The 144,179-nt window shown below is 42.4% G+C and overlaps 3 protein-coding genes and 1 long non-coding RNA gene across 11 annotated transcripts in view; 2 read left to right on the top strand and 2 right to left on the bottom strand.

The window, feature by feature from the left end:
- Positions 1-7,788, top strand: part of HMGA1 (high mobility group AT-hook 1) — a 7,796-nt gene extending 8 nt beyond the window's left edge. Inside the window, exons 1-6 of one of the 4 annotated variants that reach the window (XM_079147273.1) lie at positions 1-139; positions 382-495; positions 3,532-3,675; positions 5,579-5,662; positions 6,353-6,403; positions 7,589-7,788. The exon at positions 1-139 is cut by the window's left edge and continues 8 nt beyond it. In XM_079147273.1, the coding sequence (XP_079003399.1) occupies positions 3,574-3,675; positions 5,579-5,662; positions 6,353-6,403; positions 7,589-7,642 (291 nt within the window). In that variant the 5' untranslated portion in view covers positions 1-139; positions 382-495; positions 3,532-3,573 and the 3' untranslated portion in view covers positions 7,643-7,788. Of the gene's footprint in view, positions 140-381; positions 496-3,531; positions 3,709-5,578; positions 5,663-6,352; positions 6,408-7,588 lie in introns of all 4 variants that reach the window. The other 3 variants (XM_079147272.1, XM_079147271.1, XM_079147270.1) reach the window with 3 other exon arrangements.
- Positions 7,789-9,097: 1,309 nt separating this feature from the next.
- Positions 9,098-11,776, bottom strand: SMIM29 (small integral membrane protein 29). Of its 3 annotated transcripts, none has more exons than XM_079147274.1 (5): positions 11,672-11,776; positions 10,397-10,580; positions 10,184-10,209; positions 9,816-9,921; positions 9,098-9,517 (listed from the first exon to the last, which is right to left on the bottom strand). In XM_079147274.1, the coding sequence occupies exons 2-5, from the start codon at positions 10,505-10,507 to the stop codon at positions 9,452-9,454; spliced, it is 309 nt and encodes a 102-aa protein (XP_079003400.1). In that variant the 5' UTR covers positions 10,508-10,580; positions 11,672-11,776; the 3' UTR covers positions 9,098-9,451. The 3 variants fall into 3 exon arrangements, with proteins under 3 accessions (XP_079003400.1, XP_079003402.1, XP_079003401.1); XM_079147276.1 differs by having other exon boundaries at positions 10,457-10,580; XM_079147275.1 differs by lacking the exon at positions 11,672-11,776 and adding an exon at positions 11,436-11,616.
- On the top strand, positions 11,420-18,840 carry LOC306665608. 2 transcript variants are annotated; one of them, XR_013765082.1, is made up of 4 exons: positions 11,420-11,542; positions 12,992-13,062; positions 13,541-14,070; positions 15,967-18,840. It is a non-coding gene; the product is annotated as an uncharacterized lncRNA (long non-coding RNA). The 2 variants fall into 2 exon arrangements; XR_013765083.1 differs by lacking the exon at positions 15,967-18,840 and having other exon boundaries at positions 13,541-15,101.
- Positions 18,841-33,187: 14,347 nt separating this feature from the next.
- On the bottom strand, positions 33,188-132,501 carry LOC306665597 (diphosphoinositol polyphosphate phosphohydrolase 1). Of its 2 annotated transcripts, XM_079147266.1 has the most exons (6): positions 132,117-132,501; positions 109,577-109,603; positions 77,490-77,600; positions 37,672-37,716; positions 36,644-36,728; positions 33,188-33,749 (listed from the first exon to the last, which is right to left on the bottom strand). In XM_079147266.1, exons 1-6 carry the CDS (start codon positions 132,213-132,215, stop codon positions 33,571-33,573), a joined length of 546 nt encoding a protein of 181 aa, XP_079003392.1. In that variant the 5' UTR covers positions 132,216-132,501; the 3' UTR covers positions 33,188-33,570. The 2 variants fall into 2 exon arrangements, with proteins under 2 accessions (XP_079003392.1, XP_079003393.1); XM_079147267.1 differs by lacking the exon at positions 109,577-109,603 and having other exon boundaries at positions 132,117-132,498.
- Between the last annotated feature and the right edge of the window lie 11,678 nt (positions 132,502-144,179).

The following is a 144,179-nucleotide window of genomic DNA, read 5'->3' as shown; positions in this document are numbered from 1 at the left end:
GACACGGCTGGCGCGGGCGGGCCCGTCCCCCCTGCCCCTGGGTCGCTCTTTTTTAAGCTCCCCTGAGCCGGGGCTGCGCTCCTCTAATTGGGACTCCGAGCCGGGGCTATTTCTGGCGCTGGCGCGGCTCCAAGAAGGCGTGAGTTCGCGGCCGCTCCGGTGGCTTCTTTTTTTTATATCTATAATTTAATTAAATTATTTATTTATTGAGGCCGCGCACGGGCCGTGCCCAGCTTCCTGCCCCTCGCCATCCTCTGGGGGAGGGGGGATATTTTTGTCCCCCCGCCTGGATGTGACATATAAATACCCCGCGGGGGCCTTGGCGGCGAGCACGCGGCGGCGGCGGTCTCTGAGCGCCTCTGCCCTCTCTCCCGGTTTCAGATCCGCATTTGCTAGCAGCGGCGGCGGCGGCGGAGCCAGGCCGGTCCTCAGCGCCCAGCACCGTCGCTCCCGGCAGCCCGGAGCGCGCACCGCAGGCCGGCAGCCGAGCTCGCGGTGAGTCGTCCCCGGGGCCCGCGGCGGCGGCGGCCGAGGGGGGCGCCCGCGCCCCCGCCCGCACGCCGCCCCTCCTGCGAGCCGCCCGGGGCTGCAGCGCGCGCCGCCGGCTTTATTCCCAGGCCCGGGCGGCGCGATCCGCCGGCGGGGAGGGCCGCGCGGCGCGGGGGCGGGCGGCGGGGCCCGGCGGCGCGGGGAGGACGCCCGCACCGGGTCCCCAGCGCCGCGGGCGCCCTGCGGGGGGCGGGGACCCGGGAAAGGCGCGCGGTGGGGGAGGGGGGCGCGCGGCTGCAGCGGGCGCGAGTTGTGCACCCAGCGGAGCCCGGTGCACCTCGCGCGGCGGCCGCTCCCGCCCGAGCCCGGGCCGGGTGGGGGGCGGGGAGAGGCACGGGCTGCGGCGCAGCGGGCGGGCGGGGGGTCGAGCGCCCCCCGCAGCCCGGGGAAGTTCTCGAAGTGAGGGGGAGGGGCGGGAGCCCCGAGATTCGGCTCTCCGCTCCCTCGGCCTTTCTCTGGTGGCCGGTCCGCAGACGAGGCCGGATCGCGGGCCTGGGCTTGGGGCTTCACCCCGACCCCACCTCTGGCCCGGCCCGCGCCTCCTCAGCCCCCAGGGCCCGGCCTGCCATCCGCCCCCACAAACTGGTTTCTCTGCTTTGCTGGGCTCTGTTGGAACTAGTCCCTTTGACTCCCCGTTTCTGTTTTTTTTTCTGGGGCTTTATTTTTCGGGAAAGGTACGGAGGGAGGGGGTTTTCTTCCTCCAGCGCGCGCCAGGTTTCCTGCCCCAAGGCGGGCTTGGGTGCCCCCTCTGGCAGGAAGTGGGGCCGGGTGCACCCGCGTGGCGGTGCATGCGGTCGGGGTGCGCTGGTTTCCCGCGCCTGCAGGAACGGCCTGCGCCCCTCCCCCCGCGCGCCCTAGCTCTCAGTCCCTGCTGGCCAGCGGTGTAGGCCGGGTGCAGACACTTGCAGAGTCACCCAGGGTCGGTCTGTAGCTGGGGTGGACTGGGTCTTAACTAGCTTGTAGGCCCCACGCAAAGTGGCGGACTGGAAGGGCCACCAGGAACTTACTCCATCCTTCTCGACAACTTGCTGTGTGACCTTGGGCCACTCATCGGGCTTCTCTGGGCCACTTATTTTTTCCTGGAAAATGAGAGCCGCCAGAATTTTTTCTTGATTATTTCTGCAGAATTCTAAAACATTTAAGGGCCACACACTGTGCACGGTGCATGGAGGAGACAGGTTTAAGGCCCAGAAGGGCTTATTACAAGCGGGTTGGGATTGGGCCCGAGATGTGGCTTCTCCAAGCCAGGCCTCCCTGATGTTCAGAAACAGGTGGAAGAGACAAACCTTCCTTGGCCTCACTAGACAGGGCCTCCATCTTTCATTCAGTGGGGACCTAACTGAAGGATGGTTTAAGGGGTCCCTTATAACCATAGATGGGTGGAGGGACCAGATGGTATAAGAGCTTCCAGAGAGACTGGTTCCCCACCTGGAACCCCCTCTGAGGAGGCCTCAGGCAGACCTCATGTGAGGTCAGCACTCATTTAGCTGATTAATTTTGATGTTTAGTTTGAAGGGGGACCTGTGGTGTAATATAAGATTCTAATCACTGCCTGTAATTACAGAGCAGAACAAGCCACTAATGATGGAGCAGGATAAATCACCAACCACCCTGTTTGAAAGGGTCTCCAAGTCTGAAATATTATAAAATAGAATGATTACCAAAGTCCTGCCATCTGGAGGGTCTCTCAGTGATGGGGGTCAGGAGCCCTTCAAAAATCAAGTTTCCAAAAATGTTTTCCTGTCATTGGGTTAAAATTGGAAATTGCCTCAAAATCTGAAGAGGAAAGAAACATCTTCAGATAGTTTAGTTCCCACTGATGAGTAAAGATGTCTTTCCATCTAAGTTTCTTTAAATACTGCCTAATTCAGCCTCAGCAGTCTGGAAAGATGGTGAGCGAACTGTTGAGGCAGGTGCTGCCTTGTCCCCATTTTACAGATGGGCAGGCTTTCCGAAGTAGGACCACTTGTGCCCACCCCTAACCAAGGGCAGGTTGGTGGGGCCATAGTTCTCCCGGGTCTCATCCTAAAACTTCCGGATGGGGATAAGGATGGAAATGTGGAGGACCTTCTCTTTTTTTCAAGCTTCTGGAAGACATCCCAAATAAAGGCACCACTCCTTGTGGTGATTAAACCCCAGCAGACCTGAGATGAAGGAAAATGCTAGAGAGGGACTATCAAATTTTTAGGATTTGCCCCAGGTGACCAGCCAGGGTCTGTTAGAAGGGTCCATTCCTGAATCCCCACCCCTCCCATAAGTGGTCTTCAAAAAACAGCCCCGGCTGACACCAGGTCAGCCAGGTTGGGGAGAGGACACCTCAGCACCTTTACCTCACCCGCTGCACATTCAGCTATTTTCCTCTCCCTCAGTTGTCTGCAAGTCCGATACCGTGAGGTTTGTTTGCTCTAGGAGAGAGCAGAAAGTACTGGCTGGTGGACACTCCACCCCACCCCGCTTTGATTGGCCCTTCTTAGCATTTGGTCCTCAGGCTTGGGCCTTACCAGACAGGCAGTGTCAGTGCAGTGAGCAGGGGTGACATCCATGGCTGCAGAACCACCTTCTCTTTTTCTGCTTCACTTCCTACTCCCCTCAGAACTGCCTAGGCATGGTTTTCTCACAAGAGAGCAGCCGCTGGTGATGAGAGGGAGGGGTTCCTGGCGGTTTGTGGGACCCCATTTTCCCTCACCTTTGCCTGAGGGCTGCCTTACCTCTGTAGCCAGGTCTGGGCTGGGAGTACCTCATGGGCGCCACCCCTATGGTGGCAGGACAACAAAGAACCCTTCTAAAAAGAGATAAGGAGCTGATTAGGACCAACGGCCCTGCTCCACCCTGCAGTAGCATGCAGGAGGTGGGCAGAACCTTCTGTTCTGGGGTCCACTGGCAGCAGGCAGTTCCTGCAGTGTGCCTCAGGGGTGGGGTGGTGAGAGAGAAAGTGACTGAGGCATGAGGTTTTGTTTAAAATTTACTTTTTCTGTCTCCCAGCATCCCAGCCATTGCTCTTCACCTGCTCCATAGAGAAGGAAGATGAGTGAGTCAAGCTCGAAGTCCAGCCAGCCCTTGGCCTCCAAGCAGGAAAAGGACGGCACTGAGAAGCGAGGCCGGGGCAGGCCGCGCAAGCAGCCTCCGGTGAGTCCCGGGACGGCGCTGGTAGGGAGTCAGGTGGGTGTCCAAACCTTTGCCTCAATTTACCCCTTGAGGGCTAGGGAGGTGCCTGGTGGCTCTGTTAAGTGTGAACTTGCATGGAAGGATCCAGAATCATTCCTGTATGTGTGTGGTCATAACTTAAAGTGGCATCTCTATAGTCAGATTCTTCAGCCATTCCAGGAGAGAGAATTCTGGGGTCTGAGGAACTCAAGGTGGGTTTTAAAGCCAGTGCCAGAAATCCAAGCCAGAAGCAGCCCAGTGGTCGTACATAGGTCACTGCTTTTACTGTGGTAAACTACTCTCCTTTTCTAAAATTCCAGACCACTGAGGACCTGTGGTTTTTATCTTTTTTTAAATTAATTAATTTATTTTCATTTGTCGGTAGACCTTTATTTTATTCATTTATTTATATATGTGGTGCTGTGAGAATTGAACCCAGTGCCTCACACATGCTAGGCATGTGCTCTACCACTGAGCCACAACCCCAGCCTGCCCCTGTGTTTTTATCTTCTAACAAAAATGAATATTAATTCATTGTTTTGCAGTGCTGGGGATGGAACCTAGGGTCTTGTGCATGCTTGGCAAAGTGCTCTATCACTGAACCACACCCCCAGCTGTGTGTGTGTGTGTGTGTGTGTGTGTGTATGTATAATCTCTCTCCCAGGGTTTTAATCATATGACTCTGCATATAAAATTAAAAATTTATCAATTTGCTGTAGAAGTTTCTATACACTGTCAATTTTTGTCCATCTCGGGCCCATAATGAATTCCTGGGCTAGCACCTATTCATAGGCCACACTTTGAGTAGTCCTCAGATGGGCTTTGTCCCTGGCTCTATAAACAGACATCGAAGCCCAAGAAATTGAAAGTGTTGGGTAATTAGTGGTAGTAATCCTCAACCCTGGTATTGCTCCTTCATAACATCCCATAGTGGGGTGGGTGAGTGCTGTGGCACTGTGAGGCCCCCTAGGGAATGTGGCCACCTGGGCTTTGGGTCGGGCACCTGTTGCCATGGTAGAGATCTTAGCTTCTCACAGGGAGGCAGCTGTCTCCCAAGCAAGGGATGGCTGTCGGTGAAGCCTAGTTACTATTTCCTGAGGAAGAGAAGAATTGAGGTTGACTCTTGTCGATTCAGCATAGAGCAGGCCGTCACACCTGCAGGTCTTCCCAACTATAGCCAGGGAGTCTCAGGCGACATGACATAAGAGGTTTGTGCGATTGTGTGGTGGAACTCAGCGACCAACTTCAGGGCAGGGTGTTGGAGACTCATCCTCTTCTGGGCCCATCCCCCTTTGCTTCCCTTATCCTACCTGTTGAAGGAGGTTAGGGTTACAGAGCCATGCTTATAAATGGCCCCTGGAGCTGCCCCTGAGTGTCTTCATTATTCCTCAGCTTCTATGTGTTATGCAGAAGGTTTTTTAATTTTGTCTTGAGCTTTTAAAATTTCAGCAACAGTGGCAGTGATCTCTGGAGTCCAGGCACAATTTCTCTTCCCTGGGGGTCCAGGTTTGCAGGTGAAGGTAGGGAGTCCCCCCAGCTTCCAGCATGTATCATGGGAGAGGAGCAGGTAACAATCAATCTGCCAGTGCCAGGGTCATCTAAGGGTTTTTTTCTGCCTATGACACCTTTCCCAGAGGTCTTCAGGCTTCTTGTCATTTTGTTGTCCCAGAAACCTCCAGGGAAGCAAAGGGGAGGGGCTTTGAAAAATGGTCACACTGAGGGCCTGAATCCTGGAGAGCTAGCCTCCTGCCATAGTTCTGTGTTTTCCTGGGTCAGGAGTTTTCTTAATGACTTAACCCCGCTGGGGCGGGGCAGAGGGCTGTCTTCTGAAGGGGCGGGGACAGGTGGTGTCTGTGTCCCTGACTGCCTCATCTTATCTTTGCAGAAGGAACCCAGCGAAGTGCCAACACCTAAGAGACCTCGGGGCCGACCAAAGGGGAGCAAAAACAAGGGCGCCGCAAAGACCCGGGTGAGGAAAGCTGGTGCCGCCTGGGCCCGTGAATTGAGGTCCCTCTTGTCTTTCCATGGGCACATCTGTGGGGAAGGTTGGGAAGCGACCTGCATTCCTTGTTCTTTGCCCCATCCCATCCTTGGTACATGGGTGGTGATGCGTCTTTGCTGAGCAAGGGAAGCAGGGTCACGACTGAGGTCTCAATGTCTGTGGCATTAGTCCTGTCACTGACGATAGGGAAGTCAAGTCAGAAGTCCTGCCATTGATCCATTCTGGCAAAAGGCAGTATGGGGAGAGTAAAGGGCCTCTGCCAGCCCTGGGCTGAGAATATCACTCCCCCCCCCACCCCACCCCCGGGGGTCCCTGGAGCCCAAAGGGGTGGGGACAAGCAGGGAAAGCCAGATTGCCAGTGGCATCAGCCTTTCAGAAGGGTTGTTTTTTATTTTTTCTGAGGCACGACTCATATCCTCTGAGTCACAGGTGGAGGAGGGAGTAGGGGGCGTGTGTGTATGTTGGGTGGGGGGCAAGTGTGGCTGGTCAGTCATCAGCAGCTGGACTTGGATGAGCCTTCGGGGTGAGTCCTGGGTTGCTCTGAGCAGAGTAGGTCTCTACCTCCCTCTCCTTTCCTAGTGAGGAATGGGCATTGGGCACTCAGTGAGGACTGGCCAGCATTTTTTTACTTAGGGCATATTTTCTCTGACCCTCCAGAAAACCACCACAGCTCCAGGGAGGAAACCAAGGGGCAGACCCAAAAAACTGGTAGGTGTTCCTTGACTCTGCGGCTCATCTTGGGGAGGGCGTTAAGAATTTGCAGTGCCTAGTTCTGTGTATCCACCATGGAAAGATTGTTCTCCCCGATCTACCATGACAGGGATGCTGGGACATAACAAACCTCACACAGGTCAGAGAAGGGAAGGGGTGTGCCCAGGGCTTTTACAGGACAGTGCCCATGAGAAGTGAGGGGTCCCACACACAAACCAGGCCAGACCCCCTGCCCTCCCCTAGGGGGAAATGGTGGTTCCTGCATCTCCCTTTGCTCCTCGCATACACTTAGAACTCTCAGGGGAGGTGGTGGGAGTCTAGGTGGTGCCCCCAATGACAGATGAGAAAGAAAAATCACAGGGGCAGGGTGACCTCCCTAGGATCTTCTTGGAAAGAGCAAGAAATGGCAAAGGTCCTTCCAAGCTGGTGGGAGTTCCATTGTAACCTACCTCGCCTCCTGGGGAGGCGCCATTCATTTCTGAGCTCCTAAGTAGCTGGGGGTAGGCTGTCCTGAGCGGCTGCCTCCAGGAGTGCCCTGTAGCTGAGCCCTTCACCGGCCCAAGGCACTCATTCCTAGAGCTGGGCCACATGGGTGGAGGCTTGGGGGGCACTGCTGGCCAGGCCCCAGGAGTGAGTAACAGGAAACAGTTGTTTTGGAGTCTGTGCCTGGCACAGGGGCTGTGGGCCCTGTGGTGTCCCAGCATTCCCACCCAGTGAGTGAGCCCCAGCAGCGTGCGCTTCCCCTTCCTCCCCACCCTGGGCTGGGGTCAGCCTTTGGCCACTCAGACCTGGCTCCCCTGTTCAGCGCCTGCCTGGTGGGCCAAGGCCATCTTGTTCCCCTGTGCCCATCCCGGGACTCGCCTTCTGCTGCCCCTTCCAGTTCCTCTCCAGGCCACCTCTCCTCCCTCCCCAAGAGCCAGTCACTTCCTCGGCAGAGCCCTGCCCTCCCATGGGCCTAGGGGCCTGGCTTCTGGCTGTGTGTGAGCAGCATGTGTGGGTTTTTTTTCCCCCTTTTAAATTCTTCGTTTTTATGAATGAAACCCAGGGCTGGAGGTTGCTGAGTCACCCACACACTCAGCCCTGACTCATCCCCCTTCTGGAGAGCCTGGGAGTGCAGGGAGTGGTGGGGGCTGGCCTCGGTAGAGAGGGGCCAGACCCAGAGCTGCTCTGCCCACCCCGCAGGAGAAGGAGGAAGAGGAGGGCATCTCGCAGGAGTCCTCAGAAGAGGAGCAGTGACCGCCCGTGCCGCCTGCTCCCTCTGAGGAGCAGCTTTCTTCTGGGACTGGACAGCTTCACTCCGCTCCCACAGCCCGCCCCTTCCCCCAGGCCCACTGACACGCCTCTGGCCCGCCAGCCCCACCTGCGCCCTCCCTACCGCACACTACACAGCACACCAGCCGCTGCAGGGCCCCTGTGGTCCCAATGGGAGCAGTTTTCCTCTAGCCTCAGTCCCCAGCGTCCCTTTCTACCCCCACCCCATGCACACACACTTGCCCTGGACAAGGCTAATGTCCCACTTAGCCGCACCCTGCGCCTGCTGCGTCCCTGCCTGCTTGGTGGGGACATTGCTGTCTGGGCTCTTGGTTTGGGGGCCCCATTCTCTGCTCCACTGTTCCTTCTGGCTTCCCATAGAGGGGCCTGGGAGGGCTCCCCTGGCCTTAAGGGGTCCAAACCCCATCTTATTCTGACATGCCCCACTGCTGGACCTGCACTAGCAGGTGTGGCCAATGGGGAAGGGGTGCTTCGCCCCCAGCCAAACTTATCAGGTGGAGCTCACACCGTCTTCTCTTCCCCACCTGAGTCCTGCACTAGGTTGGACAGCCCCTTTGGGGTACAGGAGGGAGGGCAGGAGTTGGAGCCCCTGTTCCCTATTCACAGGCCCTACCACCTTGCCCTCACCCTGGGATCTGAGCATCTAGTGCAGGGGTAGAAATGAAGTCGCCTGTTGCCCAGGTTCCCTGTGGCAGCCACCTAAGGCAGGCCAGGGGGGCTACCTGCCACCCTTCGCTTCCATTCTCAGCTGTTTACCTTCCCCTGATGGGGCACTATTAACAAGGAGCTAGCCCTGCCCACGCTGCCTCTCCCGCTCCTCCCCCACCCCCATGGTTCTGGTTCCATCTTTTCCTCTGTTCACAAACTACCTCTGGACAGTTGTGTTGGTTTTTGTTCAATGTTTCATTCTTAGACATCAGTCATTGCTGCTGCTACCAGCGCCAGACGTTCATCCTCATGCCTCCCCCGTTCTGCCCACATTCCCCTCCCCAAAGTGTTCCTCACGGGGAAGGGGGACTGGGGTGCAGCAGGCTGGGTTACCTACTACCCCAGTCCCAGGGAAGGTGGGGTCCTGCCCCTAGGATGCTGCAGCAGAGTGAGGAGGGGGTCCGTGTTGACCATGAAGGGTGTAGGGGCCACCTTCTCCCCTTGTTCTGTCGGGGAGGGGTTGGCCATTATTTGTCCCAGCCTGGGGCTCCCCCTCTGGTTTCCTATTTGCAGTTACTTGAATAAAAAAAATATCCTTTTCTGGACTCGAGTCATTTGAGATGAGCTGGGGTAGATGGGGTGAGAAGCAAGGGTCCAGGGTTGGCACTTGGAATGACTCCCCCCACCTTCAGGCTGCCTGGGATAAGAGGAGGCGATGAAATCGGCTACAGAGGTAATTTAAGCCCCTCTTGAAGGAGTCAACCACACCCCTAGCCACAAAACATTTTATTTACAAAATATATATAATGAATACTATACATGTGGGCCCTGTAACCATGGAAACAACTCCAAATCCCTCCTGGGGGTTTGTGCCAAAGCCCAGTTCAGGCAAGTTAAAGAGAAAGCAAAGCTGTTCCCAGCCACCCTACCCCAAAAAGGCCTGTCAGTGCCTGGGGCTCAGCCCACTAATGGCTGTGAGTGAGTGAGATGATGTCGCAGTGGGTGTGGGGCATTGAAGACCCAATACCTGGGTGAAGGACTAGGTGGGTGCACATGGGACACAGGAGCAGACTGCAGGGACCTGGGTACTCCAGGACTTCGAAGGCTCTGAGCATTAGAGCCAGGTCATGTCTTGACATCCAGCAAGGGCATCTGCTTGTGCTGGTAGCCACTCTGCCAGCCGTGTACAACCTGTGGGGGAAGAGACCGAGCCACAGGGATGGGCTCTGGCCACTTTACACCCCCAAGCAATTTTGAAAAAAATAAAGCTGGGTGCAGTGGCACACCTGTGATCCCAGTGGCTCAGGAGGCTGAAGCCAGAGGGTCGAAAGTCCAAAGCCAGCCTCAGATATAACTACATTTGGAGGAGGTGCCCCACTGGTCACAGCCCCAGTGGGGAGGGGAGGGCTGAGGGCAGGATGGGGTCTGGTTTCAGGATAACAGTGCTCCCTCAAATCCACTTGCTTTCCCCTGCCCCCAGAGTGCTCACCTTGGGGTCTCCCACGTCGGAGAGTAGCTCCTGTTCAGCCTCGTGCAGCTCCTCAGCAGGGTCGTAGCTGTACATGGGCAGTAGGTGATGGCGGAGCCGGTCCACCCTGGGGAACAGGGCAGAGGCTGAGCCCAAGCCCCACTCACCCCGATGAAACACCTGGCTGCTTAGGTTCACCCCCCGCCCCCAGGCAGAGCTCTTAAGTCCTGACACAATGTGGCCACAAAGGGGCCTCTCCCCAGTGAGTAGGCTGAGGTAAGGAAAACGAATTTCAGACTTGTTTCAGGCTGGCTGAGGGGCATTTAACACTTAGGCTGACAGCTCAATCCTACGGGAAGAAACTTCAGAACTGGAGTGGGGACACTCACCGCTTTTTCTTCTGCACATACATTACCTGTAACAGAGACACGGCACTGTGGAGGTTGCTGAGCCCAGGAAGGCCCAGTGAGGGGCCACCTCCACCCCTCACTCCCTCAAAAGGACAGCTGAGATGCTGTGTGCACCTGACCAGGCCCACCCAGCCCCTGCCTCGGCACAGTTGTGAGTGTCTGTGTGTGCATGTGGTGGGGGGGGCTCCTTACCACAGCCACCACCACCCCGACCAGGGTGATGAGGAAGAATGGCCCCAACACATAGCCCACCATGGAGTCACTGTTGGTCTGGGGAGCATTGGGCACTGTGGTGTTACTCATGACATCAGCAGCTGGAGGGCTGAGTGGTCAGCATGGGCAGTGGTGCCTCGGGAGGGTGCCTCCACTGGGCTCCCTGGGGGAGGAGGAAAGGAGGTTATCAATTGCACCTACAGTGACATCCAAATTTTGAACACCTCCCCCAGAGCTGGAGATCTGTGAAAAATGCCCCAGGTCAAACACTGGGATGAGGTGTCCTCTGCAAATACATGCTGGGTGTAATCCTCCCATAACTTAGCAAAGAGTCATTGGGTGGAAAGGGGACCAAAGGAAGGTCCAGATCCAGGATCTGCTTCCTGTCCAGCTCCTATCCCTAAGGGTGGGGCCCAGGCTCAGATGCTGGGTGAACATTTGGGAGCCTCAATTTCTGGGGAAAGGTTAGGTGCAGGTTTCCAGGTCCTGTCACAGACTTGGTTATTGGGCTGTCAGCACCCATTCAGTGGAGCAAAATGGGGATCAAGTAAACAGGAGGGGTGCATTGCACTTAGAGGTGAGATAGGAGCATCTGAAGGGGCCTGCCTCAGTTATGGTTCAGTTCCCACACTTAAGGTTACAGGCTCATGCCTAAGCTCTATGTCCTCGCTCCTGGTGTCACCCAAGAAAGCCCGGACACCCACCCAACTCAGTCTCATGTACCAGTGTGTGCACAGTGGATAGGGCTGGACCGTATCTTCGAGATGATGTCATCTCACTCCAGTCCCCACCCGGGACTCCGCCCAGGTCCCTCCCCTCCTGGCCTGGGTTGACAGGCGAGGTGTGAGGGTCAGCCCCCATAGACAGAAGCAAGAATATCGTCCTGGGGCAGCTGCACCAATATGGTCCAAGGTCCCTGACCCACGTTCGCCTGGGTCTCTATCAGAGGGCAAGGCAGAGCTCCCTGCCCCGTGTCTGTGGGGCATCAGGCTTGCCTGTACCCAGGCGACAAGCTCACCGTCCTAGGCCGAGGAAGCAGAGGATGCGGAGCGCATGAGGCCGCTCCTAGGATGCTGGCCAGCAGCGGCGGAAGGAAGGTAGTTCCCACCGTGCTGGGAGGCTCAGGTCGGGGGTGTGGAGCCTTGGGGGAGCGTGGTGGGGCCGCCCCGCGCCTAGGCATCTTGGAATCCCAGCACCCTGACGCGTGGACCCGTGCCTGCGCTCTGCAGACCAATCAACCCGGCCAAGCCTTACCTCCCGCCGCTGCAGCCCCGACAGGAACACCCTGGGTTGGCTCCAGGGCCCCGGAAGAGCCGGCGGGCGCGTGATCAAAGGACCCGGGGAGGTGGGCGGGGCTTCCTTCTGGCGCAGCCAATCCGAAGGCGGGGGTGGGCAGCGCGAAGGCGGGGACAGCGGGGCGTGCAGGGTCCACCCCGCGGCGGCAGGGGGCAGCCGAGGGCTGCGCAGCTGCGGGTGGAGAGTGCGGCGAGGCGGGCGGCGCGAGTGGTTTCCCGGCTTCCCCGGTGCCGGCCGGGGCTGGGCTTCTTAGTGCCCCGGAGTTGGAATCGGAACTTGGGAGCGACGCCAGGCGTCCACCGCCCTCACCCTCTGGTTGGAGCCCAAGAATGGGGTCACGCCACGCTCTAGCCCAGACTCTTCACGGCAGGACCCTGCGCCCGGCCTCAAGGCCTCCATCAGCGTTTGCCGGCAGGCTCTTGGGTGGTGCTCAGCGGGTAGAGGCGGGGGCGAGGGTTACTTCCCGCCCAGCGGCGGGACCCAGGCCCACCCACCCTTTCTGCGTTCAGTCTTAGTGCCTGTGAAACCCTCTGTTGTGAGATTAAACGATGATGCAGACAAGGAGCCTAGTCCATAGGCTGTGTCCTGACGGTTACATTTCTCTTGGTCACCTCTTTCCTTCCTGTGTCTTAGGGGACACAGGCAACTGAGTGAGATGCCCCTGGGTTACGGGCAACTCAGTAAACTTGAGTTAAAGTTTTCACGGTCTGACTGGTACACACTGGAGAAATCTGAGTAAGATCGGTGAAATTCACCAATGTCAATATCCTGTTTGTCATTAAAGTTTTGCAAAGTGGTACTATTGGGAGAAACTAAGCAGGGTACAAGGGATCTGTTTCTTCAAAACTGCAAGTGAGCCTGGCACAGTGTTGCATGCCTGTAATCTCAGCTGTCCCAGAGGCTGAGGCAGGAGGATCTCGAGTTCAAAACCAGCCTCAGCAACTTAGCGTGGCCCTAAGCAATTTAGTGAGACCCAAGTGAATGTATATTTACCTCAGATGTGTGTGTGTACATATATATATATATATACACATATACACACATATATATACACATACATGTACATACATACTTATAACTAATTTATATATGCATTTAGTTTTTACCAAATCCTCCTTTTCCACCCCAAATCACAAATGATCAGATTATTCCAGACTCGGTGTAGGGGAGCCACCAAAGAAGATCAAGCTAGTGGCATCTAAACCAGGCTGAAGCACTCTTGGGTCATCAAGTGGTAATGAGGATAAGGGATGGCCTATGTTACCCTGTTCTTGCCAGAGGAACCCTTGGGAGCGGGTGCGAAGAACTGGGAAACACTACTCACCACTGGCTGCCTGGCAATGGACATGGTGAGTGACTTGGTCTGACCCATCCCAGGTTTATTCAAGCCCTTCCAGACAAGGCTGAATGAGGACAGGTCCGGGGAAGAGGCAGACCCACTGGGAACCACAAGACAGTGGGAACTTTGACCTCTTGCTGCCTTCAGACACTGCTTTGTGACTGTGGTAGGGTTCTGGGTAGAGAAAGAATGAAAGAAACCCCTGAGCCTGGAGGCTGCAGGTGTATCTCCTGCTGCTCTCAGACTTCTGGGAAGCAAGGAGGACCACCCACCCCACGCTTTGTCTGGCAAGGAAGTGGGGAGCAGGTGATGGATTTGAGAACCTAGGCCCTCTTGGCTGCCCCCATACCCAGCTTTTGTCCTCATCCTCAGGACTTCCAGCCACACTTCGTGAGGGTCCTCTGTGAGTAGGTCCAGTGGTCATGTTGTATGTGGAAAGGGCCTTTCATGATCAGAGACTCAACATGTTTTATTTGCCTTTCTCCTAGGACAGGACACCTCTGCAAGCTACCCCGGGCAGCTTAAGCAACTCCAGTTGGTAACCGAGCAAGCTGACATTCTGAGCAGTGTAATGATATGGCCTGATCCTCCAGGATGTGGTAGAATGGGATGTCAGGTGAGACTTCTGGACAGCTCTGTGCGGGTAACTACTCCAGGGCTGCAGGTGAGGCCCATTTTCTTCCTGAATTGAGGCTTTGTGTCCTATGAAAGTATGCCTAAGAGCCACCAGGGAACAGTTCAATGCCACGCCTTCATGCAGCTGCCCCTTCAGAAAGGGGTGGGATAGGATGGGATTAAGGTCCCACAGTGCCACCCTGCTTAACCATGCTGCTGTGGTTATCACCTGGACTTATGCATCCACTTCTACTACTCACCCTTGTCCTCCTGCCCCAGACCCCATGAGGACATCATGAAACCAAGACCTGAAAAGACTGACCTGTTTTCAAGTTACTTAACTAAATTCCAGAACAATGCTGAAGAAGATGTATAGGAATGCAAAAATATTCAGTTCTGACAGGTAAATTCATATCTGGCATCTGTTAAAAATATCCAGAGGTAGGCTGGGGAGATAGCTCAGTTGGTAGAGCACTTACCTAACATGTGTGAGGCACTGGGTTCAATCCTCGGCGCCGCATAAAAATAGATAAATAAAACAAAGGTATTGTGTCCATCTACTAAAAAAAAAATTCAGAGATATTGCAGAGGAGCAGAAAAACACAATGAACTCATATTGAAAATAATAATCATTCAACTGAATCTAACCAAGAACTAATACAGGGCTAGGGAGATAGCTCAGTTGGTAGCGTGCTTGCCTCGTAAGCACAAGGCTGTGGGTTCAATCCCCATCACCTCAAAAAAGAACAAATACAGATGTTAGGCCTAGTAGAAGATATTAAATGTTATTATAACTGCATTCCATATATTTGAAGAGTTAAGTAGGAAGTCACAGAATATATATAAAAAACCCAAACTGATGAAACTAGTTTCAACTAAAAGTGTCTCCTGAGTGGGATTAATGGTAGATTAAATATTACAGAAAAAAATAGATAAAAAAGTTGGATACATAGCAATAATAAATCCAAATATAAATACAACAGAGAGGGCTGGGGTTGTGGCTAAAGGTAGAGCACTTGCATAGCAGGTGTGGGGCACTGGGTTTGATCCTCAGCACCACATAAAAAGAAACAAATAAAATAAAGGTATTGTGTCCATTTACAACTAAAAAATTAAAAAAAATACAACAGAGAAAAAATTACAGAGATAAAGAGAAGGAAGAGAAGAGATAGAAGAAGAAAGAAAAATATGAAAAGACCACCAATGATTTGTGGAACAATTTCAAGTAGCCTCAATGTGGTAGAGAGCTGGGCATGGTGGTACACACCTGTGATCCCAGCTATATGGGAGACTGAGGCAGGAGACACAAAATAAAGACTCGAGGGGACATCTTATATTGATAAAAGGGTCAGTTCATCAAGAAGATCCAGAAATTGCAAACATACATAGTGAACAACAGAGTCCAAAAATACATAAAACAGATATTGACAGAAATTAAGGGAGAGATACAGCCACATCAATGTTCATAGCTGCTCAATTCACAATAGCCAGACTGTGGAACCAACCTAGATGCCCTTCAATTGATGAGTGGATAAAGAAACTGGTATATATATACAATGGAATATTACTCAGCCATAAAGAATGATAAAATTATGGCATTTGCAGGCAAATGGATGAAATTGGAGAATATCATGCTAAGTGAGATAAGCCAATCTCAAAAAGCCAAAGGACGAATGATATCGCTAATAAGTGGAGGATGACACATAATGGGGGGGAGGGAAGTGTTAGTGTTAGGGTTAGAGTTAGGGTTAGGGAGGGGGGCAAGTATGGAGGAAGGAAGTACTGTATAGAGGGTAAAGAGGGGTGGGAGGGGTGAGGGAAGGGAAAAAATAACAGAATGAATCAAACAACATTACTCTATGTAAATTTATGATTACACAAATGGTATGCCTTTACGCCATGTACAAACAGAGAAACAACATGTATCCCATTTGTTTACAATAAAAAAAAATAAAATTAAAAAAAAAAGAAATTAAGGGAGAAATTATTCTTTATTCTTGGAAATCTGTCTGAAATTTTTTATAAACATGAACCTATCTAATGATAAATAGGCAGTTTCACTTCCAGAAAAAAAAAAAATGAAGATATATGTCTCAACATATACATACATGAATGTTCATAGGAGCATTATTTTATTTACTTATTTTTCAGCCCTTTTATGATGATGATTATGAATTTGCAGTACAGGGCATAGAACCAAGGGACTTTACTGCTGAGCTCTCTCCCCGCCCTTTTAATTTTATTTTGAGACCAGGTCTCAGTTGCCTCGCATCTGCCATCCTTTTGCCTTTTACCCCAGCTCCCGCATGGCTGGATCACAGGCCTGTGCTAGTCTCCCTGGCTTCAGTATTTTGTTTTGGTTTCTTTTTCCAGTGTCAGAGATTGGATCCAGGACCTCATGTGTGCTGTGTGTGCTCTACTACTGGGCTACACCCAGTACTGGGCCGTCTCTATTTAATTTTTTTCTGGTGAATTAGAATCCTACATAATTGTAGAGTATGAAGTGAAGTTACAGGGGCTGGGCTTGTGGCCCAGTGGTGGAGCACTTGCCTAGCACATGTGAGGCACTGGGTTCGATCCTCAGCACCACATAAGAGAATAAATAAATAAAGATATCATGTCTATCTACAACTAAAAATATAAAAACAAAAAAAGAAAGTGATGTTACATATATATAGTGTGGAATGAATGAATCAAGCTAATAATATATCCATGACCTTAAATACTTACCACTTACTTCTCCTGTCTGACTGCAACTTTGTACCCTTTGACCAACACCTCCCCACCCCCCACACCCCAGCCTCCGGTAACCACCATACTATACTCTGCTTCTATGGTTTGATTGTGTTGGATTCCACATACAAATGAGAACATGTTTAGAAATACTTCCACAATAATAGTTTTGGAGACTTCAGTACCCTACTTTCAATAATGGATCGGATATCCAGACAGTTAAATAAGGAAATAGAGGACTTGAAAAACAGGAAACCAACTGGATCTAACAGTCATATATACAACACTGCACCCATCAACCACGGAACACGCGTTCTGCATTCTTCTCGAGTGCACATGGAACATTCTCCAGACGTGTCAGGCCACACACACAAATATTGTAATGAATTAAAAAACCTAACAGCCAGACACAATGACACGTGCCTGTAATCCCAGTAACTAGGGAGGATGAGACAGGAGGATCAGAAGGTCAAGGCCAATCTCAGCAATTGAATGAGGTCATCTCAAAGTAAAAAATAAAAGTGCTGGGGATGTTGCCCAGTGTAGAGTACCCCTGGGTTCAATCCGCAATACCACGACAAAACAAACCAAAGCAAAAAACAAAACAGTCTTCCAACAGGACTGCTTTACGGGCCAGTTCTATTAACTATCTAAAGAAGAGTTAACACTAGTCTTTCTCAGTCTCTTCCAAAAAACTGAGAGGAGGAAATGCTTCCTAACTTTTTCTAACCCAGTATTGCCCTGATATCAAAAACAGACAAAGAAACATTAAAAAAAAAAAAAAAAAAAAAAAAAAAAAGAGACCTGCTGGGCACAGTGGCACTTTCCTGACATTCCTGTGATCCTGCTACTCAGCTAGGCTGAGGCAGGATGATCACAAGTTCACAGTTGGAAGCCAGCCTCAGCATGTAGTGAGACTCTGTGGTAGAGCATCCCTGGATTCAAGCCCCAGTACAAAAAACAAACAAACAAAAAAATAAAGGTCGATATTCCTTATTAATGTAGGTGTTGGCCCACAAAAGAATTCTCAATAAACTTTCACAATGATTGAAATTTATACAAAGTATCTTCTCTGACTATAATGAAATTAAACCAGAAGTCAATAACAGAAGGAAAACTGGAACATTTGCAAATAAGTAGAAAACAAACACACTCTTCAACCAGTGGGTCAAAGAAGAAACCACTAGGAAAATTATAAAATATTTTGAGACCAATTTAAAAAATATCAAAACTTGATATTGTAAAAGCAGTACTTGGAGGAAAATTCATAGCTGGAAAAGCCTAATGATCTCAAATCAAGAACCTAACTTTACAATTTAAGAAACTAAAAAAAAGTAGAGTGGGGCTGGGGCTGTAGCTCGGTGGTAGAGCACTTGCCCAGCACAGGTGAGGCACTGGGTTTGATCCTCAGTGAAGGATTATGGAAAATAATATTCCTACAAGACAGCTCCCCAGGAAAAATGGAGGGATGGCATGGCTGGGAGGAGGGAGGGGAAATTGGCCAAACATTAAGCCTCTCCCAGAGCACCCTTTCCTAATAACATGGGCCCTAAAGGAAAGGGGCAGATGTGGAATGCTGGGCCCTAAACCTTGACCTTCCCCCATGGTAAATTAGTCCTGAGTGAGGATGGGCAAGATTTGAGTACTCATCCCCCGGGGTCTGGTTTTAACCTGTACAACTAGCCCCTGATGGTCAAAACTGCACGTGCAGGGTTTCCAATGATTACATCACCCTCATTGTACCCTGTAAAATCAAAATCCCCTCCTTAAATGACGGCCATCTTCCCATCTGGAAAATGGGACCCAACGGGGCGAGTCTGCCAAGGAATAAAGGCTTCTCTGAATCCCTTGAGATCTGTTTCCCGTCCTTTTGCGCTTACACTCAACACCACATAAAAATAAACAAAATAAAGACATTGTGTCCATCTACAACTTAAAAAAAAAAAAAAAAGAAAAGAAAGTAGATCAAACTAAATTTAAGGCCAGCAGAAGAAAGGAAATAATGGAGCACAGCCCTGGGAGTGTGGGAGTGTGGTGCACACCTATAATTGCAACTACTCGAGAGGCTGAGACAGGAGGATCCCAAGTTTGAGGCCAGCCTGGGAACTTAGTGAGATTGTGTCTCAACATAAAAAATAAAAAGGAGCTGAGGATATAGCTCAGTGGTAGAGCACCCTTGAGTTCAAAGTTCAATCCCCAGTACTTAATAAATAAATAAATGAAAAAACATGGATCAATATTCCTAATTAGTATAGACATAGAAAAACTCAACAAAACACTAGCAAACTGAATCTAAGAGCACATTAGAAAAAATTATAAAATTATGCCCAAAGGGGATTTAACCCAGTCATATAAGGGTGGTTCAACTTAGGAAATCAATGTCACATACCACTTAATTGGGCACTAGGACAATAACATACTCCATATGTTTTTCTTTTTATCTACCAATAACTCCCCTCTCCCCTGTGTGCGCACCCCCCCACTTCTCTCTCTCTCTCTCTCTCTCTCAAAGTACTGGCAGTACAGGGGATTGAACCCAGGGCCTTGTGCTTACAAGGCAGGCACTCTACCTACTGAGCTATCTCCCCAGTCCCTATTATTTCATTTTGAGCTTGAACTTGAATGTGTGATCCTCCTGCCTCACCTTCCCAAGGAGCTAGGATTGCAGGTGTGTGCCATCATGATGGGCTCAAATTGGACATTTTAAATGTGTGTAGCCTCTCGTATGTTAATTTAACTCAAACTTTTAAAAATGTGAAGAATGAAGGTTGCTTTAAAAAAAATGGAGCACCTAGTGGGCAATCAGTCCTATTTGCTTTAGAAAAGAGTGAGTGGAATTAATGACTGGGCGTCCACTGCAGCTGGGAGGGGACACACACTAGGAAGAGGATCCTGGACTGCAGCAGGCACCGTCCACCATCACGTCACCAGTTCAGCTTCGCCAGGCCGCCCAGTGTGCCAGGTCCCCACGGTGCTCCCTCTCAGGCTTCTGCTACACTGCTCCAGAATTTTCGTGTGAAATGCCTGGCGTTCCGGGCACAGCCCTCCCCTCACCAGCTGTTCTTCTGCCACCTCTGCAGTGGAAAGCATGAGTCTTTTGAGGGAGGCCAGAGCCAGGTCAGCCTGGGGCCCACCGAGTTCTAGGATGAGGGGTCAGTGGGGTTGAGGCTGAGAGGGACTCCACAGTCCCAGCCCCTGGTGCTGGTGGCCTGGGGAAGCGAGGTGTGGGGTGCTGGAGCAAGGCCATCCACTTCATTTTGGAACTTTCTACTTCCAGGTCATCACAGGTGCTTGTGAATAGGGGTTTCCAGGAGCGGGGCCACTCCCCACTGGCCCCTTTCCTCTGCCTAGCCCTGAGTTCGCTGTGACTTAGCTTCCTCCTTGGTGGTTCTTCTAGACCCTCAAGTAAAAGGAATCCCCATCCAAGCTGGTCATTTGTCAATAACAGGACAGTCCACACTCCTTTCAAAGCTGTGCAGTAGTGTCCCATGCTGGGCCTGTATTTCCCCAAGGGATAGTGAGGAGGGACTGAGTGAGTCCTGCAGGAGTCAGTGGGAACCCCTCACTGGCCAGCCCCTGGCAGCACCAGAGGCCTGACTTGCAAGCTGTCCTTCCCCCAGCTCTCCTACCCAGTTGGTTCAACACCCAACCCAGCTCCCTTCTCGCCCCCGGCTCCTCCAGGCTCCAGCTCCCTCAAGGATGACCAGACAGGGATGGACGTACCTGCCTCCCAGGGTAGATGTGAAAGTTGCGTCCTGTGCAGGCAGGAAGTGTTCATGGAGCGCTCTGAACTGATGGGAGGGGATTCTGGAAACTCACTGGGAAGCACTAGAAAAATAGTGTTAGCTGTTACCCTTGACCATTCGGCTTCCTCCCGTCCAGTCCCCCAAGCAGAACAAATCCCCCACAATGCCATGCCTCAAACGGCAAAGCCCTATGGCCCCTCCTCCTCTTCTCCAGTCTTACCCCAGACTTGGCTTCCCTTGCCTGTCCCCTGCACAGCCTGTCAGGATATGACCAGCCTCCCATCGCCTCCTGCCCTAGGTCTGGGGAAGTTCACAGGATTCTGGCTGAGTTAGAGGGAGCAGCAGGAAATTGGGGTTTCCTCTCCCTGAAAAAGCACCTCTCTCTCGTCCCCCAGACTAAAGGCAGGAAGAGAAAGCTGGAGAAGGGCTTCAGAGGCGAGGCCTGCATCCATTCAGTGACTGGTCAGGGGTGCAACAGTGTTTGTGAAGGTCACCCTTGCCCCAAGCGGATGGGCCTCCGACCTTTTCCACTGCTCCTCACTTCTCTCGCCCCAAGTCCCTCAGGGCATCTTGTATTTGCTCTAAGGTTCTGAGGAGAGTGCACCAGTGTATGTGTGGGGGGTGCGGCAAGGAAGGACCGAGAGGACAGGGAGCCACTGAGCATGCGTTCCTTGTGAAATGCCAGTTGGCTTTTTGTTTTCTCCAACCAAATTTCCTGGGTGCCTGCTTTGCATCTCTCAGTCGGGTACCGAGACTGGAGAGAGTCTCCACTGTGTCTTCAGGAGGCACCTGTAGCACGGGGGCAGGTCGGAGGGGACATGCAGACCAGTGGAGGGAGCGGGATCTCAAGAAGTCCTTCCCCTAAAAGGGCGCAGACCCTGTGGACTGGAATGGTGTGAGGGAGCGTGATGCATTTGCAAAGGCTCAGGACACAGGAGTGGCGGGCAGTGGCCTGGCAAGGTGGGCAGGGCCAACTCACCAGGGGCTGCTGTGCAAAGGGGCTGGAACTTCCCCCTGGAATCCAGAAGAGAACAGACACCTTGCCAGGCCCTGGTGGGGGAGTCAGTGGAGTCAGGTTTGAAACAGATGAGTGGCCTTGGACTTGCCATGGGGCAGCCATTGGCCAATGATGGGCAGCTCCCGGGGTTGGCTAGAGGGGAGGCAGGAAGATGTGGTGTCCCCACAGAGGCTGTTTTCTCTGAGCAGGACCAATTCCAACAGGAGGGAGAGGGATTCTGAGGGAGGCTTCATGAAGAACATGAAGAACAGAAAGGTAGAACAATTAACAGTGAAGAAGTGAGTGATGGACATGGAGCCTGGGCCCTGAACTGGTTGGAGAGTTCGTTAGCCAGGGTAAGACACCATTTTAGAAACATTTCCCATGACCACAAAGAGCAGCAAGCTATTGTTTTTCTTTCTTTCTTCCTTCTTTCCTTTACAGTATTGGGGGTTGAACCTAGGGGTGTTCTACCACCGAGTCACACCCCCAGCCCTTTTTTATGCTTTATTTAGAGACAGGGTCTTGCTGAGTTGCTTAGGGTCTCCCTAAGTTACTGAGGCTGGCCTCAAACTGCACTTCTTCTGCACCAGCCTTCCAAGCAGCAGGGACCACAGGCGTGCACCACTGCACCCGGCAGCAGCTAGCTATTTACAGAACTTAGGGTTCCAATCCAGAATACTGGTGAAAAGTCCCTTCTCACTGTGCTATTTCTAGAACTGTAAAACAGAGGATTGGACTAGACAATCCCTAAAACACTTCTAACTCTGTCATGTGATGATCTGCTGCAACCGTCTTATTTATAGCCTCTTCTAAGTGCAGTGACCACGATTCACCCACACGTCGTTTGGGTGCCTGATGACCTCTCTCACCCAGATGCCTGTCCGTGCCTAGGTACATCATCAGTGCCTGATGCAGTTTGGTTCTGGACTGTCCCCTAAGGGCTCATGTGTCAAAGGCTTGGTCCCCAGTTTGGCTTTATGGGAGGTAGTGGAAGCTTTAGGAGGTGGGTCTTAGAGGGAAGTCTTCAGGTCACTAGGGATGTGCCCTTAGTGGGGACAGTGGGACCCCAGCTCCTCCCTCTTTTTTAATTTCTCTGTTGCTTCCTGGCCACAAGGCAAGTGATTTGCTTTCTCATGTGCTTCTGCCATGTCCAGCCACCTCACCCTAAGCTGGAAGCAACCGGCCAATTGATCATGAACAGAAACCTCCAAAACCACGAGTCAGAATAAACCTCTGTCTCTCTAACTTGGTTTTCTTGGGCTTTTGGTGCAGTGATGGAGGCTAGCGCCGTGCCCAGCCTGCTGACTGAGCCACGACCCTGAGGACCTTCATGTGAGGTGTCCAGGGACAGTTCTCATGCACCACCTCCCTGCAGCAGGCTTCCACTTGCCCTGGCCCACCCTGCAGGCTAAGGTGACCAGGAGAGTACTGCCAAGCAGGGCAGTCCTGATGGGGACCCCTCGGCTTTGACCTCAGTTCTGTATCTTGGATGTTACTTCTATATTTTCTCCTCAAAGTTTTTAAAAAATTGCTTTTAGTTGTAGATGGACACAATACCTTTATTTTATTTACCTGATTTTACTCAGGGCTGAGGATGGAACCCAGTGCCTGACACGAGCAAGACAAGTGTTTCACCATTGAGCTACAGACCCAGCCTCTCCTGAAAGTTTTATAGCTCACTTTTTCACATTGGTAAATGTGTTCCATGGATGGTGCGAGGCCAGGATCTGACCTTATTTCCTCCCATCTGGCTGATCCCAGGCCCAACGCTGAGGAACACATTCTTCCCCTGGGTGGGCTTCCTCAGCTCTGCCCGCCGCTGACCCGCAGGGTGTTTCTTGGTGCCCTTGGGCATTCCACTTCCCGACTTCCTTCTCCTGAGCGAGTCCCATTTGTCACATTTAATTTTATGAATGCTGATAGGACACTTGACTTCCCTTGGAGCCCTGTTTTTCCAAATTGTCTGAGCTATCTTCGGCATTTTACTCTTGTGATTTTCAGAATGAAGTCTGCCTCGTTCTTTCAGAGCGGTGAGCTCCCCTCGGCCTTGTTTCCTTTCCCATGACCTACCCCTCTCCACACAGCACGATTGAACGCAGGGCCTGGGACTAACGCCCCAGAGCAGCGTGAGCCCTCCGTGGAGAGGGGTATCATCGTCCCCAAGTGCCCGGTGCAGTCATTGCTGCTTTAAAGCCTTGTTGGCTCCCCAGTCATGCGGAGTAAAGTTCAAACGCTGCCAGCCAAGCCACTGACCCCAGCCTACCTTTCCCACGGCCCCGCCTGACTCTCCCTCCTCCCTGCCCACTATGACCATCAAGTTCCAGACACCTGCCCTTCCCCGGGGTGTCCCTGCAGCTGCGAATCCCCTCATCCGGCCTGAATCAGATGATGCCTCCTCCTTTGGGAAGGGGTTAGTCACCCCTTCACATTGAGGCTTGTGTCTGCTGTGACTCTCTTTATACAGTGAACTCAGTGTGGCCCTTGGCATGTCCCAGGCAGGTGCCAGCACTTCATGATCACACCCCGACTTTGGAGCCACATACTCCTTCACTTATTATTAAACACAGCAGTCATGGGTGGTACCACGTCCAAGATCACAGAGCTGTCAACAGCTGAGCTGAGACCTGTGCTCTGGCCCGACTCCAGTGCCCACACCTGTCACATTAGGCAGGCAGCCTTTCCATGAATGTGGCCTTCCCTTCTCTGAATCTGTTGCCTGACCCATCCCTCCATGATCCTCCCAACCGAGCTCTCTGCCACACCAGCCCTCTCACCCGCCTCCTGAGGCTTATTCTACCCAGGCTGTCACCTCTCCTATTTCATGCCATCTGTCACCCAAGCAGGTGCCTCTGCGAGGACTGTGTGTCCTGGGGTTAGCACATTGCTGGTTCAGGACACAGAACGTGGAGCCTCATGGCTTCACCTTCAGATGCTGAGGTGTTAGCTGGGCGTCACAAGACCGAGGAGAGAAGATAAACCCCTCACACCCTAAACTGCCTGGAACCAGAGAGCAACCAAGGCCAGGCTCACGACACCGGGCTTCTTTGGGGCACAACCATCAGGTTTCCGTGGACAGGAGTCAGCCCGAACAGAGGGCGAGCAGGAGTTCCGCCAACTCTGAGCGGGCGAGGGTGGCCAGCTGACACCCAGCATGTCAGTGAGGCGGGACAGAAGCGCAGTGCTTGGCCCTTTGGTTAGGAGCTGCGCTGGTGTCCTTGGAGCTGATTTCCTCTCATCACCCGTGGCCCAAGTTTTGGGGTCCTTTCTTAGATTTCTCTCTTTAGCCACAAGTCCTGTAGGCTGCAGAAAGATATCTACCCTGAGAATGAAGCAAAAATCAATCAACATGTAGTGAATGTGACAGTGACGAGCCACACACACCTGTGCAACAGTCCACAGGATGTGACGTGGTAAGTGGGGGGTTTCCCCAACACCCAATCTGATTGGAAGTGGCTAGCTGGTGGTTTCCTGAGTCTCTCACATCAGCACCTATGGGCTCAGTCTCAGGCACAAGGAAGACGCTTTTGACCACAGGAGGCAGGGTGACCACTGTGACATGGGCAAAGGCAGTCGGCAGGGTCGGAATTTAGGGGAAAAGGTGCTCTGATGAGCAGAGGCCATTTGTCCTGTGTGGAATGAAATCCACCAGTTTCCACCTATTTTTGGCTATTCACAGATCGTCACACACCGACCATTTAACTTGGTTTGATGTTTATCACCACACAAGCACACCCGCTTCATCTGGGCACACACATTAGCCTCCGTTAGATTCATGTGGCTCTTGTCCTGGAAGTGGCCCTCTTCACTGACCACTGGGATGCTTGGCTTATGAAAGCTGGCCATCGGCGATCCACCAGTCGCGCCTTGAGAAGCTGGCCAGTGCCGGCGGGTGCACCTTTATCTGATGGTGATAAGCGGTGTGTTCTTTTCCTTCCTCTTACCCAGGTCCACTCCTTCAGACTGCATCCTCATGCATGGCAGGTCACAAAGGCTTCCAGATGGCCTTCTCCAAACCCTTCTGCTGACACTCCCTCAGGAGCAGGCTGAGGCTGTGACTGCCTTGTTCAGGAATACATTATGTGCATGAAGTTGAATTCTTCCCCGATTTTTGTGGTGTGATTATCTATCAATCATCAATCAATAATTTGGGGGTTTATGCTAGGACTTGAATGCAGGACCTTGCACATGCTAAGAGCAACAGCTCTCCCACATAGCCACATTCCCAACTCTATTTTTTGAGACAGGGTCTTGTTAAGATGCTGAGGCTGGCCTCAAACTTGGAATCCTCCTGCCTCAGCCTCCTGAGTGGCTGGGATTACAGGCATGAGCCACTGTGCCCATCTGGTTTTCCATAATTTGACCCCATTGTACTATTTTTTATTATACTTCAAAATGGTCTTCTTCCTGTCTGGGGCTTAGGGGGACAGCTCACTTACTGCCACTTGCCCACCAATATCGCCTGCCTCTTGTCCTCTGCCTGCAAGTCCTACCTAGTATCTTCAAAAAGTGGCACTTGTTAGCTGGGTGCAGTGGCAAACGCCTGTAATCCCAGCAGCTCGGGAGGCTGAGGCAGGAGGATCGCGAATTCAGAGCCAGCCTCAGCAACTAGCAAGGCCCTGAGCAACTCAGTAAATAAGTCCCTGTTTCTAAATAAAACACAAAATAGGGCTGGGGATGTGGCTCAGTGGTCAAGTGCCCCTGGGTTCAATCCCTGGTACCAAAAACAAAAAAAGTGGCACTTGCCCTTGTGACCCCATCCCTCCCACAAAGGAAAGCAACTTCTTGCTATGCTTCCTCATCCTGGATGAAGCTCACCTCTTTCCCTTCTGCTCCTCTGGGACCCTGTAAAGGCCTCCCTGGCTGAGGGGACAGGCCCTCCTCAGCCCAGGCAGCAGTGCTGGCAGGAGGAAACAAACAGATTCTAACTGACACTGGCTTCTCCACTGTGTTCTTCACTCCAGTTTTCCAAATGGCAAATCTTCCACAGCTGCCCTTGACCTCTAGGGCAATTTGCAAGAACCCAGCAGAGGAGTGGGGGTGAAATTTAAAGACTGATGTGAAGGACTCATGGAATCAGTGGCGAACACTTGAAAGAGAGACCAGATGCTAACAGGCGTGTGCAAAATACTGGATTTTATTGGTTGGCACAGGATTACAACCTACATTTCCCGTGGCCGCCCCTCCCCCACAGCTCACAGAGAGAGAACCGGGTGACACATGGAAGGGGCTGCAGTGTTTACAAAAAGGAGAGGGCGGTGCCAGGGTGAGTGCCAGAGCTGTCTCTGGACTTCAGAGGAGGCATCGTCCTGTTGCAGGCGCCACGTAGGGAGGTGTTAGTGAAGCAGGGGAAGGCCGCGTCTAGCTGGCCCGCTACCCAGGGGAAGGAGGGATGGCCTCTGCTGTGCACCTGTCTGGGCCCCTTTTCTCCTGTGGGGAGATGGAAGAGAGCCCGAGAATGCCTGCCTCGAGAAAAGGAAACAGGAACACTGTCCCCTTCCACCTCTCTGGGTCAATTTCCATTCCATGTGCCTCAAAGCACTGTCTTCCTGGGAGCGCTGGGCAGGCCCTGTGGCAGGGGCCAGGCCTGCAGGTGGCCACATGCAGGCAAGAGTGTGCCACACAAGGTCGTTTGGGAGACAGAGGAAGGAGGAAAAAAATAAAAAAGACCACGCAGCCGGGGCCGAGCAGCTCTGAAGTCCTGGAATGCTTTGGGACTGGGGCTGGGGCAGCAGCACCCCAAAACCTAATTTCATCACCCTGCACCAGGTGCCAAGAAGTCTACGGACATGCTACCCTGTCCTTCCCCATAAACTGCTTCCTAGACTCCCCAGTAATTCCTGCGCCTGCTTCAAAGACGACTCCACCTGCTGTCGCTCCACTTTCCACAATCCCTGAGCACATGGCCCCTAGGCTCAGCTCAGTCCCAGAGAGAGCGTTGGACTCAGCCATTACATCTCAACTAAGATGCCTGAGCACCAGGGGAAGGGGCAAGAAAGACTCAGCAACTCTGGGCTCCCTGGAAGAGGAGGCCACCTGCACAGCACGCCTGGGAGGGGAGAAGCCCACCTTGTGCATCGACTGGAATGATCCCCGGACCTGGGCCTTTCTGATGCCCAGAGTGGGCGAGTGGAGTGAGGTGCTCACGGTGAGGAAAACCCATAGGACAGCTCTGACCCCACGGCTGTGGTCAGAGCTGGGGCCTCGCCACTCAGAGTCTGTTCCCTACCGAAGTCACGGGACAGGATGGAAGGCAAGGTCCTTGAAATAAAGGCGAGGCTGCCAAGAGCAGAGAGGGAGATGCCACTTGGGGCTTCCACTCCACTCTCTTGTCTATAGCTGGGTAGATAAGTGACACTTACTCATTGTGCAACTGTCCCCAACATCCCAAGTGTGCCTGACTTCCTTAGTTAAACACATGGCCAACCGGCAGCCATCTTTCTTTAAATGCACTAACTGAAATTTTACTTTTTCTAACTACCAATATTTTCTTTGATTACAAGCCAGCCTGAACATTTCCAGACAGGAAACAACAGAACAGGGGCTGGGGATGCAGCTCAGTTGGTAGCGTGCTTGCCTTGCAAGCACAAGGCGCTGGGTTCAGTCCCCAGCACCCAACACAAACAAACAAACAAACAAAAAACTCCAACAAAACAGACCTGGCATTTATAAAACTGTCCCACACATTTCTTTCTTTTACGATAGAGTGGATCAATTAATTTCTGAACTCCCAAAGGCAAACTGCGCCCCCTCCATCCGCACCCTGAGCCATGCGGGCACGTCGGTCCACAACAAGAAAGGCCGAGGCCTCAGGCTACATGAAACATTGGCAGCAAGTTCCATTTCTGAAGGAGCGTCCCTTTGGAAAACTCTTGAGCCACAGGAGAGAAAGTTTCCGCCTGTAAGCGGTGGTTTGTGTGTGTCACTCCCCTGATGGTCTTCACGCTCCCAGGCTTCCGGAGAAAGCTCTCCAGCCTGACCTAGCCCTGGCTTGCCCGTGGAGTGGCAGCCCTGTGTGTTCCTGGCTCTTGACAGTCTGCACAGACCATCCCTGGCCAATTCATGTCTGTTACGCTGCAGGAACCAAGTAACCCAACTAGATGTCCTTTGATCACTTATTTCCTACACATTTTCTCCATCATAAAGGGAGGATAAAGATCAAGGTTCAACCCTGAAAAGCATTTTCATTTTCTTCGTGAGACAGAGCCTTGCTCACTAAGCTGCTGAGGCTGGCCTTGAATTTGCAATCCTTCTGCCTCAACCTCCCAAGTGGCTGGGATTACAAGTATGTGCCACTGCTCCAGCCTGAAAAGCCTTTCTCAGTGGGACAATAAATAAGTGAAAGAGGCTACACGGATGTGTCCTTGGTTTAGGTTGACATTTTTTCTTTCTTTTTTTTTTTTTTTTTTTTGGTACTGGGGATGGAACCTAGGGACACTTAACCACTGAGCCACATCCCCAGCCCTTTTTGAGACAGGGTCTTGTTAAGTTGCGCAGTGCCTTGCTAAGTTGCTGAGGCTGGTCTCAATCCTCATCCCTCAGCTTCCTGAGTGGCTCATTTTCTCTCTCTCGTTTTTTTTTTTTTTTTTTTTTTTTTTTTTTTTTTGGGCACCAGGGATTGAACCCAGTGGCTCTTAACCAATGAGCCACATCTCCAGCCTGTTTTGTATTTTATTTTGAGGCAGGGGCTTGCTAAATTGCTGAGGCTGGCCTCAAACTTGCAATCTTCCTGCCTCAGCCTCCCCAGTTGCTGGGATTACAGGCATGTGCCACCACAGCTGGCTTCATTTATTAATTTTTAAAGGGAGTAGGAAGACAACTTATATGGTCACTCTGAAGGTGAGAGGCATCATTTTCTCAGATGCCCTGATTGGGCTCCTTGTATCCCTGCAGGGTTATCAGCTTATTAGCAAAAGACAAGAAAGGTTTTAGAGCTAATGCAAAACTGGTCAAAATGGGAAGTAGCCCTGCCAGAGACAGGGGGTGGAAGGCCATGAGGTCCAAGGGGGATTCCTCCATGCTCCCAGGACCCTGGTGACTCATGTCAACTACAGTATCTTTTATAGCTTATAGACAATGCTCCCCAATTTGCAATTTTTTTACCTTAAAATCTCAAATGTCTCACTCCTTTGGGTGACGCCTAAAGTGACATGGAAAATAGCCTCCTGGACAAGGAAGTCCCCATCACAAAGTTCACCTCAGAGCTCAGAAATTGTAAGTCGCTCTTTCACCCACTCCAAATGAAGCAGGGACCCTGACAGGCAGGGACAGGTCATTACCAGCCATTACTGGGAGGGGACATGGCACAGTCTCCAGGAGACAGGCCCCACCCTGCAGGGCTCAGAGCTGATGCCTCTCAACAGGGCCGTCTTAACTGCAAAGCCTCGGGTCTAACCTCTCACAGGCCTTAAAAATAAGTACTGGAAAAGCCATTTTGTATTACTTAAATGCCATTAAGTAATGCCCCCGCCATAGCTACCTGAGCTGACTGCCCTGCGTGTCTTTTATTTTTTGTAAAGTTGGGGAATACTTTCTGAAATGCAGATGGGACCAGGATGAAGCTGTATCATCAATTACAGCCAACTTCCATTCTCTCAAAACCAAACAATGTCCAAGTACTTCTCCCAATTCCAAATCAGTCTCAGCTAAGAGGGTCTTAGAATATGCTTCAGATATATTAAAATCATATGGTTGTGGCAAAAATCACTTGTGGTTTCTATGCCCTACTTGTGAATGGGGAGTGCGAACGTGGCTCAGGCTCAACTCTTTTAAAAGTAGAAGAGGAGGCGCCCATGGCCCACAGGCATTAGACGGCATGAGAAACCCGCGAAGCTCAGCTGCAGAGCGCACCAGATCTGAAACGCTGCTAGCTTCTAGTGGGCTCAGAAGGCGACTCTGGGGAGCGTGTCTGGGGAGGGAAGGGGAAGGCGTGAGAGGAGCGGCAGTTCAGCCCAGAACTGACTCTCCTTTTAAGTAACAAGCCTCAGGGACCATGCACGGCTGACTCCGACATTAAGACAAGACACTTCTTTGCCACAAAAAATTGGTCATGTAGCAACACATTTACAAAACTGCTGCCAAACACTCCCACCAGAGGGTAGTGACCTACTCTGCTCCCCAGAGTCTGTGGGAAGCAAGGCCTTGATGCCTCCCGGTTCCATGGGCTGCAGAGGGCGGAGATCATGCAACAGAGCCACCCTCTGAGCCCTCAGAGGGGGTGAGACTCCCTCACCCTTTGATCCTGCCAGATGGGTAGGCCCTGGCTCAGTAGAGAGGGAGCCCCCTCCACCAGGCAGATGGGACACCAGGCAGTCACTAACTGTTCTACCCTGTTATATTTGCTAGAGGAAAATTAAGACCCCTGTTTCATGGCTGCCTGCTTCTTTATTGTACTGGGACTGGAATCCAGGACAAGCACTCTAGCACTGAGCTACATCCCCAGCCCTTTTTATTCTATTGTTATTTTTTGGAGACAGGATCTCCCTAAGTTGCCCAAGTTGGCCTCCAACTTGAAATCCTCCTGTCTCTGTCTCCAGGGCCACTGGGATTACAGTTGCATGCCACCCAACGCTGCTGGGGGCTGCACTGTGTCTCCAGAAAACCTAACTGGGTTCTCTCCGAGCAGTCCTCTCTCCCTCTTACACACAAATACACACAGAATTAAGTCTTGGTTCAAAAAGATCACATGGCCTCACTGGTTTTCCCAATGGCTACAATTTATAAAGTAAAATAATAATGAAAAAATCCATTGCCATATTTTTTATCTTGAGTATCATGAGCCCTGATGGATGTCCGAGTAGCAGTCAGATTCTATGACAGGCAACTTACTATGAGCCAGAAACTATGTACTGGCCATAAATATAGGAACCCGTTTCCATTAAGCCTGAAGGAGACTAGCACTGGCAGAATTAAAGGCAAATAAATGACAACAAAAATATTCTGTACTTGTAGGACAGTTTTTGTACCTTTTTGTTTCTTTTTGCTTTCTACAGAGAGAGAAAGGTTGTTGCAACCATGGGTCTAACCAACCTATCAGAAAAGCACTCCGAATATGTATCAGGAAAAACAGCCACAGTGTTCATGGTGCCAGGGAGGGGAAATACCAGCCCCTGCTCATCAGAGTCCAGTGCAGCAGGAAATAGCACCAGTTCAACAATTGTGGGGTTGACAAAGCCTCCTTTTGTCAGTTGAGAAAGCATCAGCAATCTCTCCAGTTAACTGCATTAATAGGACCCATTCATGTCACTGAAAAGTACTTGTTGGCACAGTTCACTTTCTTGATCCAGAGACTTCAACAACAATCAAAACTGAACTTTTCAGGGTAGTATATCATTACACTAGCCCTGTGGAAACATTTTCAGATCATTGAAAAATGCGAATTATTACTACGAATTCGGTTCCTTTTTTAGGAGCACCTATTGTTTTCCTACAAAGCACTTTCAATCTGTATCACAAAGGTAGAATTTTTCTGCAAGAATGTGTCTTTTGGATTCTACTTAGTGCTTAGTTGAATTTATTTATCTTTTTACTTATTTGGACAGAAATTTAGAATGCCCTAAGTCATGCAATAAAAATCAGTGTTTGCTTTTGAGCGGGACCCGTGAACAGCATGTGGGCATTTGGACTCAAATCCCAAGGTGCTGTGTCTGTCCACCGGGACCCTATCTGGGATATAATTCCTTTCCCAGAGGTATGATGGTACCCCAAGAAAGCTGTCAGAACTACGTTTTGGCTGTGCTTCAAGTCTGGGAAAGAGAATGCAAACTGAGAGGGGATACCAAAACTTAAGGTTCACCAACTGATATCCACAGAAACATTGAACCCTAAATGACAAGGGTCTCACAGACATACACTGTTCTTTGAATGGGAAGGAAGAGCAAAAGTTTTTCGAAGTTTGACAACTTACTAGAATTTCTAAATAAACCAACCTACGATTTTAATTTCACATGTTGGCTATGTTTTGACAAGGGAGATGCCACTAAGAGAAGAGCAACGATCTCTGGCCCTAAGCCAGGGATCAATCCTGCCCCACCCCACCCTCACCCGATTATCAAGGCCCTATAGGAGATCCCCTCACTTCCCAGCTGAACAACACAACTGGCAAATGAAGCCAGCAAGAAGCATGTATCCAAAATCAACAAGGCCAGCTGCAGCAAGCCGCTGCATCCTGCAGCTGCCTGGGCTGACTTGCAGCCTCACGATGCTCTCGGGGTAGTGGACCTTTCAGGGGCTGGCGGGAGCAGGATGCTCCAGCTGCAGTCACACACCCTGCTGTGTTATAAGACAAGCACACATACTTTCCCCTTTCAGGACCCCAACAAGGCTACCCTGCACAGAGACAGGACCAAGCAGGACTGCGCTTGCAAGGTTCAGCAGTGGCTTGTCAGCAGGCAGCACACAGGACAGTTTTCAGCACAGCATGAGGTGCCCGCGGTGAGAAGAGGCCACTATGGCAGGAAGTAGGCTGTGGAGAGGTCCCCAGCCAGCAGGGCAGAAGCAGTGCTCGATGCTCCAGTTCTCATGATAGTAATCCCGAGAATCCAGTTCAAAACCTATTGTGAATATGTAGGGCGGAATTCAGTTTCTATCATTGTTTCTCTGGGTCTGGGCTGAGGCCATTTGCTCCTGGTTTGGTAATAAAAACAAAATAGGTTTCTTCCTGCTTCTTTCTTGGCATGGAAACACAGCTTAACGAGAAGACCATGAGTCCTGGGAGCACCATGAAGGTGGCTGACTGAATTCCTCCTGCACCCTAGGTAAGGACAGCCACGACCGGGGAACTGGGAGAGGGCGGGGAAATGTGCCTAGCCGCTAGCTTCAAAAACAACAAGTCAATTAATCGTGAGGGTCTCCACATTAGAAGCACCCCAAATCAAAAGTCCAAAACCTTGAAAAATTCAACAGTTAAATTCTTTCTAAAAGTCATTTATTTACATATTATATTTCCAGTATATAATGTGTAGATAAATGTAGCCTGCAGTGAAAGTGACCAACCTACTGGACTGAACAGCACATTATAGGACAATTTCTTGAAAAGTTTCATCTCACATTGGTATATTTTAATAAAAAATTAAAAATCAAAGAAAATGCCTGGCCAGGGCTGGGATGAGACGAACAGAACACTTCAGAACCCCAGGTGGAGAAAGCTGTTTGCCCCTCTTGAGAGGGTGCAGGGTGTGAAGGGAGGGACAGGTCATGCACAAAGGTAATTACAGTTACACACCCAGCTCCCACCCCTCAATGAAAACAGAAGAAAAAGCCCATCACTGAACACCAAACAGCAACGTCATCAGTACCCCTTTCTCTGCTGCCTATCATGCCTTATTTGAAAGAGGAGGCCTGTGAGGGAGGTGAGAAGAGCAGGGTGAGAGGGAGGGTCTGCACTTCAGTCTGGTTTCCACTTTCCTCTCTTACAGGAAGTCTTCAGTCATCTGATGCCTGACATCGAGCTCTGAGGAGAAACCGAGTAGGTGGTGGCCACGACCGGGGTGCCGTTGTTGGTGGAGTAGCCTTGCCTCAACGTCTCGAAGTATGATGCCTGCACAGGTTTGTGATACTGCAGCACTTTTATGGCATCTTCTATTTTAAACCATTCCCTCTTCCTTCCTGTGGAGGCGAAAGAAATGAGTACGAGCGGAAAGCAATAAGGGGGCTGTGAGCCTAGAACTTTTGAGAAAATATAGAGGAAAATACTGAAGCAACGCTTCTCAACACTTTTGAAATGTGTATTTTATAAAATTTCCCCCTTACTTTCTTTTCTTACAAAAGAAATGCAAGCATACTTTATATGCTCCAAGTGTTATACAAATGCTTACTGCAGAAACTGAGACTAAGAGTGACCGGGCCACACTGCCTTCCGGTGTGCTTCTCTTTACCCTGGGACCCCCCTGGCTTGTGAAAGGGGTCCAGAAGTATTTCTACCTTCTGAAAAAATTAAAATGAGCATCAGCTGCCAGAATACTAGCATTGCTGGCTTGTAATCAGTTATTTAATCCAAGAGTTAAGTGATATATCTACCTAACAGAAAATATCAAAGAAGCCAGGCATGGTGAGCACACCTGTAAACCCAGCTTCTCAGGAAGCTGAGGCAAGAGAACCTCAAGTTTGAGACCAGCCTGAGCAATTTAGTGAGCTTCTCTTTCAAAGAGCGGGGTGCTGGGGATGTGGCTCAGTGGTAGAGCACTTGGCTGCAGAGTGTGGGGCTCTGGGTTCCATCCCCAGCACTAAAACAAAACAAACAAACAAAAGAACCAAACTCAACACTCTTACTGAGGCCGTTAATGGTTGAATCTTTTATCTCTAAAGGAAAGTATATTCTGGAGAAGTGTAATGTTAATTTCTGCTATAAATTGGCACATGGATAAAATTCACCTGCCCAAATCCTTCCCCCTATTGTTGATGTGCCTGTCTCATGCCCCTCACAGTAAATTTGGGCAGTCTGTAGCCCTTCAGCTGTTAATGGTTTTGTATCTTATAATAATGCAATAAGCTCATGTAAATAGGTGCAGTGTGGGACTGTTGAAAACAGATGCCTTGACTCCAGTGCTGGGCCTGAAAAGGACACAGAGGTGAGTGAGCTGCAGCCCTACCCTCAGCACTCTGCCAGGCAGGAGTCACATGCCCATGATACTAATTTTTAAGGTGCTCTTGCTCTGTTAACATCTAAGTTAGCCTTTTATTCCCACTTCTGAGAATGGTCCTAATGAACTAATCTAAAATATGAGAAGTAAGTCTTCCTTTGGACAATCTTCCTTGTATTACTCGAGAAAAATTGGGCTTAAATGTACATCTCAAAGCATGACAAACGAAGCTACATTATCTGATGGACTGTCATGCAGGTGCTTAACACCACCGTTGTAAATCCACACTACGCCATGGGAAGGCACTTAGGAAACGGTGTTGGTGAAGAAAAGAGCAGGGCGTGTGCACGTGCCAAGCAAAAGCACAGTAAAATAGGAGGCTGGAGTGAAAACTCAAATGAGGTGCTGGGCTTCCCCTCAGTAACTGACAGCGAGGGAGAAAGGCGGCAGTGCTGGCAGGGCGTGCTGAGACCCCACTGCGACAGGTGAGCGAGACTGCGGACTGGGCAGCCTTTCTGGAAAGTGTTTCAGTACATCTTGTGAGCCCTCGAGAGTCTGAATGCTTTCCTGAGGAGTCCTTAGGCTACAGGTCTTGCCCTGGAGTTTAAAGTAGAAAAAACAAGGCCGACGATCTTTTTCTGATCATCGCATTATTTATGATACCAGAATTACAGACTGTTGATGGTCAATGATAGAGAAATGGTTCAATGTGATGTCATGCAGCCCTCAAATGTCATATTTTTTTAATGATAGCTCAGTCTCCCAAGTAGTTGGGGTTTACAGGTACGCACCACCGTGCCCATCCCTTTTTTTCAAATCAATGCTTTAAAATCTTTTATTGCTTTTATCTTTTAAAAGTAATAAAATAGCTGGGTGCAGATCAAAGAAAATGGCTCCTTAAAAGGAAGATGGGTAGTATGAATAAAGCTGGAAACTGTCCCCACTCCTCTCTGTCTATGGAATGACTCTGGGGAGGGTCTCACACTGCAAGTGTTCTCCAACATACAAACTTTTTTTTTTTTTTTGGTGGTGCTGGGGATTGAACCCAAGGCCTTGTGCTTGCAAGGCAAGCATTCTACCAACTGAACTATATCCCCAGCCCCAAACTGTTTTTTTTTAAAACACTGGGAATCAAACCAGCCTTGAACATGCTAGGCAAACACTACCACTGAACTACATCGTTAGCCTAACAGCATAAGTGTGTGTCATGAGAAACAAGTAGGTCCTGCTTTCACCTCTAGTCCCCATGGCCAGCAGCAGGCCTGGCATGGTGAAACCTCTTGGTCAGTATCTGCTCAGCGGATACAGATGCATAACCCTTTTGAGGAGAATACAATTTAAGAAACACCTCTAATATGGATGAGCCATGTTTCTACTTGTTGACCCTTACATGATTTAAGCCCATTTTAATTTTTTTTTAAATTTTAAAATTCTTCTGTTGTTACTGTTTTCAGCTTGCTTTTAGATATTGCAAAATACTAACTTTCTCAAGCTCAGAATATATTTTATATATTGCTTATTATATTAAACACACCCTTTTATGCAGGCATGGTGGCACACACCTGTAATCCCAGTAACTAGTGAGGCTGAGGAAGGAACATCTCAAGTTCAAGGTAAGCCTCAGCAATTTTGTGAGACTCTCAACAACTTAGCAAGATCCTGTCTCATAAACTTAAAATAAATAAATAAATAAATAAATAAATAAATAAATAAATAAATAAATAAATAAATAAATGGAAAAGGCTGCAGATGTAACTTAATGGTAAAGATTCCCTGGGTTCAATCCCTAGTACTGAGTGAAAACACACACACACATTTCTTTTCTTTAACAGGCTCTTCTTTTTGGTTCTGGGTAATAGCCTGTGTGGCAAGAGCCAGTTATGGGGAGCTCTTTCAAGGCTTCTGGTAACGAGGACTTACCGATGCTAACTGAGTCTTCCCAGTCCTCCAGCACTTCTGTGACAACCAGCACATAGACGTACGTCCTGTGCTTCCTCTCCTGGTTCTGACAGAAAAAAGAGAAGGACAGAGGGAGAGCTCTTCTTGGCAAGCCAAGGTTACAGAAACACATTCTTATGCACATACCCAGAGAATTTAGACATAAAATTCCTTTTACTTTTTACTGTCCTACACTCAATGGCCTATTTAAAACAGGTTACAACTGAATTTTGGGCTATGAAAGTTAAGACTTTACACTCATTTTTCCTTCTCCTTCCCTTAACTGCAAATTCAAAGGAATGTTGTGACCTCTCAAGAATAAGAACTATGAGCCAGGCCTGGTAGTGCACGCCTGCAATTCCAATTACTTAGGAGGATGAGGCAGGAGGACTGTAAGTTTGAGGTCTTCCTCAGTAATTTAGCAGAACCCTCTTGCTTAACCCTCAAAATAAATAATAAAGTGGGCTGGGGAATGTGGCTCAGTGGCAAGGTGCCCCTGGGTTCAATTTCCAGTACACCAAACCAAACCAAACAAAAAACCCCCAAGTAAATGTAACTAGATACAACATCAGAGAAGAGACTACGATGGCAGAACGCCAGAGGTCTCATGCTTCGGTGGCCCCACCAGATAGGCTGAGTATCTATCACAAGCCTCCCTTTTCCTGTGACCCCTGCTCCTCTGTATTCCCCTGATTTCTCATTTCCTTCTACCATCTTCCACATCTACCACAGCTCATGTCCTTGTGCTTCCCTCCTGTGCTATGGACACTTCTATTTTTCTCTACACTTACCTACCCTTCCTCCCACCTTAGGAGAACAGGAAGAAAGACAGGTAAGGAATAAATAATATCTAAAATTATTTTAGCTGTTTGGAGGAAGACTTTAATTTAAAAAGAAAGAATGCTACTCTCTGCTATGCTTTGTTTTGATAATTCAGGGAAACATAGATCTTTCCGAGGACTATGTGGTTAGTAATATACCATTTGTACCAAAGATATCAAGAGACTTACCTCAAAAATTCCAACTAATCTTCCCAATGTCCCTTTTACTCCAGCCTGAAAAGGAAAAAAGAAAAATTAACACATCCACATTGTTATGTTGCTGGTCTCATTCTGAGTCTTGTTGAGCAGTCTAATAAAAACCAAGAGGGCATGGCTGGGGCGGACTCCAGGGCTGGGGGCGGTTATACCAAAGTTTCCTGTGTGTTACACAGCAGGGTACATTCCCGAGATGGGGAGTTCCTCCCATTCCTCCTGGTCTCTCTCCCAACTGAAATGCTGGCCAAACAGAGTGAGATGATTAATCAAGGCCAAGGAAACTATATGAAAATATTTTGAGTTATTTATTACTTTACTTATTCATCCATGGAACATATATGCATTGAATGCCTGATCTAAGCCAGAGCAGTGTCGGTGCCAGAGGTGCAGCAGCAAATAGGCCAGAGGGCGAGATCCATGAGAGCAAGGCCCTTGGCTGACTTGTTTGTGGCTGTCTCTATACGATATGCCAGAAGATATTGCAGTACCTGCAGGACCTCAGCAAAGCCTAAGTCAACAAACACACAAACATGGAAATCCTACTGATAGGTACTATGACAGAAATGTATGAGTAATGTGACGGACAGAGTGACAGGAAAAGGCCCAACTTCGGAGGTTAGATCTTCTTAAGTATATTTTATATCTTCCATCGGTCCTTTCAAATTTTAGATTTATGTTTTTCTTCTCTTTCTACCTCACTCATTCGCCCTCCCTCATCCCCAGGCCTTTTTGTTTCACTTTGAGATAGGGTCTGGCCAAGTTGCGAAGGCTGGTCTTGAACTTGGGATCCTCCTGCTGAGTAGCACTAGGCTAGAATTGTGTCTTTCTGATATATTGCACATGAAAAATAAACTTTTATTTTTATTTATTTTTTTGGTACTGGCGATTGAACCCAGGGACAATTTACCACTGAATTAGAACCCCAGTCCTTTTTATTTTTGAAACAGGTCTTGCTAAGTTGCTGAGGCAGGCCTTTGAACTTGCAATCCTCCTGCCTCAGCCTCAGTGGGGATTACAGGCACACACCACTGCACCTGGCTACAGGTGAATTTTGCATGAGTATTTTTAAGATAGATTAAAAAAGATGTCCCAGAACAGGTAAATTCTTCAGTCTGTTTCAATTCACTACTTTTCTCTCCAAGTGTATTCTGGATGGTAGTTTTCATTTCTACCTGTTCTTTCCATACCTGCCTTTTCCCATCAATTATACTTTTGTTTCCATGAAGTTCCCCCACATACACTTGAGGTGCTGGGAAATCGAACATACAGCATGCTAAGCAAGTGTTTGTTCTTGAGTTTTTGCAGTAATGGGGACTGAGCCCAGGGGCTTTCTACCACTGCCCTACATCCTTGGCACTTTTCATTTTATTGTGAGACAAGGTGTCACTAAGTTGCTGAGGCTGGTCTTGAATTTATAATCCTCCTGCCTCAGGTTCCTGAGTCACTGGGATTCAGGAGTGTGCCACTGTGCTGTGTAAGTATTTATTCTTTTAAAACAAAAGTTATTCCTTCATTTACTTGTTGAATGTCTGGAACATAAATTTAAGTTCTTGGGCTGGGGCAGTGGCTCAGTGGTAGAGCACTTGCCTTGCATGTATGAGGCACTGGGTTCCATCCTCAGCACCACATAAAAATGAATAAATAAATTAAAGGTATTGTGTCCATGTACAAATAAAAATTTTTTTTTTTTTTTTTTTTTTTTTTTTTAAGAATTTACGTTCTTCACATGCCATTCTACAAAATCCTGTCATCAATGATGATTCATGTATCGGCTGAGGCCATTTTCCCCACACTCCCCAGGGCAAGGTCGTGGCAGGCGATGTAGGTGATATGGGAGTACTGCGGGGGTCAGAAGATGGTGTGGCACTGCATCTGTGGCCTCTCTGCCTAGGCCCAGGTCTTTCTGAACGTCTCAGCTCTCGGTGTCCCTTCAACCCCCATCCCATTTCTGGAGGGACACTGGATCCCCTCACTCCACCCAAGGCCAGACAGGCTTTGTCTTTTCTTGCTGTTCTGCAATTCTGCCATTTGTGATCCATGCAAGTGTTCACCTTCCTTTTGGATCAGGCTATGTCTTTTTGGCAGTCGCTTTTATTTTTTATCCCTATTTTTTGGGAGCAGAAGGGGTGGAAGGTGAAGGGAAGAAGAACCTCTGGAAGCACCTGGTGTTTTCTATTACTATTGCCATGATTTTTGTGTAATAAATTTAAAATGAAGACAAAAAGACTTTCTTTTTCTGGAGTATAGGGGAGTGAACCTAGGAATGCTTAATCACCAAATTACAGCCCCAGCCTATATTTTATTTTGAGTAAAGGTCTTGCTAATTTGCTGAGGCTGGCCTCAAACTTAGATCTTCCTGATTCAGCCTCCTGGGCTTCTGTGCCTGGTACAAAAATAGCTTCTAAACACAATACTCAGTACATTTGTACAGAATGAACACAAAATTTTAAAGAAATACTCTAAAATTCTTAAGAAATATTTGATAACAAAAACAACAGAAACTGATTTAAAGATCTAAACTCCTGGATGACTTAGGTTTTGAAATTAATTGCTGCTAATTATCTGTTAAGGAATTTTGTTCCTCTCTCTTGCCAACATGCCTGCTTTCTCCACTATTTTATATCTGTTCTTTATATCCATGCACCCCAGTGGTTTTTTGAACTACCTGAATAAAAACTCTACCTTTCTTTTACTTTAATTGCTTCTCTTACATTTTTTAGAAATAAATGCCTTCAAAGCCACTAAAACTAGCTTTACCTTGGAATTAGCCAGTGAAGCTACCAGAAAGAGGAGAAAGAGCTGGCAGGCTCCTGGACTAGAAAACCAGTTGCTCATCCCATGGATTCAGGCTGCCTATGCTACTGCTGGGGTCTGCAGTGCCTGGGGGGGGGGGGGGGGAGCGGGTGAGGAAAGACAGGGTATGTTTGCTATAGTAACTATCGCCCAACTAACTTGTTTCTTATAAAGAAATAAAAAATTTAGAAAAGGAAGCAACCTCCAAATTTTAAGGGTACAAATCAAGTTATTATTATGAAAACTCAATATATTCAAAACTTTTAACAGTAATTTCTGCATTCAACACCAATGATTCACTGTGTCAGAAGCAGAAGAAACATAAAAGCACCTTTTAGAAGTACGACATAGATGTATTTTTGTAAAGTCTACTGTAAACCTAATAATGCTGCCATCTATACACCACAATTTCAGTGGCATTTGTGTTCACTTTGTCTTCAACTTGTAGAAACTTATAATAGGTTTTTTATAGGGTGGTGCTCTGATTTGAACCCAGGGCCTCACACATGCCAGGCAAGTGCTCTACGATAGGGCTACACCTCCAGCCCTCCTTATGACAGTTTTATTTGTCCTTAGTCTTTATTTCAGACTTTCAGACTCATACTTAAGAGGATCTATTTGGCAGAAATCTATTTAAAGTGAACCTATCAATAAGTCTACAACAAAAGAAGAGAAATATTCCTACCTTTACCAGTTTTCATATTGGGATTTGGTACTTTCCTAAGGAAGAGGTCCTCCTTAAGGAAGAAGATTTCAGGGTGAGGATGTGGCTCAGGGGTAGGGCACATGTCTAGCATGTCTGAGACTCTGGGTTCCATCCCCAGCATTATGTGTGGGAGGTCAGTTTAGTTACAGTGCTAATAAAGAGCGAGTTTTCTTGTATGCAGGGTCCCCCCCCAGAGAGTGTTCACGAATTATCTTACTTTTTCACAATTCTGGACCCAGAGTCCAACATTTATCTCCTGCTCTCTTGTTTCAAAAAGCTGCCACATGCAATCTGAGAGTGGGTTATTTTTATCTCCCACATGATTAGTGCATGCAGGTCAGGAGAGGTGTCAGGGTCACATCTGACAGATATCTGGCTCAGGCGTTTGGGGATCAGCTTTGATTTAGGGTATATTTAAGTTTGGTTCAGTTAGGATGCTGGTACAGACCTGCTTTTCTGAAATCGTATGAAAGCAGTTATAGTTTCAATCTTTATGTTAAAACCCCCTAATCCAGAGGAGTCTTTATTTAAAAGCTAGTGGTAAAAACTCAAAATAACATAATATATTCGTCATCATTTGACCAAACAGAGGAAGTGCTTTCCTAAAGTTCAAAGTACAGAGTATGGGTTCTAGAATTTTAGATCTAGTTAACAAAAGAAATCTCAGCAACTGCCTTTTTGTTGTTGTTGTTGTTTGGGCTGTACTGAAGATTGAACCCAGGGGTGCTCTACTTGAGCCACATTCTCAGCCCCTTTAATTTTTTTTAAATTTTGAGACAGGGTCTCACTAATTTGCTAAGGGTAGCCTCGAATTTATAATCCTCCCACCTCAGTCCCCCGAGTCACCTGGATTACATGTGTGCCACACCTTTGTCTTTTTTTTTTTTTTTTTTTAAAGAAAAAGTCCTACTTTTTCCCTTTGGGGTGTTTTATCATGGAATAAAATATTTATGTGGGAAGGGTTGGGCTGACTGGGGAGACCTCAGTGACCCTCTTTCCTATGCATGAGCTCAGGCAGGGGCATGAAGGGAGTGGGCCTAAAATGCCCTACCCAGAGAACTCTGGCTTTGTTGTTTAGTTTGGATGGCACAGGATGGATCCTCATTGTCTAAACCAGATTCTGCCCTTGAAGGTGGACATTCTGGTGACACAGATGGCGGTCTCACCTACAGGCATTACCCGCCCCCGGCTAGCTGGAAGACTAGGATTCTGTTCGGGCCTGGCTCTAGCACACCTGGAGAAGGCATGCTGCAGCAAGGCCCTGGAATTTCACTCCCTCCACAGACAGGTTCAGGGGTGCTGCACTTGACCCAGTTCTGGTCAACGGCTCCTGGGACAATGTCTCCTGGGGACCTGTAGGAAAGATTTCCCACGTGATAAAGAGAATGCACAAAAAGAAACCCTAGACTTCCTTGCTTCTCAAGTGGGGACCTGAAACTCGGAGCTGCCGCAGTCATCCTGTGATGATAAGGGGAAAGCCAAAAGACAGTGAAAAGCTGAGGAAGCTTGAGGCTGCTGTGCCGAGAAGCACCACCATTATGGCCACCTCTAGACTTCTTATGTAGAAAAATAACCCATGTGCAGAAGCCACCTTGAGCCAGCAGAAAGGTAAAAGTTATTACTGTTGATTTAAAGGATAGCTCTCTAAGGAAAGTGAAGTATCCCAAAACAAAAATTCTGATCATTCAAGGGAGCCAAGGTACACAGCATCAAAGCTTCCTCTGTTAAAGCAGTAAGCCCGGTCCTACCAGAAGGCCAGGCAGCAACTCTAACGCAAGTGCCTCAGTGAGGAAACCCACAGACAATAATAGTCTTCAGTGCACCTGCCTGGCAACTGACAGGCTTGCTGACCACTCAAGGCAAGATCAACTGAAGACAGATGAAGTAAGTGGGAAGCCAACAGAGGTCCATTATAATTAAATCATAGGGTTTTCTTTTTTTAAAAAATGAAGTATCTCATTTTTAAAATGAGATACATCAAAAAAGTAAACAATACTCATTGTCACTATGTCAAATAATAACACACCATTTTGTCTTTTTTTTTTTTTAAATAAACTACTGGCACACATGGAACCCCTTGTGTACTCTCTATCTCCTGCAGGAGGCAACTAATCATTCCAGTGACTTGGGAGGCTAAGGCAGGAGGATGCAAGTTTGAGGCCAGCCTCAGCAACTCAGTGAGACCCTGTCTCAAAATAAAAAATAAAAAGGACTGGGGATGTGGCTCGGTGGTTAAGTGTCCCTGGGTTCAATCCTCAGTACCAAAGAAAATTCTCCTGTGTGTTTTTATACTTTTACTACTTATGTATATATATATCCACTATTAACACTATGGTATTTGATACATGTAGTTCTAGTTAATTCACTTTAACTGCTAAACAATTATCTGTTTTATGAAATTATCATAAATTATTAATCTATTTTTAGTCCTTTAATATGTTGTTAAATAAATCTCTCTTGTAGATCTCTTTATCATGTGTGAGTTTCTGTGAAATACATTAAAATTCATATTTCTGAGACACAGGAGTATTTCCAATTTTCTCAGATATCCTGAAGTTGCTCCTTGCAGTATATTAACTATAAAAATGGCCACCATTCTCCACCTCCCCAACATCTGTGTCCTTTGAAATGTGATTCTGCAGCTCTTCATATCAAGAGAGAGAATCTACTTACTCACCCTTGGATCTAGACTAACCCATGAACTTGCTTTGACCAACGGAATGAGAATGGTTTACCAGTTCCAAGCCTAGGCCTCGAGAGGCCTTGCGCTTTCCACATTACCTGTGGGAACTCTGCCACTGGCATGTGTATAAGTTCAAGCTAGCCTCTTAAAGCATGAAAGGCCACAGTTGTCTCAGCTGAGCAGCCTACAGTCAGTCAGCCTCTAAACTAGAGTAGAGCCACGATCAGGAGAGTTGCTTACTTGACTGACCCAGAGCTGGCTGCAGACATCTGAATAGCCTAGCTGACACCAGAAGTTGATCCATGGGCTCATAAGAATTAGTAAATACTAAATTTTGAAATGTTTTGTTATGCGGCAAACTGAAACACTTGCCATAGTACACAAGCAGCCCGTGAGCTGCCATTATTTTTTCTACCCCCTCCTGTACTGGGGACCGAACCAATGGGCACCCTATCTCTAAGCCACTTCCCACACAGTCCTTTTAATTTTATTTTGAGATAGGGGCCTTGCAAAATTGTGAACTTGTGATCCTCCTGCCTCAGCCTCCCAAATACTGGGATTACAGGCACGTGCCACCATGCCTGGCTACTACATTGCTTTTTTCTTTTTTTTGGGGGGGGTGCTGGGGATCGAACCCAGGGCCTTGTGCTTGCAAGGCAAGCGCTCTACCGACTGAGCTATCTCCCCAGCCCCTACACTGCTTTTTAATTGTAAGTGTGTACTTTTTCTACATTGAACAAACATTCAGAAGTTCTCTTTGGGGAATTTTACATTCATATCCTTTTCTTTTCCTGTCCTTTTTAAAAAAATCTTTCTGTACTTGAGATTGACCTTGGCCTGCAAGATGCTAGGCAAGCACTCCACCACTCAGCTACATACCAAACTCTGAAAGCTGGATATTTTGATCTTCAGAAGTAATCTGTATTGTCTTGATATATACTCTGTGGTAAATATTCTCTCTCAATCTGACACTGGCACTTTTCTTTTTCCTTTAAAAAAATTTGCAGTACTGGGGATTGATCCCAGGGGTACTTTACCAATGAAGTTATATCCCCAGCACTTTTTGTTATGATACAGGGTCTCACTAAATTGCCAAGGCTGGCCTTGAACTTGCAATCCTCTTGCCTCAACCTCCCAAATTAGTGGGATGACAGGCCTGTGCTACCATGCATAGTTTAGCTTTGTTTTGATGTTCTTTATTGAACACATTTTATTAGATACACTTGATTTTACTTACCTTTTCCTTTTTGTGTTTAGGGTCATGTTTAAAAAAAATCCCTATTCTATGGTATAAAGTTAGTCTTCCAACTTTTTTGTAATACTTTTATATTATGACTCACTTATATTTATTCTCTAGAAGCCAAGGACCTAAAGATTTTAGAATAGAGCCATGTATATTATTCTGCTTTCCTAACCTAGTTGTTAATTCATGTACATTATTCATACACATTATTTTTATTTTTTTATTATTATTATTATTTTTTTTTGGTGTTAGGGATTGAACCCAGGGGTACTTTACCTTTGAGCTACATCTTCAGCCTCTCCTCTTTTTTTAAATTTTTGAGACAGGGTCTTGCTAAGTTGCTGAGGTTGGTCTCAAACTTGTGATCCTCCTGTCTCAGCCTCCTGAGGTGCTGGGATTACAGATGTGCACCACTGTGCCTGGCCCCAGTTTTATCTTAATACCTGGGAAGGTAATCTCCTTTTTTTTTGGTACTGGGGATTGAACCCAGAGACACTTCACCACTGAGCCACATCCCCAGTTCTTTTTAAAATTTTTTAAAATTTAGAGACAGGGTCTTACTGAGTTGCCTAAGGCCTTGCCAAGTTGCTGAGGCTGGCCTGGAACTCGTGATCCTCCTGCCTCAGTCTCCCAACCCATTGTAATTACAGGCATGTGGCCCTGTGCCCAGCTTGTTTATTTTTTTAAATTAAGATTTCTAAGTCACATTTCTACATTTATTCTTCAATATACATTTCAAAAATCAGTTTTTCAAATCTCTTGAAAAATGTTGTGGATATGTTGTTTTTTGTTTTTGGCACTGGGGACTGAACCTGGGTTGCTTTACCACTGAGCTGTGTCCCCAACCCTTTGTATTTTTTTTATTTTGAGACAGCTTCTCACTAAGTTGCTTAGGGTCTTTCTAAATTGCTGAGGTTGGTTTTGAACTGTGATCCTTCTACCTCAGTCTCCTGAGTTGCTGCAGTATGTTGATTTTTTTTTTTTTTTTTTTGGGTGCTGGGGATTGAACCCAGGGCCTTGTGCTTACAAGGCAAGCACTCTACCAACTGAGTTATCTCCCCAGCCCCAGTATGTTGATTTTTGTGAACATTTAGAATAATTCTGGAAAAATTCACATCTTTATAATATTCAAAGTGTTTTCATCTTTATAATATTCAGGTTTTCTTCAATTCCTTCAATGAAGTTTTATTATTATTATTTTTTGAATGCATGGTGCTAGGGTTTGAACCCACATATGCTAGACAAGTGCCCACATATGCCTCGTACATATGCTAGACAAGTGCTCTACACCCCTAGCCCACTTTCTTATTTTTTTTGAGACAGTATCTTGCTAAACCGCCCAGGTTGGCCTTGATCCTGGTATCTTCCTGCCATAGTCTTCTTAGGAGCTGGGATATGGGTGTGTACCACATCACTCAGGGATGCTCTGGAATTTTTAGTACTTCATGACTTTATATAGGATTACTTTATAGAGCCCTTCCTTTTGTGCTTGACAACCTGCCTATCCTTTGTTTGGTACAATAGCTCTCGAAGCACTTACTTGCTCAGTCTTGTATCTGGTGTTATTCAACCACTGTCTCCGCCCCCCCCCCCCCCCCCCCCACATCAGTTTCTTTTTTTCTTAAACCCAGGGGCACTTAACCATTGAGGACACCCCCAACTCATTTTATTTTTTTGAGATAGGGTCTTGCTAGATTGCTGAGACTGGCCTTGAACTTGTGATAGTCCTGCTTCAGCCTCCAGAGCTGCTGGGATTATAAGCATGTGCTACTGCACCTGGTTTTTTTGTATCAGTTTCTGAACAAGAGGGTTTAAAGTCTTTCATGTGCCTGTTGATTTGTCAACTTTCCCCCTAACTCTTTATGCAAATGCACAAAAGTTCATGATTATTATTTTTTTGATAGATTTTTCACTTCATCACCATGAAATTTCCCTCTAATTTCTTCAAATGTTTCTGACTTAAATTTCATTTTGTCTGATAAAACAATTACTATCCAAGTTTTCTTTTGGTTACCATTTACCCAATACATCTTTTTCCATCTCTTCATTCTTAGTCATTTAGTACTGTGTTTGAAAACAACATAAACTTTTTAAGCTTTATTTTCTGTTTAATTCACGCTATGTCTGTTAATTAGTTAAGTGTAAACAACTTACATTCATTGTGATTTAATTTGGACACAGTTTTTTTTACTGATCCATGTGGAGTCTCTTCAGAATGAGATACAATCAGTCCTTAAATTTACTTCCGGTATAGCAAGCTTAGGCTAGACTACCTACATTTGTAAATTTGATGAATTAAAAGAGGAATCTGTTAAGTGGCACCTCAACCTGATTAAATCAGCCATATCTAAATCCAGTGGCTTCTAGAAGTTTAATAACTGTGGAATCTCCAGGGGTAAGGGCTGCATGTGGTTATTTGCTGAAGCCATTGTGAACTGTATTAGAGTCAATGGAAAGTAGGCTGTGGATGTACTTCCTAATGACTAAAAATCCCTTCCTGGAATGTGGAGCTGGATGTGGAAAGCAAATACAACTGTTTTGGAAGACTCTTCTGGACTCAATTCATTTAGCAGAAGGCAATTGGCTCTTATCCCAGTAACTCAACCTCTAATCAGGGTTCCAACAAAAACTAGTTCAAATACAGTAGTATATTCACTAACAGGACGGATTCTAATCTCTACACTCAGTCACTGAATTAACTACTCATCAATAGGTAGCATTCGATTATGTGTGATAACAGCTAACTTGCATAAAAATACATCATTTTCTTTTATTCAAGTTTTTAAAATGGTTGAAAGGTAATTTAGGGATAGTTATTTGCACTAGAAGTAACTGTAAGGTACCTGTAAATTAGGCTCTCTTAGTAAATTTAAGATATCAGTTATTTAACTAAAGAGTGATTCTTTTTTAACAGCCACAAGTGTTCAAGATAAATCATAAAGAGAAATGAATGAATTTATAAAAGCAAGGCCTATTTGCATTCAGGGCTTGGTGGGTTACATATTTATTTATTTATTTATTTATTTATTTATTTTTTTTTTTTTTTTTGCAGTACTGGGGATTTGAACCCAGGGCCTTGTGCTTGTGAGGCAAGCATACATATTTATTGAAAGATACACCTGTTTAGTATCCTAGGTCACCACCTTAAAGAAAGAAAAATACTTCAGAGTCAAAGGACAAGAGATGTAATTCTAAAGCTTTAAAAAATGTGGTGATAGACTGACCAAGCATATTATCCCTTCTTCCCAGAACCTCACTAAAATGGAAGTAGAAGAAAAAGAAAGAAAAAAATTTTATCATATTAAATGCTAAATTAAAACCACAAAAGGCCTGTAATTCCAGTTACTCAGGAGACCAAGGCAGGAGGACTGCAAACTTGGGGTCAGTCTGGGTAGCTGAATGAGACTGTATCAAATAAAAATAATGCCTGAGATATAGCTCCACAGAAGAGTGCTTGCCTAGACTGTAAGGGCCCTGCATTTAAAACCCACTGTAATGCAACAAACAAACCAACACAAAAGGCAGAGAAAGACAAAATAAGGAACAAAGAACATGGACAGTGAATAGAAAACAGTATCAAACATGGTAGATATTAATCCAACTACATCAATAATCACCTTAAGCAACTATGGGTCAAATTCGTCAATTAAAAGAAAATGTCAGTGGGGAGGCCAAGGCCCTAATAAGCAACTTAACCAGCCCGTCTCTAAATACATATTTAAAAAAAAAAAAAAAAAAGAAGAAGAAGAAAAAAAAAAAGGGCCGGGGATGTGGCTCAATGGTTGAGTGGGGTCCCTGGGTTCAATCCCCAGTACCAAAGATGGAGGGGGGGAATATGTCAGGGTGGATCAAAAACCAAGTCCCACCTATATTATTTATGAGAAACTCACTTAAAATATAAAGATACATATACATCAAAAGGAAAGGGACACAGAAATATATACCATGCTAATACTAGTCAAAAGAAAGCAAGAATACCTCTATTAATTTCTGATACAGGGGCTGGGGATATAGCTCAGTTGGTAGAGTGCTTTCCTTGCAAGCACAAGGCCCTGGGTTCAATCCCCAGCACCACAAAAAAAATAAAATAAATAAAAAAATAAAAATATTTCTGATACAGGAAACTCCAGGGCAAGGAAAGTCATGAGGAATCAAAAGGGTCATCATATAACAAAAGGGTCTCCAAGAAGACCTAATAGTGCTTTATGTGCCTGCACCAAATGATAGAACAGCAAAACATACACAGCATGGTGGTGTGTAACTGTATTTCTGGTAATCTGGGGATTAAATTTAATCAAACTTGAAAGAACAGAAAGCATACAATGTATGCTCTCAGACCACAACATAATTAAACCAAAAATCAGTAATAGAAAGATAGTTGGAAAATCCAAAAACATTAGGAAATTAAATAGCCTACTTTTAAATAACACACAGGCAAAGCAGAAATCTCAAGAAAAATTTTGAATCAAATGAAAATGAAAATACAATTTATCAAAAATATGAAAGAATCAGCAAAAGCAGTGCTTAGAGGGAAACTTATAGCATTTAATATATATGTTAGGAAAGAAGAAAGATCTAAAACCAATAATAAAAGAGTGTGGTGGCACATGTCTGGAATTTCAGTTACTTTGGGGGCTGAGGAAGAAGAATTGTGAGGGCTTATTTTTTATCTTTTCTTTTTTGGAACTGGGGATCGAATCCAGGGCTTCACATAAGTAAGGTCACTTTATCAATGAGCTATAGTCCAGCCTGGAGGATTGCAAATTTCAGGCCAGCCTCAGCAACTTGATGAGACCCTGTCTCAAAATTTAAAAAATAAAAATAAGAAGGGCAGGGGATACTGCTCAATGGCCAAGTGCCACTGGGTTCAATCCCCAGTACCACACATCTAAAAACAAAAACAAAAATATTCTACTTTAGGAAACTAGAAAAAGAAGAGCAAACTAAACCCAAAGTAAGTAGAAGCAAAATAATAAAAACTACAGTAGTAATCAATGAAACTGAAACAAAATATCAACTGAGAAAAAAACATAACCAAAAGTTGGTTCTTTAAAGAACAGATACAACTGACAGGTTGCTAGCCATGCTAATTAAGGAAAAAGACAGGAATTGCTGGTATCAGAAATAAAAGACGGGACACCACTACAGATCCCACGAACAGCAAATGGAAAACAAGAAATACTATGAACAAGTCTGTGCTCACAAATTTGAAAACCTAGATGAAATGACCAATTTCTTGAAAGACACAATTTGCCAAAACTTGCACCAGAAGAAATACAATCTGAATAAGCCTGTGGATCTATTACAGAAATTGAATCTATAATTAATAATCTTTCAAAACAGAAAGCGCCAGATGGGTTCACTGGTAAATTCTACTGAACATTTACGGAAGAATTTACATCAATTCTCTACAATTTCCTCTAGAAGACAGAAGCTGAAGGAATACTCCCTAGCTCATTCAATGAGGCCGGCCTTACTCTAATACCAAAATGAGATAAAGACATCACAAGAAAACTAAAGACCAATATCGTTTTGCAAATCAAATCCAACAGTGTATAAAGAGAATTACAGCTATGGCCAAGTGGGATTTAACCCAGGTACACAAGGCTGGTTCAACATTCAAAAGTGAAATAAAGTAAGCCATCATATCAACAGGCTAATGAAGAAAAATCACATCAATAGATGCGGAAAAAGCATCTGATAGCACCCGTTTATGATTAAAAACCCTCAGCAAACTAGAAGACCATCAACAAAACAAAACCAAAAAACCCCCAAAACAAAAAACAAACCCTATGCTACTATCATCCTTAATGGAGAGAAACTAGGTTTCCCACCAGAACAGGGACAAGGCAACCGTGTCCTCTCTCACCACTCCTTTCCAAAGCTCACCACTGCTTTTCAATTTCATACTGGAAGTCTTAGGTAATGCCATAAGATAGAAAAAGGACACAAAAGGTATACATATGGGAAAGGAAGAAACAAAAGTGTCTTTGCTCATAGGTGACATGATTTTCTATTAAAAAAATTGGGTTGCAGGACACAAGATTAACAAAATATAAGTCAACTGCTTCCTATAATCTAGAAATGAACAAATAGAACTTGAAATTAAAAGTAGTATCACTTATATTAGCACCCCAGAAGAAATAATTACATATAAATCTGACAAAACATGTACCAGATTTGTATAAGGAAAACATTGATGGAAGGTAGCAAAGATAAACTAAATAAATGGCATATTCCATGTGAATAGACAGGAAGACACATATCAGAAGATGTCGGTTCATTCCAACTTGATCTATAAATTCAATGCAATCCCAGCTGTATCCCACCAAGTTATTTTATGAATCTTGATAAGCTGACTGTAAAGTTTATAGGGAGATAAACACTCAATGTTTACCTCAATGAAGAAGCTCAATGAAGAAGCATAAAGTCAGAGACTGATATTACCTGACTTCAAGCCTTACTGTAAGCAAGACAGTGTGGTTTTGTTGAACAAGACAAGAAATAATGAAATAATAAAAAGCCCAGAAATAGACCCAAATAAATATATTCAACTGCACTTTGACAAAGAAGCAAGAGCAATATGAGGGACCAAAAAAGGTAGTGTTTTTGACAAATGAAGCTGAAACCACAGTTATCCATGTTAAAACACACACATACACACACACACACACACACACCTACCTTAAAATCTTCAAAAAATTAAAATTGAATGGATCATAGGTCCAAATGTAAAATGTGAAACTATAAAACTCCATGAAGGTAAGATAACACAGGAGAAAATCTAGGTGACCTTGGGTTTGGTGATGGTCTTTTAGATGTGACACCAAAGGTGTGATTTTTTTGCTTTTTTTTTTTTTTTTTTTTTTTTTGTGGTGCTGGGGATTGAAACCAGGGACTTGGGCATGTGAGGCAAACACTCTACCAACTGAACTATATCCCCAGCACCAAGGTGTGGTTTTTGAAAGAAAGAATTGAGGGCTGGGGATACAGCATAGCACAGCATAATGGTAGAGTGCTTGCTTAGCATCATGTACAAGGCCTAGGGTTCAATCCCTAGTATGGGGAGGAGGGGTAAGGAGAACATAATTAAAATAAAAAATTTGGGACTAAGTTCTTTCTGCTTCCTAGATTTCATGAGGTGAGCTCTGCCATTCCTTCCACCATGATGTTCTAACTCACCTCAGGCTCTGAGTGATTGAGTTGGCCGACCATGGACTAAGACCTCTGAAACCATTAACTGCACTGTGGTCAGAGAAAGACAGAAACTGTCATTGACTAGAGAAGCTAGGAAAATAGGATGACTAAATGCAATGTGATACCCTGGATTCTGGAACAACAACATCAACAAAAACATTAGTGGAAAAATATGTGAAATCTGAATGAAGTTGTAATTCAGTTAATAGTCATATACCAACACAAAATTTCATAGTTTTAATATATGTATCATGGTCATACAAGATGTTAACATTAGGGAATTCTCTCTACTATCTCTGCAACTTTCCTATAAATCTGAAATTATTAAAAAATAAAAACTAAAAACTTTAAAGAAAAAAATGTTCTGTGAAAGACACTGTCAAAAGAATGAAAAGACACAGATTAAGAGTAACTATCTGCAAAACAGTTATGTGATACAGAATTATTATCCAAAATATACAAAGAAGTCAGGCATGTTAATATAGCCTATAATCCCAGCAACTCAGGAGGCTGAGACAGGAAGATCCCAAGTTTGAGGACAGCTTCACCAGCTTTGCAAGACCTTGCCTCAAAATAATAAAATAAGGGCTGGGGCCATAGTGCAGTGGCAGAGTGCCTAGGATGTGCGAGGCACTGGTTTTGATTCTCAGCACCCCATAAAAATAAATAAAAATGAATAAAATAAAAATAAAAAAAAAAATAAAAAGGAAAGCCGGGCATGGTAACCCACAACTATAATCCTAGCAACTTTGGAGGCTGAGCCAGAAGAATCACAAGTTTGAAACCAGCCTAAACAACTCAGTGAGATCTTATCTCACAATAAAATAAAAAGATCTGGAGATGGAGCTCAGTGGGAGAGTGCCCCTGGGCTCAATTCCCAGTACTGTGTTTGAGGGAATACACACACCCACACACACACACACACACACACATCCCTCTTAAAACCCAATAGTAAGAAAACAATCTGATTAAAAAAGGTGGTACACACCTGTAATCCCAATGGCTTGGGAAGCAGAGGCAGGAGGATCGAAAGTTCAAAGCTAACCTCAGAAAGTTAGTGAGGTCCTAAGCAACTCAGTAAGACTCTGTCCTTAAATTAAAAAAAAAAAAAAAAAAAAAGCTGGGATGTGGCTCAGTGGTTAAGGGTCCATGGGTTCAATCCCCGGTATCAACAAAACAAAACAAACAAACAAAAAAACCCAAAGCAAAACAAAACAGGCAAAATACCTAAACAGACACCTCACTAAAGAAGATATACAGATGGGAAATAAAAATAGGATGAAATGCTTCATGCTATTACACAAATGTAATTTAAAAAGAGATTTCACTACAAACCTATTAAAAGGGCCAAAATTCAGAACGCTGCTGGGGAAGCTGCAGAGCAACAGGAACTCACATTCACTGCTGATGGGAATGCAAAATGTACAGCTACTCTGAAGACAATTCCTTTCCTTTCTCTTCCTTCTTTCCTCCCCTTCACCCTGCCCCTTGAGACAGTCTCCAGGTTGCCAAGGCTCATGATTCTCTTGCCTCCCGAGTAGCTGGGAATATGAGCATACACCAGTGCACCTGGCTCTAAATGTTTTTTTTTTTTTTTTTTTTTTTTCTTTCAAAAACTACAATCTAGCAATCATTCTTTGGTATTTACCCAAAGGGCCTGAAAACATGTCTATACAAAAACCTGCACACAGATGTTTATAGCACCTTTATTCAAAATAACCAAAATTTGTAAGAACTAAAAAGCCCTTTAATAGATAAATGAATTATGGTACAACCAGACAATGGAATATTATTCATCACTCAAAGAAATGATCTATTAAGCCATGAAAAGACATGGAGGAGACTGAAATGCAAACTGCCAAGTGAAAGAAGTCAATCTGAAAAGGCTGCATACTGCATGATTCCAACTATGTGACATTCTGAAAAAGGAAAAACTATGGAGATAGCAAAAAGTTCAGTGGTTGCCAGAAGTTTGGTGGAGAGAGAGAGAGAGAGAGAGAGAGAGAGAGAGAGAGAGAGAGAGAGAGAGAGAGAGAGATATGAACAGGCAGAGCACAGTGAAAATATTTCATGTGACAATGGTAGATACACATCATTATACACTTGTCCAAATATATAGTATGTCCAAACCAAGAATGTCAGTTATGGACTTTGGGTGACAATGTGTCAAAGTTGGTTCACTAATTGTAGCAAACATACCAGGGTGGTGTGCAGGTTGTTGATAATGGGGGAGGCTACGCATGCATAGGCTCAGTGGGTGTATGAGAATTCTTTACATTTTCCACTTGGTTGTTCTGTGCACTTAAAAATGCTTAAAAAAATAAAGTTAAACAAAACAAAATGACTCTTAAAATAGAATGGTTAAACAATGGCATATTCATATGATGCCCTTCAAAATTATCACTTACTTATAAATGGAACTTTTTTTTCTTTTTGAGATGGTTATCTTACCATGTTGCCCAGGTTGGCCAACTTCTGGTCTTAAGTGATTCTCCTGTCTCAGTCTCTTGAGTAGCTAGGACCACAGGCATGAACTACTTACTAGGCCTGGCAGGACCAGCTTTTTTTTTTTTGGGTGCTGGGGATTGAACCCAGGGCCTTGTACTTACAAGGCAAGCACTCTACCGAATGAGCTGTGGCGGGTGAAACCCGGAGCCCAGGGTTAAGCCACGTGCATCTAAAGATGGCGACTGGCAGAGAGCAAACGGTGTCCTGATTATGCATGGAGAATGGCAGGAAGCGTTTACAATTGCCTGTATGATAATCAGTTCAGCTGCCTAGCACGTGGACAGATATACTTTACATGTATGCTCCAGCGAGTGATAGCTTGACCTTTAACAGGATTGGATGGACATATCCGGTTACAATTGCTTATGCATGAGACTGCTTATATATTGAGGGTGTTATTTGAATAAACGGGAAGCTGCTTCATGAACCTCTGAAGTGTATGTGTTTTTCGACACGCTGGTCGGGCCGTAAGAGAAGTGGCTGTGGAGCCGCTTGGAGCAACCCAGGCAAGAAGCGCGGTTTTCCAAACTGAGCTATCTCCCCAGCCCCAGGGACCAACTTTAAAAGGGAGTGCAGGGGAACAAACAAGGAAAGCAGGTTTATGAATCTTAGTGATCCTGGTGCTCTTTTCTGATAGACTCAGTTCAGTTTTGTGGTTTTTTATTTTTATTTTTTGGTACGAAGGACTGAACCCAAGGATTCTTTATTACTGAGCTAAGTCCCCAGCACTAAGTTGCTTAGGGCCTAAGTTGTTGAGGCTGGCTTCAAACTTGTGATCCTCCTGCCTCAGCCTCTGGAGTCACTGGGATTATAGGCATGCACCACCAATATGCCCAGCATTTTTTTTTTTTTTTTTTGCAGTGCTAGGATTGAATCCAGGACTTCACATGTTAGGCAAGTGCTCTACCACTGAGCCAGATTCCCCAGCCTGTGGCTTTTATTTGAAAAGCAGAAAAGCAGAATTGGCAATTTCAGTTTGGAAAAAAGAAAAAAACAAAACAAAAAAACCCACTTTGCCAGACATTACCGTAAGAGTGATCTTCCTCTTTCTGAAACATTTAATAACACATATATTCAATTTACTCAACAGAAAGTTTGAGAGTAGCAATGAACTGCAACTACCTTTCTCATTCTTTTTTAAGAATATTTTTAGTCGTAGATGAACACGATATCTTTGTTTATGTGGTGCTGGGGAGGGAACCAAGTGCCTCACTGTGCGAGCCACAACCCCAGCACCACCTTTCTCTGCTTCAGCACTATTCATCTCATCATGTTTAAAAATCCACCTATTAGAATAGCTGGATAGTAGCATCTCACTGCTGGATGAAATTTAAGGTAATTTTTTAATTAAAAATTACTCAGATACTATACAAGAGTAGTTTTACAAATATAAACTCAAAAGGAAAAAAAATGGAGGCTTGAATGTTGTAAAGGTTTGCTTGACTAAAAGTAAGATTTAAATAGATGTTCTTTTTAACAATGTGATTCTATGACCTCATAAAAATAGATTCCAATAAACATCACAATCCCTAAATAGGCGGGCATGGCCCCCTCAGGCTTCTCAAGTCTGAGGATCTTCTCAGTGGTGTCCTCATTCAGCTCCACACCCAAAGCTTTGCTGGTCACACAGCCATAAATAGTTGATCGCCTATCTTTCAGTTCTCATAAATCTTAGGTAAAGCATGCCATCAAGGAGGTCTGGCTATCTTGGTTAAAAATGATACTGTTCCCTTCTTTAACTGCCTTCCTCTCCATTTTAAAAACCCATTTCAAAAGCTCAGCCCTTTAGAGAATGGGTTTTATGGCTTATTTTGAAATCAAAACCACATCTGTTCAAGGGCCTGATGTGGAGCTCTACCAAGTTTTTCACCTGACAGAACTGGCAGTTCACATGGCATCCCAGATTGCCCTATGGTCCCTCAACTACAAAATGTAGTAAAAGAAACAAAAGTGAAGCCAAGTGTTGGTCCTGGTGGTACACACCTGTAATCCCAGAAACTCAGAAGACTGAGGCAAGAGGATGGCAAGTTCAAGACCGGTTTGGGCAACTTTAGGGAGACCGTGCTTCAAAATAAAAAATAAAAAGGCCTGGGTATGTAGCTCAGTGGTACAGAGTCCCTCGGTTTAATTCCCAGTACCACCCAAAAAGGCGGGGGGTGGCGGGCGGGCAAAAAATAAAAGGAAGACTTCAGGGGTATTCAAAAAGATGCCTAGTAACTCCCACCTCATCTGAAGGAGAGGGTTACACCACATGGAAGAACTCTGAATGAGCAACAATGGAGAGGGATGGACTTTGAATAAAGGTATTTCATTTGGCACAGATAAAATGCTTGGGCCTACTACTTGGAATAGGAGCAGTCCATCTGTCGTTGGAAACCTGATTTCCCATCCTCCACACCACAGCATTTCTTCACCTATAAAGGAACTAACTCTACAACCATTAGGAAAACCCAGCAGGATGGAGTCTCTCTCCTCCAGGCTAAAATCTAAGACAGTATTATCAGTTGTGACGATTTAGGCAAAGGAAATGGCAATCATAAAGGCCCTGAGTGGGGAAAGGCCTGGTGTTGGAGGAACAGCAAGGAGGTTACAGGTCTGGCTGGAGCACAGTGAGAAAGACCGGAGTGGGAGGTGAGGAGGCAGAGCACTGGCCAGTCTAAGAGCTGAAGCTCACAAAGCCTTTGAATGCCATGATCCCACCTGGATGCTTTTTCTCTTTTTTCCTTTTTCTTTTTTTGTGGTATTGGAGATTGAACCCAGGGGTGCTATACCACTGAGCTACATCCCTAGTCATTTTTTTTTAAATTTTGAGGCAGTATCTTGGTAAATTGCCAAAGCTGAACTTGAGCCTGAGATCCTCCTGCCTCAGTCTCTCAAGTTGCGGAGACTATAATCTTTAGTGGTGCACCAACTCCTGCCCCCCATCTGCCAACCTCAGCAGACCTAATTTCTTTTCAGATAATGGTTTTGGCTGCTATGTCAAAGACAGACAGAAATGGTGAAGGCTGTAGGAGGGAACAGAGGAACTGGGGTAAGAGGCAATGGTGATTTGGATCTCAGTGGTAGAGAAAGAGATGGTGAAAAGTATATATACATATATATTTGAAGGTAAAGGCAACTGATGGACTACATATTGGGTATGAGAAAACAGAATGATTTTAGTTTTTTAGATGAAGCAATAAAAACGGAACTGATATTCACTAAGATGGAGAAGACTACTGGAGGAGCAGTCTGAGGAAGGCAGTGAACTCAAGGTTTACACATATTGAGTTTCAGATGCCTGTTGGAGTTCCAAATGGAAATACCAAGTAGGCAAGGTAAGGAGAGCTGTGTTGGGGATGGATGATTCATCACCCATCTGTTTACCTACCCACCCGCTAGCCTAACCATTCACCTACTATATTTGCTCTTTTTTCTTGGTACCGGGGATTGAACCCAGGGCCTCATACTTGCTAGCTGAGTGCTCTACCACTGAGCTACATTCCCCAGCCCTTACCAACTATATTTAAAGCTCTGAAATCACCAAGAAATAAAGAGGAGGCAGATGAGGGAGGAAAAAGGCAAAAAGACTGAATTTTGGGGTATTCGACATTTAGAGGTGAAGAGATGGAGAGGAATCAGCAAATATAAGTAGATATACAAGAAAAGTTATTCAAGAGTCTCCCTGTTCCCAAAGGTATTCTGCATCCAGTTTTTGATTCTTCTAGCTGGGGTCTGAGAGATCATGGAGCATGGCTGCACCTTGTATGAATTCATGTCTCACAGAAAGCATGAAATAACAAATGCTCATTTGCAGTTTAAGTTTTGTTAGGTAGAAATAGGTTAACTATTAGTTTCTAAGTTTGTAAATATCAGCACCACCAACAAAAGGGGTCACATATACAATAATGATATTCTTTAATTCATGAGCCGATGAGCATATTTGGTGATTCTGCATGGATTACTTCTAGTCAAAATGTCTTAAACTCCTTTCAAGATTAACCTAGACAGTGATTGTCTCACAGATGTGCATGTGAACTGTCCCTTCTCCAACTAGCCTGATCTTCACCAAACATTCTAATTGCAACAAAAATAAAAAATTCTAAGAATCTATGAATTCTAAGAAGATAAGGTCTCAAAGCTAAAAATAAGCTTGCTTCAAAAGCAAAAACAAAAACCTAACTAAAGTTCTTTGGTTTCATTTCCTCAGATCCAAGAAGAAGACAATGTGGAAAAGAATTTCAGCAATTCTAATTTTAACTGTTCTGAGCTCAAAAATATCCCTTTAGAATTCCTGGGGGGAGGGCTATACCATTAAGCACTGTAAATGTGAACTTTTACAACTGGCCGAAGGCTCACATGTCTGCCTTGACTCTAGAAAAAAATGAGGGGATTGTAAAAAACTGAAAAAATTTTAGATAAAGCAAAAGTTCCCCAGGACTTCCTTCCACCACCTTGCCCAGAGGTAATCACTCTGATCAGTTTAATACTTTCCCTTAGACACCATTCTATAAATATATACACACATATATGAACCCACATACATATATATTAGTACATTTTCATTTACACAAATGGGACCACATTTGCCATCTTATTAACTGTATATCTTAGAGGATGCTCATGTTGGGATATACAAATATTTCCTATATTTTTAAAAATTAGATGATAATACATAATACAAATGTGACAACCGACACAACCATTCTTATTGATGGACGTGTAGATAGTTCCTAAATTTTTGCTATTACAAACTAAGTGGTGATGAACCTCTTGAACATGCTTCTTTGTGCCCACGAACAAGTCTTTATTGGCAGATACTTAGAAGTAAAAATGCTAGGGTGAGATGCAACCAAGAGGCACAGAAAGTTACAAGATTTGCTCAATGTGTCCATGACTGTGGAAGGAGGACAGACAGGGCTCCTCTGGGAGAGGAGAGCTGGGGTAGTAGAAAATGACACTAAAGAGAAATGCTAGAAAACCCTGTTTCCTCTTTTACAATTTTATGAACTTCTCAATTCACTCCTGTATCTGATATCTGGGATTATCCTTCAGAAGCCTGCCGTTGGGAAGGAATGCCATTGCAGGCAAACAGAACACATCAAAATGTTACCAGTGGGGGCTGGGGAGTAGCTCAGTGGTAGAGCATGTTTGAGGCCCTGTGCTCAATCCCTAGTTTAAAAAAAAAAAATCCTAAACAACATGTATCCCATTTGTTTACAAAAAAAAAAAAAAAAAAAAAAAAAAAAATCCTAATGGCATGAAAAAATTAAATTTTATTTTTTTAAATGTCCATACTAAACACAAACACTGTAACCAGAAAAAAACATACTTAAAGCTTGTACTATAATGCGATGGTGGAAAAAGCACTCTATATGTCAGCCAGAAAGTTATAAAAGCTCCCATTAAACGTAGTGAGTGACCAAGTTGAAAAGCCAAGGAGGTGTCTCCAGGTTGCAAGGGGGCAGGAGGGAACCATGCATCATGCTGCATGTGTGGCAGGCTATGGCATGGAGAGCAGGTGGGATGACCATGCACAGGGTCCAAGACAGCAGAGACATTCTTAAGGTTCTTAATACATGCTGCCTCCTTCAAGCTCACTGGTGGAATTTATTTATAAATTTCGGCTAATTTGATAGAAACAAGATACCAACTTGTTTTACTTTGCTTTTACCTGGAGATCAGTGAGATGGAATATGTCTTTTTTTCATTTATTACTTCCTCTTAGCTTAGTGGCAAGTCCCATGGAAGAATAACCCCCTGCAGCTGGGTGCTGTAGCACACACTTGTAATCCCAGCTACTTGAAAGTTGAGGAAGGAAAATTTCAAGTTTGAGGTGAGCCTGGACAATGCAGTGAGACCCTCAAAAAAAGGACCATCATTGTTCTTTCCCAGGCCATTCCATGGGTTTGGAAGTCACTGAGCAGAACCATAATCCACTGTGAACTCCTCCACTAAGAACCTCCTCCACTGTGAACTCCTCGGCCAAGCTGTCAAAGCCCTCCACCATCCTGCTGTACTCAGGACCCTTCCTTTCTTCTACTGTGTCTACCATGTTCAGGATAGGAGCCCTCACCCTAATGGCACCCACAGTGGGAGCCTGGCAAAGAGTTATCAATTAAGCATGAGTAATTAAGCGACTAGGATCTGAGGGACAAAAGGAACTCCCAGATTTGCCAAAATGGCACTTCTCTACAATTGCAACTGCCCCCAAGGGCACTGTGGAAATATATGTCCTTTTGGTTTTGGTGGTGATGGGAGGGAAGCACAGAGTAAAAGGGACCAGGATTGCTAGATGTCTTGCAACTTAAGTATGGTCTTACCAAGACTGTGGGACCTTTTAAAGTCCTGTCATACATTTACGCAGGTGGGAAACCTGGATTTAACTCTTTAAGCCTAGAATGGAACTCTTCTCTAGTTTATAAATATTAATACAGGAGAATGTATTAATTATAAAACAAATTGTAGAAAGAAGTGTAAGGTTTGACAAGGTTCAGAATCACTCTGATTTAAGTAATCATTTAGCAAATATAGGAAAAGAAGTAGAGAATGGTAACTGCATACAGGATCTACCACATAGCAGTACCTTCCTTATCAGCAGAAGAAGGCTACCTATGGGCCCCAGATCTACATAGAAGCAATCAGTGATCCCCCAGACCCAGTTCTTAGGTTATGTTTCCTAACTTGTTTCATTATTTCTCTGTCTGAAAAAAGTCCCCAAATGAGCTGAAGCTAAAGTAAATCAAACTAGAATCCAGGTTTAGAAAGAAAAGTGACACCTTCCTGCTACGGCCAATTGTTTCCTAAAATTGTCTTGTCATTTATCACCAATTCAAACCAACCCAGATCAATTCCTAAATAGTACGAAGTAGCAGCAAGGGCTATTTTATTCTACTCCTACCAGTACTCCTCCCTAAAATCAACACATTAAACAATTTAAAATCTATTCTGAAGCTCTATAATAGTTCTCCTGGAAATACTAATGCTTCTGTTCTAATTTCATTTATTCAGTTTTGTGTTTTGCACAAACGTGTTATAAGTCAATTAAAATTTTACTGGCAGTTGCTGCTTTACAACACTAAAATTTACATCTCTTAAAGTTCCATACTTATGGTAGAACAAATAATGTTTTTAGAAACCAGTTACAATAATGTTATTAGAAGAATAATGTTATCAAACCAATATTTTAAGAGATACAAATAGAAAGTTAAAGTCTTATAATATTAAATTTGAAACAAAATTAATATGAAATCACAACTTTTTTCTTTTTTTTTTTTTTGAGGTACTGGGGATCAAACTCAGGGCCTTGTGCTTGCGAGGCAAGCACTCTACCAGCTGAACTACCTCCCCAGCCCTGAAATCATAACTTTTAAAAATGTTTTTTTATTTCTGTCTGCTGAAAGGGCCTAGGAACAATGGCACCCAGTAGCACCTTAACCTTGGTTTCTAATAACATTTCTATATAACATTTTCTACTAAAAGGGAATTCACAAAAGAAATGGTTGAGGGCTGGGGAGATAGCTCGAGTGGTAAAGTGCTTTCCTTGCAAGCACAGGGCCCTGGGTTCAATCCCCAGCACCGCAAAAAAATTAAAAAAAAAAAAAAAAAGAAAAAGAAAAGAAAAGAAAAAGAAATGGCTGCTAAGCTAACTGTCTGAGTTCAGGAAAGTTCAAGGTGAGCCTGGAACAGAATTCAGGGGTAATATATTATGATATCTACAACTTTTATTTTTTATTTTGAGACAAGGTCTAAGTTGCTGAGGCTAGCTTTGAACTTGTGATCCTCCTGCCTCAGCCTCCCAAGTCCCTGGGATTATAGGCATGTGCCACCAAGGTCAGCTTTCTGTTCCATTTTTTTTTTTTTTTTTTTTTGCAAGGGAGGTCAGGTATTGAACTAAGGGGCATTTAACCAGAGAGCCACATCCCCTGTCCTTTTTTTTAAGAAAAATTCTTTTTATTTGTTCTAATTAGTTGTACATGACAGAATACATTTATACATTTTGATAAATCATACATAAATGGAGTGTAATTTCTTATTTTTCTGATTGTACATATTTTAGCATCACATCAAGTCATCCAGTCATCCAGTCATATATGTATGAGGTAATAACGTCTGTTTCACTGTACTATCCTTTCTATCCAATCCCCTGTCCCCTCTCCCTAAAGTAAATCTATTCCTCCCTACCCCTGCCCTGCTGCCCGCTACTGTGAATTAGCATCTGAACATCGGAGAAAACATTTGGCCTTAGTTTTTTGGGGTTTGGCTTATTTCATTTAGCATGATATTCTCCAACTCCATCCATTTATCAGCAAATGCCATAATCTCATTCTTCTTTAAAGCTGAGTAATATTCCATCATATATCTATATATCCCCACGTTTTCTATATCCATTCATCTGTTGAAGGACACCTAGATTGGTTCCAGAGTTTAGCTACTGTGAGCTGAGCTACTATAAACATTGATGTGGCCATGTCACTGTAGTATGCTGATTTTAAGTCCTTTGGGTATAAACCAACAAGTGGGATAACGGGGTCAAATGGTGGTTCCATTCCAAGTTTTCTGAGAAATCTCCATACTGCTTTCCAATGGTTGCACTATTTTGCATTCCCACCAGCAATGTATGAGTGTACCTTTTCTCCCACATCCTCTCCAACACTTATTATTGATCATATTCCTGATAATCACCATTCTGACTGGAGTGAGATGAAATCTTAGAGTAGTTTTGATTTGCATTTATCTAATTGCTAGAGATGTTGAACATTTTTTCATATATTTGTTGATTGACTATATATCTTCTGTGAAGTGTCTGTTCAGTTCCTTAGCCCATTTATTGATTATTTGTTTTTTTTGTTGTTACGTTTTTTAAGGGTTTTTTTTGTGGTGCTGGGGATTGAACCCATGGTCTTATGCTTGCAAAGCAGGCACTCTACCAACTGAGCTATATCCCCAGCCCAATGAGTTCTTTATATATCCTAGAGATTAATGCTTTATCTGAGCATGTGGTAAATATTTTCTCCAAATCTGTAAGCTCTCTCTTCACATTGTTTCTTTTGCTGAGAAGAAGCTTTTTAGTTTGAATCCATCCCATTTATTGATTCTTGATTTAATTTCTTGTGCTTTAAGGGTCTTGGTAAGGAAGTTAGATCCTAGGCTGACATGATGAAGATTTGGGTCTACTTTTTCTTCTAGTAGTCACAGGGTCTCCTTTCTAGTGCCTAAGTCTTTGATCCACTTTGAATTGAGTTTCGTGCAGGGTGAGCGATAAAGGTTTAATTTCATTTTGTTACATGTGGCTTTCCATTTTTCCCTGCACCATTAGTTGAATAGGCCCAACCCTTTTTTGTATTTTTATTTTAGAAACAGGGTCTTGCTGATTTGCGTAGGGCCTCACTAAATTGCTGAGGCTGGTTCTGAATTCTTGATCCTCTTGCATCAGCCTCTCGAGGTACTGGGATTATAAGTGTGTGCCCCTATGCCCGGCTTCAGGTTTTTTGTTTTTTGTTTTTTGTTTTTTCTTTTTGTAGTGCTGGGGATTGAACCCAGGGTTTTGTGCTTGTGAGGCAAGCACTCTACCAACTGAGCTATATCCCCAACCCCCCAGTTCTATTTTTAAAGTGAAATTTTTATACATCGCTAGAGTGGATATTCCTAGTCAAAAGTATCTATACATTTAAACTAAAATAGTCACTAACACAAATATGAAAGAACATTAATCACTTTTCATAGAGTCAATAGTATTTACTAAGAGTTTTTGCAAAAGTCAAAATGATAGTCACCAAAAACTCCATCTTCCTGAAAATTATTCTAAAAGCAAGTACGGAAGTATGGTAGGAGGAGAAAGCCACCATTTCCTAAGCATGTGGGGCAGAGAGGGCTTCCTCTGAAAAGAGTATCCCTTGAGCTGGGCTCAGAGTTGAACTGCACTTGGCCATATGAGCACAAAGCAAAAGCTGAGCACAGGGATCATCACGGTTGTACCTCAGCCAGGCCTTTCACTGAGGCCATGTCCATGCCAAGGTTTCTTTTCATCCCTGAACTGTAACTGAGAAGCCAGGTCCTTTCTAAGGTCTCAGCTGCCAGAAACAGAAGATTCAATACCGATTTACTCACAGGCCTGAAAGGTAATGCCAGAGGTCTGTGGGATTCATTTTGTTTTCTAATGTAATATGGCCTCATACCAGCTTCCACATCAAGACACAGAATGCTTTCTCTGATCATTTTATGTATTCAAATTTATTTCTTCTAAGAATAAACTTTTAACTTCTTTTTATGTATTTTTGTGTATCTGCTTTCCTAGGAGGGCAGAATAAAGAAGTTTCCTCACGGTGGTACACACCTATACTCCCAGTGATGCAGGAGGATTGCAAATTCGAGGCTAGCCTCAGCAATTTAGTGAGATAATGTCTCAAAATAAAAAATTAAAAGGGTTGGTGATGAGGCTTAGTGGCAAAGTGCCCCTGTTTTCAATCCCTAGTATCAGTCAATCAACCAATCCCAAAACAAAACCAAAACCCCCAACAAAATAAAAATGGCTGGGATGAGTGCTCTAGTACTGTGCAAAAAAAGAAAAAAAAAAAAAAATTAATCCATGTTAGGTAAACAAAAGCTTTTTTGAAATTTTTATGACTATGCCACAGTTTCCAATAAATCCTTCCAAGAGAATAAATTATCAGTGTAAAACTATAATGCACTAATAAAAACAAACTTTAGATATCGCTAATAAGTGGAGGTTGACACATAATGGGGGGGAGGGAAGGGTTAGAGTTAGGGTTAGGGAGGGGGGCAAGTATGGAGGAAGGAACTACTGTATAGAGGGTAAAGAGGGGTGGGAGAGGTGGGGGGAAGGGAAAAAATAACAGAATGAATCAAACAACATTGCTCTATGTAAATTTATGATTACACAAATGGTATGCCTTTACGCCATGTACAAACAGAGAAACAACATGTATCCCATTTGTTTACAATAAAAAAAAAAAAAAAAAAAACAAACTTTAGAAAAGGATCAATACAAAAAAAGAAAGAATGAAGTGGTCTATAAAAAGTAGAAATGGTATAAAACAGAATAAAGCTATTTCTATCACAGAAAAGAATGAAATCTGACACAGCTTTCCTATGAGTACGCCACAGTGAATCTCCACATCGTGCACATCTATAATACCAGGATTCTAATTAGAATAAAATACACTCCATGTTTGTATAAATATGTCAAAATAGACTCAAGTGTTATGTATAACTAAAAAGAACAAATAAAAATTAAAAGAATTATCAGAATAAAATCGTTACATATAGTATACTAGGAGGCATGATTATTCTTGTATTTTGTAATGCTGTGGCTAAAAGAGCTTTGAATGTCTTTTTCCAAATAAAAATAAAGACGTGATAATCCTGATGAATGTACAATCTGTCCTGGGGAAAGCAGCACCCATTAGGTCACTGTACTTCAGTTTTCAGCTCAAGATTTTGAATATGGTTGGCATATAAGAAGTATTTATGTCTGTTTTGTAATCTTTTTCTTTCAAAAATGTCAAACATGGGGCTGGGGAGATGGCTCAGTTGGTAAAGTGCTTGCTTTGTAAGCGTAAGGCCCTGGGTTCGATCCCCAGCACCCTCCCCCCGCCCCCCCGCAAAATGTCAAACATACAGAAAAATTCTCTTATTTTTGTACCTATTTTATGGTGGTTTTTTCCTTCTTGCTGTTTGTTTTCTTGTACTAGGGATTGAACCTGGAGGCACTTAACCACTGAGCTAGAGCCCCAGCCCTTTTCATTTTTTTATTTTGAGATAGGGTCTTGTTAAGTTGCTGAGCCTGGCTTTGAACTTGCAATTCTCCTTCCTCAGCCTCCCAAGCTGGGAATTACAGGTGTGTACCACCCTGCCCATCTTATTTTTGTACCTATTTTAAAGATAAATCTAGGGTTCAATAGACATATGTGAACATTATTTCTAGTAATTCATATTCATGCATTTCAAATCCTTTAAAAATTAAATAATGAGGGCTGGGGCTGTAGTTCAGCAGCAGAGTACTTGCCTAGCATGTGCAAGGCACTGGGTTCAATCCTCAGCATCAAATAAAAATAAACGTATTATGTCCCTCTACAACAAAAATATTAAAAATAAATAAATAAGAGAATTCAGAGACTGTCATCTAAATAAAGCCTACTTTTAAACAAATAAAAGGGGTTAACTGAGGGTCTCTTAATTTATAGCAATTTATACCTAGATATACACTTTCTCATTTTAACATTTCCATTAAATATATTCCAAAGATTAAAAGTCTTCATTTGTTTTCACTAGTTAGTTAGGAGACTAAAAAAAGGGAAACTATCTTCTTCCAGGAGGTTGGAATTTCAGTTTGCAGTTTGAAATCTGGAACACAGCTGATTCACCTAATTAAGAACACATTTTGGTTATTTTTCCTTACTAGCCTTTCAGCATTGTTGTTGTTATTGCTTGGTTTTTTTTTTTTTTTTTTGGTACCAGGGATTGAACTCAGGGGCACTCGACCACTGAGCCATATCCTCAGCCCTATTTTGTATTTTATTTGGAGACAGAGTTACTTAGTGCCTTGCTTTTGCTGAGGCTGGCTTTGAACTCTTGATCCTCCTGCCCCAGTCTCCCGAGCCACTGGGATTACAGGTTTGCACCACATGCCCAGCTTGCTACAGCTTTTTTAATCCACATTAACATATTAACATTTTGAAAAAACATTTTTTAAATAGTTGCCTATGTTAAAAGATCAGGAGATCCAACATGAGAATTCAGCTTTCAGGCTTCCCTGGAGACTCCTGAGGACCTGGCCACAAGTGGTTTCCCTCACCTTTCCAGCTTTATTAAGGCATAACTGGCAAATAAAACTATATATAGTCATGGTAGAGAACATGATGCTTTGATGGGTGTCTAACTGCCACATGACAGCTGGCCTGAGCAGGGGCTGCCTCGCTATTAGGGCAGGCTCTTCATACTCTGCCAAGGCCACGTACACACTGTCAAGTGTCTGCCCTCCTCCCTATAAGCTTAAGAGCTAGAGAGCCCTGGTCTACAACACTACCTCACTCCTAATTCTCCAAACTGTTTTACTTATGTTGAACTGACTGGAAATACTCTTAATTCATTTTTCTTTCTTTCTTTTTTTTTTAACTGAAATTCAACTGAGGGATGCTCTACCACTGAGCTACGTCCCCAGCCCTTTTCACTTCTGATTTTGAGACAAGGCCTCACTAAGTTGCTGAGGCTGGTCTTAATCTTGAGATTCTCTGCCTCAGTCTCCTGAGGCATCACAAGTATGCACCACTGTGCCCTGCTATTATTCATATTTTAAAGTTTTGCTACTAAATTATATATAGTTTCTGATTGAAGTTCTAGATTTTTTTTTTTTTTTTTTTTTTTTTTTTTTTTTTTTTTTGCGGTGCTGGGGATTGAACCCAGGGCCTTGTGCTTGCAAGGCAGGCACTCTACCAACTGAGCTATACCCCCAGCCCTTAAAATGTTTTTAAATATATTTTTTAGTTGTCAATGGACCTTTATTTTTTGTTTATATGTGATGCTAAGAATCGAACCCAGTGCCTCACACATGCTATGCAAGTGCTCTATCACTAAGTTACATACAACCTCAGCCCCTAAAATTTTTAAAAAAGGTTATTGCTTTGATAAATTCTACCTTCTATCTTCTATTCAGAACTGTTTCAGCCTGATAAAAAATAAAATACAACACATACTGAGCTCACACATCCTTTACTTTTTTCTCACTTCAAATCCAGTTAAACATTTATGAGCTAAAGAAAAAAGTGATAAAAGAATTTCTTAAGTTACTACCAAGTAGTCACAGACCTTAAATGTTCTGCTCTTGTATAACAAGAGACACGAAGTTCTGCTTTTCTGTTACAGACAGTTCTGAGACACCATATGGAGGCTCTTGATTGCTATAATATAAAAACCAACCTTTTTCAAGGGACAGGGAATGCATAAGAGAGAGACTGGGATTAAATACACACAATGTGGGTGTGGATGTGTGTGTGTGTGTGTGTTTATTTATTTATTTGTGTATATATATGGGGAGGGGGGGTTCTCAGTGGTACTGCTTACCACTGAGCCACATCCCCAGCCCTTTTTTTATTTTGAGACAGGATCTCACTAAATTGCTGCGGCTGGCTTTGAACATGTGATCCACTTGCCTCAGCCTCCCAAACTGCTAGGATTATAGTTGTGTGCCACTGTACCTGGCATCTGTAGTCCTTTTAATTTTTTTTTTTTTTTTTTTGGAGACATAATCTCACTAAGTTACTTAAGGCCTTATTAAGTTGCTGAGGCTGACCTTGAACATGGAATCTTCCTGCCTCAGCCTCCAGAGTTGCTGGGGTTATAGGCATATACTACTGTACCCAGCAAACATACAGATTTTTAAAATAAAGTTCACTATGGCATTTTCTATATTCTTATCTGAAAACACAATGGGACCAAGAAAGGTTATAATAAACTCTTGACAAGTTGCCATAAAACAGATTAGGAGACTGAAGATAATTAAGAAGCAGTTCTGAACTCTTTTCTTGTGTGGTACTGGGGATTGAACCCAGGTTGTGTGCATGTCTGGCAAACATTCTACCACTGAGTTATATCTCCAGCACTTTAAAAAAAGTTTATTTTGAGACAGAGTCTTACTAAGTTGCACAGTCTAGCCTCACACTTGCAAACATCCTGCCTTGGTCTCCCAAGTAGCTGTGATTATAGGCATGTACCACTGCAAACAGCAGCTCTGAACTCTTGAGTTTCCATTAGGGAAGTAATCTTACTGGGTGGCAGTGGTGTACAACTGTAGTCCCAGTTACTCAGAAGGATTGCTTGAGCCCAGGAGTTTGAGACCAGTCTGGGCAATATAATGAGAACCTGTCTAAAGAAAGAAAGATGATCTTAATAATACTACATTAGGTAGCAAGCCTTTCAAACAGTTTCTTTAATGAAGCTGATTAAGTCAGGCATGCCATGAAATTTTTACATACATACATTTTACATAAATTTTTACATTTGACAGTCTATGAAAAGCTTGAGGGAGGGTACTGAGGTATAGGAAAGCTAACAAGAGATCACTAACAAAAAAATTTCCAAGATGGTGAGTTTTACATGACAAAGTATATGGTGGTAAGAGAGTCGGAGAAGTAGTAGAGAAGTGCAAGATTAGTACATAAGTTAGAAGTCACAGAGAGGAGCTACACATTGTCTTGAGGTAGGCTATGTCACAGGCTAATCAGGCTGTATACAAATACCTTGTGTATTTAACTTTCTCCTTGCTTTGTTTTCAGATGTTCTCTATCTTTGTGATGATGCTCTTGGCTTGACTGAGGTGAGAGGAATGTAACAGAGGAACAGAGGCAGAGTGGTTTCACATCCAGCTCCTCTTTCTCCTTGTCAGATAAGGGTTTTACCTTTCCCATTCAGCTAGCAAGAAAGAACACCTCTGAAGACCACACAATGAGGTGCTTTTCTTTTATAAGTACAGACACTATCATCACAAGGATGCTCACACAGCCTCGGCTACCCTGGGAGAAAGTCTGGTCCCTCTAGCCCTGTGAGGGGTCACTATAATTTTGATCATGAACAGCTAAAAAGTGGAGGGTAGTTTACAAAGGAGAACATTTTAGCCCTTCCTTTAAGTGCTGATGCTAGTGTTTCAAATGTAACAGATTTATGTTTCTGAAATTCAGCCACTATGCTGAATATTTTAAGCGGGGTTGAACAAGAAGAGGTGGAATTAGTGACACCCAGGTCTGAATATGCCATGATAAACTATTTAATAACCTCATTCCATTCATGCTTACCTAGGAATTTTTCTCTAGTAGCAAAATTTATGTTCAATGTACAAAATCTGATAATGTACAAGTTGACCCAAAAATAAACAATGTGAACATACTGCTAAGTATTCTTTCAAGAAGCATAGCATTAGGAGAGTGGGTATTCAAACTCGAGGTCCTGGATTCAAGTCCTACTGTGAGTACTGGGCACAATTTGGGCAGATCATTTCATTTCACTGACCCTTAGGTTGTTTTTCTTTCCTCACCTATCAAATGCAGATAATAGCAGTTACTATGTCATTGCATCATACAAAATGCTTCAGCACTGCCTTACATGCAGTGTGTCATGAGTGTTATCTATTATGCTGTCTGTACAAATGGATATACTTATTTCTTCCCTGCCAAATGGTTTCACATCATAAACGCTGTTTCATCCTGCTTTGATCCCTTAGGATTGTATTGCAAACATTTTTCTGTATGAATAAATACCTTTACTACATACACAGAAGCCTTGGTGAGGCTGCTGCAGGCAGTACTTAAGCAGGGTTGCCTGCTTTTATATCACATGACCTCACCACTCTGAGCACAGCTAAAGAGAACGAAATCAGTCGGGTAATCCCAGTAGTTCAGGAAGATGAGGCAGGAGAATCTTGAGTTGAAAGCCAGTCTCAACAATTTAGCAAAGTTCTAAGTAACTTAGCAAAATCCTGTCTCTAAATAAAATTTTAAAAGGGCTGGGGATGTGGCTCAGTGGTTAATAAGCACACTGGGGTTCAAGCCCACCCTCCCAAAAAAAAAGAAATCAGCAAATGATGCAAAAATAAGGCAGGCATTTTCAAAATGACCAGATGATGTGGCTAGCAGCTCCGCTCAAAGGGTTACACTACACAAAGCTGCAACTAGGCAAAACCAATTGGGTACTCCTGGGAAGGCTGAATGTGAGACAGTCAACAGGTGAGTGGTGCAGGAGGGGGAAAATGCAAAACAAGAAAGGGCAGCAGAGCTGAGGGGCTGAGAAGAGAGGGGAAGATCTTAGAGGGGTGTGCCCTCAAAGGAGACTGTGGGACTGGTCTCTTCCTTTTATTATCACTTTTCAGTCATGAGGTGAGTGGTTCTACTCCACCATACACCTTCTGCCTTGTCACAGGCTCAAAAGCATTGGTCATGAACTGGAATCTCCAAAACTGAAAGCCAAAATAAGCCTTTTCTCTTTGTAAGTTGGTTATCTCATGTTTTGTTATGGTGACAGCTGACTAACACAGGAACCTGTAGATTGACCCACAAAATTAGCCCTATATGACAGATACTGATAACTGCTCACCCCACACCCATTCCTACCTGTGTGGACTCCATGACCACAAGCCAAATGAAGTTATGGAGAACTGATGGAGCAACGTGAACAGGATCAGTATGTCTATCTGGTCACCCAAGAGTTCTGGTCTCATTTAATAGAAAAGATCAGTTTCTCTAGTGGGTAAATACCTTTCAATCCTAGAAATATTATTTTAGAATTAAATATAGAAATATTTAAGAGAATCAAAATCATAGTAAAATATTTTTTGTGTTAAGGAGAAAGAACATGCATGAGGCCCAGGCTCAGACCCCACACCACAAAAAAACAAAAAACAAAAAACAAAAAAAACAAAAAACAAAAAAAAGAGAGAGGAAGGAGACTAGACTATATTTTATGATTTTGTGATGTTTGTAAGAATCGACCTATTTATTAGACTGGCAGTCTTAGAATTTCAAATTTAGATTATAACTGAATAATTTATTTAGGACTTGTGATGTTAATTTGAAAATCTTAACAAGCTCATATACAGTATGGGGATATTTAAAGAAATCTAAGACTTGGTCAGGCAACAAGATGGCTCACTCACACCTGTAAGGAGGATGAAGCAGGAGGATCACAATTCAAGGCTAGTCTCGGCAACTAAATGAGACCCTATTAAAAAAAAAAAAAAAGACTAGGAAGGTAGTTCAGTGGTACAGTGTCCCTGGGTTCAATCCCTAGTACTTAAAAAAAAAAGGGGAGTGGGTATGGGAAAAAGTCTAAGACTCATCTGTAAGTTTAAGAGGCAAAATAATTTTTTTTTTTTATTGAAGAGTTTTATAAGGTTTCTGGGTGTTTTTTTTAAAATACCTTTATTTTGTTTATTGATTTTTCGGATTAAACTCATTGCCTCACATGTGCTAGGCAAATGCTCTACCACTGAGCCACAACCCCAGCCCCAGTTTCTTTTTTAAAGTCAGACAAATGAAATTCTTCCAAAGCAAATGTTAAATTTATTAATGCCATGTGAAACATGTGAAGGTTATCAATTAACTCTTACAGGTCTTATTTAAGAACTCTTAAAAGCAACTATTAAAATCTCCAGGTAAAAACAAAACAATCAGATCTATAAGCATACAAAAGAACTAGGATTTGTATATTGTAAAGAAATCTTAACATTTTGAAAACTAAACTTCTAAGTAGTGTTTTCTGTTACAAGTGCTTATCCTATCAACATCCTTCCTAATTTCAAGTCTAATTCTCTGTTGATGGACATGGAACCGGAAAAACTATCCTCCATTCTACTTTAATGGAAGCCGAAGAATTCTAATTTTTATTGTTTGTATAACATTTAATTTATTTGGAACTTTATATGAAAGATCAAAGCAGTTGACATTTCTTTATCCTCTCAATGGTTCTGAAATAAAGTATGGGGTATGATTATATGACTCTTCTTTGCAGAAGAAAATTTTTGCAAGGTTAGGCAGGATTCTTAAGGGCTGAGAATGACAGCAGGGCTTAATCTCAAGATCAGGATTCACTTCAAGACAAGATAATGAATAGTAGGTGAGAAACTAAGTAGATGAGCAGTCTAGTTGAATGATCTGTGCTACATACTTCATATATTTCATTTCCTTGTTTCACAAGCACTTTATTTCTACTTCTCTCTGTCCTTCCTTTTACCTTCAGAAGGATGGCATGTAATTTCCAAGAAATAATGGTAAAGCACAGTACCCTATATCCTTCCCTACTCACTCACTCCATTTCCTGTTGCAACCACCTAGTTTTCTACATCTTAGCTGCACTCACATAACCCAAGAACAATTCAAATATAACACCAAAAAACAGAACAGTAATAGTAACAACTAAGGTCAGATTTCCTGAGACAGATGTCAAATCCACACATGTTCTACAAAAAACAAACTTTTGAGACTTCAAATTATACTACAGAGCTGTAGTAACAAAAACTGCATGGTACTGGCATAAAAACAGACACAGAGAACAGTGGTACAGAACTGAAGACACAGAGAAACCCACACATCTATAGTCACCTGATCCTTGACAGAGGTGCCAAAAACATACAATGGAGAAAAGACAGTCTTTTTAACAAATGGTGCTGGGGAACCTGGTTATCCATATGTGAGAGAATGAGACTCTCTCTCACCCTGCATAAAAATCAACTCAAAATGGATCAATGGCCTAGAACTTAGACCAGAAACTATGCAACTCCTTAAAGAAAATGGAGCATCAACACTCCAAGATATAGACACAGGCAACAATGCCAGGAGTTAATAAACAGGATGAAATCAAATTAAACAGCTTCTACACAGAAAAGGACTTGATTAAGAATATGAAAAGACAATGTACAGAATGAGAGAAAAATCTCTGCTAGTTACTCTTCTGAGAGAGGATTAATATCCAGAATATATCAAGAACTCAGAAAACTTACCACCAGAAAACAACCTGATTAATAAATTGTCAAGATTTTTTTTTTTTTTTTGGTGGTGCTGGGGATTGAACCCAGGGCCTTGTGCATGCGAGGCAAGCACTCTACCAACTAAGCTATCTCCCCAGTCCAATAAATTGTAAAGATTTGTAACTGCAGTCAACAGAAACCAATCTGATTAGTTCAAGAGAAGAATTTATCAAGCAATAAAAACAGAATCACTGGGAGAACTGAAGAAACAAACTTCAGGCCAAGGTTTCAGGAACAACTCCCCCAAACACACTGCAGACTGGGCTGCCAAGGGAGTTGCTACCTCAAGGACAGATCAGGAAGCTGCCAAACAAAAGGCACCATCCAAATGGGGAAGCTGACACTATAGCTGCCAATTCCAGACCCACATCTGCTCTGTCAAAATGTGTCACCAAAAGGATGGGCCAGCTACCCTCAGAACCTGCCCTGCTTCTCTCCCTGTGACTACTTAAAGCAGCCTTGTGCAAGTGCTTTATATTGGGCAAACTTAAGGTCATCAGGGAGACTTAGTTGTGACTGTTAAGAGAGTCGGAGAAAAGCACTTTTGAGCAATGTAGTCTCTCCTGTCTCAACGGGACTGGAATGGATGTGGAGATAGTCAATTCAGAATCCAGCCCTCAAAGAGCAAGTTCTCACCACACTCCTTTGTACAAATTCAGTATTCTAATACAGTGGGTTCTCAAATCACCTGGCGTTCTATTTAAAATCAGATTCTGAGACCAGGTCTGGATTAAAGCCTGAGGTTTTCTGTTTCTAACAAGAAATGGTGACATTGATAGTGCTGGTCCATCAGCCATAATGAGTAGCAAGGGTTCAAACCAGGGATAACAACTCACCACTGATTTTGTTTTTATTTAAAAAAAATTTTTTTTTAAATCTTTTACCACTGATTTTGTAAATAAAGCTTTACTGGAACACAGGCCCATTTTTTATATAGTATATAGTATCTATAGCTACTTTTGCCTTACAATGGCAATTAAGTAGTTGTGACAGAGACTATATGACCTGCATAATGAATTTTCTTCCACTCTAAAAGAATATATTACCTGTCCATTCTTTTACATTATAGAATAAGGATTTAGTGTCACATTGCAATACAAGCATTTTTAACAAGATAACAATGTTCTTGGGGCTGGGGTTGTGGCTCAGTGGTAGAGACCTTGCCTAGCATGTGTGATAAACTGGGTTCATTCTCAGCACCACAAATGAATAAATGAACAAAATAAAGGTCTATCAACATCTAAAAATAGATTTTAAAAAAGATTTTATCTTCTATTGGTTATGCTTTTAGATTGTTTTAAATTAAAGTCTTAAAAGGCTTCTGAAACCTTAGCCAGTAAAGCATGGGCTTGTGAAGCAGCTTGGGAACACCAAACAAAGAGTTTGCAGGGGTATTCCTGGGGAAGTTCCTTATTTCCAAATAAAAAGAGGCCCCTAGGGTAAAACTATGTATCCTGTATTTGAAGAGTGTATGAAGATGGAGCAGGAAAAGCCACATTGTGACCACAAAGAGAGGAACCCCGGAACAAGAAGGGTAGAACAGAAAGGTGGGAAAACCCCAGGTTTGATACCACTGAGTTTGCCAACTTGAGACTTCTTGTTATGTGATATAATAAGTCTGTTATTGAATAATACGGACATATTATTTTCATCTGCATACATCTTAACTAGTAAAAGTGACATATTATTTACAAAGGACTTTCACACTCACATTCTCATTCGAACCTCACTCTACAGGAATACAGGAAGGTATTCAAGTGAGGGGCCAAGTCCAAGGAATATAAAGCTATTTTTTCTACATAGCTTTTAAGTAACAGAATGAGAAACCAAGATTTCCATAGCTAACTTCTTTTCCTTATACACCTTCTTGATTCCATTTGGTTCTACCAGGTAGTCTCTCAGCAGTCACTCTAAGAATGCCTTTTCACATCTACTCTGTTGATGTTTATTACTTCCTATACTCTGATAATTTCCATTTGGGGTATTTCTTCAGAATCTTCATTATTCCAGTCATTGTTTCATCTAGCACAGATACGGGTATTAAGTATTATCTATTCACTTAATATGTGTATTAGGCTCAGGAAGAGAGGAATTTTGTAAGGCATGATTTTTGCCTTCAGAGACTATAATCTAGTTATGGATACAAGATATATGATAAAATAAGAGAGACATAAGCCAATGTAAGTGTGTAGGAATTTGGAATGAAGAAAGCATTCTGAGGATATTTCAAGGATACAATTAGTCTAAGGGGACCTCAGCAAGAGCTAGACCCAAAACAAATAGAATGTAGACTTGCTCTAAGTGTCACTTTATATGTTAGTCTTAAATGCCTTCTAGAACAAGGAAGCAGATTTTCATACTGCTATGTGTGCCAGAGTAAGAACATGGAGACAATAAACCTTACACCCTAATTATGAGTCCTAAATGAGATAACATAAGCAGAGCAGATCACAGTGTTGCCACAACAGGCTGTGGAGAAACATCAGTTCCTTCCTCTTGGTTCTGAATTTCAGTCCATTTCTCAGCTTCCCCAGCTGCACACTCACAAAATACAGGAACTAAGGGTCCGCAACTTGACTTTTTCTGTTTATTCTGAAGGATCATGTACCATGGCCCAGGAACTCACTACATGTATGTTGAATACCACGTGACTAAATAAAAAAGAAGATGCTGCCATTTTTTTCAAGCTGTACCATTACCAGCTCTAGCTAACAGAATTGTTGTTTTAGCCACCATTTATTTCATGGCTAGGATTCAGGAAGCACAGGATAAAAGAGCCTCTTCCTCCTGCTCATCCTAAGGTGAGCCATTTATACTAATGCAGACTGTTTTATTTTGTAGGGCTGACACTTGATCTTCTGCCACAGGTAACAGGCAGTGCTGGAAGAGATCCATGAGAAGTCATAAAGAACTGTCAGGTGTCACTGGACATAATTACTACTGAGCCCTCTTCCTGCTGAGAGTGTCTGATAAACATTACCATGTCACAACCCAATTGCTCCTTTAATCAAGAAGGTACAATGGTAACCATAAAATGCTGTCTCTATGACATTAAGTATGTTTATTCAGCGAGTGGGATGAATTAAAGAATTACACAGACAGGACGGGCCACGAGCACATGTGTAGATGCGCCCTTTTCCTCAGTGCATACCTCCTCGCAAACTTCACGGACTGCTGCTACACCTGGTTCCTCCTCAGGTTCCATGCCACCTCCAGGGACAATCCATCGGTCTGGATGACGACTACTGCTCACCAGCAGCACCTGAAGTCATAGAGATCACATGGAAGGGGTTAAAAATTTAAAAAGACATTTGGACAAATGTAGAGTTTAAATCCCACAAATGTTAAAGTTACAATTAAGATCTATTCTTTATTTATCCCTCTTCAAAATGCATTTTTATAAGGTAGGTTTTCATTTCATTTCAAAAGGACACTGCCTACTAAAAACAGACGGGCACCTGTTTTACCCTCCCCCAGACTCAGGCATCAGTCTTATCTCCTCCTTGTCCCTTTGAACACATACCTGACAAAGTCACAAAAAGACAACTAAAAACCAAAATGTTACTAATGAGCTTGTCAGCACCAGGAGCTCTGTCAGAAGAGGTCCCTGGCTGGGGTGGCCACCATGAAATGCGTTCCCTCCCCAGTTCTCCCTCCTGTGTGTCCCAGTTCTTGTTCCATCAGATGGCTGCAGGCCAATATAACTCACCACCCTAAGCTCTAAGTGTGCAATGAGAACCTTTCCTCTATGGGAGAAGCAGAGCGTTCCTTTTACCATTCACTCAGGTGAGATAAATCTGGAGTTTTAAAACTAGGAAATGTTATTAATGGAAAGAAAACTAAACAAACCACATATAAAACACTGCCATAAAATACTGTTTCACTAATAAAAGGAAAAAGAATAAAGTTTAAGAAATTGAAACTTGACCAGTATTCTGATCACGGCTGAAATAAAAATTTTAAATGTTTCTATTCCCTTTCCCCACCCCTCTATGGGATAGATGCTAATAAGCAAAGTCAGCTGGACTCTCCTTTGGAGATAGAGCTGGGTTGGCATTATTTCCAAAACTAAAGGAATACTTAACTGCCCCTAGACCATCACTTTCTGATGATGACTACTGGGCCTCCCTATTCTAGACCATACTCCCTCTGAGTGCTTCATTTCTATCTGCAGTCATTCTGCTGCTCCCCAAAAATGCTACTCCCTCTCTGGTCCAGTTACCCTAATGCCTTCTGGGTACTGACCTTCCAGTCATCTCTCTCCCCCTTGAGGTCTCTCCAGCTATGGGTCTTTGGAAATTCTACTCTCATCCTTAATCCCTTTTTCCCTGTTACAACAAATTCTCCTAATGCTCACCTATGAAACCTGTTATGTGCAGAATGAGAGGAGACCATGGAGTTAGGGAAAGGGTTTGAATCCATGTTGGTTACAGACGGAAAGAAATAATGTCTTATACTTACATGTAGTATTTTGAAAAAATGATATAACTCTGCTTTGTTTAATACAATGCAGAATAATTTAACATTCTATGAAATCCACAGTATTTTGTGGTATGTATAAATGTTCAATGAAGGGATACTCAATATAAGGCTCCATGAAATTTTGCCATTAAGAAGAGTCCCCTACCTCATATCACACAAAAAATTAACTCAAGATGGACCAAGTTAAGTTTAAGAACTGAAGCTAAAAAAGAAAAGAAAACATAAGGGTAAATCTTCATGATTTTGGATTTGGCAAGACATGCCAAATGCTCGGCTATGACACTAAAAGCATGAATAACAAAATAAAGAATATGGTAAATTGGACTTCATCAAAATTTAAAACTTCTAGGCATACAAGGACACTATCAAGAACATGAAAATACATGAAAAAAATCTGCAAACCATACATCTAATAAAAGTATAGCATTTAAAACATAAAAAGAACTCTTACAATTCAACAAAAGACAACAGTTCTCCAAAGAAGACATATGACTGACTAATAAACACATGAAATGATGCTCAACATCATTTAGTCGTTAGGGAAATGTAAAGTAAAACCACTGATGAGATCCTACTTCATACCCATAAGGAGAGCCATAATAAGTGCTGGGAAGGATGCAAAGAAAATGAAACCCTTGTACTTTGCTGGGAGGAAAGCAAAACGATTCAGCCATTGTAGAAAACAGTTTGATGTTTCCTCAAAAATTCACATAAACTGGGCACAGTGGCACACATCTATAATCCCAGCAACTTGGGAGGCTGGAGGATCGCAAATTTGATGTCATTCTGGGCAAGTTAGTGAGATGCTGTCTCAAAAATTAAAAGGGCTGAGGGTGCAGCTCAGTAGTGAAGCACCCCTAGGTTCAATCCCCAGTACAAAAGAAAAAAAAAAGTTCACATAAAATTACCATATGACCAGAAATGGAGATGAGGCTCAGTGATACAACACTTGTCTGCCACGCATGAAGCCCTGGCTTTCTATCCCTAGCACTGTACGTACACAAAACTATTACCACATGACCTAGTAATTTCTAGGTATATATACAAAAGAACTAAAAATAAGTACTAAAACAAATACCTGCACACAAACATACAGAGCAGCACTATTCAGAATAACCAAAAGGTAGAAATCACCCAAATGTCCATCAAAGGACAGACAGATAAACAAAATGTAGCTGGGCATGGTGGCACACACCTATAACCCCAGCGACTCAGGGGGCTGAGGTCAGCCTCAGCAACTTAGTGAGGCCCTAAGCAATAATGAGACCCTGTCCCTGCCTCAAAATAAAAAAATAAAAAGAGCTGGGGATGTACCTAAGTAGTTAAGCACCCCTGGGTTCAATTGCCAGTTTAAAAAAAAAAAAGCAGTGTATACATACAATGGAATATCATTTGGCCATGAAAAGAATGAATTACTGACATTTGCACAACATGGATGAAACCTGGAAACCTTACACTAAAAAGAAGTCAGACACGAAATGGGAGACATGATACGATTCCATTTATATGAAATACATACAACAGGTAAATCCAGAGAGACAGAAAACAGACTGGTTGTTGTGAGGGACTAGAGGAGGGAGAAAATGGGAAGCAACTGCTTAAGTACAAGGTTTATTTTGGGGAGATGAAAGTGTTCTGAAAATAGATAAGAAGCAGTAAGTGTCAATGAATTGTTTACTTTAAAACAGTTAATGTTATAGAACATGAATTTCATCTCAATTTTTAAAAACCCAATTGGGCGTGGTGGTGCATGCCTGCAATCCCAGCAGCATGCCTGTAATCCAATCGATAAGAAAGATTCAAGAAAAAGCAGTAAAATGAGTTAATCCTTCACTAATTTATTATATAAATGACAACAAAGTCTCACGTCCCCTGCTTCCTAGAAAAATGTTTACCAGCCATTCTAACCCTAAGCATTGCTTCCAAGGCTGACTAGGTCCATTCAGCCAAGTTTCAGTCCAAATGAAAAATCTTTACAGGGGCATTTCAAAGGTAAAACAAAGAAAAAGAAAACTCTGAAATAAAATATAACCAATCAATTTTTAAATTTCAATCATTTTGAAAGAGTAATTAGTAAATCTAGCTTGCATTATTGCTTTGCATTCAAAACATGGCTATGAAGGAAGACTGTCTGTAATAAGGAGGCTGGAGAAAGTACGTCTCATTACTTTTAGTCACACTTCAAAGCAAACACCATTACGGGTAAACAGCTCTCCTCAGTAAGTTTCCTTGACAACCTATTGAAAATTTGCTGCCCCAAACCTCAAAACAAAAGAGAAGTTTCTTTTACTCAGCGAAGGTCTTACCCCTTCCTGCCCTATAAAATGCTAAATGGTGTTCAGGTCAGTAAATTGTTGGGGCAAGGGGGATGCGGGGGACTGAACCCAGGGCCTTACACATTAAATTCTTATGAAGTTTAATTTTGATACACAAAATACTCTTAAAATAATAAATTCAGTGGCAAAGTTCCTCAAAGATTCTGAAAGTAACATGCTAAGTGGCCTGCTGAGGGGTGGAAGTGGAGTCCTAGAATTTTTTTTTTTTTTTTTTTTTTTTTTAACATAAGAGGGTTTATTAAGCAAACAGAGTGTCTCCCTGCAGGGTAAGAGAGAAAATGAGAGAAAAAGAGAAAGGCCGTGCTAGAGAGAGTGGAAAAGCGAGGAGGAGAGACAAAGTGAGTAGGAGAGAGAAAGCATGAGAAAAGATGGTGGGGAAGCTATCCTTCGGGGTCCTAGAATTTTTCACTTGTTCAAAAAATATTCATTAGGCACCACCTTGAGCCAGGGCTGGAGATGCAGAAATTAAAACATCTGTAATTTTAAGAAAGATCATAGTGGGGGTATGGTCAACCAAGAATCAGACCTTTAAGAAGCTCTAGTCATTGAGAAGGTGATAGTGCAGAGATGGATAAACACACTGCTGGGTTCATGATATGGTGGCTCTGCACAACAGGTAGGAATCAACAGGGCAGGGCAACTTGCTTTCCATGTGGACACAGAGAGGAGATCACCATGTTGACTAGGACACATGTGTGCAATGAAAGGATAAAAAATGCATGAGAACACTTTCCTAATGGAGGGAGAGAGAAATACAGCAATGTTTTATTTCTTAGGACATTTTTCTTTAATATTGCTTAATAAAAGTTTTTATTTAATTGTATTATTTTTTTTTCTCTGGTGGTACTGGTCTTGCACATACTAGGCAAGTGCTCTGCTACTGAGCAACATCCACAGTCCTTTCCTCTTCAAATTTTATTTTGAGACAGGGTCTCGCTATGTTGCGCAGGCTAGCCACCTCAAACTTGAGATCCTCCTGCCACCATGCCCAGCAAGTTTTTTCAAAGAATATAAAAGCCATATTCCCTGCCCTAAAGGAATTGAGTATACAGTGGAATAAGAGGGAAAAAAACAAGGATAATTACACAGAGTGAGGAAGCTTTGGCTGAATTATGAACAGGACACCATGATAGCATGAAGAGACACCTACTGAGGCTTGCGGGGAGGTGGTGGAGAGATGGTAAGGGTTTCATAAGAGAAGTGACTAAGGCTGAATCCAAGCTCAAGAACAGTTATTCAACAACAACAACAACAACAGATTGTTCAATGGTTACTGTATGTCCATGTGCTTACAACACAAAAGCAAAAGTGGTTACAGTCTCAGTCCTTAGGAATTCAAAGTCAGTAACTGCTTATGTCACTAACTGGCAGACACCAGAATCCTCCCCAGGCAGTCCATATTCTTGTCTACAGTATTTCCAAACCCCTTGCTGTTAGATGGGGCCACGTGACTAGACTGGCTAATGAAATGTGAGAAGGGACAGGTGTCACCAGTGGGCTGCAGCAGCAAGAAGTTCACCCAGTCTCTTTCCTCCTTTGCCTCAGTGCCCAAGGACACTAGGAGGTCCAGTTGGTGCAGCTACAAGCCTGGGCCCCTGTACAAAGGAGTGTGTGTGGAGCAGAGCCTCTGAAAACCCATGACTGATAGGCATCATAACAAGGAATAAAACTCTTGTGTTAAAACAATGACATTTCAGGGCAAATTTGTTACTGCATGTTAACCTAGCCTGCTCTAACAGTGTGAGAGGTAAGCGAAATGTCTAAAGATCTGTTCTGTTCTAGGGCTAGGGATGTGGCTCAGTGGTACACTGTCTGCCTGGCATGTACAAGGCCCTGGGTTCGAGCCCCAGCACCACGACTTTAAAAAAAAAAAAAAAGGATTTGTACTCTTGCCTGCCTCACACCTAATAATATAGGCAAAGAGCCCGACCTATATAAGTGATCAACAAACATTTGATAAACTGATGAAAAGAACAGATCAGTGGCAAAAAGGACAAAACAATGCTTTCAGGAAGTCACTGAAGTTTTCAAAGCATAGAAATGGCAATGTGGGTTTTAGAAGGGCCACTCGGACTGGGCCTGGAAATGGGGGTTTCTATGGTAATTCAAGTTAAGAAATGGTAAGGACAGCAGGAAAACGGGAGTTAGAGGAAAGTGACAGCGTTTCAGGTACTATGAAGGAAGAACCTACAGGACAAGGTGAGGGCCAGGACACAGGAGTATGACACCCTGGATGTGAACTGGCTCAGGGGTGAAACTGCCCTCCAAGGAGACCACTGAGGGGTGTATGGAGAAGGGAAGTGCAGGAAGGAGTGGGAAGCCAGCCTCTGAATGTGGGAATCTGAAGGTTCAGTGTGATGTCCACCAGATATTTCAGGTAGGATAGCATATAAATGTGGGACTAGAACTAAGAAAAGGAAAAGAGACAGATTTGGGAAACAACAGTTTCAGAATTTTCCAGTCAAGATGGGGTTAACCAAGGGGAAATACATGCAAACCCAACACCCTAGCTCAAGGAGCTAGCCCCATTTTCCTACCCACCCTCCCTTCCCCTTGGTGTCAGGCAATCTCCATTTGGAGGAGCGGAGATGTGTTCCAGATACCCCAGGTTAAAGTTCAGGAGAGATTTCTCTTGAAGAAGTTAGCCCATCTATGAGGATGCATTGCTAATTTCTGGAGAATGGCATACAGCACACACCTAACATGACCCTGTTTCCAACAATGCATAGCCCAGCACTCAACAGTCCCTCAGAACTGCCATTAGGGCCAGAAAGCTCTGTTGGCACCCAGGTGGCACACGGACAACGTAACTCTATCACACCTGTGACATGCCCTGCAAACTGATTCTACAGATAAGCCCTTTTTCATCATGTATGTTCCTTCTCAATATAAGACCAACCTAAAAGTGATTATTTGTACTTGCTTATATTCCCAAATAAAATGGAAGTCTACTATTTTTTCCAGAACATTTCAAAGAACAGATGTCATAACTGCTTGTGCACAATCATCCATAAAATGTTTAAAAGATAAGCAGATGTAAACATGAGGTGAATTAACTTACTGAAAGTAAACCAATACATTATCACAGGCCCAATATTAGCACTTTCAGTTCCTGGAGTTTTAAAGTCATTTAACCTATTTTTAAAAGAGCTACTTAAAATTTTTAAAGCTGTTTTTTAAAAACTACACAGGAGCTCAAAAAAAAAAAAAAAAAAAAAACTGCTAAAAGGAAGAACTACTAAATATAAACAGTTTACAAAATGCCTTATAATGCCTCCTTACCTAGATGGCTAGGTTGTTATTTAACAAAAGAAATTTCCTGCCTTCTTACAGAGAAACACCATACCAGGCAGGGACCAGATAGTCTTATCAGTTTTTGCCTTGGGAGCAACAAGGTATTTTAAGAACAATATAAAAAGGTAGCCACAGACACAAACTATTATACACAGATACCATCCTAAAGTATGCATCCCCGGGTGTGGATAAAACACTAGACAATGACTGCCTCTGTACAGTACAACTGGGGGCCCTGAGGAGGAGGTGTGCTACTTTAAAAACTTGGGTACAGTTGCTGTATTTTAGAACAAGCACTGAAGACTTTTATAACTGACCAAGAATGCCAAGCATTATTTCCTAGGAAATTTCTGAAAGGCAAACAGAGTGAATGGAATATTTAGAATGCTCCAGTTTCTTGGGGTCATTAAAACAAACGAAGGAACGGCATTCCTGACATCCACAAACCACATTACTTTCCCACACAGGAGCAGAGTTATAGGAAAGCACTGTAAAACTGCTCAGGGATGGGCTGATTGTGCCAAGTCATGTACTCGATGTCCTCCAAAATACAGGTTCACACAGAAGACGTTCACTATAAACTAAAAGGCAGATACTGCATTCAAAAGTAGCTCAATGTATCCATCACATTTCAACCCAGTTTAAGATGTCAAAGTACATGTTGTCCACTTTTTAGAAGAGGACAGTCAAGAAATTTGGGAACCCAGTCTACCTCTAACACCCATCCATCATACAAATAAAGGCAAAGAAAAAAATTCCACCTCTAGACTTCAACTTCTTTAGATTTGAAATGTGGTGGTCTAAAGAATCTAAAATCCTTTCAGCATTGGCTTTCTAGGATTCTGAAATTAGCAGGCCCATAAGTCTAAAATTGTGGTTCCTTCCGCTCTACTTATTTTGCAGTGCTGGGGATCATTTTCAAAAGGTCCAAAAGGACACAGTGAAAAGCAGCCTTCTCTCTTACATCTGACCCCAGAGCACTTCTTGTGAAGACTTCTTGGGACAGTATAGTATATACGTATAAACTTTATTTGTTTTCTTTCCACTTTGTTAACCCTAATAGTAACTCATACACCTTCTGTCCTTTACTTTTTCACTTAAATCATGGAGATCGTTACATTAATACACACTGAAGGCAGTCACTCCATCTGTCTATTGACAGGGTTTTATATGTTGCCTGGCTGGTCTCAAACTCCTGGGCTCAAGAAATCCTCTGGCCTTGGCTTCCCCAATGACTGGAACTACAGGTGCACACCACCACACCCAGCTCTTTAAAAAAAATGAGTGGCAATTTTTTTTAAAGTTTTATAATAAAACTTCCGCTTGTTTTTCATTTTTAGGAACTGCATTTTGTTGTAACTGAAATGAAGTTCACCTGTTCTGAAAAGCAAAGATTGTTAGGATATGATTCTATGAGTCTGACTAATATACCCACCTGAACCCTCTAAAGATACACATTTCCATCTCTCCCAGAAAATTCCTTGTGCTGGCACGGTGGCACATGCCTGTAATCCCAGTGACTTGGGAAGCTAAGGCAGGAGGATTGCCAAGCTGGAGGCCCACTTGGGCAAATTAGCTCAAAATAAAAAATAAAAAGGCCTGGGGGTGGTAGTAGAGCACTCCTGGATTCTATTCCCAATACCACAATAAGAAAATTCCTTGTGTCTCTTTCCTGTCAATGTTCTCAGTCCAGAGGTAATCTCTGTTGTGATTTGCACCACTACAGATTATTTCTACCTATTCTGGACTTTTCATATGCACGAAATCATATGGTAACCATCAGTAATTTCAATATATGGTTGTACCATAATTTACTTAACCAATCCTCTCAATGGACACCTTGGAAGTTCCCTATCTTCCACTATTAAAACAAAGTTACAATTAATGGCCTTATATGTGAGCCATTTTCCACATGTGACTATATTGGCAGTATCTGTAATTAGTTTAATATTCACTGAACACCAACTCAATGCCAATCAGTGCTCTAGGTACTTATAACAATGAGCAAAACAAAGACCCTGCTCTCGTGCTCATAGACAATCTAGTGGGATAAAACAGACAACAAAGCAGTTTCACATGTCAATAGGTACTAAGAAAAATACAGCTGAATGAGGAAGCAGAAATTAACAGAGTTCTGTTTTAAACTGGGTGGGTCAGAGGAGGTCTCTCATAAGAGGTGATAACCAAGCAGAGAACTCATCAAAGTGAGGAAACGAGCCTCAGCTCTCTACAGGGAAAGAGCATTTCAGGCAAAGGCCCTGCACCTTGGTGCAGGGCAAGGATATACTTGGGTGGAATTAGCAAAAGAGAGAGACAGAGAGAGGAGTGGGGCAGGTCACAGAAGGTCTCTCAGAACAAGACAAGGAGGTAAGAACTTGGGGTCTTATCCCAAATGGAGAACAATACCCCAGCAGGTACTGAGTACACAGAAACATTTTAACAGAATAGCTCAAAAGAGCAACAAAGAAAACAGATACATGGAGCAAGGGTGGGATAAGGAGATCAGCCAGGAGAATCTGTAAGAGCCCAAGAGGAGAGGTGAAGATGGCTGGACTAAGGAGGTAGCAGATGGGGGTAAGAAGCAGTGACATTCCCAACTGCACCGCCAAATGCTAGAGAAGAGAATTCCCAGAATAGACTATGAATAGGAAAAAGGAGGAAGCTAGGCACGACTGCAGATCCTTGGCAGGAGCAGGTGGGAAAGGCAGAGCAGGAGTTACACTTCACCCAGGGAAAGCACTTGCGGAGCTGCAGTCTGCAGTTCAGCAAAGGGTAGTGGAGTGGAGGCTAATGCTGGGCTCCACATGGAATTCCATGGGGAATGTGGAGCTGGGCAGATGGCTCTGAGCAGCCTGCGGCTCTCCCAACCTGAGCCCTCGCAACCTCTTTACTGCTTTAAAGGACCCAACAAAGGATCTGAGAACAATTGATGAGGGAAGAAAAAACCCAGTGGAGCAAGAAGTGCTTGAAAGATCAACTAGGCTAAACGCTAAGGAGAGGTCAAATTAGACAAGAGCTGAGGACTGATCACCAGAGCTGGCAATTGGAGGCTGCCTATTTGTGATAGGGTAGCTTATTAAAACTGAGACTGGAACTGCCATGTCAAAGATATGCATATTTATAATTAAATAAATCCTGATGTTTTGCCCTTCGTGGAGGTTTCTACCAGTCTATATGCCTACCAGCAGCCCACAAGACTGACTGTTCCACAGCCTCACTAACGTGGTATTATCATCTTACATTTTGATATTTGCCAATCTGATAGGTGAAATACAGCATCTCTTTTTAGTTTCAATTCAAATTTTTCTTATTATGAGGGGAGTATGACATCTTTCATATAGTTAAAAGTCACTTCTGTTTCCTTTTTTAAATATTTTTAGCCCATTTCTTGCTGGGCTATTCGTCTTTTTCTTAGTAATTTGGAAGAACTCTTTATATAGGTATTATGTGAATTAGCCTGGTGATAGTCAATACTTACTCAGAAACATACATGATGTTTGTATATTGATTTTAATCCTATGCCACACTTAGTTCACTGATTAGTTCTGCCACACTTAGTTCACTGTTTAGTTCTAGTAGCTTTTGATAGATTCCTTAGGATTTTCTACATAGATGATCACAGTGTATGCAAATAAGAGTTTTACTTCTTCCTTCCTAATTTGTTAGATTTCTAAAACTTACCTTATTGTATTGGCTAAGACTTTCACACGAGTGATGAACAGAACAGGGCATTATCACAAAAAAAATCACAGAAAAAAACAGGTAGCAACTATACTAAGATTGAAGGTGATACATGCCTATAATCCCAGAGACTCTGGAGGTTGAGGCAGGAGGATCACCAAGTTTGAGGCCAGCCTCAGCAATTTAGCAAAACCCTGTCTCAAAAATAAAAAGGGCTGAGCTGGGCATGGTGATGCATGCCTGTAATCTCAGCAGCTTGGGAAGCTGAGGCAGGAGGATTGCAAGTTCAAAGCCAGCCTCAGCAACTTAGCAAAAACCTGTCTCAAAATAAAAAATAAAAAGGGTGGCTGGGGATGTGGCTCAGTGGTTAAGCGCCCTAGGTGCAATCCCTGGTACTAAAATAAAATAGGTGAAGACATAGCTTGGCAGTAGAACATCCTTGGGTTAAATCCCTAGGACAGAGAAGAAAAAAAAAAAAAATTGAGAATTCCTGATTAAACATTTCTGTACTTGTAGATAGTCCATTGCTCTGAGACTTACATGCAAACAGATGTAAATATGAATAAAGAGTTCATTATAGATCAAGATATTTTAATTATTCAAATCCAGAAAATCAGATATAAATAAATTTATATAATCAAACATCTATTAAAGGAATTACAAGACACTGATGACATTGGTTGCCTGTGGGGAAGGAAACGGTAACTGGGGAAACAAACATGGCAGGTAGAATTTCCCTTGCAGCTTACTTATGCCATTTGAATTCTGAATGATGTAAACTTATTGACCATATGAATGTCAGGGAAAATCCACTCCTCCTAACCGGGATGTACTCTTTTACCCACCATTAAAAAGTCTTTAGTCCTATTATCTTTTTCCTCTTCTAAATTTTTAGTTAACCCATTAATACAGACAGATTTAGTGGAAACTGCCCATTTTTTTTGAACATTTCCTCCACTGATTTTTTTAATGTTTAGCTGACCTCTTTCATGTATTTTTTAAAGAAAGTGCTTGCAAATCTTTTCTTAAAGCAAAGGAAATAAAAATTATAAATTATTCTTGACATTTTTTCCTCAATCATTAAGAGGCCAAAAAAAAAATTGGCTCTGTCCAACTCTGGAAAACCATCGCTGCTCAACAATTAATTTGACCACATTTCTATAGTGCCTCTGAAATTTTGAAAAATTGATCATAAATTTGTTTTCAACTATACTTCATAGTATCTAGAGAATGAAACAGCCTTACAACACCCACCCAATGAAGTATGTAGGAAACAAAGGCAATTATGTCTTAAGTTGCCTTAGTTCTAATCCAAAGGAGAAACTTTTAAGTAAATACTTTCAAAAATTATTGTGGGCTAGGCTGTAGCTCAGTAGTACAGCACTTGCCTAGCACATGTAAGGCTCTGGGTTCCGTTGCTAGTACCACCAAAAGGAAAAAAATGAGTGGTCTTAAAAGGAATTTTTGAGGTGAAACACATATAAAATTAATTTTAAAAATGAACAATTCAGTGAAATAAACTTCACAGTGTTGTGAAACTACCACCTCTATCTGGTGTCAAAATACTTCTATCATCCCCAAATAAAACCTCATACCAGTAAGCTGGGCACTCCCATCCCCTCTTCTTTAAGTCCTGAATCTGCTTTCTGTGTCTATGGGTTTACCTATTCTGTTTTTCTCATATAGAGGTGTCCCTTAACTTATGAGGGGTTACATTCCAATAAGTAAAAAATATCACAGGTTAGAAATGCATTTAATAGCTTAGCAACACAGTACAGAGAATCAGTTGTCTACCTTCATGATCACAAGGCCGAATAGAAGCTATATCTTATTGCTGCTACTCAGCATTGTGAGAATACTGTATTTCATATTGCTAAACCTGGGCAAAGATCAAAATTTAAAATCCAAAGTATGCTTCTTATAGCTCACACATCATCTTGCCATCATAAAGTCAAAAAATAGCTGGGCACAGTGGTGCATGTCTGTCATTCGGCAGCTCAGGAGGCTGAGGCAGGAGGATCACAAGTTCAAAGCCAGGCTCAGCAACTTAGCAAGGCCCTAAGCAATTCATTGAAACCCTGTGTCTAAATTAAATATGAAAAAGGGCTGGGGATGTGGCTCCGTGGTTAAGTACCTCTGGGTTCAATCCCTAGTATCAAAATAAATAAATAAACAAAGTAAAAAAAAAAAAACTATATGTTGAACCAAGGTAACTGGAAGGCTATCTGTAAATGGAATCATACAATATGTGACCTTTTGCATCTGGCTTCTTGAACTTAGCATAAGGTTTTCAAGGTTCACCTTCATATTGGAGAATGTATTAGTATTTTATTCCTTTTTATGCCAGAATAATACTCAAATGCATGTAAAAGCCATATACCACATTTGTTATACACTCATTCATTAATTTGGTTGTTTTCACTTTGTGGTTATTGTGAGTAGTGTTGAACACTCCTATACAAATATCTGGGGTTGGGGATATAGCTCAGTTGGTAGAGTGCCTGCCTCCAGCACCACAAACAAAACAAACAAATATCTCAACACTTGTTTTCAATTCTTTTGGGTATAAACCTAGCAGTGGAATTGATGAGTCAAACACAATTCTCTGTTTAAGTTTTTGAGAATCCCCCATAAACTTTTCCATAGCAGTTGAACCATTTCATATTCTCAGCAATAATGTATGAGGTATCTAATTTCTCCCCACTTTCACTAACATTTACAATTACCTAACTTCTAAAGGAAAATGGAATGCCTGGATTAATAAGATTGGAAAATATTAAAATCCTTCTCTCTCTCACACACACACATACACACGTGCACACATGCATGCACACCAACTAGACTTTCCCCCAGAAGATATGTAAAAGCATACTGAATATCAAGAGAATAAGAAGGCAAGCCAGGGCTGGGGTTGTGGCTCAGTGGTAGAGCTCTTGCCTAGTATTTGTGAAGCACTGGGTTCAATTCTCAGCACTGCATAAAAATAAGTAAAATAGGCTGGGAGATAGCTCAGTGTGTAGAGTGCTTGCCCAGCAAGCACAAGGCCCTGGGTTCGATCCCCAGCACAAAAAAAAAAAAAAAAAAAAAAAGTAAAATAAAGGTCCATTGACAACTAAATATATTTTTTTAAATTTTAAAAAAGAAGACAAGCCAATGACAGTGAGAAAATATTTGCAAAAGACATGTCTGATGAAGGTCTTATTTTGGATAAGATATACAAAGAACAAAATATACAAAAAATATTTTAAATTCAGTAAGAACACAACCTGATTTTAAAAGCCAAAGATCTGAACAGACACCTCATCAAAGAACATGTACAGATGGTAAATAAGCATTAAGAGAAGCTCCACATCATGTCACCAGGGATGTGCAAATTAAAATGAGATATCACTTAATACCTCTTATGAAAGCCAAAATCCAAAACACTGATGGCAACAAATAGTGGGGAGGGTGTGCAGCGACCAGAACTCTCACTCCTGCGGGCAGGAATGCGAAACAGGATAGCCACTTTCCAACAATTTACCAATTTCTTTCTTTCTTTTTTTTCTTATACTGAGGATTGAACCCAGGGACACTTAACCACTAAGCCACATCCCCAGCCTTTTTTCTATATTTTATTTAGAGACAGGGTGTCATTGAGTTGCTCAGGGCCTAAGTTGCTGAGGCTGGCTGTGAACTTGTGAGCCTCCTGCCTCAGCCTCCCAAGTTGCTGGGATTACTGGCATGTACTACCCGCACCTGGCCATTTTGGCATTTTCTTTCTTTCTTTTTTTTTTGTTTTTAAAATAGCATTTATTTTTTAAATGTTAATGTGTGCATTACAGGAAAAACAAAAACACAAGCAAAGAACAAAGTCATCCAGTCACAAGCAGCATAGTTGGACGTGTCCCTCCAGGTCGTGCATATACATACACAATATCCCATTTTGTGATTGAGATTGTAGTGTATATCATGTTTTTCCACACATCATGAATATTCACCAATTCAAAATCCCAAAGCTACATGAGTATTTTTGATAACCAAGAATACACTATACCAACTCAATCTGTTATCCTTTCTTGGGGACCATTTTGGCATTTTCTAACAAAGCTAAACATACTCTTAACATAAGATTCAGCAGTCACACTCCTTAGTTTTCACCCAAAGGACCTGAAAATGTATGAAAATGTATGTACACAGAAAAACCTGTACACGTATCTATAATGCAGTTTTACTCGTAAGTGCCAAAACCTGTAAGAAATCAAGATGTCCTTCAATAGGTAAAGGGATAAACTGTGGTACATCCAGACAGAGGAATATTTTTCTGTGCTCAAAAGCTATCAAGTCACCAAAAGATGTGAAGGAATCTTAAATGCACATTAGTAGGGGAAAGAAGTCAATATGAAATGGCTACATATTGTTCTATTCCTACTATGACAGTCAGGAAAAGGAAAAGGTATGGCGACAGTAAAAAGAACAGTGGTGTGTCAGGGGAGAAAGGGATGAAAAGGCAGAGCACAAGGATTTTTCAAGCAGTAAAAATATTCTCTAGGATACCATGATGGCAAGTTCATATTATACATTTGACCAAATTCACAGAACGTACAAACCAAGCATGAACTCTACTGCAAACCACTAATTCTGGATGATAATATATGTCAATGTAGGTTCATTAATTGCAACAAATGTACCACTCTGGTGGGAGCTGCTAACAGTGGAGGAGGTTACTCATGGAGAGGCAGGGACATCTGGCAACTCTATACTTTTCCACCCAACTTGTTGTGAACCTAAAACTGTTCTAAAAAGGAAAGTCTATTGTTAAAAGTGTTAAAAGATTTTTTGATGTACTGGATATATTTTAAAATTATAGTGTTGGGTCAGGCGAGGTGGCCCACACTTGTAATCCCAGCGGCATGGGAGGCTGAAGCAGGAGGACCATGAGTTCAAAGCTAGCCTCAGTCACTTAGCAATGCCCTAAACAACTCAGTGAGACCCTGTCTCTAAATAAACTACAAAATAGGGCTGCAGATGTGGCTCAGTGGTTGAGTGCCCTGAGTCCAATCCCCAGTACACCCACCAAAATGATAGTGTTGGATTACTTCAACGGATCAGTAAAGTTTTAATCTAAGCTCACAGAATTATTAGTAATAGCTACAACTAATATTTCTACAGCAATTTATAATGTTCTAAATTCTACTGATATAAATATAATCTGAGTTAATTCTCACAATAACAGTAGCATTTAGGTGTTGTCAGTGGACATACTTTTATTTCACACTTGAAGAAACTATGGGTAAAGAAGGCAACTTGGACCTGAGGGCCAGGTCTGACTCTAAAGCCATGTTCTTTCTGCCACACCACATGACTCTATTTGACTCTGCAGCACTATCTACCATGAGCTACCACTCACCGTGACAGTCCTGAATAAGGAGCAGGTTATGTTTGCAGCTTCTGTTCTACAGCACATGAATTCTAACAGTTTACATTAACAAAACATACTCAGTATACACAGAAACGATTAAGTACAACACTCAAATCAGCAAGGATGAGTCTTACCCTCCCCTTTTCTGGGTGACCAAAGACTGACAGACAATCACAGGTGATTTATGAACCAAAAGGCTGCATAACATGCTAGCGATCATATCTAGTGCACTGGGTTCTAGCCCAGAAGAACCGAGGAATCCACTAGGCTTCTAGAACCACAACTCACCTTTAGAAAGATGAACAGTTACTTGGGTCCCTTTGCAAAGTTAATTTCTATCATTATTTCAACAATCTAATGGTGTTTAGTAACTTCCACTAGGTTAAGGAAACTATGCAAAAGAGATTCCCCAAAGTGGCAAATAACCAAAGAGAAAGAAAAAGAAAAAGGGCAGACTTCACTCCTCATCCACCCACTGCACTAGAAAATAACTGAATTTGTATCCTAGTCTATGAAGAGGAGGAAGGAGGTCTGGTATTTAAGGGTAAGAAGCATACTCAGCAGTTGTGGGAGATTAGTAAGTCTTGGCAGTGGGAAAGGGGGCCCAAAATAGATGCATTTAACAGAGTTAGGTGAGAGTTCTGATCAACACATATTTTTAGTAATTGTACATTTATAACTTTCACATGTCCCGCTCAAAATTAATCCGGCTAAAGTCTTTAGAAATGTCAGAAAAGGGGTCTGGGGATGTGGCTCAACGGTAGTGCACTTTGCCTAGAAATGCGGAAAAAGCCCCCTCCGCCCCGCCCCACTGCAACGGGAGTCGTCAAGACTGAAGCCCGGCACCCATCTGCAGGCACAGATTCGGCCTGCCCAGCCTTCACTCCCGCGGCTCCCTCCCCCGCACCCCCGCCTCCGGTGCTTCTCCTATGCGCCATATTTGATCTGTGGGTGGCTGTGATGTGGCATGGCCTAAGGAAAGCGGTGAGGAAAGGAAGATGGAAAGAGAACCTTTGTATGTCTTCCATAATCTGTTCCCCCTTATCCCTAAGAAACTAACAAGGAAGCTATTTGGTAACTGACCAGACTGAATCAAATGCAAGTTTAGATTGAACCTGGGCTGGGGTTGTGGCTGTGGCTCAGCGTTAAGAGTGCTTGCCTGACACTTTTGAGACACTGGGTTCATTCTCAGCACCACATAAAAATAAAGTAAATATAGCGTGCGCAACAAAAAGAGGGAGAGGGAGAGAGAGAGAGAGAGATAAAACCTGACTACACTGTTTTAATACAAAATTTCTCTGCTGGGGTTGTTTTTGTTTTGCTTTTTATTTTACTGTTATTTCCTTAGTTGTAGATGGACACAATATCTTTGTTTTGTTTATGTATTTTTTATTCTTGTGTGGTGCTGAGGATGGAACCCAGCGCATCACACGTGCCAGGCAAGTGCTCTATCACTGAGCCACAACCCCAGTCCCTTGTTTTTTAATTGCTATCAAGTTCTTTTACTACAAGGATTTTTTTTTTTTTTTTTAATTGTGGGGTTTTTTGTTTGCTTGTTTTGTTGGTACTGGGTATTGAAGTCAATGGTAGAGCAAATCCCCAACCCTTTCATTTTATTTTGAGGCAGGGTCTCACTAAGTTGCCAAAGCTGGCCTCAAACTTGGGATCCTCCTACCTCAGCCTCCTGAGCTGCTGGGATCACAGGGGTGTGCCACTGCACCCAGCACAACCACTTTCTTAAACCTGCCCCTGCTCCACATCAAGAATCAAGGAATATGTTTCAGATTATTATAAAAAGTCAGAAAACTGATTGCTAGAGGAAACAATAATAATTGGCATGTTGTACTACTGTCAATTATTATAAAAGAACCTAAGTGAATTTACTAAGGTTTTGTCTAGGAACTTGGCTCCTCTGTTCTCTAGCACTATAAACACGCCTGTATCTTTTTTTTTTTTTTTTTTTCAAGTACCAGGGATTGAACCCAAGGGCACTTAACCACTGAGCCAAATCCTCAGCCCTTTTTATTTTGAGAAAGGGTCTCACTAAGATGCTTACAGCCTCGCTAAGTTGCTGAGGGGGGCTTTGAACCTGCGCTCTTCCTGCCTCAGCCTCCCGAGCCTCCTGGGATTACAGGAGTATGCCACCACTCCCAGTTCCTCTATCATTTCTCATGTTTCCAACAGTAGTTCCAACCTGTTGCTTCCCTTTTATAGATTTTATTTTTAATAAGTACATTTAAAATAAAAATGCTAATGAGTTTCTAAGTGTAAATTATGGGAAGCCAATATACAAATCCTACCCATCCTTTAAAATGCAACACAAATGCTGAGTACAGTGTGCACGTCTGTAATCCCTGTGACTCAAAAGGCTGAGGCAGGAGAATCACAGGTTTTTTTGTTTGAAATTTTAAGAGTAGTTTAATTTATATGTTGTTACTTTTACATTTGTTCTAATTAGTCACACATGACACTAGGATGCATCCTAACACACTGTACACAAATGCAGCACAACTTCTCCTCCTTCTGGCTGCACATGGTGCAGTGTCACACTGGTAACCATACATGTATAGAGGGTAATGACGTCCAACTCATTCCACAGTTCTTCCCATCCCCACATCCCCTCCCCTCCCCTCCCCTCACTACCCTCTGCCCAATCCAAAGTTCCTTCATTCTTCCCTACTCTGTCACCCCATTATGGATCAGCATCTGCTTATCAGAGAAAACACTTGGCCTTTGGTTTTATGAGTTTGGCTTATTTCATTTAGCATGATATTCTCTAACTCCATCCATTTACCTGCAAATGACATAATTTTGTTCTTCTGTAAGGCTGAGTAATATTCCATTGTGTATATGTACCACAGTTTCTTTATCCATTCATCAACTGAAAGGTTGGTTCCACAATCTGGCTATTGTGAATTGAGCTGCTATGAACACTGATGTAGCTGCATCACTGTAGTATGCGGACTTTAAGTCCTTTGGGTATTAAACCTCAGAGTGGTATAGCTGGGTCAAATGGTGGTTGCATACCAAGTTTTCTTAGGAAATCTCCATCCTGCTTTCCAAGTGGCTGCACCAATTTGCAGTCCCACCAGCAATGAATGAGTGTACCTTTTCCCCCACATCCTTCCTGGCATTTATTGTTGTTGTATTCTTGATAATTGCCATTCTAACTAGAGTGAGATGAAATCCTAGTTTTGATTTGCATTTCTCTAATAGCTAGAGATGATGAACATTTTTTCATGTTTGTTGATCAATTGTATTTCTTCTTCTGTGAAGTGTCTGTTCAGTTTCTTACTCCATTTATTGATTGGGTTATTTGTTTTTGTTTTTGTTTTTTTGAGTTCTTATATATATCCTGGAGATTACTGCTCTATCTGGGGTGCATGTGGTAACAATTTTCTCCCATTCTGAAGACTCTCTCTTCACACTGATTTTTTCCTTTGCTGAGAAGAAGCTTTTTAGTTTGAATTCATCCCATCAATTGATTCTTGGTTTTACTTCATGTGCTTTAGGAGTCTTGTTAAGGAAGTCAGGTCCTAAGCTGATATGATGACAATTTGGGCCTATTTTTTCTTCGTTTAGGCCCAGGGTCTCTGTTCTAGTGCCTAAGTCTCTGATTCACTTTGAGTTGATTTTTGTGCAGGGTGAGAGGCTTAATTTCATTTTGCTACATATGGATTTCCATTTTTCCCAGCACCATTTGTTGAATAGGCTCTTTTCTCTCCAATGTATGTTTTTGGTGTCTTTGTATAGTATGAGGTAACTGTACTTACATGGATTTGTCTCTGTGTCTTCTATTCTGTACCATTGGTCCATATGTCTATTTTGGTGCCAATACTGCTGCCCTGTAGTACAGTTCAAGGTCTGGTATTGTGATGCCTCCTGCTTCACTCTTCTTGCTGAGGACTGCTTTGGCGATTCTGGGTCTCTTATTTTTCCAAATGAATTTCCTGACTGCTTTTCCTAGTTTTATGAAGAATGTCATTGGGATTTTAGTAGGAATTGCATTAAATCTGTATAATAATTTTGGTAGTATGGCCATTCTGACAATGTCACTTCTGCCTATCCAAGAACATGGGAGATCGTTCCATCTTCTATGGTCTTCTTCAATTTCTTTCTTTAGTGTTCTCTAGTTTTCATTGTAGAGGTCTTTCACCTCTTTTGTTAGATTGGTTCCCAAGGTTTTTTTGTTTTGTTTTTGACGCTATTGTGAATGGGGTAGTTTTCCTAGTTTCTCTTGCAGTAGCTTCATCACTGATGTATAGAAATGCATTTGATATATGGGTATTGAAGAATCACAAGTTTGAGGTTAGTCTCAGCAACTCGATGAGACCCTGTTTCAAAAAATAAAAAGGGCTGGGATGTAGTTTGGTGGCAGGGCACCCCTAGGTTCAATACCACAAAAAGAAAAGAAAAGCTCAACACTAACGCCGCATCTTCTGTTCAACCTTTACTTTGAAAGTGAAGGTTTCCCTGCCCTAAGAGTCATAAGCCCTTTTACACAGGGCCTAAATCTTGGTAATTTCTGTGTCACTGAGTGCATCCAGCATAGTATGTGTAAAGTATAAAAATACTTATTAAAATAACCAATCAGTGAACTATCAGTCCACTCAGGGCATGATGTTGGCAATGAGTTCCAGACTTTCAAATTTTCATTAATAAGTAATTTCTTTAAATAAATAAGGTACTAGAATGTTACTTAGTCTTAAAATGAATGTGACACAATGCTACAGCATGGATAAGCCTTGACGACATCATGCTAAGTGAGATATCTGGAGCAGTCAAATCCACAGACAGGAAGAATGGTGGCCGCCAAGGCTGGAAAGTGAAGAATGAGACTCATTGTTTAAAGTGCACAGAGTTTCAGCTGCGGAAGATGAAAAAGTTCTGGAGATAAAGAAGGTAACGGCTGAAGAACAATGTGAATATACTTAATGCCATAAACTATACACTTAATAAAAGTTAAAATTGCAAATTTTGTTATGTATATTTTACAATTTTAGAAAGTGTTTTAAATAAATAAGGAACTCACAGTTGCTACCATCATATTTTGCCAAGTAAGTAAACAGAATATTAAACATAAGAATCATCCAAAATGACCAACAGTTCAAACAGGAAAGAACACTTTATTATCAAAAATACTGGCATGATATATCTAAGAAGACCAAATAAAATTTTAAAAATATATACTGACATGAGGGGCTGGGGATACCAGCTCAGTGGCAGCATGCCCTGGATTCAATCCCCAGAACAGCTAAAAATAAAACAAAACTAAAAAATGCATCTTCCATGAGGAATGCATTTTTTGGGTTTCCTTTTTAAAGATATTTTACTTCCAGGACTGCTTCAAGCTGTTTCCCCCACCCCCTCTTCCCTACCAAGTGGTTGGGGACGGCCAGGGCTCCTAACAAGTTAGAAGAGACCTAACTCTTGGAGGGATGACTAATCTGGCAAGAAAAGGGTCCAGAGGACCTCAGAAGGCAACGAAGCTCAGTAGTTCACCCCTTCCTGACTCCAGGGCTTGGAGAGAAAGTCTTGTTTATTTGGCCCTCATCAAATCATATCACCAAAACACACATGGTATGGAGAAAGAAAAAAGAAAACAGTATGGATCTTGGAGAGCAAGTCCCAATTTGTTGCTCAAAAACTCCCAGGTCTGGGGAGTAGTTCACCAGTGGAGTGCTTGCCTAGCATGCATGAGGTCCTGGGCTCCATTCCCAGCAAAACAAAACACAACTTCCCAGGTGGAAGCACCTGGAACACAGTAGCTCAATCTGCTGTTTCTATTTTGCAGTTTTTGTTTTTCTTTTTAAATGGACACACAGTATTTCTTGTGGAGAGTGAAGAGCTTCCTTGAAGCTCAATGCCTGGGCAGCCTACGGGAGGGATTTTGATTGTTTTAGATCCATACTGTTTATTGTGCACCTATAATAAATAGGTCATTGGCTGAATACAAGACACAGATGGAAGACTAATACAGTTAGCAAAGAACACAAATCTGCAAATTCCTTTCAAAATGATTTCTATCAGATCTGCAAGTTAAAGCCAACTGATCAAAAGGACTATGAATATACTCACATACTCAGAAATTAATAACAAAAGAAAAAGTATATAATGAAGACAATCTCTACCTTGAATTTTTATTTATGAGAACTGAGTTACTCAGCTTCAATTTCACTTACTAAAGAATACTTTTGGAAAGAATTAGTTTTGAAATATGAAATAAACCACTAGTTTTTTAAAAGTTTGAAGGCAAAAATTCCAAACATTATGACATGTAATCATCTTTTGTATACTTTATAAATCATAATGCATAGTTACATTTCAATGTAACATTTTAACTTGTATTAAGTACCAAACCATTTATCAATTTATCTGTTGACAAATAACTTCTTTCTTTTTTGGGGGGAGGAGGTTATTGGGGATTGAACCCAGAGGTACTTTACCTAGCCCTTTTTTACTTTTCATTTTGAGGCAGGATCTCACTAAATTATTTAGGACCTTGCTAATTTGCTGAGGCAAGTTAGTCTCCAACTTGCAATCCTCCTCTCGCCTCCCAAGTCACTGGGATTATAGGCACACACCACCATGCTCGGGCTCAAGCAACACTTTTCTTACATGATTATTTTAACTAAATTCAACACTGAATTTTCTGATAAATGAGAGCAGAGTTAGAAATATATTTACAGTTTGATATTCATTCAAAAAATATCTACTGGATATATTCTGGTTTCTGTTTAAATCTTAGGAATCTTTCAACTTTTAAAAAAATACTTTTGTGGAAAGGAATAATTCTGGGTCATAACTCAAGTTTCTGAGCCAGCAGGGCTAGAAAAACAATCTGCTGGAAGGTATATGTATGTCAGACTCTAATTTAGGTCCTGGTGAGCAAGACAAGAGACCACTGCTCCTGACAGTCACCACAAAGGAGGGGGAGTCATATAAACAGGTGAAGAAGATAATATCAAAGAGTGAGAGGTGCTAAGAGGGAATTAAAGAACACCATGCAATAGTGAACAACCTGAAGGGCAATACCAGAGAGAGAGAGGGTTTCTCTGGGAAAAAGCAATACACTGATCTAAAGTAATTCATCTTTTTAAAAAATAGATTTAGTTGTACATGCACATAATACCATTATTTTGTTTATTGAGTTTTACATGGTGTTGGGAATTGAACCCAGTGCCTCACACGTACTAGGGGCACACTCTACCACTGAGCCACAACTGCAGCCCAGTAATTCATCTTTTACTTACTATCAGTTATCACATGCCACCCCAGAACAATGAGAAGATTTTTCAAAATTCTTACAGAGAATTATATCTACCCATGCCCAGGACAGGTACTTGAGGGATCTTCTCAGGAACCTTATGCAGTTATCAGAGGTCAGCAGCCTCAGATACCCTTCTCTTGACCCCTTCATGGTATGACTAACACAGTGTACTTGCATCAGTCATATAATATTCATATTCTTGTAGACAAAGCTAACATGTCCTAAAGGTGGTTTATTATAAGTCTATTAGCTAAAAGATTAAAGAAGAAATAGCACTTGACTAAGGCTTTGAAAAGTATTTTGAAAGAATTTTCCTCCTTGTTTTTAAGATTGGTGACTCTTTAAAGAAAATGGCAAGTATTACTCAAAGTCCAGACACATTATCCATAAAACGGTTTTGACAATGTACACTGTCCCAGTGGATAAACCTTTTGCTACCTTCTACAGTCATCTCTATGATATTCTTTGAACCTAGACACAACAATAACCTTGGCTCTAGAAATGGGTTAAGAGAGTACAGTTCAAGGCTGGGGCGGTAGCTCAGTGGTAGAGTGCTTGCCTCACAGGCATGAGGCACTGGGTTCAATCCTCAGCACCACTTAAAAAAATAAACCATAAAAAGATATTGTGTCTATTTACAACTAAAAAATATTTTTAAAAGAGAGAGAGAGAATACAGTCCAAATTCAGATTAGTTCAGTGAAACTGGTTGACTTCTTTCTTCCTCTGCTTGGTCTTCATCCTGTGGCACCATCAACCACCCAGGTATTCAAGTTATAAACTTAGGAGTCACCTGAGAAAGCTTCTCCCCTCTTCTTCCCCCTCTATTTAACCTGTTACCTAGAATCTCCCCCACCCCACACATATCTGAAATCCTTCTTTCTGCTTCAATGCAACAAACTTAACTCAAGATGTTTCCTTGACTGAACTTTTATAATAAACTTATCTGGTCTCCCAATATATGTGCTCTTTCCCTTCCAATTTATTCTCTATTCTGTAGCCCAAATAATCTTTTAAAATAAACTCTGATCACATTTCTCACCTCGCTCTGCTTTTATGAAAAATCCTTCAAATGCCCCTATTGCTTTTAAAATCAGAACCATAATCAGATGAGTGAAAATATGGATCAAACAGGATTGTCCAAGTGCTGGCTAAAGCTGGATAATGAAGACACTGAGCTTATCATACTGTTCTCTCTTCTGTGTGTCCTTCCCAATGCCTAGTTAGCAGTCCTCAGAGATAAAGGCAGCTTTCCCTAAGGTACCCCTACCCAGGAAGTTCAGGCCAAGGCCTTTTGTCAAATGCCCTCACTGACTTGATCTTTTCCTGTACGACATCACCTCAGTCTGTGATGAAGCAATTCTGAGTATGACTAAGTCTCCTAAGAGAAGAGATCCTGTTTTTGCTCATCTGTGCTCCTCATTCCAAGCACTTAGCCTAGGACCTGGCAGAGAGCCAGTGCTTTAAAAATAGTTGTTGAATGATCTATTGCTATCATAAGACTTCCAACGGTACTACTTTCAATTTTTTATAACAAAACATACTCCAAATTTTTAAAAAATTACTTGCCATCTTGGTCTTAGTCTCCCTCAAATTCCTACAGAGAAATCATTCTTATTCCCTTTGGAGAGTCTTTCCTGATTTATGAGAGTCTCCTACATTCCCGTGATGGCAGTATTATGATTACCCCAAGTAGAAACAACTGTATAAATCGACATCCTATTCTCCTTTCACTCTTCTTTATAGTTGCTTCTCCTTCTCCCTCCCGCAAAGCAACATCAAAGGACTGAAAGACATGGGATAAATTCCCTGCCAGGCCCCAGGGACTTTCCAACAGCTCCTGCTCCTGGTGACTGGCAAACAGGTTTCTGTTAGAGATGCTTCAGCAAAGGCTCCTGGACCTTGTTCTGCTTCTGTAATCATCACGAACATTCCTTCTACAGCACAGTCCAGGCACCAACGTCAGGAAGCTTAATTTGCGTCATGTAGTAAATGGATATTAAGGGGGTTTATCTTTTGTCTGAACTTCTGGGTGATAAAAAGACCAGAAAGTAAATGATTTTAGTTATTTTCTCATGTTTAATATTCAGTGTAACAATTATCTAGAGAGTGATATGTTGCACTTTAATTTCAATACTTAAGACAACAGTGCAATTAAGAGCCTGAGAAATAAACAGTCATTCAGGAGACTAAATTTATTAAAATACCTTCTAAATCAAAAAACAGCATGAAGCATCTGGCACAGGATGCACCAATTAATTCAGACATCATTAAACTAAATTTATAACTAATGAAGGAGTAAAAAATTAACTTTTATCCAATCTATGATCTGTTAAGTAATTTTGTAATCTAAAAAATGTACACACATTCAAACGCCCAATTATATGAAAATATTCTATGTTAACTACAAATCTCTCTCATCAGTTACTTAACACTAGTCAGTGAGGACCTTCATTAGAAATAATCTAACACTATCTATGAATCAAAAAGAAAGTTCCTAAACAAGACTTCTGACTATTAAATGGTATTTTGTCACATAAACTTGAATTAAGAAGACTCAGGGAGGAAAAAAAACAAAAGACCTACTATATTTTTAGATCATATTTTTAAACAAAAAATTGGCCTCGAACAGCAGAGAAAACACACTTTGAATATTTCATTTCAAATATTTTGAGCAACCATTTCTCACAAATTTTAATTACTAAAATTACAATAAGACTATCTACTCAAAAGTTGAGTATGAGCAACAGAAAACCTTTTTTTTTTTCCCCCTTGAGACAGGGTCTTGCTAAATTGCCCAAGCTCTCCGATCCTGTGATCCTCCCACCACAGCTTCCTGAGTAGATGGGACTGATTATAGACAGGCATGTGCCATCATTTTTTAGAAACTATTTTTTACCAAGTTCAATAAAAAGGTTCAATAAATCTAGTAAGGAGAGTTCTTAAGACTGTCTTACCATTTGCTAGTTATAAAACCAAAGCTAAAGGGTATGCCTTCTGAAACCCTGTTCACTCTGCTTACAGGAAAGGCTGTATTTCGATTTCAGACAGAGTCTATCTTTAGGGAAAGACTTGAAGTCTACATAATGTTTAATTGCCAACTGTTGCTGGTTTCAGGCATTTACCCTTATAGCTTATTCCTCCTGTTCTTGTTCATCTTATCTGGTGTTTATCAGAGGTTGAGCTAGCTGCTTACATATGCCAAACAACTTATTAAGTTATCTCTTTCATGTTCTTTTTCAGAAGCATGGATTTTTTATCTGACAGTTACTAAGAGACTTTTACTTGGTAACCTGTACTGTCAATTAACGTTATGTAGTGCTCCTGGGTATCGTTGATCAAAAGCTTAAATAAGCCACTTGGCATATGTATACCAGACCCAAGTATCAGGGCCCTTTAGGAGGCCACTCATATATACAGTTCCACAAAACTAACTTCCTTCAGTCTAGAACTCAATGTCATGTCATTCTACAATTTGCTAGTTAATCTCTTAAAATTTGTATAGAATTCTTAAATGGTTTTCTATTTCTTGAGTAGCATACTGTTTACAGGTAGAATAAGCTGACAGTTTCTAGATCTTCTGTACTCCCATTTGTCTGTATGAATAATTCTCTGGTAAATCTGAGCTGTAATTCCAGCTGACTTCAGGATTATTGCCAGTCTACAACACTGCACTGATTCTGCAGAACGGTTGACATGTTCCTATGCAAAACCAAGGCAATTATTATCAAGAAGCTCGGGGGTCATCATTCCATCATATAAAAGAACCACAGGAAGAATGCTAAAATGCACCCTACAGCAGGAGTTGAGATGCAGAGAAACAGCTGCACCAGTAATCTAATCAGCCTGATCAAGGAGCAGGTAGGTCTTTCCTGTCATGGTCACTATGTCACCAAGAAAGAGGCAACCCACCAACCAAGATGAGCTCCATAAATCCTGGACTTAACTGCCTAGCAACATAATTCACTCCAAAAAAGGGCTAATCACTTACATGTTGTTTTTCAAACATATACAAAATAACATCAGTGCATGCCATCTTTTTTTTTTTTTTTTTTTTTTCCAGGTGTGGGAATATTTTTATTTTTCAGTACTTGGATTGAACCCAGGAGCACTTAACCACTGAGCTATATCCTCAGCCTTTAATTTTTTAATTCTGAAACAGGATCTTGATAAATTGTCTGGGCTGGCCTTGGCCTTTCAAACCTCTGGCCTCAGCCTCCCAAGTAGGTGAACCTGTATCATCATGCCCACATGTTGTTCTTAAATAAATAAATGAAACACAACAACTCACGATACTATATATATATGATAGCTAAGGATCAAAAGCAAGGAAAGAGAATTGCAAAAGTATGAATGATGCAAGCCTTCTGGATTTGTGTTGTTTGCTTCTCTCAAAGCTGTTTAAAGGCTTTTGCTCTGACTTTATACTTAGGTAATAAAGATGAATTTGGATTTTGCACAAAAGACTAATTATGAAGCAACATATTTTCAAATGTATAATAACTCACTCTGATTAGGCAGTCCATAAACAATCCTAGGAATGGATGACTTGACAAAAATGTGATGTGTGCATTTCTTTGCTCTTTTTAAAACCCAATTGTTCACTGGTTTTATGGAGTGTCTTACACCAAAGTTCGTAAGTATATTTAATGTGACCAATGACTGGTAGAGCAGAGGCACACACCTATAATCCCAGAGAAGCAGAAGAATGGCAAATGTGATGCCAGCCATGGCAATTCTGTCTCAAAAAAAAATTAAAAAGGGCTGGGGATGTGGCTCAGGGGCAGAACGCCTGCCTAGTGTGTGAAAGGCCCTAGGTTCAATCCCTAGTACCACGAAAACAAACAAACAAACCAAAAAACTGTTTTTGGGTGGCTGTTTTCATTAGCTATTACCACATTTGAGACCTGAGATAATGAATTATTTCTAGCCTTTTATTTGCAAGTTAAAAGATTTTTCTAATGCCTTTGTATATTATTTACAGTAGAAACATAAAGTATAATATGACCATTAATTTGAAGATGAATCTAAGGTAAAACAAGACTGTTAAAAATAACCATCTGAGGGCCTGGGGTTGTGTCTCAGTGGTAGAAAGCTTTCCTGTCATGTGTGAGGCCCTGGGTTTGATTCTTAGCACCACATATATATAAATGAATGAATGAATAAATGAATGAGCACACTGGCAACTAAAAAAGTATTTTCAAAAACCCATCTGAACACATGTATCATGCCTAATTAATCAGGATACTAAAATATTCCTTGATATGAAAGGTAAGATGTAAGAAATTTAATAACTGAAGAAAATTAAGTATACCTCATTTAGTGAGAATTTAGAACCAAAGTGGAAGATCTGTTCACTTATTCACTTGAGATAACCACACAGGAAATTCACAAGTAACCTAGCTTGTCTGACAGGCTCTAGGGGAAATCAGTTCCATGACATCACTCCAGTCCTTTTGGGTTTCCCTTGCCATTGCAGAGCTACCCCTAATGTTGTCTATTACCCTTCATTTCCCCACCTTCACTCTCAATTTTTGTTTTGCTGAGAATACAGAAGCAATTCACAGAGAATACCCCAAGTTTTCATCTCTACCTTTCCTATTCCTGTACAACTTGCCTCTCTTCTCCTGGTACCATGGAGGCACTGTCCTGTGCTCCAAGAGAAAACTAATCCCTGTTTACAGGGTGTGGTGGCACATGCCTGTAATCCCAATGGCTAGGGACGCTGAGGCAGGCAGACGGATCACAAGTTGGAGGCCAGTCTCAGCAATTTAGTGAGGCCCTAAGGAACTTTAGCAAGACCCTGTCTCAAAATAAAATATAAAAAGAGCTAGGGATCTGGCTCAGTGGTTAAGTGCCCCTGGGTTCAATAGCCAGTACCAAAAAAAAAAAAAAAAAAAAAAAAAAAAACTACCCAAATAAATGAATTACCCCTCTGTGCCTGGGAATCTTCTCTCTGCCCTACTAAGAGACTGTTCCAGATTCTTCCCACCTCTTACCTGTATCATAATATTTTATCCATCAGATAATTTCTGTCAGCACAAAATTGATGCAATTTCCCTCAAGAAAAAAAAAAAAAAATCAAACACAACTGTCTCTTGACTCCACATCCTTTTCCATCTACTACCTCATGTCTGTTTGCTTTTTTCCTTTGCAATACTGGGGATAGAATCCAGGGCCTTATACGTGCCAGGTAAGCACCGTACCACTAGCAACTCCTCCTCCCTGAAACTTTATTAAATTTTACTTTGAGACAGGTCAAACCTGACCTCTAATTTGCAATCCTCCACCTCAGCCTCCTAAGTAGCTAGGATCATGTGCCACCTTGCCCAGCACTGCTACTTGTTATAGCAAAGATTCTTCAATAAAGTTAACTATTACAGGTAGGGCATAATCAAAAAATCCAAAATCCAAAATTTTTTGAGCACCAACATAATATCACAAGTGGTACAAAAAATTTCACACAATGGGGCTGGGGTTGTGGCTCAGTGGTGGGGCGCTTGCCTAGCATGTGTGAGGCACTGGGTTGGATTCTCAGCATCGCATATAAATAAGTGAATAAAATAAAGGTCTATCAACATCTTAAAAAAAAAATTCCACACATGACATGTTGAAGTCAAAATGCAGGTGCACTATTCTACTGGTCTTCCTTTCATCATTTATTTAATTATTTAATTATAAATATAAAGGTGAAATTCACTGTGGTATATTTATACATGCGCATAGCATAATTCTGTCAAAATCATTCCAATTTTCTCCCCTGTCCTGCTCCTATTTCCTTCTCTATGCCATTGATCTTCTCTATATCTTTATGATATCTGACCCCCCCACACACAAAACCCACTTCTTGTTCCAAGTATTTCAGATAAGGGACACTCGGCCTGTATTACTGATTTGTACTCTTCTTTCCCCATTCTCTCCTACATCCACCTCAAACAGAAGTATGCCCCCTTCACAGTCACCCATTACTTTCTTATTGCTAAATCCAGTGGCCTACTCTTAAGTCTTCATGTCACTGGACCCATTGGCAGCACCTGCAACAGTGACATTAGCTCTGTTTCGAAACAGTCTTCCCATGGCTGCTAGAACACATACTCTTTTACGACTCTTTCCTTATTTCCTCAGTCTCTGTGCTGCAGGTCTTGGTCTCCTGATCATCTTGTCTTCTAGACCTACAGTCACTCCCTTTGTGGTTTCTGTCAAGGCTCTGATAGGCTGACAACTTCCAAATTCATATCTCCAGTCTAGACTGCTCCCTTGAGTGCCACCTTCTGTGCCCTGCTGATCTCCGCACTGCAAAGCTGTTCCTTTCATACTCTTTTCCATCTTAGAATGGTAGCTCCATCCTTCCAGTTAGGAGGATCAGAGTTTGGTGCCATTGGACCTGACTCACATCTCATGCTCAACCGTCAACAGATCCCACCTTCAAATATAACCCAACTGTGACCACCTCACACCATCTCTATAGCCAGCACCCTAAATCTAAGCCGTCTTCAGCTCTGGACTAAAGTAAAAGCTCCCCAAGTAGTCTCCCTGCTCCCACCCTTGCCCTCTTTCCCACAGTCAATTCTCAGCACAGAAGCAAGGGAAATCCTTTGTAACTTCAAGTCAGATTATGTCCCTCCTCTGCTAAATACCTTTCAATGGCTCCCCACCTCATTCCAGGTCCAAGACCATATTTTAAGGCCAAAGTCTTTACAGAGACCTCCACCAAATATGTTATAAAGCCTCTACCTCGGGGCTTGGCACACACAGTACAAGGCTAATAACCGTGTCCTTCCTCCCACCAGGGTTCCCTACCAGGCTGCAGTTAAGACTCAGAGCGGTAGTTCTCAAAGGGGCGGGGGGATGAGACTCTAAAGGCTGAAAGCACTTTTGTAAAAACACTAAGCTGCTATTTGCCTTTTCTGCTCTTATTTTCTCAAGTGTGCAGTGGAGTGTTCCAAAGGCTACCTGACAGCTAATGATGCCATTGCAATCACTGACTGCTAATGCAATGTATGTTCATATACTCTTGTGTTTTCTAGAATTTTCTAAGAATGAAAAAAATGGGAAAACTCAGCTGTTTTCAATTAATCCAGACATTGAAAATATCTGTTAAAAAAATGCAAAACATCTGAGCACAGTGGTACATGCCTATAAAACCCAGCAATTTGGGAGGCTGAGGCAGGAGGAGCCCAAGTTCAAGATCAGCTTCAGCAACTTAAGAGTTTCTCTAACCTATGAATCACAGTTTATGAGGTCCCCTGATTAAATCAATTAAGAGTATCACATTTACTTATTTTTTTGTTTTTTTTGTTTCCAGTACTGAGGATTGAATCCAGAGGAAATCCACCACTAAGCTACATCCCCAGTCTTTTATTTTGAGACAGGGTCTTGTTTAATTTCCCAGGCTGGTGTTGAACATGAGATTCTCCTGCCTCAGCCTCACTTGTTGCTGGGATTTCGGGCATGTGCCACCACACCTGGCATGCTTAAGTTTCTATCAGAAAGCACTGGTGAAGAGAGTGGTAAGCAGAGCACAGCCATTCCTTAAGATGGTTGGTTAAGTAGCATATATTTTTTTAAAATGTATACTTTGTGAGATGGGAGAAAAATAAAACAATTATTACTGGGGTCACTAATGCTATCCTCTTTTATGATTTGACAACGTCATCTACGACATGAGAAAAACATTTAAATAAATTCTTTCATCTATACAGTGGACATGTAGCCATTAAAAACCTGTACGGGGGTGGGGCTGCATCTCAGTGGCAGAGGGCTTGATTAGCATACATAAGTCCCTGGGTTTGACCTCCAACACTGCAAGAAATAAAGTAACAAAAGAAAAATTGGTTAATTTTAAAAATATGTACAGAAGTCAGACTAGGAAAAAATGCTTACATGTGCTAAAAGATATCATAAAATTACAAATAAATCACAATGTTGTAAAATTAAATACACTACTGATAAAAGAAAAAAATGACTTTCATATGCTTTGAAGGAAATTATTTAGAGGTTAAATGGTATTTCCTTTAGTCAGCTATTTCACTGCTGTGACTAAAGGACCCGACCAGCACAACTACAGAGGAGGAAGAATTTATTTGAAGGCTCAGTTTCAGAGGTCGTAGTCCGTAGAAGGCCAGTTCCATTCCTTGGGGCTTTGAGGTGAGGCGGAACATCATGGTGGAATATGTGGCAGAGGGAAGCAGTTCACATGAGATCAGGAAGCAGGGAAAAATGTCTCCAGTCTTTGGATACAAAATATACACCCCAAAACCACGCCTCAATTCCAATCTCCTCCCAGCCACACCCTACCACTTCAGTTACCACTCAGTCAATCCCTATCAGGGGATTAAATCATTGATTGGGTTAAGACTCTTACAACCAAATCATTTCTCCTCTGAACCTTCTTGCATTGTCTCACACATGAGCTTTTGGGGAACACCTCACATCCAAACTATAACAGTACTTATCCTCACAATTGTGGGCCTCTTGCACATACGGCACCATGCAGTGCCACAGAGGGTAAACTATGAGCAGAAGACATTTTAAACTTTGGTTGCCAGGTGTGGTGGCGCAGGTCTATAATACCAGCTCCTTTAAGAGGCTAAGGCAGGAGGATCTCAAGTCAGAGGCCAATGAGATCCCCAGGGATGGAGACAGAGCTCAGTGGGTGTGCCTCTGGGTTAAGGTCCCAGTACTACACACACACAAAAAAATAAATTTAAAAAGTACTCAAGAACTCTGGTAATTTATAACCTAGGACTCAAAAGAGAGGATACTTTCCAAAGTTGCTATATAGTGAGTGTAAATCATCCTCATAATGAAAGAAAGACCACTAAAATGGTCAAAAGTATTATTTTGCACCCAAAATTTGCCAAAAATATCCATCTTCTGATAAACTTAGCTTCTTCCACAATACACACACACTGGTGCTAGGACTCATGATCAGCTGCAACAAATAGTAACAACAGAGCAACAGAGGCTGCTGGAATTGGAATAGATTACATTTCTCTTTTTAAAATATTTTTAGTTATAGATGGACATAACACCTTTATTTTATTTATTTTTCATGTGGTACTGAGGATTGAACCCAGTGCCTTACACGTGCTAGGCAAGCCCTCTACCACTGAGCTACAACCCCAGTCCTGGGGTTTTTTATTTGTTAGTTTGTTTTAATGCTGGTGGCTATGAATCAGTCTTAGAAATACACTTTTATTCAAAAATTTTCTATTCTACTTGTTTAACTCCCTTCAGTGGATTTGTCAGATGAAATCCATGTCCTGTCTTTATCAGATTATTTTACCAGAAATACCACAGTAGACGGATTTGAACACCTTTTGGTTTCAGTTCCCTTCTTTCACTGAGATAGCTGGATAAATCATGTCTAAGACTATTTCCAGACTTAAAAATTTGAAGATCCTGTAACCTCAGGTCTTACCTCCTTCCACAGAGCTCTTTCAAAGTAAACTCACACAGCTCCATTAAATCTTTCTTTTCTGTACTTTTGAATCACATGCCACACTGAAGTTTATATTTGTGCAACTGTGTGAAGCTGTTATACATTTTGTGTGTGTGTGTACTTGGGGATTGAGGCACTCTATCACTGAGTTATACATACCCCCAGTCCTTTCAAATTTTTATTCTGAGACAGGGCCTCCTTAAACTGCTAAGGGCCTCATTAAATTGCTGAGACTGGCCTTGAACTTGAGATCTTCCTGCCTCAGCTCCCCCCTCCCCCAAGTCACTGGGATTACTTACAGGTGTGTGCCACCACACCTGGCTTGTAAAGCCACTATAATCAAGATGCACACACACATTTCTTTTCCCCCTGTGGTGTTTGGGATAGAACCCAGGGCTGGGCAAGTGCTCAACAACTAAGCCACATCCCCGGGCCCAGAATTTTTTTTTTTTAAATGCCTACATATTCTACAGTGGAGTAGCAGCAAATTTTTCATCTTTGACACCCAGATCTCCTTTCCCACTGTTTCTCACTTCTCAATCTAGTATCCATTCCTAAATCATTCTGGACAGGTTTCTTTTACAGTCCCTATTATCCTGCTACATTATAATTATTTGTTGACCAGCATGATTCCTTTGGTGTCTCAATAACAATACCTAACATTTTCTGAGCATTTATTATATATATTAGAAGCACTTTATTTCTCTTTCCTCACTCAAGTCTCATAGCAACTTTTTTTTTTTTTTTTGCGGTACTGGGGATCGAACCCAGGGCCTCGTGCTTGCAAGGCAAGCACTCTACCGACTGAGCTATCTCCCCAGCCCTGTCTCATAGCAACTTTACGTATTAGGTACTACTTATTCCCATTCTACATATAAAGCAAATGATTTTCAATTTCCTGATTCCTTTGACCTTACCTAATTCTCTTGAATGAATCTCCATTCAATCTTAAATCATATCTACTGTTCCCTTTCCTCTCTCTAGCTCCCCATATGCAAAGGAGTAAAGAAACATACAAAACTTGAGAATCACAGCCTTTGGGATAAAGGGGTCCCCTGTGTTTCTCCTTTGCTAGCAAAACAATAAACCTTCTTTCTTTTTCTCAAAACTATGTCCTCATTATTGGACTGGCATCAGGGACAAGGTTTTGGCAACACATTTGGCACCTCAGGTGGGACCCGAGAGCAGTTTCAGCTCCAGCTTTCCTGGGCAGGCCTAGCTCTCCAAGGAACCCGACTTCCATGCTGAATATACAAGGTGCTGGTGAACTTGTTGAGAGTCAACTGCAGGAATTAGGAGACAGGTGAGGTTGCCTCGGGTTGAACCAAGGTTAAACCCAATATTGACACTCCAAGCACTGTTTCTCAGCCAGAAAAGCTGCCTGGGTTGTAGAAAAATAGCCAAAGAACTTGGCTTCTGCCTGGCCTTCCAGTCCCTTTAGCCCATGGAGGGTCGAGGCTGCTGGCCACAAAAGATGTGGCAGTAGGTTCCAGCACTGTCAATTTATGACCTGGGAACAGGAATAGTCTCCCCTTTTAAGATCTGACAGGAGATTCCATTTGGCGATAACTGGGGTAAAGCAATTCTTGCTAAAATAATATCCCATCAAACTAAATGCCTAGGGCGACTGACAGAGAAATAACTGCACCCAAATAAAGAAAAAGACAGAAACTCAGGCCAACCTGTGTTTTGTAGGCAGCTCTGCAAAGGAATCTCAATGAAACCTAAAGAAAAGGATGGAAAGGGCCTCCTCCATTGCATTTCAATATTCCTACTATAAGAAAAAGGCCCCAAAGGAGCCTCTGGGTACAAGTGACAGTGGGGAACTCACTTAAAGTTGATGGCATTGTGATAATGATAACAGAGACAGGTCAGGCTCAAAAATATCCTGTGCTCCAACCCCTTGAATGCAACCTGGGGGAAAAAAGATTAAGGCACTGCTTTGTTTTGTTTTGTATATGCTGGACTGTTCAGCCCTCTCCTGGGATGAAATTTTTTATGCAACTTAAATGCACAGATAACGTTCATAAGGTCTGTTTCAAAATATGAATTCAAAAAGGGTCTAAAACTAGAAAAGATAAAACTTATAGGCATGGAAATATATTTTAGTATGGAAAATTAGAAGATTAAAGAAACATTTCTAGATGAGAAAGTATTTTATCTAGTAAAGTAATATTCTTGTGCTAAAGTCCAAGATGAAAGAGGGCAAAACTAAGGATGTAAAGAAGTTTTGTATGTTTAAGTAAGTCACAGAAGGTTTGTGGAAGGCAAATCGCAAAGTTTGTGTTTGTGATTAAATTAGCTATAATTAGCAAAGTTATTTGAACTTTAATGTACTGATAGGAAGCAAAGTCTGAAACACTGATCTGCTCTCAAGATAATTTTCTTGTATTTGTTAGGTTTTATTACCTGGGGAAACTAAGTCTTAAAGGAATTATGGTTTGTACCTGTCTTTATAACTAGTTAAACAAACAACTGTTATTCACGTTATAACAATATAGTTGACACCCTAAATATATGCAACTAGGTATACATATGCATCTGAGAACTCTGTCTAAACCTTGTCTGAGTGTTTATAAAAATGAAAGTTTATGTAAGTTTATGGGCAAGATATCCAATAAGTGCTCTCTTTTATACATTGTATCTGACATAGAAGGGCCACACTGTCATTTGACAACCTGTCTTATATCTATTTGCTTCAACTAAGTCAACTTCTGATCATTAAGTTTCCTAAATGTATATGAGATTTAAGGCTATTCTTTGATTTTTGTTAACCTATGCAGACCTGTGATTATTATTACCGTACACTGTGGAATCTAAATTGTACTTTAAAAGTTGAACTTAATTAAATGTAAAGCTTAGAAGAGCACTTTGCCAAGCTGGCCAAATTGGTGTTCTCCAAACTAAAATTATCTGTAGCAAAAATCTTGAATTTGTATAGAAATAATAAATTTGGTTGGTATTTATTCATGTCATTTGATATTTTATAGCTAGATAAAGTAACCTGTTATCCATAAATTATATATACAATTTTGTGTTACTCTTCACTGGAATTGGAATTTAAATGAATTTTTGGAAGATAAGGAGATCTTGACTGTTTAAAGGTGACACTGTGAAACATGAAAACATTCCTTTTTCCACAAAAAGAAAGTTAAAAGTCCTCTTAGCCTTTCTTTGATTCATGTTTCAGATGTAAAATTGTATTGTGTTATTCTGAAAAGTCCTACATTACCTGAGAGAAGACTCTGCCTCCCACCTTACTCAATGTTAAAATGGCTCCAAAACAGGCTAGACATCAGCTCATTTGAAGTTGTGTTCAAAAGATTCATTTTTGTTGTAAAAATGACTGTGATCTCAATCAGGGGATATAATATATAACTAAGTAAAGGTTCAATATAATAAAAGTCATTTTTCTTGGTTCACAGCTATTACACAAACTGAGTATGTTTTTGCTCTGTTAATTTCATTTTGTATTTTCCTTGTAAACTTTAAACTGTTGCCTGCTAATGTTTTGCAGAGGTACTGCTTTGAAAAACAAACAAACAAACAAAAAACCAACCTGGATTAATTTGAGATATTAAGACATCACCTACAAGGACAGATAATATATAATGCTGACTTCCAGTACTAATACTAACCCCAATTAAATGAAAGGGGTATCTGTAAAGTAATAGATATTGAAGTTATAACATGTTACTGCCTTTTTAAGACTGGTAAAACTGGCTTACTGGGTGTTTAAAATCAAAAACTTGGAGACCAAAGACAAGGAAGTAAAAGGGCCAAGGAAAAACCAGTCAACATTTTGGCCCTTGCCCTCTAAGCCAGGATTCAGAGAATGACGGGACATCTCTGGGCCCTACAACCCTGGTGAGTCACCCACTCTGCTGATCAGGGAGATCAAGAGAACACTAGAGAACAGAAAGCCAACTAGTGTACATTCTGCCAAGAGGAAGGTCACTGGAGATGGAAATGTCCCTGATGCTTCCAAGAAAAGTCACATAGGGTCAGCCAGACCCTGACCCATCCTGGCAAGTGTCATCACTGGTAGAGGAAAGCTAAAGGAGCCACCAGGCTTCACACATGGCCCCAAGAGTGATCTCTGAGGAATCTCAGGTGACTTTTAAGAGTATATAGGAACAAGGTTAGTTTTGACCAACTTGGTCTTAAACACCTGGCAGGAGAGTATAGCCTAAAAACAGAGTCCTATATGGACATTTAAAATGAAGAACAATGTTTTTTAAATGTAACACAAGATGGACACTTGTGTTAACCCTACCAAAACTAAGTAAAGTTGGAGGCTATAAAGGAAGGGTTCTTGTGTGAGAGTGTCTAATAGTAATGACAAGAGTGGCAAATATGTCTTGAGTTCATTTGAGTCTGATTTAATAGACCTACAAATCGTTTTTTTTAAATCTCCATGCTTTTTTAAAATATAATTTTAGTTGTCAATGCATCTTTATTTTTTAATATGTGATGTGAGAATTGAACCCAATGCCTCACACATGTTACACAAGTTCTCTACCACTGAGCTACAACCCCAGCCCCCTACAAATTTTTCTGACCTCCTACACTAGTAAACTTGATCTGTTTCTCACTGTTAAGATTATGAGTTACTGTCCTCATGATTTTCAAAGACTGGCTGAAACACTAATTGTTTTTGTGTTAATTATTTACAATAAAGTAATGCTTTGCTGAGTTTATTGTTGTCTTAGCATGATCCCTGCCTTAGTTTGCCTTGTCCAATCACCTGTCATCTGCCACTGTGGACCTCTGGACTGCTCTGATGCTGAATGCCCTTAACTGTCCACTCCTCACCTGACAGAGAACAAAAACTTTGGATTACTTCCCCCAACTTTGCCCGCTTCAGCAGGAAGCAGTTTGGAGATGTCTTCACTCATTTTTCCATAAAAATGGAATGTAGAAATTGACAGTGAATATAACCCTTGCTGCTCTGCTGCTGCAATTAATTTTAAAATAGACATGTTTCTTTCTCTTCCTCTCTCCCAGCTCCTCCTTAATCTCTCCCCCTCCCTAATTTCAGGGGAAACAGGATTACCTTTCTTTCCCATCTTAGATGATAGAATTATCTGTCCTTGAGCACTCACTCACCATAGGAATGAAATAATCCGGACTTTGGGGATGGCATCAGAACTCAGAGAGGTCTATCTCCCAAATCAATCCTGAGAACACATGTAAAATAGCCTTTGAGTCACCTCTTTAAAAGCCCCCTGTTTTGGCTGATGGGCAGAATCACAGCCTCTGGGGCAGGAGTCCCGTGTTCCTTCTTTGCTAGCAAAGTAATAAACCTTCTTTTACTTTTTTCCAAAACACACACACACACACACACACACACACACACACACACACACACACCTACTAGTCCTCCTCTTTTAAGCTTGCTTATAAATTCTGAGACAGAATTGTGAAACATCTCTCCTGCTCAGTTTATCCTCTGTGCTGGCTACATGGTTCTCCATGCACAACAGGCCCATAACTGTTTAAGGATAAATACCACTCAATCTCCACATTTACCCCTCAAAGAACCATTACTTCCATAGTGACTATACCACAGCAACTCTGCCCAACTTCTTCTTGCCCCTTAAACTCCTATCAACAGACCACTTTCAGTAAATACGCTTAACTTCTCCCCAGAATGGGGCCATCTAGAAGGGATTTTCTCAAATCCACATCAATATTAATCTGGGTTTTAGGTTTTCTCTTTCATGTGCCCTCCAATCACAGAAAAAAAATAATGGGCTTCCGTCCTAAAGCCTGACTTAGCCACCCCAAGTCCACGTCATCTTGCCATTCTACTGGAACCACTTTCTGAAGTCATCACCAACATCACCACTACACCCCATCTGCATCACGCTGGACTGCTCCAGGGCTGACACCACTGCCCAGTGTAGTTTTCCAAAATGTTCTCTTCCCTCAGCTTTCACCATCCCACCTCCCTGAGCACTGATGCTGCGCTCAGGCCCTGCCCCCCACTTCTCTCCCTGCACACCTCCTCTGGTGCTGACTTTCCACCCTCTCCCGAGGCCCCTGATGCTTGACCCTGGCTGCAGTCCTCACTTCTCACTGCACCTGTAGTCACACATCTCCAACTACTGTCAGTTCAGTTCATATCACTACTTCAAACTGGACAAGAAAAACCTGAAGTGCCATCTTCTCTCCAAAACCAACCTCTCTTCTAAATAGCCATTTCTCCTATTACACAGGACCAAAACTTATAAGTCACTGTCAGCCACAGGCTTCTTATTTCATCTTTAACATACCATCTGTCACCCAATCTGTCTGCTCCTTTGACTGCAACATCACTTAACTCCACTCCCTCTTGGGAGAAGCCTGTTGAGTTAGTCCTGCACGCCACCTCCACACAAGCCTTTACACAACAACCCTGTGAACAACTGTGGTCACCAGTGTGAGTGTTTGGGTGAGAGGTCACCCAAACTCTTTATTGTCTCAAGCCAAGGCAATATGCCCCCAAGTTCCCTCCCTGCCAACACCCCCCATTCTACCGCCCTATCACACCACCAGCCCCAACCCATGCTCGGGTGCCCTGGGTCTCTGGTAGGCAACAAACTCATTCCCACCCTCAATCATGGTGGGTTCCTTCTAACATACCCTCTCCTCTTCCTTCTAACTGTGGAAATTCTATCCATTTGAGCATTTTGCCTCCAAAATGAAGTACCTTCAAACATGGCCTCTTCTCCATGTTCTTTATGACTCCTTATACTTTTTAAGTCCTGCCTCAAAAATTTTTCTAGCTGGCCCCACACAAGACACTTATTCAACAGAACTGAAATGGCTGATGGTAATTTAATTAATCAATTTAGAAAAGCATTCTTCCTGGACAGCAGGGAACATATTCACAGTTTTAAAATTGTCACTGCACCTAGATAGTACTTTACATAAAGGACTCAATTCTTAGCCAAAATAGAACTTGCAAAGTACAGATATGTATTTTTAAAGCAGCCTACAGTTTTCTTAATCTCGGATTGTTAAAATTAATTTTTAAAATCTGGTCCTTGACACCCACAGATTTAAAACATTAAAAACTCACATGTTCTTGAACAGTTTTTAGAACAATTCTAAAAACTAAGTATCAAGGGTGAGGAGGGCATGACTATGCTGGTAAGCATTTCATAAAAATATCAAGAGTTCACTTCAGTATCAGTTATATTTGCTCTAATATCTGGATTTTTTTTTTTTTTTTGGTCATTTAAAATCAATTTTACAACCTTTAGAATGAACACATTTTTACTCCAAAGAAATTTAAAAATGTACAACCTGCTTCAGAAGTAAAATGAAAAATCTCTCTCTTAGAAATATAAATTAATTTTCTAAGTCAATACATATATATTTCTTCAGATGTAATGAACTATAAAGGATAAGGTTAGCCTAAAAACTACCAGGTAGTATATTACAGTTCTTGGTTGCAAGCAACAGAAACCAAGCCTGGGTGTTAGAAGTCAAAAGGAACTTACTGAAAGAAAATCAAAGGCTCTGAAAACTGGCCGGGACTAGAAGATTGGCACCATACCACACACACTCCAGGGCTGGCAGCAAAAGCCACAGCCTGGGTCTGGTCACGAATATCTGGGCAGCACACGAGCTAATGCCCTGCCTGGGACATGCACAGCCTCTTCAGAACAGACACCAAGCACTGAAAAGCCAGTTACTAAAGCCTTCGCACTGCTTCCACTAGGTGCAACTGCAGAGGGATGCAGCATAGCAACCCACTCAGTTTACTTGCGGAAGGTAGGCCCTTCCTCCCCTTCAAGATGGCTTTCTCCAAAAAGGAGACAAGAGTACTCTGAGGAAGGAGGAGTTGGCCAGAAATTCTAGAAATAAAAAACATCCCTGTTCACAGAGACACAAACACTTCCAAAATTATTCACAGAACAATTCTTTAGAAACTATATATTCTATGCTTTCTGATTTTAGGCTAGGAAAAATCATCCAATACATACCACAAACCCGCACCACAGCTACCCAACCTCTTCTAAAGAGGTGGTGCTGCATAAGCTATTGCTCCTACTGACCTTGTCCTCTTCTGCCCAACTGGCCACAGCACACCCTTCTTCAAGTCCCTTGATCAAGTCCTCCGCCAAGTTCTTCTCATTCACCCACTTAATCAAATGCAAGAAGAATCTCTCTTCCTTTTTCTTCCACAGCACTGTACTTCTAGTTGAAAACAAACAAACAACCCCTCCCCCCAGGTGTCTCACGCATATAATCCCAACCACTAGGGAGACTGAGGCAGGAGGATTAAAAGTTCAAGGCCAGGGCTGGGGCTGGGGCTGAGGCTCAGTGGTACAGCACTTGCCTAGTACATGTGAGGCACTGGGTTTGATCCTCAGCACCACATAAAAATATAAATAAATAAAATAAAGTTTTAAAAAATTTTCAAGGCCAGCCTCGGCAACTTAGCAAGATCCTAAGCAACTTAGTGAGACCCTGTCTCAAAATAAAAAATCTAAGGGCTGGGGATGTGGCTCAGTGGCAAAGCATCTCTGGGTTCAATCGCTGGTACCCCAGCCCCATACAACAGAAAAAAAAAAGAAAAAAAAAAAAAAAAAAAAAAAAAGACAAAAGAAAACTTTTCAAAAGGAAAACATGCTAAAATAAAAAGATTTTTTAAAAAAAATTTTATTATAAAAGTAATCCACAGGAATTATTTTAAATAAAAAATACATGCTAAATCAGTTTTTTAAGCATTTAAAATAATTTTTTAGACATGCAATGAAGTACAGTCATCCCTGGGAATCTTCAGAGTATCAATTTCAGGGTCCAGCATACTCAGTTAATAAGCCTTTGCAAGTTATTTCCATAAAGAGCAAGTGAAAACATTAAACTATGAAATTTCCAAGTACAATCATAATAACCACATTTGAGATATATTAGTTCAAGTTACACATGAAAAGTGTTTCATAAAAGCAACTCTTACTGCATGTTTTATTAGAATTCATAAATATTCAAAGAAAAATCACTATCCTTCCTCTTCTTAATAGAAGTACAAGCACTGTGTGTCTGAGTTCACATCTACTTCTGTCCATCATTGCAATGCTGCTCTTATAAAGCTTATCCTAAATGTGTGAAGTAAATGACCAACTTACTTCACACAACTTACTGTTTTATGAACAAAAAAGGATTTTTGTTTATAATATTCATTTCTCTTTATAACTATTTCTACTCGCTATAGATTTCAATTTTTATTGCTTTTACAATAAAAATTTTCATGCTTTCTGATACTGAACTAGAAATTCATTTTCTTTTTTTGGGGGGAAAGTATCAGGGATTAAACTCAGGGGCACTCAACCACTGAGTCACATTCCCAGCCCTATTTTGTTTTTGTTTTTTAATTTAGAGACAGGGTTTCACTGAGCTGTTTGGTGCCTCCCTAAGTTGCTGAGGCTGGCTTTGAATTTGTGATCCTCCTGTCTCAGCCTCCCAAACCACTGGGATTACAGGCGTGTGTCACCACACCGGGCTAGAAATTCATTTTCTTTATTTCCTCTTAGAAGTGCTCAAAAAATACACCAACATAAGATAATGCTTTGTGATGCTCACGTTGCCAATTTCCCATTTGAAATAGATTTAAAAAGTGTCCTAAGAATTTTTAGAAGAATATTTGGATAAAACACACAACAGACTTGCAGAAACTGTTGACTTCTGATTAACTGCACTAAGAAAGAAGCACAAGCACGCACTGAAATGGATGAGATGTCCAAAAGAGAAAAAAATAAACCCACTTATGTTTGCTCTGCAAATAAGTTTGGTGTTTACATTTGAATATGGGTATATCATTTTAGCCATTTTTTTTCTATTTCGAATGAAACAAGGAGGTTAAATTGCAATGATCTTTTTCCAGTCAAGTTTTTCTATTCAAGTTTTCCCACACATAACCCTGTTGGCGTGTTGGGGAGCTGGTGGGAAAAGAAACAAAAGTAATTTAAGACATGGCCTCCTGGCTCAGAAGGAGCTGAAAAACCACAATTCCACCCATAATTCTACAGGTTCCTCATTCCAAGCTGGGGATTAAGGCATGTGGCTAAAGTGAACTGCTTCCTAACAGCGTAGGCTCATACATTACCTTGAAAAGAAAGGTTCCTTAGCTTACGAGGTTCACTTTTTCAGTTCCTGAGTAGTCTAAACAATGAGACAGTGTGGAAGTTAGCGAGCCTGGCCTGACCCAGCAACTGCTAAGCTGCTTCTTAGAGCTTGAAGGTCAGTTAGACAGTGGACTTTCACACTCCAGCCCTCTCCTGTCTGCCTCACAAGAATGACCCGAGTGGTGCACACACACCACTCTATCTCCAGCACTTTCCTACTCTTGAAGGATCCCTAGCACTTAAGGTAAACCAACCTCAAAAGAACTAGGCAGGTGTTGAAGAAAAAGTATAGGTATTCAATTGATCTGGGTTCTAATAAATTTCTAAGAAAAACTGGCAAAACTATATCGTATTAAGCAAACACTGTCCCCCGTCTTTTTTTTTTTTTTTTTTTTTTGGAGACAGGGTCTTTGTGTTGCCCAGGTTGACCTCAAACTCATGGACTCAAGAGATCCCCCATCTCGATTTCCCAAACAGCTTGGACTACAAGTATGCACCACTGCCAGCTTTGAGTCCCAATCTTTCATTTGCAAAACTCAGTACTAAATTTATAAGCTGACTACCTGACTGACTAGGGTGCAAGAGCCTGCCCCCCTCCACACACACAGAAAGAATACACAAGAAACCAGTAACAGCAGTAGATCTAGGACATAGAACTGGTGGCAAGGGAAGACATGAAAGGGGAGTTACCTTTCACTCCACACCCTTTTCAAATTTTGAACTGTGTGCCTGTATTACCTATTTCCAACAAGTCTTTCTGACTAAATTGCCTTAAGAAGAATTGAAGAAATCTTAGGTCATCACACAAACACTCCCTTATTTTTCATGAAGTTTCTTCTTCCCTTTGTCATCTTCCTTTTTTTCCTCATGTCTTAAATGGGAGGGAGGGGTCCTTTCAGATTAACCTCTTAAAAAGATTACAGTACTTCCTTTTATCTCCACTTTTACTTTAATAAAGCTTTTTCTAATAAACTCTTACTATCCCATTCATTCCTATCCCTCACATTCAAAGGAAAGATGATGTTTCACTCACTGGTTGCTACTGGTGAGAGAGGCAGGAAAACGGAAAGGAGAAGCCAAACCCTAGAGTAGCAGCAAGGTCCCACACCATCTGGTTGCCTCCATCTCTCCCAGTCTCCCACCACTCTCCCCTGCTCTGGCTTCCAGCCACACTGGCCTGCTTCCTGTATTTTCTCCAGGCCAAGTTCATTTCCACATTGGAGTGTCTGTAATTGTTTTTCCCTCTGCCTTGTCATTCAGGGGGGAACCACCCAACCAAAATTCGCCAAAACCCCCACCCAATCTCATATGCACTTTCCGCCAGCACTCCCTGCTGCCTCAGATCATCATGTGCACACATCTGTTTGCTCATTACTATCTCCCTGCATTTTATCTGATGTTCCACAAGAGTAAGGGCTTTTGTTCTGACACCAGTGTCCCCAGAATAGTATCTAGCCTGGACGTAGGCACTCAATAAATTAAGTTCAGGAAGGAAGAAGTGACTGAGTAAGTGAACAGTTTTCACTATTCAAAGGGTCGGGAAACAAAGGCTCCATTCAGGAAGGCTATGGAAAAGATTGCAGGCTTGGTACACTAAGGCAGAAACTCTCAAAGTGGGTTCAAGGAAGTGTTCTTGGTGTTGAGAGGACTTTACTCAGAGAAACTGATTTGGGGTACGTTTCTTTATTAAATTTTAAGTTAGAGGAGTTTTTTGTGAACTCAACTCTTTGCGCTTCTTTCACCCACCTGTTATCTTTTTTGCCTGTGGAGGTTCCTCCACTCTGTTGCTAATGTTAACATCAATCCAATGCCTTAAGCCTCAGCACCCACAAACTTTGCACCATGTTTCTTAAACCTTGACCAAGACAAAGAACAAGATGATGGGAACATTTTGTGACCATCCCTATCAACCTCCACCTCCAAATATCCTATTCTAATATTAACTAACTTTAGAATCCAGATTTGACATACATTGTTGGCTAGGAACCACTATCAACAAGTCATTAAAATAGCAACCATCTCTTGACTGTAGTTTTCTTGAATATTCATGTATTAATAAAAGGTTCTAGGATATCATCAAAATGAAAAAAATCTCTTGCCCTCAGGTTCTTGTACCACTAGAAACAGGGATCTGGGACGTTATGTATCAATCATCCAACACAAATTCTGCAAGATGGCACAGACTCACAGCATTCAATGTCTGAAAGAAATCTTAAGTGTCCTATCATAGAACTATTCAATAAGCCTCAAAAAGATTTACAACCTAAAGTACACTCACTTGAATTGTGCTGATGCTCAGGATTATCAAACACCCTGTCACTAAGATACTGGAAATAAGCAAAGAGATGGGAGAACTCTCTGGAACATGTTTATCAAAACACTAGCATTCGGGGCTGGGGTTGTGGCTTAGTGGTAGAGTACTTGCCTGGCATGTGTGAGGCCCTGGGTTCGATTCTCAGCACCACAGAAAATAAAAGAAAGGTTGAGTCCACTGAAAACAAAAAAAATATTAAAAAAAAAAAAAAAGCATTCGGCATGTTTGGCTATCAGTTCCTCCACTAGACAGAAGTGTGTGGAGGTGGATGTGGGTAATGGTGATCAAACCCAGGACCTTAAGCACTTGGGAGGCAAGTGCTTTCCCACTGAGCCACACCCTCAGTGCAAACAGTAAGCTTCTTGAAAGCAGGGTCTATAGAGTCATTCATTCACTCACACATTCAACAACTATTTCTACATTCTAAGTATTGAGGCCTGAGAAGCAAAAACAGATAAAAACACAAAAATTCCTATCTTCAAAGACGTTTTCATCATAGGGGAAGAAATAAGACAATAAACAAATACATGTCTGATGGTGATATGTGCTAGAAAGTAAAAACAAGCACTGGAGACACATGGTGACAATGGACTAGTGATATTTTAAACAGCAAGATTGTTAAAGACATGTCTTATAACGGAAATTAAGCAAAGACCTGATGTGAAGGAGTGATTCAGGCAGATATTATGGGGGAGAAATAACACTGAGGCCAGTGTGTCTAGAAGGGAGGCATGAGTAAGAGGGAGAGTGGGAAGAGATGTTATCAGAGCCCTATCAGGCAAGGGATCTAATCACCCAAAAGTCACAGTTAAGACTTTGGATTTACTCTGCAAGACTTCTGCGTTAAAGGAATCATTCTTGCAGTTGTGGTAGAGACAACCAGAGGAGGAAGGGCAGAAGCAGGGAGACCAGTTAGGAAGACACGGCCACAGTCCAGGCAAGAGGCAATGATGGGCTAGCACAGTGCATGTTGAGTGACAGCTAGAGTTGCGATTTCTGCTAGATGTCATGTAGGTATGAGACAGGGAGAACTCAAGGATGATTCCAAGGTTTTCAACCTGAGCAACTAATATTATGAAGATTTATTTTACCCAAAGTACTGAGAGATGTCTTTTACTATAAGAGAAGTAGGTGTTGGCTGCTGTTTCTTTTTTTGGAGGATGGAATAGAATTCAGTTGGGGATTATAGGATGTAACGTAGTGGTAGAATATGCAAGTCTCGGTTCAATTTCTACCAAAAAAAAAAAGTCTCAGTTTAGGCATTGGAAGTTTGAGATGTCTATCATATTTCCAAGTGGAAATATCAAGTAGATTGCTGGCCATTCAAGTCTTCATTTCAGGAGAGAGTTCAGAGTTAAAAACAGACATTTAAAAGTAATCAGTGTACACCAGTGCAATGGCACAGATCAGAAGTCCCAGCTACGTAGGAAGGTGAGACAGGAAAGATCACTTATGCCCAGGAGTTAAGAGACCAGGCTGGGCAACACAGGGAGAACCCCCCCATCTCAAAAAAAAAGAAAAAACAGGAAAAAAAAAAATGCCAGATGTGATGGCACAAGCTATAACCCCAACAACTTGGGAGGCTAAGGCAGAGGATCATTCAAAGTCAGCTTTTGAAACTTGGCAAGACCCTGTCTCAAACTTTAAGAAAAGAGGGGAGGGATGGCTGGGAATACAGCTGAGATGTAGGGTACTTGTCTAGAACTTGTCTAGAGTATGCAAGGCCCTGCATTTGATCCCCAGTACTACCAAAACACACACACACACACACACACACACAGCACAAAAACAAAAGTGTAAAAATGGTATTTAAAGATGGGATGAGATTGCCTACTGTATGGGGGCAGGGAAAAGAATGGGTTCAAAGACTGTGCCCTCACACACTGGAATGAAGAGAAGTCATGAAAATGTGGAGGAATCTACAACAACGCCAGGAAGGAATAATCAGAAAGGAAGGAACTAGGGAGAGCCCCTAGAAGCCTATGAAGAAAGTGTGTCAAGAAGAAAACAACGACCAAACAGCACAAGAATGGAGAACGGGGAACCGAACAGCACAAGAATGGAGAGCAGGCCACAGGGTTTGATAACTTGTAAGTTATCTTGAGGAGGAACTCAGCAAACAGTAGAAGAAAGTGTCCAAGTGGAATGAGCTCAGGAAAGGATGGATGGGTGGAGGGGAAGCTGAGCCAGCAACGACGACAAGGAAAATTATGGTGACAGGAAGAGGGATCAGGGCTGGAGCTGGAAGGAACATGACTTCAAGAGTACGTTTTCTCCCCTTGTTTTTCTTCAGATGAGAGGTATTACACCCTGTTTTCCCTGGAATGACAAAGTTGAGAAAGAAAGATGACGATGCAGGAGAAGGAACACTGCACGAGTGAGGCTGCAGAGCTGGCAGGAGGGATGTACACCGAAGCAGGGCTGCAGAGATGAACGACGACGGTATTCCTGAACAGGACCTTCTCTTTTGTACCAGTTTGGAAAGAAAGAAAGACTGCTCACCCACAGCAGATAAACAACCCTGTGTGTGTTACTGGAACCCAGGGCCTCCCACTCTACCACTGAGATATGTCCCCAGCGTCGTTTATTTTATTTTGTGATGGGATGTCGCTAAGTTACCAGGACTGGTTTTGAACTTGTGATCCTCCTGCCTCATCTTCCCAAGTAGCTGGTATTACAGGTGTGCACCACTGAGTCTGGCATACATTTGAGGAATGAGAATCACCTCAAAAGAATAGAGTAGGACAAAGAATGGTTTAAAAAAAAAGTGTGATGGGGGTTGGGGGATTTGCAGTATGACTTCAGCCCAGAATTCACATCTGGAGAAGGAGGAAGAAAAGCATATAACGGGAGAAATGAGTAAGTGACTGGTATTAAGCAGGCAGAAAGGAAAACAAAAGCAAAAGCAAGCCCGGCATGGTGGTGCACACCTGTAATTCCAGCAGCTCAGGAGGCTGAGGCAGGAGGATGGCGAGTTCAAAGCCAGCCTCAACAACTTAGCAAGGCCCTAAGCAACTCAGTGAGATCCTGTCTCTAAATTAAAAAATAATAGTAATAAAAAAGGCTAGGGATGTTGCCTGGTGGTTAGCGGCCCTGGGTTCAATCCCTGGGACCAAAAAAGAAAGTCAATAATATAAAACAAAAAACTGACTCTGGGAAAGATTTTGATAAATGAAGAGCAGAAATGTCCAATGATGATCAGAATACTCTTCCTGATCTTAGAACAATGTACCAGTGGACAATGACTGAGATATTCTCCAGTCAGCCGAGGATCTACTGGAGTCCTTCGTCATGGTTATTGCCCCTGGGATTGCCACCTGTGCCTTACTCCCCCTCTCTAGAGCCTGCAGAAAGGTGTGGTCTGCAGTGACGTCCTTCTACTTGCTCCTCTGGGACATTTTATAGACAACACTCAGGCCACCAGAGTCTCTGCCCACTGAGGATCTTCAGTGTCAGTAATCTCCCCATCTAACCTGGTGAGCTCAAGGATCTGAAAAAATAAGTAGGAGTTCCCCCTAGTCAAGAGATATAGGGCCTCTAGTGGAAAAGTTTAAAATTTAAATTTCATCCTTTCTTGTTGGGCAGGGAGGGGCAATTACTAGGGAACTGAACCCAGGAGTGCTTTACCCTGAGCCACATTCCCAGCCCTCTTTATTTTTTTATTTTGAGACAGGGTCTTACTAAGTTGTTTAGGGACTCGCTTAGTTGCTGAGGCTGGCCTCAAACTTGTGATCCTCCTGCCTCGGCCTCCTGACTCAATGAGACTACAGGCATGAAACCAACACACCCAGCATTATCCTTTCTTTTTGAAAACAGTTCTAATACACAAGGAAATCTAACTGACACTTAAGTTAGTCCTCATTTTTTTTCCCTTGGGCTAAGGCACAGGGGTGAGTCCTCATAGCCCCAGCTACTTAGAAAGGTGAGGTGGGAGGATCACTTGAGCTCAGGAATTTGAGACCACACCAGACAACAAAAGTGAAACCCTGTCTCAAAAAAACTGAAGACAGACCTTCAGGAGCAGCTTTAACTCTCCCGGCACTGTGATGTTATTTGCCATATATTCCAGGCTCTTCTAAGAGTATTTCACATTCCTGGCTATTTCAACTGTATGGAATGCCTTTGTTACATTCTTCACCCCTCCTCCAGGGAGGGTAAACAGAGTCCCTTTCCCCCTAATTTTTACCACTTTTCATCACAGAGGCTGCCAAAAAAAAAAAAAAAGGAAAGAAAGAAAGAAAAGGGGGAGAGGGAGACAATCTCACTAGAATTGATTTAGGAGGACCAAGTTTAATAATACGATAAAGATAAATGCCATATTACCAACTCAGGATAATAAAAATCTTAATAAATTTCAATCTTCTGTTTATAATAAAGTATCATATACTGGATGATATGGCATATTAAAAAAATATATAACACAGGGTGCAGTGGTGCACGCCTAGAAAAACCTATCAATTCAGGAGGCTGAGACAGGAGGATCAAAAATTCAAGGAGGGCCTCAGTAAATTAGCACAGTCTAAGCAACTCAGTGAGACTGTGTCTTAAAAAATAAAAAGGAATGGGGATAGAGCTCAATGGTTAAACACCCATGGGTTCAATCCAGAGCACCAAAATAAAATATAAAAGTATATTTACTTTGTAGGACCAAGATCTTGCTTAAAGAATGAGTCTTGTTGAATTACAAGTTGTCTTTCTTTCACATACCGCACACATAATGAATGACCTGTTTTTCAGTCCTAGTTTCTATAAAGAACAAAAACCCTGCTGTGGCTCATGCCTGTATTCCCAGGGGCTCAGGAGGCTGAGGCAGGAGAATCACAAGTTCAAAGCCAGTCTGAGCAACCTAGTGAGGAGGTCCTAAGCAACTTAGAGAGCCTTCTCAAATAAACATAAAGAGGGCTGTGGATGTGGTTCCATGTGTAAGTGACCCTGGGTTCAATCCTCAGTACCAAAACAAAACAAAATCCTGAAAACATTTATAAAGTACTACAGATGCAAAGTCCTTCTGAAATTTTAAGATTCTTTTCCAGTTTGCTTGGTGATATATAATTGAGCAGTAATTTTATTTTAGTGACTGGCATTTAGAGACTTTTCCAATACATCTAAAATACTTCTCACAAACTATTCCTTCTTTAACTCAAATTCCACTGACTTATGGCATATTTAATTAATTTGCATAATTACAATAACAAGTATGATAAGTATAAACAGATACAGGAATAAGTACAACTGACTCCTTGTAAGCACAACATTCCACTTCTGGGAGACTGTGGTCGGGGTACACAAAACCCAGTGCCCTCGTGAGTAACAACAAATGCTCATACTGCACCAAGCTGACTGGAGTGAAGGTTGAGTAAGTATGTCCACTGTACATCAAGTTCAAAGTACTATGGTAATATGTTAATTATCACAAATATCCAAAACTCACTATCTGCCAAAATGCTAATGATATTAGTAAGAGGTGGGGGTGCAGCTCAGTGGCAGAGCACTGGCCTAGCATGACTGTTGATCTCCAGCATCAAAATAAACAAGTAATTAGAACTTGTAATTAGAGCTTGTTAGTGGGGAATTTTTCTGGTTAACTTTAGTTTATCAACAGGAAAAGAAGCCAGAAGCTTAGAAGAGAACTCCTTTTCGTCGTGCGGTTGGGACTGTTTTTCTATTTCTCCCACTAAACTGAGCCCCCTCCTTCCACATCTGTCTCCTCCTCTCCCAACATTCAATGATTGCTCAATAAACTTGCAATGTTCACACAGCCTAACATGGATCTGAATTTCAGCTCCTCTCACTCTGGCATGTGAATAGTTTTCTGGGGCTGAAAAAACAGAATGCTAGAGGATTTTATTCACAGTCAATTATCTTCTAATATTTTCATCTTTTCCCTCAAATTTGTTTTGTTTCTTGACACTAGCTAATTAAATTTATAAATCAATGTCCTGTTCATACTTACATTAGTACTATATTATGCTAATAATATTCTGTAAATTATTTCTCTTGATTAAAGCCATTAGTTCCCATTAAAAAATAAAATTGGGTTGAATGTCCTATTAAGTTGGAATTTTACTTTCCCACAATGTGTGGCAGCTAATACTTCCAGTCTCTGGCACATCTATTGAGAACATAAAAGTTCTCCTGGAACTAACAAATTACTTCCCTTCCAACACAATTATATAATTTGAAAGGTGAACAGTGCTCTGTAAATTATTTTGTGGTCCAAAATTCCTCCCAATTAAGAGACCCCATCTAAAACTACTCTGGATAAGAAGGGATGCTTTTCTCTAAATCTCACATAACAGAGAGCAGCACCCATAGTAGGTTCTTTATTTAAAACACACTTGCTTAATTGAACTGAATAAGTCTAAAATGGGCCCACTTCATTACTTTTCTTGTTCTTCACAGGCTTTAGCTATAGCACCCACTGAATCTGTAATTAAAGATTTACATGATTCTTCTGCTCATTAACCAGTGTTCAAAAAGAAATTCACTAAAGGAAACTCCATGATCAGGCAAATCTTTTAATCCATTAAAGAAACTTCTTTCAACAGGTTAAGATCTTAAGCTCCTAAAACACGAGTTCTATGCTTCGTCTGATTTGCAAGAAACAGTTGGGGAGCCTAAACATTCAAGTAAGCAGGCACCAACATTAACGCCGCTAATGTCAGTACATGATAAAACTTTTAACAGAAAATGGAAAATCAAGTCTTTATTAGTTTCCTTATGATCTATAAAGGGTTTCCAATTTATCCCAAATACTCACATGGCTTCCAATTTATCCCGAATACTCACGTTTTCAATTTCTACTATGATTTTTTTTAAACAAAAAGTCTTGCATCATTCATATGACAAAATTACACACCCATTTACTTATAATTGGGGTGCTCTCAGACTTAACCATAGTGTAGGAAGACATATTATTATGCTAATTTGCTTTCCCTCCAGTTAACAGACTATGATACCATCTGATTTCCCATAATATGATATGATAATGAAGAGAACAAAGCCTCTGGAACAGGAACCACCACCGATAATTTCATTTTACTCAAGTAAATATACCAAAACGGTACATAATTTACAAAATGGCCCTTACCAGTATCACTATTACACGCACCTCTGAGGGGCTTTGTAATACAGGCTAGGTCACAAAGTACACATTTCCATATCTCTTCTGTTTTACTGCAAAAGGGCACATATGGGATCCCTCAAGAGCACAACTGGTGCCTCCCTAATTTTCTTCAGGCTGTAATTTAAATTCCCACTTCCTCCTAAATATCTCTGGACAGCAGCTCCTGGCAGTCCGTCTGTCTCTTTCATCACAGCTTCTTTTCATAACTAACGGGTCAAGTTCCTTTCCCCCATTTCAACACCAGGCACTGTACTGCAACCCTGCCACCATAGCCCACTGCTGAATGCTGGAATATAACATATTGAATTTCACTGTCCTTCATTGTTTCCAGTCGAACTGCCATTTTACCACCATGCACAAAAGAAAAATGCGTTCCCACAGGCATCTTATGAATTTCCAAAGCAGCTATTCTTTGTGGATTTACCAAACATGTGCCTTCCCTGAATTCCCTTCATCACCACAGAAACGGCTTTGGGAAGCCGAGATTCCTTTTTTTTTTTTTTTTTCAAAGTACCCGAAGCAAAAAGAAACGGATTCTAAAACATTTCTATTTTCCTGGCAAATTTAATCCTATGGGTCTTGCTATAGGTCAGTGGAGGAATGGCAGAGCAAAGATCTTAAGTGCCACTTTCGATCTTCCCGATTAAAATGAAAAAAAAAAAAAAATCAGTGCACAGAAATTATTTTTTCAAATGTCCTTTCTTCTCAGGCTGCACCATAAGGGCTAACCAGCGCACTGTAAAATAAACAGCTGGCTTTGGCTTGTGCACAACGCCCTAAATCTTCCTAATGCAACCCCGGTCCCTGGCGTGGGCCACACATAATCCCTCAGCAAACCCCAAACCTGCCAATGAAGCGGACAAAATAAATTCTCTGCCACAAAGGCCCGCCAGCGCCTCGTGCGCCGCGGCCTCTGCACACATGTGCGGGGCTGACAAGCGCGGAGCTGCCCTTCCTGGATCAAAGCTGGGGGTCTGGGGCCAGGAACCCGGCCTCCCCGGCCCGCTGCCTGCGCCCCGCGGGCGCTCTTCGGGTTGGTCAGCAGTCGCCCCCAGCGCCCCGGCGGCAGCCCGGCAGCCCTGCAGCCCCCGGGCCGGCGCGTCCAGTACGGCCCGCTCAGACCCACTTCCCCTCGCCCCGCCGGCCCTTCTGCGTCGCCCCCTTTCTCGCCTCAGGAATTCCGTCGGAACTTCTTTCGCACCGAGCGGGGCGGCCCAGTCCGCAGCCCGCGCACACCTCTCCCGGCGGCCGCGCCCCCCGCGCCGGGGCCGCCAGCGGCCGGCGACCTCGACCCGCCGCGCCCAGCGCCTCACCTCCTCCTCGCTCTCGCTGCGGAAACACAGGCACGCGGCCCGCTTCTTGTAGCCGTCGCCGTCATAGGTGCGGGTCTGGTTCGACTTGAGCTTCATCATCCTCCGGGCCCGGGTGGGGGTGCGGTGCGGGTCGCGGGAGTCGAGGGGTGGGGAGCCCGCTCCTGACGGCCGCGCGCGCGCGCGCCCCCGCCTCGACCCAGGGAAGCAGGGAGAGGAAGCCGCTTGCTTCTCTGCTATACGGCTCCGCCGCTGGCCTGCCGCGGCCGCCTCATTCCCCCCGGCCCAGGTCCCGCGCCGCCACCGCAGCCGTCACGGCTGTCGTCTCTGCTGCCGCCAGGGCCGCCGCCCCCTCTGCCGCTGCCGCCGCCACCCCCGACGACGACTGCGCCGCCATCTTGGGCGCGCTACGTCAGCAGCGTAAGACTGCGCCAGCCTGTGGGACGGCCGCGAGCTTGTGGCGCAGGCCGCGTTCGGGAATCGCGCCCTCCCTGTCCGTGCGGCGTAAACGAGCGTCTGGGATGAGAGGGCCGCGCGATCCAGGCCGCCGCTACGCTGGCAGCGTAGGCGTGGGGACCATGGGCTGCAAGCAGAGGAAGCCAGGAGAGATAGGGGCGTGGGCGCCTGGCCGGGAATCAGGGCCCAGCTGCACGGGTGAGCAGAAAGCGGGGATTTGCCCAAGGTCACACCGCGCGTCTGCGTCCGAGGATGACCCAAGGTCACGCCGCAGAGCCTTGGCCCTGTCGGTCAAGTCTAGGAAAGGGTGCGGGGGGAAGGTCTGGAGGAGAAAATGGGTACAAGTAAACGCATCAGAAAGTGCCACTCGAGTTGTCTGGAATTAGGAACTGCATGGAAATGGGGCGGGGAATCGTACATGTTGTTTCGATAGCCTGAAACTCTGAAAGTCTTATGAGCCGGGACATATTGTCCACTAGAAGGAATAAATATTTATTCTTCAATTCTTTATTGATGCAAAAAGCAAATACTTGGGCTGCGTATGTAGCTCAGTGGTAGAACGCTTGACTAGCATGAGCCTTGGGTTGGATCCCAGCACTAAAAACCAGGTTGCGGGGAGGCAAATGCCAGAAGGGAAGAAGTGGAGGGATACACGCACACGCAGTGGAAGTCGTGAAACAACACAACTAGTATATATTGGATATTAAACATTCTCAAGGAAAAGAGAATACAAACGTAATGCTCTTCCAGGAAGGGAAAAAAAAAAAAAAAAAAAAATGGGGTATAAATGTTTTCGGCTGCCCCGACCAAACCTAGTACCATTACAACATCCTAAACCTTTGAAAAATCTTGTGCAGGATTTGTGAATAGCTTATTACCCTTTTTAAATACTGCTTGTACTTAATATGATAATTTAAAAAATCAGAGTTTGACGTCTGGTGTGATGGTACAGTTCTGTATTCCCAACAACTGGGGAGGCTGAGGCAGGAGGATCTCAAGTTCAAGACTAGTCTTGGGGAAAAAATTAAAAATCATAAAAAGGGTTAGAGATGTAGTTCAGTGGTGGAGTGCCTAGTACAAGGGCTTGAAGGGATCAGGAGTTGAAATGAAACAAACCTAGTTGGATGCTCAGTTACCTCATTTTTTGGTTGCTGTTCTTTTTAGATATCCATGACAACAGAATGTGTTTTTACATACATACATGGAGTATAACTTATTCTAATTAAGATTACCCGACTCTTTTTTTAACCTTGTAAAATAGGGAGAGTAAACCTACTTGGTCATGGTACACAGTAGGCACTCAGTACATTGTAGCTAAAATTGACATTCCTCAACTGTTGTCACATTAGGTATAAAATTTCAGTTCACTTTGGTCAGTTCCTCATGTGGCAGTTCCTAAACTCTCAGTCATTTTGGTTGTCTTTCTAGCTTTCTCCTCTTCCACTGTCTCTGATTTAAAGAAATAAAAAAACTGAAAGTTTCCCCTGTAGACATAGTACACTATCAAAAATTTGAAAGACACAGCATTAAAACTAAATCATGGAATATCTTTGAGATCTGTATCCAGCATTTTTTTTCTGGCCATTCTCCTGTGTCATTCAGGTTTGTTTTTTGGCTGCTGGTAGATTTTTTTGGCAGTACTGGGGATCATACCCAAGGCCTCACAAATGCTTGACAAGTGCTTTACCACTGAGCTTAATCCCCAACCTGTTTTTATATTATTTTGAGTCAGGGTCTCACTACATTGCCCAGGCTGGCCTCAAATTTGGAAATCCTCCTGCCTCTGCGTCCAAAACTGCCAAGATTACAAGCATGCAGCTCCATGCCCAAGCTGTGTATCCTGTGTCTATATCAGAGTAAGGTATTTATTCAGTTTCCTAAGCCAGAGACCCAGAAGTCATTTTTGCTCTATCTCTTGCCTTCTGTCCAGTTGATCATGAACTGCATGCTTCTGTCTTCTTGATACCCTCAGTCGCAGGCCCTTCCTGCCTTGACCTCTGTCCTTACTTCATTTGGACTCTTTTTTTTTTTTTTACCTGACATCAGATCTTGGCTCTCATCCAGCCCCCTTCAGTCACATCCACTCATTGCAGCAAGAGAAATTCTTCCCAAATTTAAATCTAATGAAGACATGCCATTGATTAAGTCCCTACAGTTGCTCCTCATTGCCTTGACAATAAAAATTTAAACACTTAAAGCAAATGTGAGCTGGGCCTCTGCCAACCTCACCCTTTCCCTTATTTCCAATATTCTAGTCATTCTGAACTACCTAGTTTTTTAAGCCTCTAGACAATCTTCTGGTTCTTTGTACATGCTTTACCTGCCATCTGGAAGGCTTCCTTACACCCTCCATTGCCTCTTCCCTCAGGCTAAATCGTATTTCTTCAAAATGCAGATAACAAGTCATCTCTTCCAAGAAGCCCTCCCTAACTGCTTCTGTGACTCCCAGTAGGCTGGGTTTGTCCAAATTTATCACATCATGTGTTACATAGTGTTGTCATTATTTTCTTGCCTTTCTCACCCTCCACATTTCAATATTCTTAAAGGCAGAGTCTGTCTCATTTATACTTGCTTATCTTACTCAGCAATTATCCCAAGGAATGGAATAAAAAAAAATCATTATCAAGGCATGGTGATGCATGCCTGTAATCCCTGTGACTCTGGAGACTGAGGCAGGAGAATCACAAATCTGAGGCCAGCCTCAACAACTTAGTAGGGTCCTATCTCAAATAAATAAATAAATAAAGAGGAATGGGGATGTAGCTCAGTGGTAAAAGCACCCCTGGGTTCAATCCCTAGTACCCCCCCAAACTTTTTTTAATGATTAAATGAAAAAAATCAGCTATTACCCTTCTAGAATCAGAGCATTATTTCTAGAGCCTAGTCATTAGCGCAGCATGGAATGGGATGATCTTGTCTGTAGGAATACGCCACCCACCATATCTTTTGAATGAAGATCCCAGCATTCTGTTGATCCCATATCAGGGACCATCTGAAGTAACTTCTTAGGTTCAATCATACATGAAATGGTGAATAAAATTCAGAAGACTGATTTTCACAGATTCCTTACTCCACCTTGTTTCCTGATCATGCCACTTATTCTTCCTACCTTCCCAGGCTTACCTTGTTATATCCCATTAAATCCTCCAGGAGCTCCTCTTGTTTCTGACCTTTACTTTTGTATTTGTTTCTTACTGCTGTATAACAGATACCCCCCAAACTAGGTGACTTAAAACATGAATCAGGGCTGGGCATGGTGGCACATGCCTGTAATCCCAGGCTGAGGCAGGAGGGTCATGGGTTCAAAGCCAGCCTCAGCAACTTGGTGAGACCCTGTTTCTAAATAAAATACAAAAAAAGGGCTGGGGATGTGGCTCAGTGGTTGAGTGCCCTGGGTTCAATCCCCAGTACCAAAAAAAAAAAAAAAAAAAACAAAAAAAACCATGAATCAGGAATGAAGGTACAGCTCAGTGGTAGTGTGTGTGCTTCACTTCTGAGAGGCTCTGGGTTCAGTCCCTAAGACCATCTTACCCTGTCTGTGTTCATCCACTCTCCACCTGTATAACCTAGGCAATGTGCTTAACGAGGTAAAGGAGATCATTCTTGAGAGAGAAATTATCCTTCCATGGGTGATGGCAATAGATTTAAGTTTAAGAAAATCCCATTAAATATGTCATTCTAAATATGTTCAATTTGCTAAAAGCCCTGAAAGGTAAAACACTAATTCATGTATTTCAAGACTCAGGGCATTCCTGAGGGCAGATTTTTTTAATAGAGTTGAGAAGTTCATGTTTACTCATCCCTTCCACATGGTCAGTTACAAGTTCTGGCCCGTGCCTCCCTCTTTGATGCCACAGTGTCTACTCCTATATGAATACTGTCTGATTCAAAAACAGAACAGAGCTGGGCAGGTGGCTCCATGCTAGAGCACTTACATAGCATCTCAAGGCCCTGAGTTTGAACCTCAGCACTACAAAAAGAAAAAAAAAATACTATCAGATGTTACAAGAAGATGTAGCAATTACAAATATATACCCACCTAATAATAGAGCTTCAAAATATATGAAGTAAAAACAGAACTCAAGGGAGAAATATACAAACCCACACGCTTAGATGAAGATTTTATCATCTTTTCTTTCGTATTTGATAGAGCAACTCAACTAAAATCGGGAAGAACATCAAAGACCTGAACAATATTATCAACTAGTTTAACTTAATTGATATTTATAAAGCACTATACCCAACAAGTGGATAATAGCAAGTTCAAGGTCAATCTAGGCAACTTGGAAGGTTGTCTCAAAATAAAATTAAAAAGAGCTGGGAATATAGCTCAGTGGAGAGTGGGCCTGGGTTCAAGCCCCAGCACAGCAAAAAAAAAAAAGTTGTTATGTGCACAATGGGGTAGTAAATAAAAGACCATTTTATTTAAAAAAAAGATACAAATAAATGTTAGTTCTTAGGATGCTATGGATACTCAGTGAATACTATTGAATGGAAACTTACAATGTTTGTTTTCAGCATATTGCTTCATTTTTCTCTGGAAAATTAAGGAAACAGCAATAAAACTGGGCATGGCAGTGCACACTCCTAACCCCAGAAGCTTGGGAGGCTGAGACAGGAGGATCCCAGGTTCAAGGCCAGCATCAGCTAAGGAGGCCCTAAGCAATTTGGTGAGAGCCTGTCTTAAAAACCAAAAAAGGACTAGGGATGTAGCTTAGTCATAAAATTTTCCTGGATCAAATCTCTAGTACCAAAACAAAAAGAAATAGCAATAAAATGTTTGAACACATACAATTAAATTCAAACACGAAATAACAACAAAAGAAACCTTTTTTTTTTTTTTTTTGTACTAGGGATTGAACCCTGGGGTGCTTAACCACTGAGCAACATCCTCAGCTCTTTTTATGTTTTATTTTGAGACAGGGTCTCACTAAACTGCTAAGGCTGGCTTTGAACTTTAATCCTCCAAAATTGCTGGGATTACAGGGGTGTGCCACCACACCCAGCAAAAGAAGAAATCTTACAGAATATGTTCTTGGGGAAAAAGAACTTAAGCCAGGAACAATAGTGCATGCTTATAGTTCCAGCAACTCATAAGGTTGAGGCAGAGGATTCCCAAGTTCAAGACTAGCCTAGGTAAATTAGCAAGATTCTGTCTCAATTTTTCTTTTTCTTTTTTTGGCAAGGGTTGGGGATGTAGCTCAAGTGATAAAGTGCTTGTCTAATGCATGTAAGGCCTGGGGTTAAAAAGAAAGAAAAATAAGACTTAAAAAGGACAAGAAGATATCTGGAAAAGTCCCAAATATTTGTAGAGTAAATAATGAAACAAATGGGAAATCCTAAAGGGAATCATAAAATATTTTAAAGTGATAGCAATATTTGTGGGATTCAACTAAAGCAGTGCTCAGGAAATACATAGCTTTAATGTTTATATTAGGAAGAAGGGTTAAAAAGAAATTCAGTGTCCACTTTAAGAAGCTATAACAAAACCTAGTAAATCAAAATAATTAGAGGTAGAAATTAATAAAGAGAAGAAATTGATGAAATAGAAAGCAAACAAGATAAAACTAACAAAGCCATCTTACATGGTGGCATATACCTGTAATCCCAGCAACTCAGAAGGATGAGGAAGAAGGATTCCAAGTTTGAGGCCAGCAACATAGGGATGCCCTAAAGCAATTTAGTGAGATGTCTCAAAATAAAAAATTAAGACAGGGCTGGGGATATGGCTCAGTGGTTAAACACCCCAGGGTTCAGTCCTGGTACAAGGAAGGAAGGGAGGGAGGGAGGGAGGGAGGAGAAAAGAAAAATTAATAAGCCATTGTTAGAAATTAAATATTTGCAAAAAATTTATCTGAAAGAGGACACAGAATATAATAGAGTAGGTGAGGAACTATTACAACTTTGTATTTTTTTTAAAAAATACAATTTTTCTGTTTGGATTTTGCTTTTTTTTTGTTTGTTTGTTTTGTTTTGTTTGTACCAGGGATTGAATCAGGGGCACTTAACCACTGAACCACTTCCCCAGCCCTTTTTTTTTTTTTTTTTTTTAAATATAGAGTCTCCCTAAGTTGCTCAGAGCCTTGCCAAGCTGCTGATGCTGGTTTTGAACTTACGATCCTCATGTCTCAAACTCCTGAGTTGCTGGGAATACAGGCTGCACCAGCTAGCAAGTTAATTTTTTTTTTCTTTGTGGTGCTGGGGATTGAATCCAGGGCCTTATGCTTGCAAGGCAAGCACTCTACCAACTGAGCTATATCCCCAGCCCAAAAGTTAATTTTTAAACTAACAAAAATGTCCTTTTCAATAAATGGTGTTGGGGCAATTGGACATTCATAAGCATAACAAAAACAAAAAATTCACCTAATACAAAAATACCTTATACGTAATATAAAAAATGGATCACGGATTTAATGGAAGATGTAAAACTCTAAAACTTTAAGAGAAAAACAGTTTTTACTGCTAGACAGATTTCTTACACCAAAAACATGATTCATAAAAGGAAAAAATTGATAAATTAGACTTCATCAAAATAAAAAATTTTGCTCTGTGAAAGACTCATTATGAGGATGAAAAGACAAGCTCCAGCCTGGAAGAAAATATTTTGCAAACCATATACCTGCCTGAGGAAAAGTACTTAGGATATATAAAGAATTTTCAGAAAATAATGGTTAAAAAATAATTCAGTTAGAAAATGGGCATGCGTGGGGGAGGGAGGAGCACCAGATCAGACAGGATGGGGAAGGGAGGGGTGGGAGTGGGAAAGACAGCGCAGTGAATGGGACTAACTTCCCTGTGTGCATGCGTGATCTCACCCCCAGAGTAACTGCACATCGTGGCAACCCCAAGAATGGGTAGTTACACTCCAAGTATGTGTGATAAGTCAAAGTACAGTCTACTGTCATGCGTAACTCAAAAGGACAAATTAAAAATTAAATACAAAAAAATAAAATGGGCAAAAGACATGACAGACATGTCCAAAGAGAATATACAGATAGGAAATAAGCACATTAAAAATTGTTCATAGGGGCTGGGGTTATGGCTCAGTGGTAGAGCACTTGCCTGGCATGTGTGAGGCACTGGGTTCGATTCTCAGCACCACATATAAATAAATGAATAAAAAATAAATAAATAAAAGTTGTTCATTTTTATTAGCCATTAAAGGAAATATCACTCCACACATCAGAATGGCTAAAATTGTAAAGAGGGATGAACATTAAATGTTGGCAAAGATGAAGGGAAACTGGATCACTATTATGATACACTCTGGAAAAGGGTCTGACAGTTTCTTGAAAAAACTTGACATGCAGTGGGAAAGGTGACACATGCCTGTAATCCCAGCAACTCAGGAGGTTGAGGCAGGAGGATTGCAAATTCAAGGCCAATCTCAGCAATTTAGCATGGTCCTAAGCAACTTAGTAAGACCCTGTCTCAAAATGAAAAATTTTAAAAAGGACTGGGGATGTGGCTCGGTGGTTAAGTGCCCCTGAGTTCAATCCCTGTTACTAAAACAAAAACAAAAAACAAACAAACCAACCTTAAAAAACTTAATAGGCAACAACCATTCTACCCAGCAGCAACTCCTGGGCATTTATCCCAGAGAAATTAAGATTTATGTTTATCCAAAAACTTGAATGTGAATCGAGGTGTGATGGCATACACCTGGAATCCCAGTGACTCAGGAGGCAGAAGCAGGAGGATCACTATCTTGAGGCCAGCCTCAGCAATTTATAGAGGCCCTAAGAAATTTAGTGAGACCCTGCCTCAAAAAAAAAAAAAAAAAAAAAATCAAAAGGGATGGGGATGTGACTAGGTAGCAAAGTGCTCCTGAGTTCCAACTGTAGTACCAACACCAAAAAATCCTGAACATGGATATATATAGCAACTTTATTTATAGTAACCCCAAACTGGTAGCAACCAAAATGTCCTTTGACTGGATGAACGATTAAATAAATTCTGGCAAATTCATACCATGGAATGGAATACTACTGAGCATAAAAAAGAAGGAACAGCTAGATGTAGTAACATGTCTGTCATCCTAGCTACTCAGGAGGCTGAGGAAGGAGGACTGCAAGTTCAAGGCCAGCCTGTGCAACTTAGCAAGACCCTATCACAAAATAAAAAATAAAAGCAACTGGGGATGTAGCCCAGTGGTAGAGAACCTCTGGGTACAATCCTCAGTGAAGAAAAAAAAAAAAAAAAAAAAAAAAAAAAAATATATATATATATATATATGCCTGACCTAAAAAAAAAAAACAACCAAATATTAGGGATGGGAGGGGTACAGGTATCAAGAATGTATGTAACAAGAATGACAGAATGGGCCCGCTTATGGGGGGCAGTGCATGCCTATAATCCCTGTGAATTAAGATGCTAAAGCAGGAAAATTCCAAGTTTGAGGCCATCCTGGGCAATTTAGCAAGACCCTGTCTGGCAATAAAAAAAAAAAAAAAACTGGGGATAAAGAATGGCAGAAGGTTGGTAATATTGAAGCTCCAAGATGGCTACATTGTGGTTTTACTATAATCATGTTTATTTTATGTTTGATATTTTCCTTACTAAAATGGTTTTTGGGCTGGGCCTATAACTCAGTGGGAGAATGCTTGTCTAGCATGCCCAAGGGTGTAGATTGGATCCCCAGCACTGCAGTATAAATTTTAAAAATATTTTTAGCTTTAATAGGAAATCTCTCCATGGCAAAGAGATCAGCATCAGCTGACCATTTGCCCCGCACCCCGCACACTTTTTGCATACTGAGGAACTGATGCCTCCAGATCATCAAACTGACCTCCAACTTTTCATGTACTTCAATACACTAGAACTGTTTACTTTTGACATCTCTTGCAGGTACTCTTTGGAATTTTTAAACCCCATTGGAATCACAGCCTCCGTAAATTCTGCCCCATTTTGAGGCTTCCTTAGTCCCTCAGCTTGAGTGTCCCCTCTCATTTAATATTTATTTATTTTTTAAGATGCCCTTTTCTTACAATGGCCTCTTTGATATGTCAGCAAACCATGCAGGGCTTATTTTTCAAGTGGCTGTTCTTTTGGGCCTGTGCCATGCATTTATCACGGGTTTCTAATAAAGCACTTCTAAATAGAAACGGGCTCCAGGCTCTCTATGGGCTGTAACTTTTTAAACAATCCCTTTCATCCCTCTCCCCGACACCAGTGCCCTCATTCTGTCCTAGTTTCCTTTTCTAGAACTGAGCAAATGATGGATTTCCCCGCCCCCTCCCTCCAGCAGGCTGGCTGTGCCTCGCGGTCACTACCAACCGAGCGCTTCACCCATGACAGCTCAGTGCCCCTGTGTGGTCACTGCACAGACCCAACCTCTGTCCACTCCATTTTCATCCTCATGTACCTTGGTCTGGCCAGACTTTTAATCTCAGCCACTGTAAAGCATTTGGATTTTTTCTACAGTAAGGATTTAAGTATTTGCCAAACATTAAGCATTCCTGGTCATATCAATACTCACCTTTTATTATTATTTTTTTAATTTTGTTTTTCATTGACAAATAATTGTATACCATTTGTGAGTACATGATGTGTTGATATATCTATATATTTTGAAATAAGAAAACCAAGCTAATTGGCTTATCTATCACCTCAAATACTTATCTTTTTTTTTTTTACTTATCCTTTTTGTAGTGAGAACACTTAAAATCCTCTATAGCTACTTTGAAATATATTCATTGTATTATATTGTACTATTATAATACATATTATATGTTATATATTAATATATAACATAATATATTCATATATTATCTTAATATTATATCAATATATTGATATCAGAATTTACTTCTCCTAAATTTGTACCCTTTGACCAAGGTCTCTCCTTTCTCCACAACCCCAACCTCTGTCTTCATATTATGAATTGGCTAATTGTCATCTACAGGAAAAAACCCAGACTTCACAGTGGCTGAGATTATAAGACTGGCCAGACCAAGAGTTGGTAAAGATGAGAAGCAACTGAAACCCATAACCTGCAAAAGGAAATGTAAGGTGGTACACTGCGGGAAACTGTTCCTCCAAATGTTAACCCATGACCAATGACCCAGCGTCTCCACTCCTGTGTACATACCAGGAGAACTGCAAACACATGTGCACACAAAACCATACACGAATGTTCACAGCAGCATTAATCACCATAACCCAAAAGTAGAAACAACCCAAGTGCCTTTCAACAGGTAAACTAGTCAGCTATAAAAAGCCGCTGTAAATACCTGTAACAACACTGGTGAAATTCAAACAGTGCTGCTAAAGTAAAAGAAGCTAAACTAAAGGAGTGCGTATTATATAATTCCATTTGAATAAAATTAGAAAATGCAAAACAGTCTGCACTGAATTCCTCCGCCCTGCTGAATACCCATGCCAAGAACCAGGTAGCAAGTGTCCTCAGTGGGCCCTCTTTATCTTCAGGGTCAGAGGATGTAACCTCCTTAAAAACTTTTTCGTGGGCACAGAGGTGCATGCCTGTAATCCCAGCAGCTTGGGAGACTGAGGCAGGAGGATCGAGAGTTCAGAGCCAGCTTCAGCAAAAGTGAGGCACTAAGCAACTCAGTGATACCCTATCTCTAAATAAAATACAAAAAAGCGGGGGTTGGCATTGGGAGTGTGGGTTGGTGGTTAAGTGCCCCTGAGTTCAATCCCCAGTACCAAACAAACAACAACAAAAAAAAACCAAAATGAGTGTTTTGGAAAATCCTTGTTTACCATACTGAAGACTGAACCTGGGGATACTCTACCACTTGAGTTACATACCCAGCACTCTCCCTGCCCGTTTTTTTGTTTTTTGTTGTTGTTGTTGTTGTTGTTGGTTTTTTTTTGGTACCAGGGATTGAACCCAAGGGCACTTATTCACTGAGCCACATCCCCAACCCTTCTTATTTTTATTTATTTATTTTTTTATTGTAAACAAATGGGGTACATGTTGTTTCTGTTTGCACATGGAGTAACAGCATACCATTTGCATATTCATACATTTACATAGAGTAATGATGTTTGATTCATTCTGTTATTTTTTCCTTCCCCCCCACCCCTCCCACCTCTCTTTTCCCTCTATACAATCCCTCCTTCCTCCATTCTTGCCCCCCTCCCACCCCCCATTACGTATCATCATCCGCTTATCAGTGAGATCATTCGTCTTTTGGATTTTTTAGATTGGCTTATCTCACTTAGCATGATATTCTCCAATTTCATCCATTTGCCTGCAAAATGCCATAATTTTTTTATTCTTTATGGCTGAGTAATATTCCATTGTGTGTATATATATATATATACACACACACCACAGTTCCTTTATCCATTCATCAATTGAAGGGCATCTAGGTTGGTTCCAAAGTCTGGCTATTGTGAATTGAGCAGCTATGAACATTGATGTGGCTGTATCTCTGTAGTATGCTGATTTTAAGTCCTTTGGGTATAGGCCGAGGAGTGGGATAGCTGGGTCAAATGGTAGGTCCATTCCAAGTTTTCTAAGGAATCTCCATACTGCTTTCCAGAGTGGCTGCACTAATTTGCAGCCCCACCAGCAATGTATGAGTGTACCTTTTTCCCCACATCCTCGCCAACACCTGTTGTTGCTTGTATTCTTGATGATCA

This window comes from Sciurus vulgaris (assembly GCF_902686455.1).
Source record: "Sciurus vulgaris genome assembly, chromosome: 7".
NCBI lineage: Eukaryota > Metazoa > Chordata > Mammalia > Rodentia > Sciuridae > Sciurus > Sciurus vulgaris.
Note: the sequence above shows the minus strand (reverse complement) of the source record. Positions and strands in the feature narration are given on the sequence as shown.

Bases quoted from the DNA above. Each gene is read 5' to 3' on its own strand.
- SMIM29 (XM_079147274.1), bottom strand. From the start codon at position 10,507: ATGAGTAACACCACAGTGCCCAATGCTCCCCAGACCAACAGTGACTCC. The intron at 10,210-10,396 runs GTAAGGAGCCCC...TCTCTGTTACAG, and splicing joins TCGGGGTGGTGGTGGCTGTG to GTAATGTATGTGCAGAAGAA. The intron at 9,922-10,183 runs GTGAGTGTCCCC...CCTGTTCCCCAG, and splicing joins TATGTGCAGAAGAAAAAGCG to GGTGGACCGGCTCCGCCATC.
- LOC306665597 (XM_079147266.1), bottom strand. From the start codon at position 132,215: ATGATGAAGCTCAAGTCGAACCAGACCCGCACCTATGACGGCGACGGC. The intron at 109,604-132,116 runs GTGAGGCGCTGG...TATTTCTTGCAG, and splicing joins GCAGCGAGAGCGAGGAGGAG to TGTTGGAGGTCAAACCCAGG. The intron at 37,717-77,489 runs GTATGCACTGAG...TTTCCTTTTCAG, and splicing joins TCCGTGAAGTTTGCGAGGAG to GCTGGAGTAAAAGGGACATT.